This window comes from Manis pentadactyla, chromosome 8 (assembly GCF_030020395.1).
Source record: "Manis pentadactyla isolate mManPen7 chromosome 8, mManPen7.hap1, whole genome shotgun sequence".
In the NCBI taxonomy this organism is placed as follows: Eukaryota; Metazoa; Chordata; class Mammalia; order Pholidota; family Manidae; genus Manis; species Manis pentadactyla.
The window spans coordinates 27,375,796-27,519,974 of NC_080026.1; the positions used below are offsets into that span (position 1 = coordinate 27,375,796).

General features: G+C 36.0%; 1 protein-coding gene across 3 annotated transcripts; it reads right to left on the bottom strand.

Moving 5' to 3' along the window:
• Nucleotides 1-10,290: 10,290 nt before the first annotated feature.
• KYNU (kynureninase) lies at nucleotides 10,291-112,085 on the bottom strand. 3 transcript variants are annotated; one of them, XM_036912739.2, is made up of 14 exons: nucleotides 111,917-111,977; nucleotides 107,670-107,849; nucleotides 90,693-90,813; nucleotides 82,362-82,444; nucleotides 74,113-74,174; nucleotides 72,464-72,535; nucleotides 71,222-71,296; nucleotides 68,776-68,922; nucleotides 54,441-54,539; nucleotides 51,069-51,142; nucleotides 26,970-27,022; nucleotides 19,217-19,302; nucleotides 13,498-13,728; nucleotides 10,291-12,110 (listed from the first exon to the last, which is right to left on the bottom strand). In XM_036912739.2, the coding sequence occupies exons 2-14, from the start codon at nucleotides 107,836-107,838 to the stop codon at nucleotides 11,985-11,987; spliced, it is 1,398 nt and encodes a 465-aa protein (XP_036768634.2). In that variant the 5' UTR covers nucleotides 107,839-107,849; nucleotides 111,917-111,977; the 3' UTR covers nucleotides 10,291-11,984. The 3 variants fall into 3 exon arrangements, with proteins under 3 accessions (XP_036768634.2, XP_057361614.1, XP_057361615.1); XM_057505631.1 differs by lacking the exons at nucleotides 10,291-12,110; nucleotides 19,217-19,302 and having other exon boundaries at nucleotides 13,590-13,728; nucleotides 107,670-107,851; nucleotides 111,917-112,084; XM_057505632.1 differs by lacking the exons at nucleotides 10,291-12,110; nucleotides 13,498-13,728; nucleotides 19,217-19,302; nucleotides 26,970-27,022 and adding an exon at nucleotides 49,151-49,521 and having other exon boundaries at nucleotides 107,670-107,851; nucleotides 111,917-112,085.
• Between the last annotated feature and the right edge of the window lie 32,094 nt (nucleotides 112,086-144,179).

Here is a 144,179-nt window from a genome sequence, read left to right on the forward strand (position 1 = left end):
TTGAAATCAATTTTATTGTATTCATTCTTTTCAGTGAATGAGATACTGATTTTCTAGAATCCTGTTTTAGTTCATATCTTAGGCAATATGTTCATATACTGATAGTTATAATGGGCACAAATTAATCTTTTATGATTAAGCATAACTCATGGAATGCTCTTATTTAAATATTAAATCATAAAAAACATAGTTTAGTAGTTTAACATGGCTCTATATCATTAATGACTATTCATTAATTTTGAAATAAAATAATTCTTATTTCTTGACCACTTTATATGTATCACACAATGTGTTATGATTTCCTTTTAATTTACTCAAAGTAATTCATGTAAATAGTTAAGTTACATAATACTAGTAATATGTGCCACATATGATTTAAATAATTTCATATATTAAATTACTTAATCTGTTAAGTAACTCTATAAGGCAGTATTATTATTATCTAATTTTAAAAACAGGAAAATGAAGGCATTGAACATTTAAGTCACAAGATCACATGACTAGTAGGCAGCAGAGCCAATATTTTGGCTTCAGAGTCCATAAACTTGACCTTACAGAATCCTTTTTTGAATGTTTTAACTTTTATGCACGAAACAGAAATCCTCTGATCCTCCCTCACCTACCTTTAGTTCCTGCTAACCAAGAGGCAACAACTCTCAACTACTCTAGCTATTTCTACTTCTACTTAGCTCAATATTTTTAAATAATCATTTTATTGCTATTTCTTTATATTCAAATTCACCATTATGTTTTTTCCTACTGTAGATATTGAGGATTAGTTATTACAGATCTCCCTCTCTCCCATGGCCCACACAAAAAAAATACAAAACAATATACTTTTTCTTCCCTCCAAATATAGTGAAATCTTGATTTAGATTACATCAATATTCATTGTTTGCATGTTTATCACTACATAAATATTATTTCATCTGGTATTGTGTGCACTTGAAAGAATAGGGATATATGTTAAAATGTGTTGAGAACATAGCGTTTTTGTAATATTAACTTGAGAAATAGAGGGTATGCCTTCTATACCACATAGGTTATTCTGAAAATGTTTCTTTTACAATCTTGGTTTTTAGAATTAATAATCACTTTCTTTTATGTTTACTCAATATTATTGTATTTGAACTAATTTGGATCCTCAAATTAGTTCTGACAGCATTTAAAACTCTTCTTAGAACAGTGAAACATATCAGGTGTTAAGGTATTTCATCAATTTGTGTGTGTGTGTGTGTGTGTGTGTGTGTGTGTGTGTGTGTGTGTATGTGAGAGAGAGACAGAGGCAGAGAAGAGTATCCAATTCCCTGAAGCATTTGCTCCAGTCTGGTGTGATTTCTCTCTAGGACTGATGGACTGATATTGTCATGGGACTTCTCTTCATGCTCATTTTCTGAATCCCATTGCTTTTTTATTTTTGCAACTCAGTCCTTTCCAGTAACTTCTGAGGAGCAGTGCATGGGAAGAAAACATTACGAGAACCTTGCTTACCTTAAAATATCTTTATTTTACCTTCACATTTAATTAATAGCCTGGCTTGCCATAGAATTCTCAATAAGAAATTGAGAATTTCCATTGTTCTTTATCTTTCAGGTTCAGTGGTGAGACTCTGTATATTTTTAATGTAATTTAATTTTCTCTGAAAAGTTTTGAAAATCTTTTTTTAATCCCCAGTGCCCTCTGTTTTTCCATGATGTGATTCACATTAAAATAAATTTATGTTTGAGACTCGTTAAGCCTCTTTATTCTGAAATTACATCCTTGTTTTGGGATGAGTTTAAAGTTTTTGGATAATTTTCTCCTTTTTCTTTTATCTGCTTTCTATTGTAGCTACTATTGGACTGATGTTGACCTCATATTAATTTTATCAGTATTTAATTTGTTCTAATTTGTGATATTTCCTCAATTTTGTATTTCAAAATTTCCTTTGAAATTTTTATTTCTGATAACATATTTTTATTTTCAAGAGATTTTTCTTGTTCACTGTACCTTTTAAGTGTACAGTTTTCTTCCTCCATGGTTTTGGTTTTGTCTTAGAAGATATTAATAAAACCTTTTTCTATTTTTCTTTTCTTTTTCCATTTTATTATTTGTTTGTTCTTTGAAATTTTATCTTGCATTTTAAATGTTATTATTGAGTATCTGGTGATACTTTGTGTCCATTCACTTACTTTTTATTTTTTAAATTTTTATTGAAGTATCATTGATATGCAATCTTGTATTTGTTCCAAACATGTAGCACAGTGGTTCAACAATTACCTGTATTGTTAAATCCTTACCCTCTCTAGTGCAGTTACTATCTCTGTCAACATAGAAAGATGTTACAGAATCATTGACTATATTCTATGGTGTACTACTATCCCTGTGACCAATTTATATTACGATTGAGAATTTTTGTTCCCCTTTATCTCCTTAATCTTCCCCACCCTTTCACCCCAACCCTTCCCCTACGGTAACCACTAGTCACTTCCCAGTGTCTATAAATCTACTGCTATTTTTTTCATTCTATTTTGCTTTATTTCCATATTCCACAAATAAGTGAAATCATATGGTATTTGTCTTTCTCTGCATGGCTTATTTCACTGAGCATAATATCCTCTAGATCCATCCATGCTGTTGCAAATGGCAAGATTTCTTTTTTTTAATGACTGAATAATATTCCATTGTGTATATGTACCACATCTTCTTTATCCATTCATCTGTTGATGGATACAGGTTGCTTCCTTATCTCGGCTATTGTAAATAATGCAGTGATAAATACAGGGGCACACATATCTTTTCAAATCAGTGACTTTGTTTTCTTCAGGAAAGTTCCTAGAAGTGGAATTACTGAGTCAAATGTTATTTGTATTTTTACTTTTTTTGAGAAAACCCCATACTGCTTTCCACAGCAGTTGTACCAGTTTACATTCCCACCAACAGTGCAGGAGGGTTCCTTTTTCTCCACATCCTCACCAACACTTGTTATTTCTTATCTTTTGTATAGTGGCCATTCTAATAGGTTTGAGATGATAGTTCATTGTGATTTTGATTTGCATATCCATGATGATTAATGATGGGGAGGATCTTCTCATATGCTTGTTGGCCGTCTATATTTCTTCTTTGTAGAAGTGTCTTTTCAGGTCCTCCAACCATTTTTAATTGGTTTATTTGCTTTTTTGTTATTGAGGCATATGGGTTCTTAACATATTTTGGATGTTAACCCCTTATTGGATAAATCATTTACAAATACATTCTCCCATATTGTAGGTTGCCTTTTTGTTCTGCTGATGGTGCTCTTTGTTGTACAGAAGCATTTTAATTTGATATAGTCCATTTGCTCATTTTTTATTTTGTTTCCCTTGCCTGAGGAGGTGTGTTCAGGAAAATAGTGCTAATGTTTATGTGCAAGAGATTTTTGCCTATGTTTTCTTCTAAGAGTTTTAAGGTCTCGTGTCTTATATTCAGAACTGTGATTTATCTCGAGTTTACTTATGTGTTTGAAGTTAGACAGTATTCCAGTTTCATTCTCTTATGTGTAGCTGTCCAGTTTTCCCAACACCAGTTATTGAAAAGACTGTCATTTCCTCATTGTATATTCATGTATCCTTTATCATATGGTAATTGACCACATATGTGTGGGTTTATATTTGGGCTCTCTATTCTGTTCCATTGATCTATGAATCTGTTCTTATTCCAGTACCATATGCTTTTGATTACTGTAGCTTTGTAGGATAGCTGAAAGTCAGGGAGCTTAATACCTCCAGCTTTGTTGTTTTATAGAATTGTTTTGTTATTCAGGGTCTTTTGTGGTTCCATATGAATTTTAGAACTATTCTTGTTCATTGAAAAATGTTGTTAGTATTTCAAGAGGGATGCATTGAATCTATAAATTGCTTTGGGGAGGATGGCCATTTTAACAATATTAACCACTCTTTGACAATCACCACTCTTCAAACATAGTACTGGAGGTCCTAGCCATGGCAATCAGACAAGACAAAGATAAAAAGTATCCAAATTATTAAGGAAGAAATAATATCACTATTTGTAGATCACATGATATTTACATAGAAAGTCCTAAAGACACTACCAAAAAGCTATTAGAGCTAATAATTGGATTCAGCAAAGTTGCAGGATACAAAATTAATGCACAGAAATCTGTTGTATTCTTATAAACTAACACCAAACTAGCAAAAATAGAAATCAGGAAAACAATTCTATTTACAATTGCATCAAAAATAAAATAAAATAAAATAATAAAATAAAATAAATAAAATACCTAGGAATAAACCTGACCAAGGAGGCAAAAGACCCGAAATCTGAAAACTATAAAACATTTACAAGAGAAATTAAAGAAGACACAAATAAATGTAAATCTATCCCATGCTCATGGATGGGAAGAGGTCCATTTATTTTTAAAACTGGAACTTTAAAAACCAGGTGCAAACACTGCATACAGGGCAGAACTTTTTGCTTCTTGGGCTGCATTATACTGCAATGAGACCCATGTAAGGATTTGTAGCTCTTATCAATTGGACTAGACAATTTTCCCAGAGAGAAATCTTTAGTCATATTCCTGGGGTGGGCTGGAGGGAAAATGTACATGAACCTGGGTATATGCATAATTTCTTAGAAGCCAAGTGGGAGAAAGGAGTTAGGGTTTTCAACATTGAGAATGTGACATTTTGCTCAATCACTCTATTTTCAGTCAAATGGCTTAGCCATCTCTGTGGCTATCTTCTTGTCCCTAAGGCTAGACCTAAATCAGCTCATCTCTAGAAAGTAAACCTTATCTTTGTTAGTCTGGGGAAGATGTACTATTCTGGTTTCACAGGCTGGAGGAAGGGATTAATGGTCCAACTGCTAATTTTACAAACTTTTAACCACCTGTTTCCCATCCACCTTGAATCCTGGCTTTCAGAAATATGGTACCTCCAATTCCTAAACATTTCAATGGTTCTTTAACCTGCGTCAGATGCTACTCTTTGATTTTCTTCCCTCTTTCAGGGCAATTATATTTCAGCTTTCTACATCCTGCTAAATTAGTCTCTTGTGCTTTCCACCTTTGAGAATGTGTTGACATCTTTCATGTACTCTTAGCCCTTACCATTTTGGGTGTCATTCTATGTTTATGCCACTTTTTTTCATATACTATCTTTTTTGTGAGATATATGACTAGTATTATATGGAAATATAGATTAGCATATACTGATTTTGCTCCCCTAAAATGATTGTTAACTTACCCAACTTATTCAGGGACTGTACTTTAAAACGTATAATAGTTTTCTTATCTTTCTTTTATATTCTCTGACACAACTATACTGCAGTATCTTTTAAAAAGTTGAGATTTTCTAAAGGACAGGCAATTACACAGTTAAACTGTTAAACTGCACAGAAGTACATGAGTTGATCACAATTCCATTCAAATGACATGTTTTCTAACTTTTAACATGCTTTTCTTCAGTTTTAAGTATTATGGAGAGAAAGAAGCATAAGAAACAGAAAGGTAACAAATATAGTGTATAAAAATATATGTAACAAGTTTGTTATGAAATAAGTTAATATGTCCATCAATACAACCCAGTAACAGTTACACAATGGCAATATTATTTAGAATTCAGTGAAAAATGTGACATTTGGAGTCAGTTACCAGTTTCAAACAGTCTGGTTCTGTTGTTGTCACCTAAAAAAAGACTGTCTATGATTCTCTCTTCTGTTCTTTTTTTCCCTCTTAATTGCCGTTTTTTCCCAGACCAGCTGTAGCATCTATGTCCTGACTTTGATCCAACTACTTGCTTTAACCCATAGAGAAACTGTCTCCCAGAGACTCTGCCTATATCACAGCAATGTCTATATTCCTGACAAGCTTGCTGATTTAACACAATAGAATGTAAGAAGAGTCACATGAAGTAGAGCTCCCACATACTGGGAAAGAAAATTATGACCTCTGTTTAGTAAATATTGGCACAACAATGCAGTTAAATATTGTGAATATATGCAATTGAAATTTATTTTCATCTCAAGTAATATCGTGAGTATATATGATTGAAATTTCAATGATTGAGGCCCAGGTATCATTATTAGTTTATTTATTTGTCTTTCAGTAGAAGTCATGCTTTAAAGCATTATTCTCATTTGATTTAGGACAATGAAGCCATTCTCAATTTTGGTCCTGTGTGGGGTACTGGGAGAAGGTCTTTGAAGCCCTTTCAAGGAGGATGATGCAAAGTGACAGTAAACGTGTCATAACCAGCTATGACCCCAAGATGAATATGGATAACACATCTGACTTGTTAGAACTGCATATTTCTTACTTGTTACCTGATTGTAGGGGGCTAACTACCAGTACATTAATTAAGTACTGAGGGGCACACCAAGAAAACCAAAATATTCACCGAATCACTGAGCAAGGTACATTAAGGTAGGAAGACATATATACAATCACAATGTAAGACACAGTGCTCCTTTCAGAATCCACCATGAGGAAATTACTATGGTGGAAAACATTATTGAAATCATGAATTTTGAAGTCAGTATCCTCGATTCTCATCTAAGTTACACAATTTATTGTTTTTTTCCTAATTTTCAATCATTAACAAAAGTAGAGACCCAAAATTATGACCCAGTTTCAAAATTATCAAGAGATTTTTCCTTCCTTCCTTCCTTCCTTCCTTCCTTCCTTCCTTCCTTCCTCCCTCCCTTCCTTCCTTCCTCCCTTCCTTCCTTCCTTCCTCCCTTTCATCCACCCTTCCATTCTGTGGTGGGAAGAATAATGACCCCAAAAGATGTCCATATCCTAATACCCAGAACATGGAAATGTTTTATATTAAATAGCAGAAGGGAATTATAATTGCAGATGAAATTAGGTTGTTAATCTACTGGTATTCCTGTATATTTGGTATATATATCTGGAAATATTATCTTACATCCACAGTATAGTTATAGCTAAAAAATTGAATAAAAATTCTCTTTTCATTCAGATGTCCTCAATTCTCCCAGCAATATAATTCATAGTTGGTCTTTGAATTAAGATCCAGAATTAAGTCCACACATTGCATTTTGTTTATTAGGTCTCTTCATCTTATAATCCAGGATAGTCCCTTCTCTCTCACCTGAAATTTCATGCCATGAAATTGTTGAAGAAATCTGACCAGCTGCCAGGTAGAATGCCCAATATTTGTTTGTTTGTGAAGTCATTTAACTTGCTTCTCTATTCCTCATAGTTTTCATAGATTGGAAAATAGCCCTAAAAGTTTAGTTGGATTCAGGTTTATTAATTACTGAATATACTGCATGACTAGTGCTTTCTACTTCATGTTGTATCATATCAGGGACATAGTTATGAATTGTTCTATTTTAGCAGTGCCAGTGTTGATCAGTGAGTTCAGGTAATGATAATATGATGCCCCTTGCCATGTAGTTTCTTATCAACTTTTTCTTTAATGTTTGATTTTTGCCTTAATCAGTTATTCTATTGAGTTGAAAATAATTATTTTCTAAGTATTAATAATTATTAGTAGTAGTTAATATTAAAGTATTAACTATAATTTTTAAAAAGAAAGTTTTCCAAAGTGGAAGAAAGTATTATAATAAGGTACTATATTTCTCATGTCCAAGAAAAGAGAGAATTGTGCATATACAAACACACCTATATTTTATATATAGGTATTGCTTCTATTACTTTACATGTACATAAACATGTAAATGTATACATTTGTAAAAACAGTAAATGTTAAAGTATTATTATTGTAAGTATTACATGTAAACCATGTTTTCTTTGTAAGTATTACTTGTAAAGTAATAGAAGGATAAACCAAAACATAAAAAAATATGTATAAATAGTGGGAGGGCATAGGGTGAAGGGGATAGGGGCAGAATCTAGACTTTTCTGAACATATCTTGCTTTGCAGATTTGAAGTTGAAATTACCTAAGTCAATTTTGAAATAAATTTTCAAATTTAGGAGAAATTGACAAAGACTGAAAACTATTCTAAAGTATTTAACCTATTTATGTATATTATTGGTAAATGAAGCCATACAGAGAAGTGTTATTACAAGAGCCCTTAAAGCAGAGTAATTTGACTTATTATTTGAGTTGTTTTCTTTACAACTATAGAGTTGAATTCTACTGAGATGTATTCTAAGGACAAAAAAAAACCCACTTCATATTAAACTGTTAATCATTGTTCATAAGAGTTTGGGCATTATTCATTTTAAAACTGTATGTATTATTAATTTTAAAACTATATATATGGTAATGATAACATATATTAGATATGATAAAACTATTAATCAATATTACTAGAACCAAGATTTTCAGCATGAGATAAAAAGTAAAATCAAGTAAGTTAAATAAAAATCACATCCTAAATTGAATTTAAAATACAAATATGATATAAAGATATAATTTCTCTTAAAATATGTATTACCTAACTGTTAACTGAACACCCTGGAAGCAATGATCAACCCAATTACAATGTGCACCCTTATTGTTAAGATTATGGTTTCTATTTTCCTCCAAAAGGAGCTGGATATTCTTAGAGAAATGATTGATGCCATTTGAGGTAGGAAATATACAATGTAAGTCTATATCTTTCATACCAAAAGCAATGAAGCTATCAAAAAATGGTTGAGGTAATGTCAAAAGGACTCAGGAGCTACTTAAAGAGTCACAAATGGAAAACTGGAGCATTAATAAGAATAGTAATTTGAAATTAACTAAAAACACATTAGAAATACTTCAATCCATTTGTTCATATGACCCTTTTCATTGTTTCCTTTCTTTGATATTACATCATGCTGAGATTAAAAATAATGTTACTAGAGGTCAGGGAACATATCATGTCTCTTTGTCAAACACATAATGAGATGCTAATCACCCATACAAGCAGCAGATCCATTGTCTCAGTAACAGGGTGCCCTAACCCAGTGATTTCCATGATGGGCTTTACAATGTGATGCTTCCAGGGTGTTTTCAGGTTTCTTTCATAAAGATTATGCAAAAATCTATTTAATTGAAAATTAATGCTATAGCACCTTCAGTTTATGAAACAAAATCTTAACACTATTTGACTATAAACCCATGTAGTTTTAAACTCAAAAGTAAACAGAAAATCATTGTGCAGAAAATAGCTATAGAAAAAGTTTATTTCTTACATTTGAAATTAGTTTTTGACCCCTTACCTAGCTTTTTCTCCAGTTTTGTATAATTTAGTGTTACACAAACAACTCTGTGAATTACAATAGCTCCCAAAGGCATGACTATAAAAACAATTGGTTTTTATATGAATGCACATAAGTTATTGAGAAAGCATAATTCATCTTTTGCATATTCTACTAAAGAAACAGGAAGTGCACAATATTTTTTGTTTTCAGTCATAAAACTTTCTTGACAGTTCAGCATATTGTGAGGAATTAGCTACCAAAAAAAAAAAAAAAAAAGAGAAACAACAATAAAAAAAGCCTTTTAAAATGAGATATCATGGAAGTAGGAAGTTCTCAGGATCCTGAACTGAAATAAAAGCAGGAACCTGGAAAGTCAGCAAGGATCAAAGTAAGCTTAGGATCAAAGAATGACTTTCATGCTAAAAGTTTCTGCCAAATCCGAGTGTTACTGAGCTGCAGTGTAGATAACTAAATGGGACATGGAACAAGCCTAGGCCTGGCCAAGGAAACAAGCTGATAGGAGAGCCCTGCATAATACTGACAACCAGAGAATTTCTAAATGATCAGCAAGAAATATTGTTATCATCTGAGAATCTGTCACTATAAATAGGCCCTCACAGGGACTAACATAACTAGTTTCCTGCTATTCATATGACCTGAAAAACCTGAAAACAAGAATTTAAAATGTTCTTGTGTCAGAAGCGACCCTGGGCACCTGGCAGATGCAAACATGAATATTTCTAGAAAAATATACTTTAACCCAGTCCTCAAAGAAATTCCAAAAGGGTCAAGATAAATGAACAGCTTAAAGTTAATAATTACAGTGTACCCCAGGAAATAAGCATTATAGTTAAAACCAACAGCAGAACTGTAAATTCATCACATATTAGATATAGAATGTAAAATACTACCAGGTAAAGGAAATGCTTTCTTGGTTTGGGTTCCCTAGAAGTGGAGCTTGAGACAAGGATTTGGATAAATATGTTTTACTGAAGGAGAGCCAATCAGGGGGAAAAAATATGATGAAGGAGGAAATAAAGGAGAATATGCAGAGGGAAAGAGCTAAGCAAGGGTGAAAGGTAAAATTCCAGTCTTGGCTTAATCCACAGATGAAGGATGGTTTCTGAAGCATAAACTGCAGTGTGTGAGTGTCCTCATATTTTAACAATGACCCTGGCTATTTTAACAAGCATACATGACAAAGACAATCAATAGCTACCACTGGCAAAGATCAGGGGCAAAGGAACTCTTATTTCCTACTGTTTGGAGTGAAAACTGATATAACCACTTTGGAAAAGAGTTTGATATTACATTATAAAGCTGAGCAGGTGTGTGCCCCGTGACCCTGCATTTTCAGTTACATGACCTAGACAAACTTTTAAACGTGTGTACCAAGAATGTTAATAGGAGCATTATTGCAATATTAAAAATATTTGGACCAACTCAAATATTCATCAGTAGTAGAATGAATTAATAACTCCAGTTACATAATTGAATACTGGACAGCCATGGAAATGGATAAAAAGCCATATGCAACAAATGAATGTATCTCAAAAAGTATGATGTTGAGCAAAAGAGGTAGAAGAATGTATACAGCATGATTACATTTATACAACGTTCACACACAGGAAAAAATAGCTAATATAGTTTTATTGGTACATACCCTAGGTGTAAAACTTTCAGGAAAGTAAAAGAATGATTGACACAAAGTATAATTTGATGATTATCTCTGGATTTAGGGAAGGAGGGGAAGGCAAGCTGAGAAAAAGGGAGTTTCTAATGCCCTTTTCCTTAACCTGAGTGATGAGAACATAGTGCTGGTTAGACTTTGAATGAATTGTATATATACTTTAATGTAATTCTAATGTGATTAGCCGGAAATATTTTAGAACTTAAACTTATAAGCACTTCCGTGTACCTAATCTTACTCAACCATCTGACTAATACCCCTGAGATTTTTTTTCCTCAAAGTATTATCTGTTTGTGTTTCATAGAAGTTAGAGTTTGCAATTAAATATTTACTTGGGTGTTTCTGTTTGCTGTTTTTCTCACTAAGTTACATGTTCCACAAAAGCTGAAACTATGTCTATTTTGTTTACCACTGTGAGATTCAAAAATGAGCCCTTTCACATGAAGTTGTCTGTGGTTGAGTTGTAGGATTTTGCCAAAAGTTGGAGTGGGAAGCTTTGCTAACAATTATGCAACCACTCAATTAAGTGAGCTAAGGAAAACAGTGTAGCACAGTGCATAGTACATGGTAATTACTAGAAAAATATCAGTAGTTCTAGCATTAGTGTGGGAGCTCTGCATCTTTTTATTTAACTGTACCATCCAAAGTGGTCATTCAAGTTAATTTCATTCAGATTTGTTGCATCAAGAGCAATAATTGCGTTGTAGCAATTCATTCATACATACATCAGAAAGTTCAAATACAATGCTCATTAGAAACTCTTCGGTTAATTAAAACAAATGTCTCTAAAATTTACACAAAAATTACACATATATTATGAAGTTGTCAGTTAAACTAGAAGTTATAAACTAAACCAATATAACATTTCCCTGATGGTTAAATGTGACAGGTAACCAAAGCTATGGGACAATACTTGGACCAATGAACACTTTGATCCACTAAAACACTAAGAAACTGGACAAATAATTGGGTTCCTCAGAGCCACAGGTTCTTATAATTCTATAAGATGTTTCTGAAATATACAATTCATTCTACCAATCATGTGTAATCAGTTTTAAAATATTTCCCATAATTAAAACATGAATAATAAGAACAAAATAACTACAGCAGCTTTCATTAAGATTTGCTTAAGTTGTTCTAGAAAACACTGCTATTTTTCTGTTTCTGCAGAGTTAAGTGTGGAAGCAAATAGATTGACAAATTTGTAAACATCGTGGAAAGAATTGTACAGAGGAACTGGAGCCACACGGATGCCATTTGGATCCCTCTTGTCACACTGTGGGGGAAAAGATACAAAGACACAATAACATTAGCATCATTCACATAATGAAGATCTACTTTCAAGATAAACTTACATAAATCAGCAGTCATGCTGATTTCCCTAACTTAATAAACAACAAATTTCTTTTACTTTTAGGAAAATCAGTGTTTCTACTTTATTTGAAATTCTCCTTTAAATAATAATTAAAATACCAATGGGCTGGTGCATGAATACCCAAAGGACTTACCTGAAGTCCACTCAGCCATCACCTTCTTTAAGCACCCAATAGATCATGTGTACAATTATCTGTGGGGAGATGCTGAAAGACTGGAATCCTTGGACACATTTAAATGAATGAGAATCTCACTGAGCTCTGAAGAGTTTTAGTCAATTGCCCTTACATTTGACTCTCTAATCCCTCAGCTCTCAGGTAAGAAGTTGGCCGTACCCCCAGGAATGCTGAAGTGTCATAGAACAGGGCCAGGTAAGTTGGCTGCCCTGAAGATGGCTATTGAGTATGTGTAGGTAAGTCTGCTATGGGCTAGACAGTGTGGTTTATGTGTGCTGGTCCGTAACTCTCATAGCAATCTTCTGAGGTAAGTGTTTTTGCACTTAAAATATGGATGAGAATACTCAAGCCAGTACACGTTCACTGACCTTCCCAGGAGCACACAGCTTGGCAATGACAGAGCTTGATTTGGAAGGCTAATATTCGGATTTGTGCCTCTGGCCTCCGAGGCAACCCCTCTTAAAGGTTTGGATGACTACTTTAGTGGAGCAGCTTCTAAATTACATTATCCCTAGAAATACATATGCTACCACCATTATTCTTGAAATTACTCTGTTAACATTTATTAGTTCTCTTCAAGAGACTGAGAAGATCGCTTAGGCCCAAGTATTAAAAAAACAAAATTTGTTCCCTACAATGTTAACACTCCTGATATGTTTCTACATATCTTTTTGGACTGAAGTGACAGAATTGAAAATAACTTAGTTGAATCAAACAACTAAATCAAAGTGACTTCTTTTTTTCCCTTTCAGTGTATTGATATCTTCTTTAATTCCACTTATTTTAATAAATAGTATGTTAGGGTTTCACTAGCAAAAACTAGTGAAAACATGTCCTAATTGATGGTAATGGAACTATTTTTTTCTACTCAAAGTGTAATGAAAATGATGAATAAATTATATAACACCATTTCCTATATCCAAAATTTGTGTTTTCTTCCCTTTTATTGGAAATGAGATTTCTATGCCCTTCAATGAGCATAGCGATGAATGCTTACCTGGCACTTAATTTATCCTAATGACAGATGTGAAATAATGTGCAGCAGTGAATTACCAAAGAATCCACATTTCATCCCCACATGCAACCCATAAGGAAAGCAAGAGATTTACTTACAACCACTCCTCTCTTTTCTAGTTCTTGGAATACACGGTTCATGGGAACAGAAAACGTTAGTGTTAACTGGCAGCCACGCTCCTCTAGACACGATGGAGTAATTATGTTCACAATTGGTTTCCTGGGTTCTGCTTTATCTTTGCTATAATAATGCTTGATCATGTATTCAAGATAACCAGTCAGCAAAATAGATTTTCTCCTCAATGCTTTCATAGTTGCTTGCCTAAAGATCTGAGAATGAGAAACAATTAGATGAACAGGGTCTTGCTGATTTACAAAGAAGCAAAAATTAAATCGTTCACAGAAAAGGAAATGTCCACTTTTGACCTTTCCAGTAAACATGATGTTTAGATACTCTGTAAAAAGATGTCCTCTTCTAAATGTTTGGCTGAATGCAAAATGCCATGGCAGAGAAAATGTACAAAAATTATTTAAACAATACTTGCAAGATAAGATGAAAAACGTAAACTAATGTAACATTCCTTCTGAGTTATTTTAAATTAGCTTAGTATAATTGGTATACTATTTATGCACATTATATATTATATAAATGCATATTTGTACATATTAATACATGCACTTAAGTATAATAAAATTCAAACTTTTCCCACCAAACCATTTATATAATCATAACGAAGAAGACTTTTTTTCTATTCTGATATAAAGTGTGTTTGGTCCACAAAAATGTACAAGAATGAAACACCCATGCATATGTGGAAGGCCGTGTTATTAATATTATTCGTAATTGTTTTACCAAGTCCTAAATCTCCCTCACTTTGACAGTAAGAAAACAAGCAGTTAAATAATAAAGCTAAGCTTTGTCAGACAGAGAAGCAAATACTGTTAGATAATACATTTATATTATCTAAAAAGAAAAGAGAAAGAAAATGAGACTCAAATGCTTCAGTACTGGTTTTCTTTCTCTTTCTTTCTTCTGTTCTTTCTTCATTTTTTTTCCCTGCTGAACTCTAGCACTGGTGTGAAAAAACTGTCATTTGCGGTGTGAGGTGACTCACATTGGGATGAGTGACAAGTGTACACCATAACTCGGGCTGGAACATTAGAGGTCAGAACAGACATGCTTTTCTAGCTTATCTCTTAAGGTCAAGTAGAGTTTAAAAATATATCCTACATATAAGAACTAAATGAACTGCCAACAGAGTGTGATGCACTGGTGTGCCACTTAATATCCTTTTTCTCTATCATGTTATGCCACAGAGCAAAGACAGGGTCATTTGGTAAAACCTAGACTTTATGAAGCCTATGAGAATAGTTGTTTCTGTGTATACATGTGGTGTCTGTGGGCAAGCATTCTAATAGGACTTAAATCATCTGGGCATAGATTTCCTTAACCTGTATTGCATGGAGGCTATGGATTTGACTTAAGGAGATGATAGGAATTGTATTGAAGGTAACAGTATCTAAGGAAGAGAGGAGTAACAGTAGAATAATATGTCTCTCTCTTCCCAGCCAGACCTCATAGACTATGCAGAGACCAGCAGGTAGAGGCTGATGTCTTTGTTACAAGAAGGCATTTGAGATTTCTAGAGCAAACAATCCTTACTGCTTTAGGACATGCGTAATCCTGGTTACGTGGCATTTGGTAGGAGGCATCTCTTCATTTTCTTGTGTAGAATAAAATATTTTATTGTAGACCTGGCACAATCAGGACTCAAGGGAATACAGCCAAGTTTTAGATCAAGATATTTTTTTTCATTTTTTTAGATCGTATATATGTTTTTAGATCGTGATTTTTGCAGAGGGCAGGAGTGGGGTCAGGCATTGCATGATCTACCAGTGTGCTGGCTGTCAGGCTTGGAATAAAAGAAAAAGAGAGGAATCTTTCCAGTGTTCTGGGTTTTTTTTTTTTTTTTGAGATTAATAGTACTTTGGGGAAATTTTAATAAGTAATTCGGAGGAATTTTCTGTTTCTGCTATAGTCCCCAAAGATGTGGGTAGGGGGCAGTACATGAAGTATTACTTCTGATGATACTTCATTTGTATTCATAGGTTAATAAGACTGAGGAATATTCCTGAAGTTTATAGGATTTTATAAAGGAGGTTTTCCTCTTGCAGATTCCTCTTGATAACTGGGAACCAAACTTTTTTTTAAATGACAAATTGTCTCACTTTTAACATGCCATTATTCTTTATTAATAATGAAATAACTTTTAAATATAAAACTATTTTCCATCATGACAGCAACAGCATGAGCATCTGTATTCTGAGACACTCTTAAATTTTTCGCACAGAGTATAAAGGTCTCTTCTGAGACCTCCCATGAAAATATTAAGAAAGGCTAATAAGACTTTACAGGGGACTAATGAATATCCTTTCTTGTTTTTTGTTTCTCTCTTCCTATGCTTTAAGTATTGAGAAAAGATGTTTTAAAATTAGAAAAAAATGAAAAATGTAGTTTGAAAATATTCAGTTTATAACAATTCTTGGCAGAGTTTCAATTACTTGGTTATTTTTCTTGCTGAATAAAATGAATGCAAAGCTAGAAAAGTTAGATAAGTTTAAATAGGAAAAATAAGTATTTCCATTGTCATATTCTTCTTTAATTCTTAAAATCCCTAATAACATTTTGAAGAAGCATGTAGTACATTTCTCCTGACTTGCCAGGTATTTTAATTAAACACTCTACTTTGCATTTTGGAGCTGTTTATTTTATTATAAATTTATAGACTAAAAGGGTCTAAAAAACTGCCTATTCCTTCATAAAAGTATGACCCTTCAAAATACAAATTTATTGCTGAATTTCAAGTTAGCAATTGGAAGATTGAAGAAACTTCTTAAGTAATCTAGTTCAAATATCTTCATTTTTAAAACGAGGCAGATGAATTCACAAATAGTTGTTACCTGTGTAAGGTCACACTTAGTGTCCCAGTGAGGGTTAGTTAGCATATTTGCTTCCTTGTTCTGACCCTAGTGATCTTTCAGTATTAAAAATACTATCGTGTCAAAGACTAAGAGCCAATAATATTAAAGAAAAGAAGAGTTTGAAACTGATTATAAGTTGTTATTTTTCACGGTACCCATCAATTAATTGAATGCACATGTAATTTATAGACAAAGCCTATGGTTATAGGCTATATTAATTTAACTACTAAGATTTCAAAAAATCATCATACTACAAATTTGAGATCATATCTATGTTCATTGATTTTTAAGTATAGAATCTCTCCTCCAGTTGGTATTTGATTAGAATATTTTTTTAAAAGAATGTAGAGAAAAAGAAAGTTAGTTTGATTCATGCATTATTTCTTGCAGTCACTCAAACTTCAACCACTTATCTCCTATAATAATATAAGTCTTTAAACAAATGCTTTTAGCAACAACATGATCAGTGCACTGGTGCTCACTCACATGAGAAACTGAGAAACATCCGAAAAGTAGAATAGTTTAACAGGTAGAGTGGGAAGCACTGAAATGTATTGTTTTATAATTTCAGAATTTTGTAATTTCTAACAGGAAGGAAGAATTTCAAAAACTTTCTTCAAACACAAGGTTTGATTACATAACAATAATTTGGTTAGCACATAGGCTTAGTAGTGTATGTCTTAAGTAAGGTATTTACAAGAGGCTCCAAAGAAATAGAGTGTTAAGTGATAAGAAGCTTCAGAAAAGTGTATATTGCACTTCTTACGGCTTTTAGGGACCTTTTGCTAGGCTTGTCTAGATATTAAAGGAGAAAAATATATACATATATAAAGTATATTTAGATATTAATCAATCTTCAGATTCCAGCTGATGATAAAAACCGTGTGTAGGTGACTATAATGCAGTGTGATACAGTGATGAAAGCTTCTGAGATTTTTATCATTCAGCCTCACCTAGGAAACTAATGGTAGGAAAAATGAGAATTTGATTTCCTTCCCATGGTAGAGGGGTGAATACTAGAACAACCAGCCCACCGCAAAGAACATACTAAAGAGAGAATGTCTAAAAGAAAATTTCCATATCTAGCTTGAGAAGTCATTTTCAAAGGTAAGGGAAATCAGAAGCAACAACTTAAGTATTAGTTCTTCCTAAGGTATACCTTAGTTTCTCTCATATTATAACTCATTTTCTCCCTGATAGAAATTTGCAAAGTAAGCAAAATTTTATTTTCTTTTAAATGTTTAATAGAAGTGTTTCTCTGAATGGGTAGTAAAAAAACAGTTTAAATATTATCTGAGTTGCTAAACAGATAACCCTCCCACCCACCAAAAAAGATAAAGATATGTATCACCAGCTAAAAAATGTTGCTAGGTCTATTTTTCAATTAAAGAAAAATAAAATCTGCCAAAAGGTAAAAACAACACAAGCTCCATCTAGTGGTCAAACTGAATAGGCGCTCTTTAAATTGGGATGATGTGAAATGAGTTGATTACCACTATCTATAGGTGAAATTGAGTAAGAACAAAATTTGACACTGCCGTCCAGTGGTCAAATGAGAAACTGCTAGAATGTTCACAGAATCCTAGAATTCAGGTTTAAAATATATTTTGGAAGTCTTTATCCAGTCATTCATGCTGGAATGCTCCACAACAGGATTTCCTGAATTATCATAAACTAGATGATTTTAGGAGGCTATAAATATAAAAATAATAATTATTTTTTGAATAGCTGTATATTTAAAATCTCTATTAGAAAAATTAATATATTTACTTAAAATACTTTTTACTAAATGTACACATATAAAATATATACTTACTGTATGTACTAATATTATTAATTTAATAGCATGTATTAACAACATACATTTACTTAAATAAATTTAGTCTTACCCTGAAATTAATTAATGTCCAATAGTCAGGTTAGACAGATACAGATATAAAATAGAAGTAAATGGATAGCCAAAGTAGATAAGTATATATATCTGTATATATACATGTGTGTGTATGTATGTATATGTGTATATAAATATATATATGTTTGTGTGTTTGTGTATATGTCTGTGTGTATATATATATATATATATATATATATATATATATGCATATGTAGAACACCAAACTGAATCCTAGAATACATTATTTAGAATGAGATTAACTTTGTTTTAACAAAAAATATGAATGAACATAAAAGAAAACATTGAGCCAGTAATTATACCTGGATATAATAACATAGAAACCCTAGTAAAAAAAAGAAAAGACTACACCCTATCTCATGAGACAGCCTTACTAAATCTTTGGTTTACTCTGATTATTCATTGTTTGTTTGTCTTTTCCCCCTTAAAATATGTCTTCTTAGAGCTTTGTCACGTGACATTTCGTCAGTTCATTGACTCAGGGAACTGGAAGAAACAGTTCTCAGTAATCACAACAATGTCTGGCACACAATATTTTCTTAATAAATAAACACTGAATGAGTGAGTTAATCAAGAATTAAATATGGAATGCTTCTATTGTACATAGAGAGATCAAAAGAAGATTAAATGACTAACTCACGTTCACACAAATTCTAAGTGGAATGAAAAATATGGTACCCCAGGTCAGTTCCATTTAACTTAATTAAATGCTAACAACGAGCTAAGCATTATGCAAAGGGATGGAGATATAAAGAAAGGTGACAGTGCACAGTCACTATCCTAAAGAAGAACATTGCTTTTTGTTCATTGTTTGTGCACAGTGCACATTAATCTTGTTGATTTGCAGAGAAAGTACTACAACATGTCACAATCAGATAGAGAAAAAGGTAAAGATGTGGGAAGGGTAAAGCATAGATTGCTTACCTCTAAGCTAGCATGTAAGGAACAGACCAACAAAATGGGAGGATTCGAAATTCGGAATCCACTGGCCCCAGAGATTAGCTTCAGTTCTGGAAAATTAATATCATGTCTTTTTTTTTCAGGTATTCAGAGCTGTTTTATTTTTTATTTATTTTTTATTTAAGTGGTCACCACAATAAATCTAGCTCCCTCTGTCTCCCCTAACCTTACCTTCTTAGCAGCCTCCCAAACACGAGAGCCCTAGACAAAAGATAACAAATGACCTCTTCTAGAACCTTTTCTAGATCCCTTCCTTTGCCCTCATAGTCCCAAGTCAACATTCCTTGTTCTGTCCCATGATTATCTTTTCTTTTACGAAACTATGTCAGTGTGAAAAAACAGCAAACTTGAAAGGCTCGTACTTGTAACGTCATCCAAAGACCAACATTTGAATGAAATTACCTAGGAAGGTAACCTTTAGTACCAGGATTTTAGGTCAAGTGGCTTCTCCTACAGGAGAAGAAAGGCTTTGAAGCAAGTGTTTTGCCTAAGTATGATATATTAACAAGGTAAATTAATAGCAGATATCCTAATTAGAATTAATTAGATTGAATTGTAACAAGTCAAATCCAATAGGGTTAAGATTGCTATTTAGAGAACAAATTAAAACTAAGATGTCCTACAACAATGTTAGAATATTCTGAGTGTTTGCAGGTTCATCTAAACCAGGGCAAGGTAAATTATGTCCTGTGGACCAAAGCTGGCTCATAATTTGTTTTCATGAATAAAGTTTTATTGGAATATATCTACACTCATTAATTTATGTATGTCTATGACTGCTTTAGAACCTCAATTGTAAGTTGAGGATTTGCCACAGACAGTAAAACTTAAACTATCTTATGTCTGGCCCTTCACAGAAAAACTTTACTCCCCCTGATCTAACCCAGTTCCCTTATTTACAGATAAGAAAACTTAACTTATCACTAAAATTGGCATAAATAAGGAAGCTAATTCTTTCAGCAGGAAAGATAAGATACAGGTTTCCTGATTTGGCTAGACAAGCCCATCTTGATTGTTTCAAATGTGAATATATTTAAAATAATATCTCAGAGTTGGAACCAGTCTGAAAGATCAAGTTTAAGTTGACGTCTCAAACCACTTATGAAACTTTCTGTATCCCATGAGATTAAAGAAGAGAGTCAATCAGTGTGGGTAAAATTTTAACATTTCCAGAGTATTTCACCTGGCTTTAGTGATTTGCATATCCTCAGGGAAGGAGAGAAGTTTGTCTCCATGTCAATGGGTAATTACCTGGGCAACCGAGGACGTGTCTGAACCTGGGAATTTAAAGGGAGAGGCTTGCTTGCTTGTTTGCTTCTTCCGGAGCAGAGAAGATAGATGGCCCTGGACTGAAGTTTGTAAGCAATAAACAGGTTTTAAACTTTATTTCTCCCTTTGACTGATTTCAGTTTTTAGAGGTAGTTTGTCCCTGGATTTCCTCTCCCTAGACTTACATCTGGCGGCAGTCGGCAGGGTGCCTCTGAACCCGAAATCTGTCAAAATGGGTGCGACCTTTGGGAGGGCTGCTCCTGGGATGGTGGGGAGGCCCCAGCGGATGCAGCAGCAGAGGGTGCCGCTTCACCTGTTATTATCCCCCCAGCTCTGGGGCTTCCAAGCTGGGAATCCTAGTGGGGAAACGGTCTAGGGTAAAGTATCTCCTAGAGATGGTACTTCCCCAGAACTGGGGAAGGGTGGAAACATGAGAAGCTGCAGAGTTAGCCCTCTGTGAGTTGGAAGACTGCTTGGAGACCTTAGGGGGCCATGTAGTGACTGGCATTGTAGGGTCTCTTTTCATCCAGATAGTGGAAAATGTTATACAGGAGAAAGAGAGGATTATCAAGGGACTTAGGTGGGAGAGAAACACACTTCAGCATCTCTTGGAGGAGCTGGGAAATAACCTATGGGATGCTGTTAAAGAAGAGAGACAGTTACTGAAAAGGCAAGTCATACTCCTAGAGGATTCCTTAGCAGCGGCTAGCGGGGAGATGGCAGGAAAAGCCGCCTTGTAGGAGGCCTTGGGGGAGGGGGAGGAAAGAGCAGTGCCTTCAGCCCTGGAAATGGTGGAGGAGGAGCCATTGGTGGAGAAACCCGAGGGAGAAGAGGAGGAGGCCGGGCCCCCTGGCAGATCTGCTACCCAGGCCACTGCCAGAGGTACCATCCTATCCTGTTTTAAAGGCCCGCCTGGCTGTAATTAAGAAAATAAAAACAAAACAACTGTGGGCTCCTCAGGGGGAGGAGCAGCCCCCACCCCAGGCTGTGGAGCACACCATGCTCTGTCCCCATACCCAGGATGAACTGGTGGACATGAGCATCCGGTATGGGCAGAGGCCATCGGAATCTCTGCCTACATGTCTTTTATGTCTCTGGGATATGGAGGTGGAAAACATTGTTGTGTCAGGTACTGAGATGGGTAGAATGGCTTCCCTGATGACTCACCCTTCCCTCTGGCAGCGGTTGCAAAATGCCCGTCACACCTCAGGGAATCAGACACTCCTGGAATGGCTGACAGCTGCCATCAGGATGGTTTGGCCTAATTAGGGTGATTTACCATATTTTCCCAGTAGTTAAAAACATATGCAGAGCTCCAACAGGTACTGTGGGAATTGGATATGGAAAACATCATCTACAGTATGGACCCCCAGGGCCCTGATGAGGAGGTGTTCACTATAGGAATGAGAAACCTGGTGCTGCATGCAGCTCCCACATGTCTCTTTGGGTCCCAGTCAATACTCTTGCCTCTCCACCTAGGGCAACCCATAAGTGACACTACTTGTACTTTAGTAGATCTGGGGGAGGTTGAAACAATAAGCGCATGGAGGGAAGTACAGGCCATGACTGAAAGGAGAAGTGCAAAAGGCACCATGAAGGTCTTGAGGAACCAGATGTGGGTTGATCTGATAAAGGCTGGGGTAGTGAAAGAAGAACTTGATGGGCAGCCCAATAGAATATTGTCAGAACTGTGGCACCAATTAAAGCCAGAGCAGCAGTTCCACCCACTAAGGTCCAGGACACAGAAACCAGAGTCAAGGCCTCATGCCCTGCATGTGTCCTTGCAAAACTTCATGGGAGATGGTGCTCAGGATACACCTTGGCCCTCACCCCCACAGGGGGATGATTGGACTTCACGGTTTGACTGAGGAGGGGGTCAAAGTCTCCACTTTGGAAGACATGGTGGGGACCAGAGGCCACATGTAGAATTAGCAATTCATTGGTCCCTGTGAATGTTCAATGTGTCCTGGTGCTGGTGGACACAGGAGCTGAGTGTTCTTTGATTCGTGGCAACCCTGAGCATTTTCCCGGGACCTCTGCTGTGATGGATGGTTATGGGGGTAAGGCAGTTAGAGTGAAGAAAGCCCAAATCTCATTGGGAATAGGACATTTACCCCCAAAGGAGTATACCGTGTACATTTCTCCCATCCCTGAATATATTTTTGGGGGTAGATATCCTACAGAGCCTGTGGTTACAGACCACTGCAGGTGAGTTCAGACTGAGGGTACATGTGGTAAAGGCAGTTCTAAGGGGACATGCTAAGCACCCACCTGTAGCTCTGCCTATACATCAGCAGGTGACAAATATTAAGCAGTATAAATTGCCTGAGAGGCACAAGGAAATTGGAGAAACTCTACAGGAGTTGGAGAGGTTGGGCATCATAAAGCCCACTCATAGTCCTTTTAGTTCCCCAGTGTGGCCAGTGAGAAAGCCAGACGGCTCCTGGCGTATGACTGTACACTACAGGGAATTGAATAAAGTCACACCCCCTTTACATGCTGCTGTCCCCTGCATAGCAGACATTCTGGACACCCTCAGCCATGAGCTGGGAACGTATCATTATGTAGCAGACCTGGATAATGTTTTCTTCTCTATTGACATAGCACAGGAAAACAAGGAACAGTTTGCCTTCACGTGGAAAGGCCGGCAGTGGACATTCACTGTCCTTCCACAGGGATACCTCCACAGTCCCACCATCTGTCATGGACTTGTAGCCCAGGACTTGGCTACATGGAGGAAACTGCAAACAGTGCAGTTTTATCACTACATTGATTATATTATGCTCACATCTGACTCTCTTTCAGATTTAGAAGGGACAGTTCCTAGACCATTGCAACATCTACAGGAAAAAGGATGGGCTGTGAACACCACCAAGGTTCAGGGACCTGGTTTGTCTGTGAAATTCTTGGGGGATGTCTGGTTGGGTAAAACTAAAGTTGTTCCTGAAGCAGTTATAGACAAGGTCCAGGCTTTCCCCACCCCTTGCCACTGTGGCAGTATTGCAAGATATTTTGGGTCTCTTGGGCTACTGGAGAGTGTTTTTCCCATACTTGGCACAAATTCTGAGGCCCTTATACTGGTTGGTATGAAAGGGTGCCAGGTGGGGCTGGGACGAGACATGTGCAGCTGCTTTTACTGCTGCCAAGCGGGCAGTCAAGGCTGTACAAGCCTTGAATGTAATGGACTCCATCAAAGCCCTGTGAACTAGATGTTCATGTAACTGAAGATGGTTATGGATGGGGTCTTTGGTAACAGCTTGAACGGACATGCCAACCTATTGGATTCTAGTCACAACTATGGAAAGGAGCAGAGGTCAGGTACACCTTGATAGAGAAACAACTGGCTGCTGTGTACCACACCTTGCTGGCTATGGAGCCCATTACTGGAACAGCTTTGACCAAGGTAATAACCACCTATCCCATTGTGGGGTGGGTACAAGACTGTACCCAAAGGCTACAGAGTGAGATGGCACAGACATCTACACTGGCCAAATGGGGCATATATTTACAGCAGTGCAGTGCCCTCTCTACTAGCCCCTTAAGTGGAGAACTGCAACACTTATTGGGTCCAGTGACATATACCAGTGGAAAGCAGGAAGAACTTGCTTTTGAGCCATTGGTAGCTGACAGTCCTTATTAGGATGGAAAAGCCCCTATACCTGAAGATGCTTGGTATACAGATGGCTCCAGTAATGGGCAGCCCCTAAAGTGAGGGCTATGGCTTTCTATTCTAAGACTGAGACAATATGGATGGAGGATGGAGAGGGGAAGAGCAGTCAGTGGTCTGAGTTGTGGGCAGTATGGCTCATGATCACCCAGGAGGCTTCCCACAAAGTTGTCTGACAGCTGGGCCATCTATTGGGGCTTGACCCTGTGGCTATCAACATGTTACCATGCTAACTGGATAGTTGGTCACTGGACCCTTTGGGGGCAAGAGTTGTGGCAAGACCTGTGGGCCTCTGGTCAGACTAAGACTGTTACTGTATATCATGTGATTGGCCATTTGCCTTTGGCACCCCCAGGGAATGATGAAGCAGACACATTGGCCCAGGTGCACTGGCTAGAAGGAAAGCCTGCCTCTGATGTTGTCCAATGGCTGCACCAGCTTTTGTTGCACGCAGGGCAAAAGACAATGTGGGCTGTAGCCTGTTGGTGGGCTTGCCATTGACCTTCGAAGAAGTCAGCAAAGCCCGGAAAGAGTGCCTTGTGTGCTCTAAGAGGGACTTACACGGAGTCCCACAGCAACATGAGACAATAGGAAAGGGGCCAATACCCTTTGTTAGGTGGCAAATAGACTATATTGGGCTGCTGCCCATAACAGAAGGATACTGGTATTCCATGACTTGTGTGGTCATGGCTACTGGACTATTGGTTACTTTTCCTGCATGTCGTGCAGATCAGCAAACCAAGAGGGGTCTGGAGCATCTCTTTGCAGCCTATGGCTGGACGCAGGTGATTGAGAGCGGTCAAGGCACCCACTTTACTGGACATGCATTACAAGAATGGGTGCAGCAATTAGGAATAATGTGGAAATCTCATCTACCATATAATCCTACTGGGGCAGGCATGATAGAAGTATAACAGTTTGTTGAAATCTGGCCTGAAGTCAGACACCAATATTCTACGTGGTTGGTTGGTTCACCTATGGATGATGCTGTGGCATTTGAATGAGAAGCCATGTAAAGGAGCTTTGAGCCCTGAGGATATGCTCACACACCTTGCTGCCTCTCCTATACAATTGTACGTTGAAATTAAAGAAGAGCTTTTGAAGCCAGGATATGACCAGCAGGGCAACATCCTGCTGCAGCTCCCACTGCATTAAATCCTGGAGGCACTGTTGAGTGGACCTGACCCTGGACATTTTGACATATGGACCAGCGATGGCTGGCCCTTCTGGCACCTTGGGGGAAAAGGCCTGGAAGCTGGCCTCTTATGTATTCCTGGAGTAACAGCTGAATGGCCCCCAAAGGTCAAGTAGTGTACCCAAAACGTCCAGGAGGTCAGTTCATCTTGCGGGGAAGTTTTGTTTTATCTTTATGGCCAGTGCATGTACCTCCCATAGCCCTATGTATGAACCCATCTGTAACTCCCACAGGGAGGCGGGTAAAAGTCTGGTACTCTAGACCAGGACGAGATCCCATTCCTGTCACTGTTTTATCACAAGACCACTCTCTTGCATATGAGCTACCTGATGGACAAGATTTGCCTATGCTGGTGTCATTAAAACATGTGTCTTATCGCTCTTAAGGTTATTTTCTCCTACAGTCCTTGTGGCCTGAATGTGCCTCCTTGGCTGCAGCTGCCGCATGATGATTGCTCTGAACCCTCAGCTACTGCCTGCCTGTGGAATGGACCAGCTATGGACTTCATCTGCATGGAACTTTGAACTTAGCTGATTCCTCTGGCTTGAGGATTGTCATGATTTTATTGCTATTGCTATTGTTATGTCATTAGTCTGGTCACAGTGCTCCAGTTTTCTCACCCAGAGACCATTGCGGAAGAAGGGGAACGAGTAGATTGTAAGACGAAATTTCTGGAGGGGTGGCCTGTGGGTAAAATTGTAACATTTCCAGAGAATCTCGCCTGGCTTTAGTGCATTTGCATATCCTCAGAGATGGAGAGAAGTTCATCTGCATGTCAATGGGTAATTACCTGGGCGACCTACGGCATGTCTAAACCTGAGAGTTTAAAGGGAGGGGCTGGCTGGCTTGCTTGCTGGCTTCTTCAGGAGCAGAGGAGACAGATGGCCCCGGACTGCAGTTTGTAAGCAATAAACAGGTTTTGAACTTTATTCCTCCCTTTGACTGATTTTGGTTTTTAGAGGTATTTTGCCCCAGAATTTCCTCTCCCTGGACTTACACTCAGGAAAAGAAGTTGGGCAGTTTGGAAGCCCCCAGGGTGTGGTATACTTTCATTTCTACCCACTGGCGTTTAACCACTACTGTTTGAAATCTAGCAAAAGCCACAAAAGGAGGAAAATTTTATAAAAGAGAAAGATAAAAGTGAACATTATTAAATAGCACTGTTTTGATCTTGTCTTACCCTCACTCAAACCTTGAAATAGATACTACTTGCATTAAATATGTGAGAAGAAAAAGCAACAAACAAAACCCCAAACCTCAGATGCTATAACCCGGGCAGTGCCACAAGCCCCAGATTCCTCCCTGTCCTCAATGTTTGATGTTTTGGGTATTCGTGTTGATGAGATCTGAGTCTCGAATGTTAGATTTCACTGCCTCTTATCTCTCTACAAAGCTATAGATTCAAAATCATGCTAAACTCTACACTTAGTCTTACACTCTGGAAATGTCATTTCTTATTTTGAGAATTCTCAGTGGCATTTTCAAAATGCACTCTCCATGAGGCATATGTATTACATATCATACAAAGACAGATGAAAATTGAAATAAAATAAAATGACTTGTGAAGTAAAATTGAATGTACTTACTGTTATCCATCTTAAATCTGCTGCTGAGTTCATGGCCAAACCATCCCACTAACCTAAAATATAAATAATTCATTAGATATTTGGGTATACAAAAATAACCAAAATTAATATAGGATTCTGGTTCCTGTGTATTAAAACCACTTGGGTACAAGTCATCAACTACTGAAGCATATAAAAGCTGTATAATATCATAAGGCAAATAATATTTATATCTTTATCAAAAATGAGGATAAAATCAATTCATTCATACTACTAGTTGTATTATTTTTGTGAAGTTAAATCATCCAAAGAGCTACATTTAATGACTGTTTTCTTATATAAATAAAATAAAATAAACAGACAAGTTTTTTTTTAATATTTTTAAAACAATGGTAAAAGCTCATAAAGGAAAAGCAGTTAACATTAACGCCATGGTGTATTTTTCACAGGAGGCTCCTTAAAGAGAATTGGCATGAAAATAACCTATACAATTGTTGAACATTTTTGAATAATTTCCTACTGAAATGGGTTATTTTCATATCTTAATAAGAATGTTAAGTGGCCAGACATAATATACAAAATACATAGGAAAAAATCATATACATATATATGTGCACATTAGATGAAAAAATTACAAAATAGTTAAAGAAAAATATAAAATTTGAGAAAGAGTGATATAATATCTCTGATAAGCAATTCTCTCTAAATACATTTTTAGTTTTAATGCTGTCAAAATAAAAAATATTTCAAGGCACTTTTTTTGGAATTTGGCAAATGTTTTTAAGTTTATCTAGAGTGAGAGTAATTTGAAATAAAAGAGTATAAAGGTGAGTATGCTGTGTATTATATAGCATATTATAAAATTCATTCAATTAATGAGCATAGCACTGGTATAAGAAACATCAGGAAATCAAATAGAACATGACAGAAAATGTAAAAATAGTCCTTGGATCACACAACAATTTAAAGAGTGATAACTGTGACCTTTTACAAAATGGAAAGATAAAGAAAATATATTCACATATTTATATGGCTTTTAAAGAGAAATTTCTAACTATAAAAACAAAAGGAACATAACAATGGATTCATAAATGTTTAAAATTCTGTATTAAGAAGACAGATTCAAAAGACATACCAATGATAGGGATAAGAGTGTTAGTTGCCATACATTGAAGAATTATCACCAAGTGGTTTCATCAGAAAAATGGCAATGCCCCAAAAGTTGTACAGCCACAGAGCATGGGCAGGGGGTTTATAAAAGGAGAAGCTTAAATGCCACAGGAATTCAGAAAAAAAAAAATCCATCTCAGTAATAATTAAAAATATGAAATAACACAAAGATGACACCATACTTCATATTCTAAAGTGGCAAAGGAAAGGAAATAAGCCCTTTGCCTAATCATGAGAATAAGAAATAATAAAGCCTTTGCACAATTCAGTTTGAGAAAATATATGAAAAGCATATATAAATTTCTGTCCCAGAACTCTTACTCTTTCCAAGTTTTCCAAAAGGATTATTTGGATTACACTAAGATTTTTGTAATAGGACAATTAGTATACAATTTATAGTGTTGGTACACCTAAATATGTTGTAATAGAGAATTAATCAAATAAATTGCATTATATTCATTTAATGGAATACTATGTAGCCAATATACAAAGCCAACTGAGAAGAATATATAACCAAAAAGAATAAGGTGGAGATCACAGTATTTAGAGTATTATTCAAATCTTAGAACAATGAAATATAATGCATGCATTTATATATAACTGATCAAAATTTTAACGTTTTAAATGTATGCTTTATTCATATATATGCTTTCCAGAATTATCTAAAGAACATGTGTTATTCTTGCACCAAAATCCTAATTTTAACCCATATTTATTAGCCCAAACTTTTTTGTATTCTAAAAGTTATTTTGTACATTTTGCATATGTGTGTGTATGTATATGTGTATATTATATATAGAATTAGACAAGTCTGATTACTTATGTAACATGATTAATCTTTTTACTCTATTACTTAAAAAATGTTATATGGCTTGTCTTTACTTCAAGGAAAATTTCAAAGCATATCAGCCCAAACATACCTTTCAAAAACCTTATTTCTAAAATTTATTCTCTCATTTAAGTCATTCATTCTCAAAACCTGTTGCACACCTCGTCCCAACTCCAGCACCCCAGTTTTTCTCCCTGAAATGCTTACATGCGTAGAAGCTGCACAGGGGAATTCAAGAAAATCATCAGGGCGGAGTGGTGAAAGCCCAGGTGATAAAATATCTACAGAAGTTCCAGTAAAAATATACTTTCTGAAGTGAAGGCAAAGTTGTCCAATTTGCACTTCAAAATCTACACCCTAGATAAAACCACAGGCAAACAACAGGGGTGAGCAGGGTCATTTTCAGAATGGCTGCTATAGTAGGTGTTATGCAGAAAAGAGGAGGAGGCATATCCATATAAAGAAGGAAGAGAAGTCCTAATAGTTGGCAATAGTTAGAGAATGAGAAACCTGACAGGCCACCCTGTACCTGGACCCTAACCTCCTGTAACCGGTGCCTACACTCAGTTTAGGTATCTTCCCCAAACTGCTGATACAGGAAAATTCAACTTTTTCTGTTAGACACATGGAAAATGAACTACATGTTGCACTGCCATAATGATTCTACATGAAGAATAAAAAGACAGCAAAATTTGCCCACAGATGAAAAACATGCACCAAAAAGAGTTGCCAGAAAGCAAGATGGAATTGCAAAGCAAGTGAATAAATAGATAAAATAATAAAATGCAATGAAGCAACATCACATATGATGGAAAAATACCAAGTAGAATAGGAATAGGATTGATAAAGCTTGTTGGGGATGAAAATGAGCTTGCAGAAACCAGGAAAGAATTTAAAACACAAAAGGAAATAAAGACTAATTTGGAAGGAATGTAAGGAAGTCAGGAAACTAGAAAAGATGGCAAGGGTCAGAGGAGAGCTCTGAGAAAAAACAAACAACAAAAGAGGAAGTTTTAAAATAGTTTACAGAGGAAATGATAAATGTAATAAGCAGATAAAGAAGTTTCTATCAGAGCCAAAGTGATATTCCAAAGAAGAAAAGCAAAAATAATTGGAAGAATATTTTTATAATCTATAATTCAAGACAATATTGATTCAATAAAAAGATGACTTGAATCTATATACTGAAAAAACACAATATTGTCTGACTGAGTTGGGGGTAGGAATTAACCCAGAATGGTCACTTTTATGTATAGCTTATTTAAGTTACTGAATTTTAAAGCTGAAAAAAATATTGTTGTTCCGAGCAAAAATGGTGAAGACAGGATAAAGAGAAAAACATCTGGTGGGCTTCAACTTATCAAATGTAGCCATTCAATGACAGAGAATAATATAGAAATACCTGTATAATACACAAGAAAAACAAAACATAGTGCATGATTATGTGCATATAAACCAAACTGTATAAAGTTACTGTTGTTGATCAAGCAAGAGTTCAGCTAATATTTTTCCATGAATTCTTCAAGAAAACCTACCTAACAGTGAACTTCAGTCAGCTCAGAGATGACTGGGGAAATTATGGCAGATAGATATGTGGTGACAACTGAATGTATTTAATTATAGGATGAGCATTCAACAAATGTAAGGGTTAAGGTGACAGGACATAAAAAGAAATGTATGAAAATGTTAAAAGGAACAACTGGCAAAATGGGGGAAAGTGAGGTAATGTCACTGATCACTTGTAACTTAAACTTCATAAATCAAGTCGTAGATGTATAATTATATAAAAAATACACCAAGAAGGTCAAAACTGACTGACCCAAGGGTTGACGGGAGGTTAGGCAGAAGGAAGGGGAAAACTACTAAGTTTATTGTTGCTCATGGAAAGGAATTAATAGAAGAAAAAAAGAAAGATTACATTTTAAATTAAAATTTTCTTAAAATCAAAACTATTCACTGAAAAATAATGAACCAAAAAGCAGAACAAATCTCATGTTGAACGACTTTAAAAAGCTCTAGAAATAGAAAATGTGCCATTAAATGACTTTGAATTAAGACCAGACATAGCTGCCAAAACAACAAAAAAGTTGGGGGTTAATTCCTACCCCCAACTCAGTCAGACAATATTGTGTTTTTTCAGTATATAGATTCAAGTCATCTTTTTATTGAATCAATATTGTCTTGAATTATAGATTATAAAAATATTCTTCCAATTATTTTTGCTTTTCTTCTTTGGAATATCACTTTGGCTCTGATAGAAACTTCTTTATCTGCTTATTACATTTATCATTTCCTCTGTAAACTATTTTAAATTTCCTCTGTAAACTTGTTTAATTCAAGTACTGACACAAAGAGTTATGAGATTGAACTATAAATCAAAGAGAATCAGTTGAGTGATTCAGAAACAAAATAGAATTTAAAAAAATGAGCACAGATAGAAAAGGAAAATGCAAAAATAAGGCAAATGTGGATATAATCTTTGTATCAGACAAAGTGGAATTCAGACCAAAAAGGATGAAGCGATTTGAAGAACATTTTATAAGGCTAATGAATTGAGATAATTCACAATAAAGATAAAAGTGTTATAAATCTCCAGACATCACATAACAGGGAAGCAACAGTCATAAAGCAGGCATTACAAGAAGCTACAAGGACTAATAGAAATACCCTGTGGTAGAAAAGTTTTATTAACCTGTCTGAGTCTATGACAGATGAAGTAAAGAAAAATATCAAATGAGAAGGTAAATCTAATTGATAAATATTTAATGCAGTGCCCTAAAATAAAGTCTTCAGAATTTCTCATAAAATATTGACTAATATGAGCAGAAGAATGAATATATTTTAGCAAAAGAAGAAGGAAAAGAGTGTTCCAGATAGTCAAAGCAGCATGTGCAGACCCCGAGCTCAGAAAGGGCAAGGCTTTGCGGAGTTAAATGACTCTCCCCAGGCAGGCTACTCCATGGTATATAATTGACAGGTCAGCCATTTGAGTTATTGCCAGTATGCATCAAAGAGGTGTTGTCTGAAACTTATTCAACATTTAAAAATAATTTTCTTTCTTTTAACTTGTTAAATCCTCACTTAAACTGGAAGCAAATTGCAAAAGCATATTTATCAAAAGTTACAATATTTTTAGTGTACAATTAAGGTCAGGACTTTTTCAAGCTTAATGTAGATATGACTTCATATAACAGTTTGAACTCTACCAATGGAATAAAACAGAGAAAAAATTTTATGACACAATTGTTTACACAAGATGGTGAAGTTTATCATAATGATATTTATGTTGAAAAACATCAAGAATTGATATAAAAGAACAGTTATAGCAAAATACCTGTGACTTTTTGGTACTAATTTATAAAATCCATGTATATTCAGAAAATTCTCAACTTATACTGTATATAAGAAAGGAAGAATATAAATCCTTTCAGAAATAACCAGATTTTTTTCTGAATTACATATTCACATATTAAAAGATGTACCTAAGAAAAAAACAGAATTCAAATAAAGTTGCCCATGAGGTCTTGCCTCAGCTGTGAAGAACAATATAAAATCTCATTCTAACTGAAATAACTATTAACTCTGTGAAATTTTACATGACAGCAATTAACTTAATACTTTAACCATATAGATGTTCACTTTGACCTTTAAAAGCCTCAGGAAAAGCTTTATTTTAAAAGTTAACCTGCCAAAATATTTTAATATTGTAAACTTTGAGAGCAAAGTATATTCAAGAATTGGTTGGTGTTTAGACTATAGATTTTGGATGGCCTGTATGGAAAAGGTAAAGGAGATAGAATATATTATATAATGGAGAAAATAGAAAAGACAGTTCCTCAGTTTGGGCAAATATTTATTTGGCATTACTCTAAATTCAACTCAAGCTACTGAGTTTAATTCAAATAGCCTATCAGGAAATTTCTCATTGTTTGAAATTGACATTTCATCTAAGTTACATTATTTCTTACTAGTAGAATCTGAAATTTCAATATATATGACTTATTCTGTCCACCCCAAAATATAAAAGTCATAGTTTGAGGGGAAATATTTTGGATGGTCTCATTAAAGGCTGCAAAATCTATGATTATATTTCAGCAATTGTAGGTATTGCCAACCTTCATCTCCATGAACAAAACAAAATAAAGAAAGAACAAAATGGGGAAAATGACCTACATAGGAAGTAAGAAGGAATATCCTTCACATAGTAAATGAACAATTAACTAAGCTTACATCTAGCATCTCTTTGTGTCTCCTGGGAAAGTTTAAGGTGTTCAGGGGTTATCGTTTGTTCTCCATGTCTTCACTAGTTATTAAATACCTAGCATTTGAAAGCTGATTGGATTTTCAGTTGTACACATCAATACTGTGAAAAATCATCACATGCTGTTTCATTCTGTTTGACCCACTGAGCATTTGCATGATGTCTCTGATTCTGTCTTCCACTTACAATATGCAGAGAAACTTTGTGGGCCAGTATTCCCCCACCTCCATTTTCCATGCATGCTTAGTTGTCTTTTTATTCTGTATATTTGACTTTAAATTAATTCTGCTGATTTCTTACAAATTAAGTCTCTTAACAAGCTAATGCAATTTCAGAGTGGTTGACAAGTGATTATTCCAGAATGAAGTACTAATTTTGATTAAAAAACTGATGGTCCAGTTTGGTTTTTCCTCTTGATACCTAAGATATTAGTCACCATTCATTTCCTATATCCCCTGACTTCAAAAATCTATGGATTCAGGGACAAATACTGATATAGTACTGTTGGAAAAGATGTTTGGGGTGATAAAAACTTCAAAGGTACTAAGAATTTTCCCCATCATTTACAAATAGATCCCTACAACTTTCCTCCTCTCCACAGTGACTTGATAAATTTTATTGCTTCAGGTCATTTGTTATGTGGAGAGAACAAAAGGATGTATACAGTACCAAAACTTTCTAGCTTTGAGTTTCTTCAAAATGAGCTTTTGAGACTTACAGTGGACACAGTAGTCTTCAAAGCCAAGACTTCTGATTTGCAATTAATAGACATTTTGGAATTCTAATCATCACATGTCTCATATAGCCCAGCATAAAGTTTATGCCATAAACAGCAAAGAGAAAAGACAATAAAAGAAATAATGAACCTAAATTGTGAATTAAGAAAAAGTTTGCTCAAGCTAAGGAGAAGCTTCAGAAAGGGAAGAGAAAGATTGAATTCAGGTTCCTAACACTGAGCCTTGCTGCCCTCCTTACTCCCAGTTAAATTCTATGGGATGAGAATTGGGATGATTATAAAGTTGGTGGGAATTCCAGATATATTTGATGATAGAAATTGATTGAGCTCCTCAGCCCTATGAGGGGTTCCCTCAGCCATATGAAACAATCCAAAAGGTCTATATGGAATTCCTCCATGCCAGCTTGGTGCCATAGATTCATGTAAAAATGTTAGCAGAAGGGACCTGAGATAGCACCTCCATTTACTAATGTCATGCTAACTAATGTCATGAGATTCCAGAGAGCATCCTGAGATTCCTGTACCCCAGAGAAGGAAGCAGAAGGGACTGACAGACCCAGCACTGCCCATAGAGCTGGCAGGTTGGGATACAGGGCATGGGGAGGTGGTGGTCCCACAGACGTCTTGGAGGCTGCAGCAGTAATGGGAGCAGATGACCAAGTGCACCCCAGTTACATTTTAATGGATTCCTCGAGATGGCTGTGGGCCAAATGCCTCTCCCCTCCCTACCTGTGTCTGAGCGCGCTGTACATCACCCAAGTCTGCAGTCTTAGATGCCATCCTAAGGAGTAAAGGACGGGAAAGAACTCTGAACTGACAGAATTTGAACTCTGAATTTACTGAGAAAAATCACAACGGTCACTAAGCTTGCCTAAAAGTTGCAAGACTGAATTTCCTGCACCAAATAAGTTGAAAGATAAAAATAGGCCCACCTGAGTGTATAGTTTGATGGCATTTAAACATGCAATTAAAAAATCATCAAATTTCTGATGATGTGTGGAATCAATAACAACATTAAAAGTGTATTTATAAAAGTTCTGAAATCTTTTTGTATTAAATATAGAATCAGAACGCATAAATGAGAGATATCAATGAATTAAATTGAGAGGGGAAACAAAACCACTGTAAAAAGTAATTGTTTCTTTGAGGGGCCTCTGTTTATTGTGAAGCATACTTATTGGAAGCCCATGCTACTGGCAGGTGCGGAACTGTGCAGGACACTGAAGGGAACTCAGTCTCACCCCTGCCACTGAGGCTAAGACGGTATTTGCATAAAAAGTAGAAAGTAACGAAGGAGTCCTAGCCTGAATGAATCAGATCCATCCACCATCATTTAGGACAAAGACATTGACTGTTATTTTATCTTTCATTTTTTGGAAGAGCAGAAAAATACTACAGTTTGTTAAAGAGAATTATTTCTTCTCTACCAAGATGTAATAGATAACACTTCTGCACATAATGTCTTCTGTGGAAACAGATTCAAAATTTACCTCCTGGCATTTTCTCTCTTAAAAAGGTAGGGCATAGACAGTGGCTGTGAGACAGGGTAATGAAAAAAATGGCAGCACTATTTCCACATTTATTTTCAATGGGATCAAAATAAAAGTTGGGACAGTATTTCAATTCTTTTTTTCTTATTTAGCAACATCTCTTTCATTCTAAAGCACTGCATAGTTGTCACTTCTGTTTATGGAGTGATATTAAAAATTCAAGAGCATGAGTTATGAAGATTGTTGGTTAAATCTGACAGGAACATCAAAGACCTAGTGTGTGAACATGATATCGTAGGAGGAAATAATAGCTTGTGCTTGAAAGTACTCATGACATGTTCACAATCTAAAGATGAAAGACAAGTGACTACACAAAGGGAAAAATGTTTTTTTCTTAAGAGAAAAGTAGAACCATCACCTAGGGACTGATTCCATTAACTGAGGTCGAGGCATCATTTTTTTATGCTTTACTTACTGACTCTATCAAAGTATTTTAATTTTATATATGAAAAAGCACACATATGATCATTATGATTGTTTCTCTAAGTTGTCTACCTCATTATTTGATATCAATGTGCCTCTCTTGCACTTATTCACTAAAGAAGTTATATTTTTTCTATCTGACAGCTTACAAAGGGCACTGAGGGACTGGTTCATCCAGTCCCTGAACCAGTCCCAAAGGAGATTCTGATTCTGTTTGCCATCCAACCACCAAATCCCTATCACCCCTAGATGGAAGTTATATAATCCAGTAGAACATTTAAGAGTGGTCTAGTTAATCAAATTATTGATTCTCGTGGCAAAAGGAAATCTTATTCAAAAGTCATGGTTAAGCAAAGGTTTTGCCCAGGAACTATGAAGGATAAAAAGGATGGAAACTGTGATATGTTTGCTGGGAAATGGGCATGATAGTTTCATGTCATCAGGCTTAATCTTTGCAACACCACTCTAAGGCAGGTGCTATTTCCACTGTTTTATCTTTGAAAAAAGGAAGATTTACAGAGGTTGAGTGATCATGCAAAGGAATATGATGCTTAAGCCCATATCCTACTCAGTAAGTTAGCAGAGACACTGATTGAACGCCAGAAACTGTGGTTGAGATGGCATCATCAGAAGGAAGTTGAAGGACAGTGTTCAAACAGAATACCTTAACAAGCCAATAAGCAAGTAGAAGTTGAAATGTTCATTTCTTGAAGCTGAGTGGAACAGCAGAAACTAAAAGTAGATCTGATAAAGTAAAATAGGTTAATGGAAGTTAGAGTTGATATTTGTTATTAGTCACTCTATCATTTTTATTCCTAATTACCTTTCTTTCTTGAAGTTTATTAGAGTTTTTCTATATTTCAGTTATCAATTCTTCAAAAATAATTAATGGGGCAGTTTGCTAAAAGCTTGAGATATAGGACAGTGAGCTAAAACAGACTTGGTCCCTGCCCACAAAGAGTTTGAAGTCTTTGTGTATGGGTATGTGGGTTGGGAGAGAACTAATTAAACAAATATTAATTCAATAAAATGGTGGGTGCCTCTTGGTGTTCATGCCTTTGTGTGACCCTTTCCCTCTGAACTATGGGTGGTACTTGTGCTTCTTTATCAAGAAACAAGAATCCAGGGTACATAGTGAGGTGGAAAGAATTGAAAGGAGGATGGACTCAAAATCAGATGTTTGATATTAAACAATAGCTAAGGAAGAGCGAGTTGCTGACATATTCCATTAGGAGTGAGGCATTGAGTGGATTGAAACTCCAAAATAAATGAAACTGGAGACTCAAGAGTATGAGAAGTTTCAGTTTCATCAGCATAGATATTGAAGTATTACAGAAGGAAAGTAGAAAAGAGAAACAGAAAAAAGAAAACAACAGCTCTTTATAGAGGCTATTTATACCACAATTCCATAACAATTAGTAATAAATAAGGTCAGCATACTCCAGAGCAGGAGGACAATATGATTTCCTATACAACATGGCACAAAGTGTACTATCTAGATGTGACAGTGATATTGATTTCACTGATCAGAGCAATTACTTGATACTCATCAAAACACCTCAACAAATCATTAAGATAAGCTCTATTGTAGTTTTCTGCCATGTAGTCATAAAAAAAGGAGGGGGCAGGATTTTCCATGTTTTAAGTGCTTCAGAGTCCTCGGACCTTACAGTAGTGGTTAACTGTTGAAACTGTCACTGAATTTTCATATGATGTTTTTCTTCCTTTGCATCTTTATTCTGATAGAAAGTATTAACAACTGCCATGTTCTTTTAATTCCTGGGGGTTATCTATGTTCAATCTTAATGAAATTCTAAATGCTATTTCTTCTGGAAATAATTGCAACTTTCCAAAATTAATTGCTCTACATTTTCACTTGGTAAAAAGAAATTTAATAATTTAAATGGCATATTATAACAAGAGAATGACATTTTTATTTTATTAAAATTTATTTTTTACCTAAAAGCTCTTGTGAAATAAAAATGTCTTGGGATCTCTTCTTTAGTGTCAGACATTTTTCAGATTATTCTAGGTATTTTCATGAAAAACAACACCAATGATATATTTTTAATATGAGGATATATTTAAATAACTTTTCAAAACTAGGTTGAATTTTTGAAAAACCGTTGCTTTAATAAAGTAAGAAAAGACTAAATAATCTTATTTATTAAAATACCATTAGAGAGAGATGAAGTTTCTTCTCTGTATTATCTCCCAAATGATAAAAAAAAATGAACAATGTAATTGACTCCTTAAACATTTAAGCCTTATAAAATATAAGACCTCAAAGGTCTTATGAGAATAGTCAAACAAGTTTAACTTAGGGATGCATGGACTTTTCCTGACTTAGGTTCTTATAATTGTTTTATTAACTTTGAGAAAAACAAGAACAAATGTTAATTGAGCTTTCTTTATCACTGTCACTGTTCTAAGCAATGGCTTAGTCCTCAAAATAATCCTATGATGTAGATACTATTAGTATCTTCATTATACAGATAAGGAAATTAATATTCTGTAACATACTTATTCAAGCTTTTTGATAAATAGTTTTAAGAGAACACAATTATTAGTCAGTGGGGCCTAAATGTAGGTATTTATGACTATGACAAAGGATATTCACAAACAAATGCAAAATAATCTGGGGCAGACATTTTAAAAAATGAATTAGAGATTTTATAAAAGCAATATTCCACAGATTACTTAAATACTGCACTTAGGGTTCCGAGCTGGCAGGATGCCAAACTAGATGATGACCCTATTCTTTTCATATGAAGTATTTTTTGCCCTCTCGAAAACCTGTTCTTTTGACTTCCCCTGTATTTTGTAATCTCTGTAATCAGTTCCTCTTCTTTAAAATGCATGGACTTAGGCATCTAATTTAGTGAACTTGGGTAAGCATATCACTAGTATGTTATGTCTTGAAGTCTTTCCAAATGGATGGGGACTGTTTAAAGTCAAAGAAAAAGATGATTATTTCAAAAAACATTCATTCAAATGCAGAATGGACTCCAACTCACAAGGAACTAGGAAAAAGTTAAATTCATTTTCATACGCCATCACTTGAAATGTAGGAAAGGTAAAATAAAAATACAAAAGAAATATAATGTAAATGAAATCTTGGCATGATTCTAAAACAACAAATATCTAAAGCTAATGAAGTAAAATTAAAAACCATTACATTAGTTTACAAGTAGCTGTTATCACAACAAGCTCATAAATCATCCCTACAAACAGAGCATGAGCAACAATTAAGATGTAATTTCATCTTATTTGGACTAGAAATTCGAAACTTTTGCCATCAAAAATTAAAAATCAAGCAGGAAGTTAATTTACTTAGAATGAAGATATTACAAGAGTTTTGAGAGAAGGTATGGGAAGTAATCCAATAAATAATAAAAAGTAGATTTTAATATGCTTTGTGTTCTTTGAACATCATAAATTTCCTAAAAAAGATTTTCAACTAAGTATTATCAAATGGAAAGCATCACATTATAAAGGCATGATATTCAGACTCAGAATGGGAAAGTCACCAGGGATCCACAGAATATGATTTTAGATGCTAAGAGTTATGAAATGAAATACCCAAACTCTCCTTGATCTCCTTAGCAAGCCTTTAATGGCAGAATCTCCAGTATGAATCCCTAAATATTTCATGCACTGAATTAATTTAACTTATTTCACAAACCACTTTCCTCTCTTCACCCCATACCTCACCAAAACTAAATGAAACAATGTATCCCCATTTTTTCAGCCTGTGTTAAATATACAGCTCCTTACCAGAGCAAAATCTAACATATAAGATCACAATCTTTTCTAAGGAATATTTCCATAAAAGACTGCTTTCATAATGTCCTTTAATTTGTATGCTTATCACCCAATATTTAATAATGTAACCCTGTGCTTAGGAATATGAACCTAATATTCTTTCTTTTTCTTTTTATCCTCCTCTTCTCACTCCCACCCTCCTGGCCCTACCCCTCAAAGGGCACAACTAAAAATGATTGTCTTACTGCTTTCATGGCTCCAAAAAAAATGTGTTGAATAAATCAAACTGTTATAGCCTTGTAAAGAATATGGAACATTTGGGATACAGCATAATTGTTTATTCTTAAACAAAATCTTTAATAGCAATTGGGGATAAGTTTGAATGTCTAATTACATCCGAATGTCCTCTATAACCTAACTTCAAATAAAAGTATACTACTTACAATCCTCATCAAATAGTCATGTTTCACAGAATCAAAAGTTCCTCAAAGGTTGTTTTATTCAAAGGTAATGAGAAATTTATTCATTCAAATAGCTTTTATATATTCATAATTTTCATAATACAAATTTTGGCAGCTGAGCTTTAAGAAATATGTATATAGTGTTTGACACTTGAGAAAAGGAAAAAGATGAGAAAATTGTAATAATGTTTGTTACAAATTTGTTTGAAGTTCCTGTGTTCTATTGCATCCACCTATTTGTTAAAAAACTGTGGAGGGGAAGGAGGTCACTAAACTCATCAATATAATCAACGATATGTCAAGTTGGTTTTAGTTTCTGAGCTATCCTGACCAGGTGTTCAACTTACTCTGATCTTACTCTGATACCTTATTTTTATCTTAGGAACCGGAGAGTTTAAAAGCTGAAGAGGACCTTAAAGATGCCCAGGCCTAAATGTTTTTCCCATGAGAAAGCAATGCCCGGAGAAGTGAAGGGTGTGCTCATCACGTTGTTCCACATGAAGTGTCAATAGTTCCCTTTCGTCTTTACGAGAAAATCAAAATTCCTTACTTGGAACACAAGGACATCACTGTTCTGACCCCTCCCTGACTGGGATGCACGGAAAACTACTTTGCCTGGAACACACGACCAGTGCCTGTTCCCCTTCAGTCTGACTAAAAGTCAGCTCAACTATCACCTCCTCAGCAAAGGGTTCTCCAACCTCTCTCTTTCCTTTGCTTTTCACACTGAACTAGTAAGTTCCAGAACAATAAGGACTCATTCATGTCCATATCTCTAGTGCTTTGCCTATAACAGAAATATTTTTTAGTTGATAAATACAATAACTATATGATGTTTGATGATTTGTCATCCCTTTGTCCAAATATCAGTCTCTGATTCTCCCCTCATGCTTGCGCCTCTATCCAAACTCTTCTCTGTGTCTTGTTGAACCAGTTTCCTATTAACTTTAACTCTGTCCTGCCTTCTTCACCTTTACCACATTTTAGACAGGGACCCCTGTACGGCTACAAACATCCCTTAACTGACACATTCCTATTTCTGACTTCCTTCAGAGTGCTGCTACCTCTTTTATAGTAGATCCAGAATCCTACAATGTCTCATCACCTCCTCTGCATCTCCTCTGCTTTGAATTATTGTCATCTCTTGCCTGCTTCCCATAATGATTCTCTAGCTGGTCTTCCAAAGTCTACCCTTACCCTTTTAAAGCCTATTTCTGACAAAGTCTCCAAGTGATTTTTTAAAAGTTGCTACGTCACGTCAATTTTCTGGCAGAATGGGCCGTGGATCCCAAGTCTTTACATTGCTTTATAAGGACCTGCATTTCCTGGACCTTCTTTCTCTCTATTTCAGCCATGCTTGCCTCCTTGCTGTTCCTCAAACACTCAAGACTCACTCCTGTTGTAGAGCCTTTGATAAAATACTCCCTCTGCCTGGAACTCTCTTAACCAGATGACTGCTTGACCCACTCTTTACTTCCTTCATCCCTTCACCCATATCTTATTTTTCCAGTGTAGGCTTTCTGAGCACTTTTTTTATACTGCAAATTTCTAAGGAGCCACTTAGAATATTTCTATACCTCCTTTTTGTGTCTTACTTTTCCAGTTGTCCACAGGACTTAATAACTTCAAACATATTTTGCTCTTTATTATGTGTATAGTCCCTCTTCTCTTGCTGGAATGTAAGCTCTGTGAAGGCAGGGGTCTTTGCTTTGTTTATCCTTATATTCCAAATACTTTAAAAATTGCTTGGAATATAGTAGCTGCTCAATAAATATTTCTGCAATGAGTGCAAATGTAGGACAGGGGCATTATGCAGCTGTGCCTTCAAAGATTATAAGTTAAAATTCAACAAAGTTCAGTGAAAATATGAACTTTTTATCTTGAATAATTATAGACTTTTTGTTTCCTCTTCATTTTGGGTTGTTCTGAGCTCTATTCATCTATCGTTAGCCAAAGTGTTTCTTCTAGCCTTCACATCAAATCTGGATGACCAAATTTGAACAAGGATGGGTTTGAGCGTACTCAACCTCTTCCCTCAGGGAAGTGAGATCAGTTTGGTAGGATTTGCACAAGGCTTCATAGGCATGTAAGTTTCACAGTCAAGGTCTTAGGCCATCCCTGGCAGCAGGACTTTCATGTTGTTGAATTACCATTTGCAGTGAGAAGAAAGGCTTGGGAAACAGAAGCACAGTTGCTATAGTTCAAGCAGATATCAGAATCCAGAAATAGCAGTAATTCAGGCACACATATAGAAGGTGTTGCTAGTGAATAAGAATTAGGACCAGAGAAAGCTGTAGACATAAACTGTAACAACAACAACAACAAAAACAAATTAAAAATGAGAGAAAGAGCAAGGAGAAGCTGGTGGCCATCAATTCGTAGGAAAAGTAAATGCCTCGCTAAGTGACAAAAATAGATTCAGAGGTGCCATTGATAAATAAAAATCTTGAAGACTGACAAAATAATTTATTCATCCCTTAAATTATTCATTCATTTCTTGATTTCAACAATGAGTCCCTGGACATGACTAGTATAAGGCCCAATATAGCCATGACATTAGATAGGTAGAATTATCAACTCATTCTTAGTTAATAAAGAAGATCTCTATCAATTCCTGTTTTCTAAAAAATATTCATCTATTCACAACTGCTCTGCTCTGTTCTAAGTCAACTGATTTAACACAACTCTAGAAAGCAGTTTGAGGAAGTATCATAAAGTTCAATTTCTTTTCCTCCCCTCACTTGCCCACTCATCTCTAAACATGTTAAAATAGAGTATTTTACATGGTTCTGCTACATATTACATTCTGTCTTCAAATCTTACTCAAGAGGCCTGTTCAAATATGTCCAGTGAGCTAACAGTATGATAAGCATAGTAATAAAAAAAGTCCTTCCTGATATAATGAGCTTTAGTTAATGAAAATTGTTTCCTGAAGTTTCAGAATAGTATGTTTTCCTTACAAACGCTGTCAATGTTTTCTTGGTGTGAAAGTTTTATCAAAAAATAAAGCCTTTGAAAATTTTCCATATATACTTTTTTGAAATATATTATTTTAAAATACCTGTTTATAATCCTTTGAGGTAATATTGATGCTAAAAGCCCATAGAGGGATGATGGCTGAATTTAGAACTTTAAAAAGAATTATTTGCAATGTTGACTAAAATACCAATCAAGGACTTTTTAAGTTGTCTGTAGCTAGTTTTCATGGATATATTTTGTCTTGTAAAAGCATTTGGAAATGCATAATTTGACAGTATTTTGCAAATCATACTCCCTCCAGAATAACATGCAAAGTAGAAACACTTCTGTAGGCTAGAAGATGGTTTGTCTCTCATGCTCAAAGTCAGGAAAGAACCATATAATTGACAGCAAAATTTTAAACAATTTTTTGGGGACACTATGGATTATAAAAGTAAAGGAAGATCAAAAGACAGTGCCTGTGTACTCAAGAAATTTAGAATTATAATCAATTTTTCAAGAAACCACATTGGATATGCTAAGATGAATCATTCTCACAAGCATCACAGGCCCCTTAAAAAAAAAAAAAAAGCCAAATGGTCATTTTTGGCTAAGTTGCCATGACTTATGCCAAATCTGAAACCTTGACTGAAGATGCTTGGAGAAAACTCTGGAGCCAAGCTGATTGGAGCGTAGGTTCATATGGGAACCAAGGCAAGCTATCTATACGAAACTGGTCACAATGAGGAGACACCTCAACTCTGGAGAAAAAGGTAATCTCCACCCAGTCACATCCTCTCCTCTGAGTGCAGTACAAACAAGTGAACGAAGGGAAAATGGATCATATGAGTTTGGTTCTTTGTTGTGAGCAATGTAGTGCAAATGTGCTCATGGTCTGTGGCGTTAGCCCACCCAGCCTTGGAAGTCCCTGGACCCGGTGGGTCTGGGTGTGATGAGTTGTTCCCCATGCTACGGCTCACAGCATTTGCCATGGCACCATGGCTGTTCCCATACCATAAAGAGCCAGATGGGTATGTGTATTTTCTCAATGAGGACAAATAAAAGTTTAGCAATAGTTCTTAATAATTCATTTTTAAAAACCCTGCAGATTTCAAAGGTCACTTTAGGGACAAGACTGGAAGTAATTAAAACAAAAGCTGAAGCTCTTTGACAAGTTTTATTTTTGTTTCTGAAAGGTTCAATGACCTCATATATCTTCAGAGACACTAGACTGCAATATTTGAAGAGGAAATAAAATTTGAGGTTTCAAAGGACTTCAATTTTCCCAAACTAATGATTGTGTCGTTATTATATGAGAGGAGTGATTTGCAAGAAACAATGGCTTTCATGTATCTTTTTATACTGATAATTACTATCTCAGCTTTCTTAAAAGAGCCAGGATTACTTTTTTTTATTGAGTTGAAAAAATAAGATTATTTACTGAACTTATTTTTTAACTGTGATCATGCCTTGTAATTTATTTTTATGATCATAATTATTATGTGCATAAATGTTATTTTTATGATCACAGCAAAAATTCACAAGAAAATTATCTGGGTGAATTTGTGTAGTAAAAATTGTCAAGGCAAGAAAATGAGGGAACATTTTATAATTATTATTCTAAATGGTTTCTGAATGAAGATAAGTGTAGGTTACTTGTCATTATTCCATAAATGAGTTTTCTTCAATCAATTCATCTTTTACAGATCCGTTATAATGAGGATATGGGGATTATCTTTTTTTATTGTATTTTTTATTGCTTTTTTAATTTTGGTATGATTAATATACACTCACATGAGAAACATTGTGGTTGCTCGATTCCCCCGATATGGGACTATCTTATGACAGGTGTAATTCACTCTGTGAGCATGGCTCTGGAACTAAGTGATAGCATTAAGCAAACTTGAATTTACCACTGTTTATAATTTCTAAACTATTGTAGAATGGGGATTAAGAGCAATTTATGATAATAGGTAGACTTTTAAATGTTAAGTCAATAACTCAGATTCCAGAAAAATTCTACTGAAGAGTATAAAAAGGAAAAGATCTTTTGACATATCCCTTTAAGAAATAGCAAGTCATTCTTTCTTCTTCTTTATACCTCCTTAAGTATATGAAACTAATCAAATGAAATGTCTCACAGGCAACAATTTCAGCTTTCAAAGAAGCAGAGAGTAAATTTATTCACTTAGTTAGCATAGCATTCCATCTTGCAGAGGATTAGTATCTGCAGGTTTCCCCATTGCCTTGCTCAAGCTTTTCCCGAGCAGCTCTGAGTTAGTCACCCATCCTTCCACTGCTCCTATGGTGGTGTCTGAGAATTCACCTAGGAATGATTAAGAAGTTGCCTGTGGCACATACTGTAATCTTGTGTTTCCTGTCATTTAAGTCATCAGCTATGACATGACATCTCTCAGAATGGATTAAAACATTTAAAGATCACAGGCAATATGTTTATTTCTGTGAAAGTTTCGTGTACAAAAATATTTGTTGGTTATATCTGTTCACTTCTCCTTAATTGACTCAGGGTATTTTCTTAACGTGATAAAGCAATGAGCACCTTTGAAGCATACTTGTGTAAGATAAAATGGAAGTTTCACCATGTCTAATTACTGATTAGAAAGAAATAAAGATATACTGAAAGTCCTTATTACTTGATGATAAATGGAATACTGGGAAAAAGCATTTAAAATAAACCCATTTTAAATCAGTAACCCTAGTTTTGTAGCAATAAATGGAGAAAAATATAAAGATTTGACTGAGATACTCTTAAAAAATAAAGTTTAAACTTATATTAAAATTTGAGCTAACAGATAAATTATAATATGCTAATTATTGCAAACTATAATAAATCAAATGTCGATTTTCTGGTGTATTTTGAAAAATGTTATAGCAAAATATCATCTCATATGACATTTAACTTTTACAGTAGGACCATAAAGATGATCATTTCTACAAAAACTGTCAAAGCATTCATCATTTCCTTCTAAGCCCTGATATTCAAGTCATTTGCTTTTGAAGTACCGTGTCTAATTTCCTTCACTTCGTCTGTTAGTGGTTGCAACTGGAAGATTCTCATTGTCCACGATTTTGTAATTCAGCATTTATTCAGTATCATTTACAACATGAAATCTTGAATCTCTGGAAAAATTTTACTTTTCAACCCATTTTCATTATGTTTTCAATGTGTTATCTGATTTTACAACATTCTAGAATCAGCAAGAGACCAAGATTTTTTATAATAATAAATAGCAAATATATGCTAATACTAATTGGGAAAGCATATTTAGTAAGAGTTAGTCTTATAAGTGAGTAGTTCATTAGCAATTATTTCTTCTTGTAATAGTGTTTGCTTTCTTTATGCTACCATGTACCTCTGGGAACTGGAATAATGCTTTGATAATAAGCAACTCTTGCAATTCTGCTATCAGATGAAAATAAGAGCTGAAAAGTAAACAAGTTGTAGGACTGAAAATACAAATTGGTGTCCACTATACAAATATCTATTGTTGAAATCATGACTGTGGGTGAATTAGGCCCTCCTAGGCAAGAGGACCAAAGGTTGAGGCATTGAGAGAAACATCAAAAAGCTGAAAGTAAAATAGAGAAGAGTAATCACATACATCGGAGCAGAAGCAAACAAAAACCGTCCACTGGAAACTTAGGACTCTGGGAGGTAAAAACTAATGACAAAGGGGATGGCTAAGTGTATGTAATATGGCTGAGAGGTCAGGAATTCGTGACTGAGCAATTATCCACATTAATAGTGAGCACCTAACTCCAGAAACATGCTAACTAGGTAGACCCGATGCTCCAGGAGGTCTAGGTCAAATGTTAAGTGGAAATTCTGTGAGGATTCTGAGAAATCCAGTGAGAACAACCTATCCCACTTGAAAGCACCTTGCTTCTGTTCCCTACACACTCATGCTTTCAGCCTTTGACAGAGAGGCCTTATGCAGGTACCACACAAGGACGTGATGCACTGGAAGTCAGAAAGGATCATTACAAAACTAAAACAAGATTTAAATTATAGATAAATTTTGGGCTATGGTATTCCCCAGTACTGCCTTGAAAAGTAGGTAAAATCAAATATATAGAGTCAGCATTCTTCAGAACAAATGTGCATTAAATGATTTCCCCCTGTTATATTAATTGTACAGTTGGGCTAAGGATAGCATATATTTATAATATTTAGTCTTCTTGATTTTCTTGATGCTTATCCTTTCTTAGTCTTACCTTTGCTATATGCTCTTTTTTTCTTAAATTGCCAAATAATAATAATAATAATAATAACATTTTGGAGTTCAAAAATTTGCTTAAACCATGCACTGAATTCAGCCAGCCTCTTTAACAGTCTCTTTTTAGCCTGAAAATTAGTTACTACAAAAACGGAGATGACTCAAGCCCTTAATAAAGCCTTAAAAATGCCATCTCTACTTAAAGCTTTCAATCAAATATCTCTTGCTGATTATGGAAATGGATTGGCATGACTTGAAATTCCAGCATTTTCATCAAAGTTATCGGGAGGTCCCATTCTTAGCCTCTCAAAAAAAACTAAATAAAAAGGAGAAACGAGCATTTCAAGATATCTAATACATGGGAGCATTTAGAAGTTTGTTATTGTAGCATGAAAAGTGAGGAACAGAAAATTTCCAGTATGTATGATTTCACTGGGCAGGGTAAAAAGGTAAGTGATACAAAGAATCTTAATAGCTCATATGATCCACTCCTGTTTTCATGCTGGAGTCTCTAAAACAGGCAGGGCAGGAGGATCTTGAATTGCAGTCTATGGATCCTTAGAGAAGAATATTTTGGGGGAATTCAGATATCTTTGAATCCCCCAAAATCAAAGGGTTTAATATTGATCTAAAATATATAAGAAAAGTCAACCTTTATAATGTTAACCAGTCCTAATTTAGTGTAATCCTTAGCTACAGATAAGGTTTAGAATATGACACTGGAATGAGAAAAAGTAATGATAAACTTAGGATCAGGTCAAATTCTAGTTGAGAATAACAGCTTGAATTATGATGCTTAATGCTGTGGATTGACTCTGGCCTCCACTAATTCTCTTTATTGGCAAAGGGTTCTTGGAAAAAGTCTGAGGTCATCAGTTTTGAACAATGGCCAAAATGCCTATTTGAACAAAAAAGGGAAGTGAAAGCTCTTGCTACAGATCTAATGCACCAGTTGCTAATGGAAAAATCATATAAAAGATATTTTAAAATTACCGAATATTAAACTTTTAGAATGCAAGGTTACATACCCCAGGATGCACTCTTCATACCAGATGGGCCATCCACTCCCATAATGCCCTTCTTTCCCAGCCTTTAGGAACACTGATACATTCTGTGTAACCACACACCTAGAATACCCCTAACTTTCATTTTCACCTTCATCCTCTTCTATCTCTTTATCAAAGAGGTAGATAAGCTTTTTTATTGAACTATAATTATTACATTATAAATATATGGTCAAATGATACGAATAAAAAATAATTTCAATACATGTATTTTAAAAATACTTGAGAAAGAATGAGTGACTGGCTAGGGAAAAGAAATATTAATTTTGATACTATTTGCCAGAAATAATATGCTTAACCACTAGATGTCAGGCTTCTTTAAGCAACAAAGTTTATTTCACAAAGTTTGCAACATCAACAACCATTAATTCCAGTACAGGGGAGTAGTTGGCACCATAAGCCTTAGTCACTCTGACACCACATAAAAAGAAGCTTTAACAGCAAAGGGTTTAGGGTTTCCCATAAAATGGGGGATATTGAGGGGGAGCTTCATGAGTCAAGCCTTATTTGAGTGTTGTTGGTCTCCAAAGCCACACAGTTAAGATGCCACAATAGTTAATAACATAATTTTCAAATTTTCAAAAATTTGAAAAAATTTTCAAAAAAAAAAATTAAAAGTTTGACTCACATACAAACATAAAATGACACACAGAAAGATCTTATTCAACTCATTAATTAGTGAGGGGACTAGTAAGATGGTAAGACCAGCACCAGACAGTATCAAGGAATGGAGATATACAGCCAAAGGCATGCTGAAATAAACTTGGGGATAGGTACAAAACTCTGTAATGTCCTAAAGGTCACAAGGGACAAACTTAAGGGCTCTATGTCCTGCTTGAGAGGAATGACCTGTACTAGGCAAATGTCTGTAAGCTAACATGCCAACTCACTGTGAGCAATACAGTAATCAGCCTCCGTGCATGGCTGAAGTGGCTGTGCTTCTTGCTTTACAGACATCATCCCCATTTTACTCTCATACTAAGTACCTATGAGGCAAATGCTGATTATCTTCCTTTAGAAGCTGGAACACTGAGAGGTCAAGGAACACTCTTCAGGCAAAGGACCAGCAAGTGAGCAAGCTGGAATGTGAAATCTGGTCTGTCTAGATGATCTTTCTCCTGGGAGCAGAGACTTAACAATTACTTACAATGTCTATAGAGGATGTGGGGATTCTACAAGAGGAGGCAAACCTGAGTACACTACAACCCCTTTGCTCTCTCCTGTTCCTTATCCGTGATTGGTAAATAATGGTGACAGAAATCTCAAGTGCAGAAGGACTATGTGGCAATATCAGAGCTTAACTGCTAACCCTTGCGTTCTCTAGAATTAGTATAGATTACTTACCACACTCCCTACCATCCCCACTGGCTTGCCCTTTGGCTTGATGTGTTACATCAGATCCTCTATTGCAATTTAAGTAAGTGTGGAGTGGGAAATAGTGAAGATGGTGAGGTTTCACATATAAGTGAACAATATCTTATATACTGTCAGTGTGGAAAACATTTATGCTAAGTAAAATATTTTTAATGGGGTTTGTTAAAAGTGAAAAAGAGACCTTTTAAAATATGTATGGCATTCTTATACTATATGCTTTTTATTCTTTCCATAGAATTTGGGACCGGGGAGAAATCTAATGTACCGGCGATATATTTGAGGAATATACAGAAGGGAATATTTTTGCCTGACAAAACAACTCTCTAAAGAAAATGCTCTATTTCATTTTAAAACTTTAAAATCTTAAAGAAATTTCTGACATGATTGAATGAACTATAGAAAATTATCTTAAATTCTAGGATTTATATACATAGAACATCAGAAATGTTAGGTGCTCCAAGTTTTATTACTAATTCAGCTTCAATTCATGTAAAGATTATACCACTTAGCCATTGGCTGAGAAGACTCAAAAAACCAATCAAACATTATTATTTTACCTTTAGGAGACTAGACAGTCTCCTCATCACACATACTCTGATACAACAGCTATGAATGGACATTTTTCCAGAATACTATGTATCTCCATACCAGAGAAAAATAAAAGGAACACTTATGAGTTCCCCAGTAAATTTGTTGATGTATCACATTTGCATTTATTCTTGCTTTAAAAAATGCAAAAAAGTTATATAAAACAGCAAAGCATTGCTTTTTATGTAGTCAGCCTGTTGTTCAGTGCTCAGCTTCTTCAGTTTTCATGGATTATAAAATCTTTTAGGACAGAAGATATTCCTTACAAGACCATCACATAATGTCTCTAGCTTCAAAGGTAAATGTAATTTTAATAACATATCACATTTAAGGCTCTACTAGGCACAGCTCTGGTTGCCTTTGATTTATTCATCAATTCTAGGAATCTGAAATTTTCTGAAGTCTAATTTTTGAAAAAAAAATTTAAGTAGTCTGTGTTAAGCCATCTGCTCTACATGATTGCAGTGACTTGATGTAGCATTGAAGCTTCCCTTTTGGTAAATAGATTTCTTGTTCTACCAACTGAACTCTTTGGAAACACTTATTTCTGACAAAACGCATCATTGTTAATATAGTGGTAAAATAATTATAATGAATGCAGATTCTTATTGGATTACATCTTAAAGAACTCATGTAAGTTTAGCATATTACTAATACAAATGAATGTATCCACACCAAGCAAAAATCTGAAGATAGTACTCACGCAGGTTTGATTGTATGGGCATGCTTTTCATGGACAAAGGCTCCAGCAAGTCCTCCTGCTCCTGAATTTAAATACTGGATTGAAAATAAGTTAAACTGAAAGGGTTAATGTGAATTTTTTATAAACATGAACAATGTAATCATTTGACTCTTTTGTTATGAAAACAGCTTTTGACCAGTTCAAAATGTGTGATTATTTGAGATTACATAATAAAACAGAATTTTGGGTCACCTTGTTTAAAGACAAACAAATGAAGCATAGCATTACTAAATGAGAATAAATGGCTATTGCTTTTTTGGCCAAATTTTGCTCCAACTAGTAGATAACCATATAGCTGAAGTCTATCTGATTTTAAAGCTCATTCAATTAAGTCACAAAAATATTTAACTAGCAAGAAAAGCCTCATATTTGAAAAACACCTAAATTAAAATAAAATTGGGAGAGAGAACCAAGATGGCAGTATGAGTAGAGCAGCAGAAATCTCCTCCCAAAACCACATACATTTTTGAAAATACAACAAATACAACTATCCCTAAAAGAGAGACCAGGAGACACAGGACAACAGCAAGACTACATTCACACCTGCGAGAACCCAGCGCCACATGAAGCGGGTAAGATACAAGCCACGGCCCGGCGGGACCCAAGTGCCCCTCACCCCAGCTCCCGGCGGGAGGAGAGGAGTCGGAGCGGGGAGGGAGAGGGAGCCCAGGACTGCTAAACACCCAGCCCTAGCCATCCACACCGGAGCACAGACACACAGTGCATGTGTGGGGTGCTGGAAACTAGGGAAACAGGACAGTAAGACCTGTGAGCGGGTCCCCGCAGCAGTCACACCCGGGAAAAAGAAAAGCGAGTGCTTTTTGAAAGTCTTTAAGGGACAGGGACCCCACAGCTGGATGGAGGTGCCCCGGGACACTTAGCCCAGCAAAGGGGAATCCTGGGGAACTCTGGGCACCCGAACCCCCACAGCGCAGCTCGGAGGCCCCTCACCGTGATAAACAGCCTCCCGCCTGTTCCCCCTCCAAAGCGGCTCCACCATATTGGAGAAACAGCCTGAGGCAGACCATGCCCACAGCAACTGCAGAGCTAAATAAACTCGATAGTGGCCGGGCAAGATCAGAAGCCCCATCTGCATGCAGCTGCCCAGCACATGCCACTAGAGGCCGCTGTTCTCCCAGGAGAGGAGGGCCACAACTGGCAAGAAGGGACTTTCCCTTACCCAACACACGCGCCAGCTCCCCAGAAATATATCTATCGCCATGAAAAGGCAGAAGAAATTGATACAGACCAAGATCACAGAAGCAAACCCTGAGAAGGAGATAGACCTAACCAGTCTTCCTGAAAAAGAATTAAAAATAAAGCTCATATCCATGCTGATGGAGCTGCAGAGAAATATGCAAGAGCTAAGGGATGGAGTCCGGAGGGAGATTACAGAAATGAAACAAACTCTGGAAGGATTTATAAGCAGAATGGATAAGATGCAAGAGGCCATTGATGGAATAGAAACCAGAGAACAGGAACACATAGAAGCTGATGCAGAGAGAGATAAAAGGATCTCCAGGAATGAAACAATATTAAGAGAACTGTGTGACCAATCCAAAAGGAACAATATCCATATTATAGGGGTACCAGAAGAAGAAGAGAGAGAGAAAGGGATAGAAGTGTATTTGAAGAAATAATTGCTGAAAACTTCCCCAAACTGGAGGAGGAAAGAATGGATCAGACCATGGGAGTGTACAGAATTCCCAACAGAAAGGACACAAGAAGGACAACACCAAGACACATAATAATTAAAATGGCAAAGGTCAAGGACAAGGACAGAGTTTTAAGGCAGCTAGAGAGAGAAAAAAGGTCACCTACAAAGGAAAACCCATCAGGCTATCATCAGACTTCTCAACAGAAACATTACAGGCCAAAAGAGAATGGCATGATATATTTAATGCAATGAAACAGAAGGGCCTTGAACCAAGGGTACTGTATCCAGCACGACTATCATTTAAATATGAAGGAGGGATTAAACAACTCCCAGACAAGCAAAAGTTGAGGGAATTTGCCTCCCACAAACCACCCCTACAGGGTATTTTAGAGGGACTGCTCTAGATGGGAGCACTCCTAAGACTAAATAGATGTCACCAGAGAAAATAAAATCACAGCAAAGAAAGCAGACCAACCAAATACTAACTAAAGGCAAAAAATAAAATCAACTACCCACAAAAGCAGTTAAAGGAAGCACAAAAGAGCACAGAATAAAACAACCAACATATAAAGAATGGAGGAGGAGGAATAAGAAGGGAGAAAAATAAAGAATGACCAGACAGTGTTTAAAATAGCTCAATAAGTGAGTTAAGTTAGACAGTAAGATACTAACGAAGCTAACCTTGAACCTTTGGCAACCATGAATCTAAAGCCTGTAATGGCAATAAGTACATATCTTTCAATAATCACCCTAATGTAAATGAACTGAATGCACCAATCAAAAGACACAGAGTAATAGAATGGATAAAAAAGCAAGACCCATCTCTATGCTGCTTACAAGAGACTCACCTCAAACCCAAAGACTACAGGAACAAAGAAAGACTGAAGGAACAAAACAGCAGCAGAGTCATAGAACCTAAGAATGGACTAACAGTTACCAAAGGGAAAGGGACTGGGGAGAAAGGGAGGGAAGGGAGGGATAAGGGTGGGGGAAAAAGAAAGGGGGCATTACAATTAGCATGTATAAGGTGGGGGGGGCATGGGGAGGGCTGTGCAACACAGAGAAGACAAGCAGTGATTCTACAGCATCTTAATTCGCTGATGGACAGTACTATAATGGTGTATGTGGTGGGGATTTGGTGAAGGGGGGACCCTGGAAAACATAATGTTTTTCATGTAATTGCAGATTAATGACAACAAAATTAATTAATTAAAAATAAATAAATACATACATAAAAATAAAAATAAAATTGGTTCATCTCCATGCTCACTGTCAATTAAGTCATCTTTAAAAGTCAGTACCAACTTGATTTCTTAAGAATATCTTTACATATGTAGAAATTTCACAACATATCAACAAAAATCTGAGACCATAATCTATTTGAATTAAGTTCTAATCTCGGAGCTTTTTTTCTAAAACCTCCTTACTTGTTCAAAGGAGGCAGAGAATTGAAGGAGTAAGTACTCTTTAGTGGATGAAAATTCAAGAATTTAATTATGTATCATATTATTTATTCTAACATGTGACTCCACGGCTAACTAAAATTGGAAAATACAGTAATGAAAGAAATGGAAGAAAGTAGTTCAAATAGTCAAAATTGGCCACCGATCTAGTTTTACATTTAGATTAATGTCCATGTGCAATAAAACGATGCAAATATATTAACTAGTTTGTACCTTGTAGGAGCACCAGCAGGCAAAATCAACTCCCCAGTCATGTAAATGGAGTTCAACATTTCCAACTGCATGTGCTAGATCAAAGCCAACAAAACAACCCTGGGGACAAACATAATAACAAGTTTTGAATTTACTTAGTGATTAGAATTAGTAAGTAGAAAAATATCTTTAAGAAAATCTGACAAACTCTATGTCATAAATATGGTCCATCCTTTGGTGCAATTATTCACAAATTGTGAACCACGAAACCTGGGGCATTTCTAAGACCCTTTTCAGGTCAAAGCAATTTTCATAATGTGAAAACTTTCTTTGCCTTCTTCACTGTGTTGACAGTTGCACTCACAATGCAAAAGCAGTGATGGGTAAAACTGTTGGCACCTCAGCACAAGTCAGGGCAGCAGCACCAAATTGTGCTAGCAGTCATTGCCTGTTAAAGCCAAAGTTGCAGGGGAATGAAAAGATAATTTCACTTAAAAATATCCTTGATAGTATTCCATTGTGTATATGTACCACATCTTGGTGTGGGGAGCATCATGGGGAAGAGAGTGTAGCACAGAGAAGGTCAATAGTGACTCTGCATCATCTTACTACACTATGGGCAGTGATTGCAATGGGGTATGGGGGTGACTAGATAATATGGGTGAATATAATGACCACATTGTTTTTCATGTGAAACCTTCATAAGAGGTTACATGTGTTACATGTCACACACAGACAAAAGATCTATTTAAAATGCAGAATCAACCAGTTGATTTTAATGTAACAAAGTACAGAAAAGTTCAGTGATTTGTTTTCACATTCTGCACCACAATTGCCAAGAAGTTCTCATTTGCCAAAGTCTGGTACAGTATCAAAGAATACTCACTATTAACTGAAAAGGCTATTAAACTACTTCTACTTTTTCCAACTAATATCTGCATGAGCACAAATTTTCTTCCTATGCTTCACAAAACAATAAAATAAAGAGATTTGAATGCAGAAGCAGGTATTAAAAAATAAGTACCTGTCTTCTATTAAGCCAAACAGTAAAGTGATTTGACAAATACAAATCATTTTCTGTTCGTTTTAGAAAATATACTTTTGTTTCCCTAATAATACATTAGTCATGTTAATGCATAATAGGTTTGTTATTGTTATTTGAAATAAATAAATACATTAAATTTTTTAAAATTACAGTACAGTAAGTATAGATAGATATAAACACAGTATCAAAACCTCTTGGGGTCCTCAAAGAAATTCAAGAGTGTAAAAAGTTTGAGAACTGCTGCTTTAGTGAATCCTACTAATCTGAAAGAGTTTACAGTTTTCAGTTTATCACTTAACCCCACATTATGTTCACATTTAATTTAATCAGTTAAATTATGTACAGGCTGTGGTAAATTGCCTTAATGGTTCTGATTCTTTGTCCCTTCTTGTATACATGTCCTTTGTCATGGAACTTGTATGCATGTCTCTTCCAGTGGTATAAGCCTGGTGACTTATTTGACCAGTGGAATGTTAGCGTATGTAATAGAGGCAGAATTTCCAAAGCACTTGAGTGGTTAGGCTTGCTCTCTCTGTTGCTCCCTGCCAGTTCTGTCAGAAGGGCTTGCTTGGGCCAACCTTCTGGCCCAGAAGGAAGATGAAAAAAATGTATATGAGAGTCATCTTCACCTGAGCTAAGTCTGGATCAGCTGCTCTCCCCACCACCCCTTAGTTGGCCAGAGATGCATGAGTGAGCTCAGGGGAGACTGGCAAGATCCCTACACAAAGTCTGGCCCAAATCAGCTGACAGAAAGACCATCTATAGCAATGATATTTTTGACTCTACACTGTGTTGTCCCTGCATATTGACTGGAGACCCTAACAGCCACTTACTAACTCTATTCTGTCTTTTAGTTACTTACTTGTATGGTTTCCAATGTTTTGTAGTCTGCCTAGTAAAATTCAGTGTTTTAAAAACTAAACTGTTTCCACTAAGTTCCCAGAGACCACCTGGAGTAGTGATACATTACCCAAATTGTGCCCGAGTAGAAACTTTCTAATTTTATGACTTACCATCAAAGTCATTTAGCTATCTGCATATCAAAAATATTAAAAGTTTTACTTAGAGAATGTAGTATTTATTCCACATTAAGAAAACTTTGTATATGCATGAATTAGAAAAGAAAAAAATAATCATTAGATTGTGGTAATGGTTCACTTTGTGAAAATGTTTTACCTCTGAGTCTTATTGTTAGTGTACTAAGTGCACATATACTATTACATTCTCAAAACTGTAGATTTCCTGCAAGTTTGAAGAAACACATCTATCAGTAAAAGTTTTTGAAGTAAATAATTGGAGAGGGACCAATTTTAGATTGTTTGAACACCTCAGGAACAAATAACCCAAACTGTTATTACAAGTACTTTCTCTAGGAGCAAAGGATGGAAGCTATGATTTGTTTTTAGTAAACAGAGTTTTAATTGAACACAACTAGTCTTATTTGTTTAATAATGTCTATGTATTTTGCAAGAGAATTGAGTAGTTGCAACAGAGACCATGTGGCTGACAAAATCTAAATAATTTATGATCTCACCCCCATTATAGAAAAGGTTTACTGACTCTTAATCTATTATATTAATTCCCATAAGGAAAACTCAACATATTGAAGAGTCAGTTAATTAGAAACCTTATTCATTATAATTTGTCAGAACTAGCATCTCATAAAATAAAAAGTTCTTACAAGAACTATATAACTGATTCTTTTTTTTTGAGAGAGAGTCAAGGATTTGTGCTTTGTTTCTCACACACACACATACAAATGAGCAATACATGTCATAAAAATACAATAGATGATCCATGCTAACATAAGTTGTGGTAATGATAGGAAAAAATACAATTATCTCTATTCAGATTTAGAGGTTATCAAAACCCAGGTTTGCAGAATAATATTTAATAGCTTCAGTAGATACACACATATACACAAACACATTTGCTTCTACTTTAAAGTACACTTAATACTGCAAATCTATTTGGGAAAAAAGTTCTGAATTTGACATCCTCTTTTTTTCTCACCACCATTTCAAATTAAACCAATGATTTCTTTTTATGAAGCAATTTTTAGAACTCAACTTTTCACAGACATGTTTTTGCAAATCACCTTTCCTTAGGAAAGTCAAGGAATAGAAAAGGTAGACTTTTATTTTATTATCAATTATTTATAAAGACTGGTACAATGAAGAAACTTTGAAACTTCACCCCATTATCTGTTATTAAAAGCCCTGCGGTCACATCTGTGGTACCACATCAAAACATCACAGGGGGCTTCTACAATGTTTTAACGCATGTATAGTTCTTTCCCAGTGGTGGCAGAAAACATAAATTATTAAAATATAACTGTCTCAAGGAAAGGACCAGAATATACAAATTTGAATGAAATTGTTACAAAGTGATTTTATATAAAATTCACTAGGTGGCAGCATCTTAAAAATTTTTAAAGAAGCAAATAGTTTTCTAAAACATCTCGAGACATCCAGTTAGTATTTTAATTATTTTACCCATAAATGCAGGTAAAATAATAAGAATAGGTAAACACATAAACTCCACACTTGTGCTTACTTTATATGCATTAAAAAAAAATCAAGTACACTTCAATATATTTTTATTAAAATCACCCCCAAGGGCTTACACGCATATTTACACAACCACATTCCAGCGTAGCAGTGGTTCGGCCACCATGCCACCTCGCCTGTGGGCAATCCCCACACTATTGCTGTGGTCCATTGTGAATACTTTCAGCCTGCCTTCCTCCAGTGAACCTCCTAAATCACACGTGATTATAAGACTCTCTGCATCCCTTCAAAGAACCCTCTGTGTCTTCAGAATGTCACTCATTTTCCTTGGTGTGGTTTTTGAGGTTTTTGAGGACCTTTATGACCTAATCCTTTCCAGCTTCCCTGTCTCAGGTGCTCCATACCTTCCTTCCTCTATCTGTCCAAACCTTTCCCTCTGGAGCATTCTTTCCCTCCCCATTTTCTGGGTAGTTAAGATTTTGATCACAGGGCAACTTCCATGGGAAGATTCCACTCCTCCCTCTCTTCTTACAGTCCTGTTTGCATAGATCTCTTGCAGCAAATTTCCAATTCTACTGTCTTACACTTTAACACAATATGAACTCAAATAACTGTTGAATAAATAGATGAATAAGTGAACAAATAATAAAGTCATATCTTGGTAAATAAATACGTTAAATTTTAACAGAATAAAGATGTTAAATTTTAAAAGAACATTATTTGAGGTCCTTTGTTTCTGTGACAAATTTGGAGCATGAGGTATTAATTCAGACTTGGCATCTTTCAAAATGCAGTTTCTTGGGCACTTAGCAGTAGTTTAAAATATGCTCAAAATCCCTGTCAATAAAACAGGGAATATCATATGCTTTTGTGCTTACCATTTTCACTAGCACAATACTAAATTATTTTTTTAACCAGTGAAATAATATTACACACATGGTCTGTGCTGAGATTACCATGTGATGACCTAGCTCACTGTCTCTCAAGTTTGATTCATTATTTGTTTGTTTATTAAAAGAAAAATGGAATAGTACAGCTTGATTTTTTTCCCTCATAGCATTTATGTTGTGATAACTTAATTGATTCAATCTGGAACAGATTGCCTTTGAACTAATATTATTAGTTTGTTCCTTCTTCACCAAAAAAACCCTATAAATTATGAAGACCACCAATAAGTAGTAGATTTGGTATAAAAAGTATATAAGATATGTGTGTATAAAAATTATGTTAAGATATTTGTGGCTATACACAGAGCTGATAGCTGGCATGTATTGGAATGCTTATATAATTATTAAAGCAATAAAACAATTAAGGCAGGTAAATAGCCTTTGTCTTGAGCCACTGAGTACCCACCCCTGCTTGCAAGACCCATGGTCCTATGGAGGTTCCCATAAGGTAACTGTCAGCTTGCCTGCGGCCATGCATACATACTGTTCAGTGTGGGTCTCATCTCCAGTGGATGCCCTTGGCAGTGGCACTAACACCCTGGTAGGTATATTACAGGTGCCTATACATCCCTTCAAGGCGAGTATTAGGTACCGTGATGGGAGTGTGATCTTCCTGTGGCTGTATGTAGGAGCTACAGCATCCACACCATACCGACCAGGTCTTTAAGTATTCTGAACTTCACTCCTGGTTTGGTAGAAAAGTCACAGAAAATCATCAAAGAACCACAGTGCTAAAAATGTGGACACCATTTCCTTAAACAGAAAACTGATGGTAAAATTTGAAGAAAATGAACAGAAAAATAGAAGTTTATGGAAGTGTGTGTGTGTGTGTGTGTGTGTGTGTGTGTGTGTGTGTGTGTGTGTGTGTGTTGGGGGGGGTTAACTCCATACAGATGGTGTGAACGACAAATGGTGGCTTAACAATTACAGATTGGCTAGTTAGCTCTGATCTTGGGATTTTCCCAAGAAGCTCATAGTTAGGGAGCTGCTGAGCAGTACTAAGGGAAGATGGGAATCAAGGGGAGGATGAAAGCAGGTGAGGTTTCTTGACACAGCCTTGAGGTACTTAACTTTCCAAAATTCATTTATGTACTATGATTCAAAAGCATACATAGATGCTAAGTGAAAAACAAATAATACCCAGTAAAAATCTCTATAAAAGGTCACTCCATTATTCTCTGTAAGTATATTCTGAAAGTCTTTTTTTTTTATCTAGCCTAAATTTATATGGTCTTCAAATATCCTCACTTTTCTTTTTTATCCAACTCTGTGATTACAAGCAGGAACTAAGCATTATTTCTTATATAATGTTCACCCTGTACTTAAGGTCAATAAGTTATCTGTATCACAATTTCCTTCAAAATTTATTTAATACAGCTATATACTATTTTTTGAAGTTGTATGGTAAGCTTTTATTTATTTATACCAATAGTTTAATGAAAATAGTAGTTCCTCCCTAATAAAACAATACACAATGAGGATAACACACAAATAAGGGATAAGACACAGTCTTCTAAGGGAGGCTGCAGGGAAATCTTTTTAGAAATCAAGTACTACGGCAAGGAAAATCAAAACTTAAAATTTTCTGTAGGGGGAAGAACCCGAATGCTACTCAAAGTTGTTTAGTCCTGGGACTTTTATAGATGCTATATGAAACCAGAAAAAAAATGAATAACCACTAAGTACTGCAGAAAAAAAATACATACAATATTCCATCCAAAAAGCTAGCTACCTGAAAACCAGTTCTAAATTCTCATGTCAAAGCTCAGCTGCAAACAGGAACTGGGAGGGAAAAAAAGGGAAACGGGGAGGGAAGAAAAGGTTGCAAGTGTTTAGAGAAGGATGCTATCAGAAATAACCCCGAGAAGTTGATTAACAAAATTCCTCCATTGTCCTAGAACTATTGATGGTATTTATGCCAATATGTGTGCACAAAGGAGACAAGCTCTGATAAAGTGAACATCCTTCTGTGCCTCTCACATGGGCTAATGCTAGGAATTTGGGGAGCTCTGACTCTACTTGGGAGTTTTTAGAAAGCTTAAGGCTTTAAAAGATAAGAAATCCAATAAGAGAGAGTTTGGCTCAGGAAAGTTTCATGAGAAAGTGTGTGCACAGAAATCAAGGAATTCATTCAAGATGGGCACCTTTAATTTGAAATCAAAATGATATTAAAATGAGCGTTTTCACTTGGTGATTTAAAAATCTGGTTTAGATTCAAGGGTAAGCTAAAAAGCAAAAATGGAGTGTATCTATGAGTCACCTGTGCAAATGAGAGTAATACCATAATAAGATTTTACTACCCACTTATATCAAGCTATAACTTCATGTTTTTAAAAAAGTATAGTAGCTTATAGTTATAGTTGCCTTAAAGGAAAATATGAAGAAAAGATCCTGTTGGAAAAGTAATGTGACAGGGGATGGGAAGTTGGAAAGACAGGGATGGACACAAGTGAGCCAGGGAGTCTGTCTTCAGAGGGAAGCCCTAGATTCCTGAACAGGGGATGTAAAACTACTCAGGTGTTGAAGATGGCCACCCCTATCTCATCTTTGGAGGCCTTCCTAAGCTCTAATTATGTCACAGGGTAAGGAGCCTTTACGATTTTTGAAATTAATATGTAACCCAAGTTACTCTTTTTCTAAGCTCCAGAACTGTTCTAGCAATATGATTTGCATAGCTGGCCAGGTACCTTATGGGAAACACTGATAATAATATCTTGGACCACAGTTCGGTCTCCTAAGTATGTGAATGGATACCTGGAGGAAACGGCAGCTTCTGAACTTGAATGGGAATGTGTCTCCTACACTATCCGACTGTTCTCCTGGAGTTGATTTACAGTATATGGTTTTGGCGTAATATTAAAGTAAAATGAATTGGAGCATGCAAAACTCTACTTTTTGTGGGGTCAGACTGTATTGTTTTTTCTAAGACCCTTCAGTGGACTTGTTTTAACCTTTATCAAGCACTTAATAGTCTAAAGCAGTTTGCTGTTTCAATGTCTGTACCGTATCTAATTTTGACCTCCTTAAAAACAGAGGTGATGGGTTTTATCTTACTCTCTATTCTCTCTGTCTCTCTTTCTCTCATAAATCAGAGTCTGACATAAAGTAAGGGGTCAGCATACCTCTGAAACAATGGAATTTTTGAAAGTGCTCTGCAGCTCAGCTGCCATTAGAGAGCTCAGTGGATTCCCACTAAAATTCTCTGCAGTGTCACATAGGTCAGTTTCCTGGTCCTACAGGGGTTTGCAAGCTCTCTTCATTAGAAGGACAATTCCTGGAAACACTTCTAAAGCCCCTAAAGAGCTACTAACAGGAGCGACAATGGGGCCATGATTGGTGAGAGCTACTGCCAGTGGAGCAACTGCCTGAGAGATCCACCAGAAGAAGCTGTGAGGATCAGTGCTTGGGGCCTCTTAAACAGAGCAGGTGGGGAAAATGGGTTTGAAGTTCTAAGACAGGAACTATTGAATTCTGGCATTGAGCCAAGTCTTTGTTCAGCAATAATTCTGATCCTATCCTTGACATCAAGAAACCAAGTAAAAATGGTGGGTTTTCAATGTTCTCTGAACTGGAGAAACAATGACATAACTCTAAAGACACTAAGAAAAGAATAAGAATGTTCCCAAGAAAGGAGGACTAACTGTATTTTCTTGGGCTTTTCCAAATGTTGAGACTTCTTTGCCATTACGTGATTGGTTTAAATATATTAAAGGAGACAGCAGAGTGGAAAGGGGTTTGGGGTATTGGCCAGAGCTAGACTCTAAACCTCGCTTTTACTGGCTGGCTAAGACGCCTTGGGCAAGTGCTTAATAACCTCTCTCAGACTCAGCTTCTCATCACCTAGACCCTGGTAAAAGCTTATTGGTAGGGGGGCTAAGAGGATTGGAAATACTACATCTCAGATTCCAAAAACACAGTAGGCCATCAAGAGTACCTGTTATTATTCACATTTGTACAAAGCACAAGAGCAGAAACTAGATTCATCCTTTTAGCCCAGCTTTCTTAAAGTGGATATTGGTGAATAGCAAATCCAGAGATAAGAAATAGGAGGTAGGGAACATGGGAACGTTTTGCTAATGATATTTAAGGGAAATATGTCAATTATGAAGTATAAGGTGGAGCTAATAACTATATGGAGGAAAAGAGTAACAGATTTGATAGAGAGGAAAATCAAAAAGATCTTGAGACCCTAAAGCATTGTGTAATTTGAAGGTGAAAATGTCTTATTAAAACAAGGAGTGTGCTTTCAAGAGAAAATTTCAGCTATTTCTTTTACTGGAGGCAACAGTGATTGCCTTCTCTGTTTATTGTCAGAACTAAGTACAAAACCGAAGGGAAAACATAATACAAATTGAGTAGTACCCTTCTAGAGTCTTTCTCCAGTTGGCAAGGACTTTACAAAAAATACAGTTCATTTGATTTACTTCAGATACCCAAGATGAGAAAAATAGCTCAAGGTAATTTTTCATGCTTAATTTAGTTCATTTAATTTTTAAGGACTTAATGGAGCAGCCTGCATGTCTTAAGTGTGTTGAAGAAAAGAAATGGAATTTGAAGAAGACCTCAAAATTTACAATTGTGTTTTGTTTTTTAAAGTAATTAACCGTTATAAGTAATTCTTCAGAAGTTACTGGTTCTTTTAAAATGTGAACACAGTTATGCTTTTTATGAAATATGTGATCTATAAAATTAGCCTGATCTATTCCTACTGAGTATACACACTTTTTCATTCACTGGCCAAACAAGTATGCACTTAAAGGTAACTGACTTTGTACAAAGCACTAGCATGAGTCTGTGAAATTTGTAGGTAACCCACCTTCTATCAGTCACTGAACACTATACTGACATAAGCTTCCCAAATTTGAGAGGTAAGATAGGTGTAAAAATAATTACATGATAGTGTGAAAGGTGGCCAATTATACATTTTCCAACATGCTATGGAAATACAACAGGAAGATATAGATTTAGCTTGACACAGAGGAGAAAAAATTTTAATGATCAAAGTCAAGAACTTCACACTCATCTTTCTACAGGAAGTCCAGAAATATATGTTGGACCTGTAAGAAATATTTTACTTTACCGGTTACTGCAAGAAAACTGCAAAGTAAGCATAAAGCTATATGCCAGCTGTCACTCTGTTTCAGTGCTGGGGTCAATATATGCACCCCTCATTTTATGGCACTTCACTTTATGTACTTTGCACAATATTATTACATTTTTTTATAAAGTGAAGTTTTGTGGCAACACTGCATTGAGCAGTTTTTCCAAAAACATTTGCTTACTTCACGTCTCTGTGTCACATTTTGGTAAAATGCATGATATTTCAAACTCTGTTGTTATTAATATATCTGTTATGGTGATCTGTGACCAGTGACCTTTGATGTTACCACTATAATTGTTTTGAGGTTACCACAAGCCATGACCATATGAAACAGTGAACTTAATTGATAAATGTTATATGTGTTTTGCCTTCTCCACCAACTAGCCATTCTCCCATCTCTTTCCTCCTCAGGCCTCCCTATTTTCTGAGACACAACATTTAAATTAGGCCAATTAATAACCTTACAATGGCCTGTAGGTGTTCAAGGGAAAGGAAGAGTTGCATGTCTCTCACTGTTAATCAAAATCTGGAAATGGTTAAGCTTCGTGAGGAAGACACATTGAAAGCCAAGAGAGGCTAAATGCTATATAACTTTTGCACCAGTTAGCCAAGTTGTGAATGCAAAGGAAATTTCTTGAAGGAAATTAAAAGTGCTACTTCAGTGAATGTACAAATGGTAAGAAAGCAAAGCCTTATTGCTGACATGGAGAAAGTTTGAGTGGTCTGGATAGAAGATCAAATCAGCCACAATATTCCCTTAAGCCAAAGCCTAATCCAGAACACGGCCCTAACTCTCTCCAGTTTTATGAAGGGTGAGAAAGATGAGGAAGCTGCAGAAGAAAAGCTGGAAACTAGCAGAGGTTGATTCGTGAGGTTTGAGGAAAGAACCTCACACTTGTTATGTTTTACTCCATGGAGTGCTTCATGGAGAAACTGCAGCAAGTTAATTCAGAAGATCTAGCTAAGATATTTAATGAAGGTAGCCACACTAAGCAACAAAATCTCAGTGTAGAGAAAGCAGTCTTCTGTTGGAAGAAGATGTCTTCTAGCACTTTCATAGTTAGAGAGGAGAAGTCAATGCCTTGCTTCAAAGCTTCAAAGGACAGGACTATTTTCTTGTTTGGAGAGAATGCAACTGGTGAGTTAAATTGAAGCCAATGCTCATTGGCTACTCTCAAAATCCTAGGATCCTTTAGAATTATGCTAAATAAACTGTGCTCATGCTCTATCAATGGAACAAGAAAGCTTGGATGACAGCAATTCTGTTTACAACATGGTTTAATGACTATTTTAAGTCCACTATTGGGAACTACCACTCAGAGAATAAGATTCCTTTCAAAATATTACTGCTTACTGACAATGAACCTGGTCACACCAGATCTCTGATGGAGATGGGCAATGAGATTAATGTTTTTTTCATGCCTGGTAACCCAACATCCATTCTTCAGCCCATGGATTGAAGAGTTATTTCTACTTTCAAGTCTCATTATTTAGGAAATACATTTTGTAAGGCTATAGCTGCCATAGATAGTGACTCTTCTGATGGATCTGGACAAAGCAAATTAAAAACCTTCTGGAAAGTTTTCTCCATTCTCGATGTCTTGAAGAATGTTATGATTCATGGGAAGAGATCAAAAGATTAGTAAGAGTTTGGAAGAAGTTGGTTCCAACCCTCATGGATGACTCTCAGGTTATGACTTCTGTGGAGGAAGTAAACTACTGGTGTGGTGGAAATAACAGGAGAACTAGGATTAGAAGTAGAGCCTGAAGATGTGATAGAATGCCACTGTTTTATGATAAAATTTAAGTAGATGAAGACTTGTTTCTTATGGATGAGCAAAGAAGGTAGTTTCCTGAGACTGAGATGGAATCTACTCCTGGTGAAGAAGCTTGTAAAGGTCTTGTTTTAAAAGAGAGCAAAGTATCTAAATTGCCTAAACTTAGCCAACAAAGCAGTAGCAGGCTTTAAAAGGATTGACTCCAATTTTGAAAGATGTTCTGTTGAGGGTCGTATGCTATCCAAACAACATTATATTCTACAGAGAAATCTTTTGTGAAGGAAGAGTCAGTCAATGCAGCAAATTCATTATTTTCTTTTTTTAAGAAATTTCCACAGCTCTTCCAACCTTCAGCTACCACCATCTTGACTAGTTAGCAGTCATCACAACTGAGGCAAGAGGCAAGATTCTCCACTAGGAAAAATATTACAGCTCCCTGAAAGCCCTGAGAATGGTTAGCATTTTTTAGCAATATTCTTAATTAAGTTATATACATTGCTTTTCTTTAGACATGATACTATTGCACACTTAATAAACTACAGTATAGTGTAAACATAACTTTGATATACACTGGGAAACCAAAAATTTCATTTGACTAGCTTTAATGTGAGTTCTCTTTATTAAAGTAGTCTGGAACCAAATCCAAAATATCTCCAAGGTGCGTCTATAGGTAAACGTAGGAGTTGTGATGAAGAGCCCAAGTCCCATCTAATGGGCAGAGCTGTTACTTGGCCTTGCCACTCATTATCCAACAGGAATGATGGTCCAGTGCTGCCAAACTTATTTTTCATGTTTGAAATTATGAAAATCTTTGACATATCTATGAAAATTTCTTTATGAAATATCTTGATCTTTTGCTGTTGGCATATGATAATTTTTTAAAAAATATACTATGCTGGCATAAACAAAGAAGGTTAAACAAAACAAATCTCTAGGGCAGGTTGCAACAAGTGAAACAGATAGTGGTTGAACTGGGGTGGAGGAACAAAATCTTTACATATGGGAATTATAACAGAGAAAGGTAAGATACAAGCATGGAAACAGAAAATATGACATTTGGGAATGCTAGGTCATATGGTAGTTCTATTTTTAATTTTTCTGATTAACCTCCATACTGTTTTCCCTAGTGGTTATACCAATTTGCATACCCCAAACAGTACAAGGGTTCCCTTTTCTCCACATCCTGGTCAACACTTGTTATTTCTTGTTATAATAGTTATTCTAACAGGTGTGAGGTGATTTAGATATACATTTCTCTGATGATTAGCAATGCTGAGTAATATTTCATGTGTCTGTTGGCCTTCTGTGTAACTTCTTTAAAGAAATATCTATTCAGGTCCTCTTCCCATATTTTAATTTGATTGTGATATTGACTTGCATGAGTTATTTATTTATTTTGGATAGTAACCCCTAATTGATTATTTGCAAATCATTTGCAAATATATTCTCCCATTCAGCAGGTTGTCTGGCTTTTGCTGATGACTTCCTGTGTAAAAGAGCTTTTAAGTTTGGCATAGTTTCCCATTTGTTTATTTTTGCTTTTGTTGCCTTCCCTGAGAATATGGATACAAAAAATTATTGCTCAGACCAATGTCCAGGAGCTTACTGACTGTGTTTTCTCCTAGGAGTTTTATGGTTTCCAGTCTTATATTTAAGTCTATAATTCATGTTGAGTTTATTTTTTTACATGATATAAGAAAGTGGTCCAGCTTCATTCTGTTGCATGTAGTTGTCCAGTTTTCCCAAGCAAATTAACACTGGAAAAGAGACTCAGAAAAGTCAAGTAAACTAGCTGAGATCATAAAGCAATTACATAACCCAGCCAAGGTTTGAACCTGTGTGATTCCAAAACCATGGTTTTCTTATCTATCTTCCAGCCTCATTTCTATGAAGGGTAATGAGACTTGCATGTATACTAAGGGGGTCAGGGACTGCTGAATAATAGCATAACAATTTAAAACACGATTTTTTTTATTGGCTTTCCTTTATTTTGGTGCTTAGCATTTAATATCTAAATTAAGAAGACATTATCTTTATATCTTTTGTAATGTACCACTTCCAGAGTTATCCATCAGACCAGTTGTAAGTAGAGACTCCTGATAATGGTGCTAAATTTCTCTTCATTAGTTCTAGTCATTAGATTCAATAACTGAATATATTAACTAGCCCCTCACACATATATTAATCCCATAACTTATTAATGTTCAGAATAAAATTTGATTGTCAACCTTTTTAAATACTTGACTTCATTGCTGACTCAAACAGAATGTTTTTTTAAGTGATTGAAATACAAATTGTTAACTATTGAATGTCATTCTAATTTCTTTTTTCAGGCAAACAAATACTAAAAACAGTTTTTTACAAATATTGATATCAAGAGACACAAATTCAAAATAGTAAGCAATTTGAGTGTGATTTAGTAGTATGTAGGGAAAAGGTCTTGCTATAGGCAGTGTAATAATTTCTCAAGATTCTCAGGAACCAAACGGCTTTCTTAAGGTAAACTGTACAAAATTCTAACTACTGACATACTTTTATTTTGCAGCTCTCCTTCTTCAGGTACCTAGGGTTAAATGAGAACTGAACAATATTTAAACTGAGGTATAGGATAACAGAGGGCCACCAGAGTTTCTAGGAGTCCTAGCAGGTGGTTACCATCCTAAGTATTCTGTCTGCTTCCTGCTCATGAGCAGCTCAGTACCAATGACATCACCTGGAAGTTCACCTGTCCTGCTGATTACAGGCAAACATTGGGAGAGCAGATGCTTAGGAAGGAGGTGTGATCACAGAAGTGACAAAAAGAGTTTTAAATAGAGATGCCTAAAGCAAAGGAAGTATAGATTTTTTGTTTGACATAAGACTTACTCTTTTTTGAAAATCTTTAAATAATTTTACAGAAACACAAAGGTGTTTCACTAGAAATGCAGTTGGAATATGCTTTGAGCAAGGTGGGGAGGAAGGAATGATGTGCATACCTTTGCTTGCCCAGCTTTTGTGATGGCAGGTATATTAAAGAACTGTCCTGTGTAAAAGTGCAGCCCACTGAACAGGATCACTGCAATTGAGTCTCCTTCCTTTTCGATTACTTCAAGGATATCCTCTAGTCTCAAGGTTTCTTCCCCCTAGGACGTAAGGCACAAGTTACATCATAGCCACCAAAATACATTTGTCACTTCATATATCCCAATTTAAAATTCACCTTGAGATCTTTCCCACCATAAGAACAATCAAAGGTAAATTTTTTTCAGATCAGTTGTCTTCAAAACTCCGGCAAGAGAGCAGCAATTCAGTATGTGTTTTGTTATTTTTAAGAAATAGCAATAAAATAGTAAAAAAAAAAATAAGGCTTATAAAGTGTCTTTGCAAAGTCTTACTTGTTTGATTTATTCTTCAATTTTTCAATCAATCTTTACTACTTGTATGCCTGTAAATTGTTTCCTCCTTTTTCCCATTCAATAAAATACCAGAAAGTACAAGAAGTCTATGATATATTAAGTGGAAATTTTTTTGGAAATTAGCATTTCACTTATTAATCTGATATCACGTAATTTTTTCCCTAAATATCCTACTTATGCATCTCTCATCTGAGTATAACCTAAACCAGAATTTTCTATTAATTGAAGAGTAAAATCTCTCCCTTACCAGTCTAAAGATCAAGCCCCAAAGTGAAGAAAAAGATCTACCATCCTCAATATTATCAGTTATTTTCCCTTGTATCTCCCCACGTAGTATTAGCGATTGGCATTTAGTAAAATTGTGAATAAAGTTAGATTTGGTCTTGCAAACAACTTGAGTAGTGGGAATAATCAGCTAAACAAAGCACATGTTTATATCCTAACAATTTTAGTCTGTTTACAAAACCTTCATGAATTTTCTCGAGTGCTAAATCTGACATAATTTTGAGGTCAAAGCATCATTATCTGCATTAATATTTGGGGGAAACTCATTAAGGTCTGCATGTAGTTTCTACATCTTATTTTTAATTTTTTGTGATTCTTGCTATTTGCCAATTCTTGTGTCTCATGTTTCTCATATATATCATAAATATAATACATGCTCTAGTTTCTACTAGAAGCCTGAAATTTATTTACAAAATGGGAATCTATAAAAAACAGTATGGATACTAATATATCTGAATTATTAATTGATGTATACTTTATATGTAAAGAGAAGTATATAAATAATTTTAAGAAAAATTCTGAGTAGAATTAATAACATGATAAACCAAAACTCTCTTTTTCTAAGAAGAATCTAATATGGTTTGTCCACCATAATTTCAAAAAAAGAGTAAGGAAAGTACTATATATAACAAAAATTTATTTCTTTAAAGAATTAGTATTAAGCAAATTAGAAATATGTTTCTTAATATTAGGATATAGTCCTGTCTTATGCTGATTAGCTCTAATCTATTAATGTTGTAATGTTCCCAAGATTATGATTAATTCATGAGCCTCCACAAAATTTATCACTTTTAACATAGTGACTATGTTAATCTTTGCTAGAAATTAGCAATTTATGTATCATACATGTAACATTCTTTCAGAGGTGTGAGAATTTTCTCTTTTGTTAATTTATTGCATGTTAGCAAATAGAAGTGAATGGAGTAGATTTAAATTTCTCAAAGTATTCAGAGTTGAAAGAAATAATTGTTCAAACAGTGGCTTACCAGCCTGAGAGCATCAATTGTAAAACCTAAAATTTATTCTGTATGGCTCTCTTGTTGCCAAATTATACAAGTTGCAGTGTTTATATGTCAAAGTCTATACACTTTAGCCTTATATCTCTATTAAAGTAAAGTGTACAGTATTTTAGATCTTGAATTTATGTCAAACCTGATTAGGTATTTCCTTTGTTACCTGTTCAAATATAAAGGAATTTCAAGGAGATAAAGTAACTTTCTCAAAATCCCTTACCCAGTAAATTGGTGAGCCAGGGATTTCTCTGGAGGGTATTAGCCAGGCTATAAAGTCTAAGCCCTTTCTGTTATACCATGTCCCTTTTTTATACCCCAGTGCTTGATTAAGGGGTGACATAAAAGATAAGCATCATTCAGCTTCAATAAATCACCAGTCTTTAACATGATTTTAATGGCATCCACAGGCAATGACATTTGATATTGAAAATGATATATGCAATTTGCCATCTACTCCCATCCCCACTGAAGAATATTGCAGACTCCAGTGGTATTAACAGGAAAACAGTTTGCTTATGACTAACCCTTGAAAAATGAAAATAAATACACTTCTGAGTTAATTCTCCATTTTAAGCAAAGTGACCTAATAGTAACAGAAGTATAGGTCTTTCATATTTTCTTGAAATTTCCACTAAAGTAATGAAGATGATAAACCTTTGAGGCTGATGAAGAAAAACATCAATACTAAATAGAAGCATGATGAATATTTCTTTCTCTTTTTCATATACCTCTCTTGGATTTATAATCCGCATACTTTTCTCAACATTAAGATTGTGAAGTTGAAGCTGTGACTCAATAGCATACTGGAAAAGAAAGATGATTTATTAAATCAAATCCAATACTCAGAAGTACATTAAAAAACTCTGAAAAGAAATAATAAAGCAACAATAAAAACCTACTACTCTATAAAATCTAAGGTCAAGGTTAAAAGTAACTAAACAGAGCACATCAGAGAATAACTCTTAATACAGTGTGCATGCCAGAATCTGGACACTGCTCGAAACACTTAGAGATGGATGGAAACATAAATGGTCATCTAGACTTTAGAGAGCTACAAGAGATTTTTTAGGATAAGATATTAAGTTACCTAATCTAAGTCAAAGTCAGAGTTTGCAAAAGAACCAGAACGAATAGTGTGGACTTGTTAATGCCTGACCACGCATTAGAGAAATGGCTTAACTTAGAAAGAGTAAGCTAGTAAAAAGAAAGAACACCAAAAAGTTCCCTTCATTGAGAATGCAAGAAATGAATGGGAACAAGCCACTATAGGGACCATGAATTTTTTCAAAATATTAGGGTCTTGATCCTTTATAATAAGGAAATGGCTATTAATTTGGACATAATTTAATGACTTACAAGATGTGGGCTAGAATAGTTAACAGTGATAACATAAAGACCTTCATCAAGTTTCTCTATCACTAAAACTAAAATATATAATATGCTTTCTCTGTGTGTCTGGAACCATCAAATTTCTTATCAACAGATTTCTGATAAAGTAGCATCACTTTTTAAATGAACCACAAGTAATATTTTTAACTTTTAATAAATATTTTCTCAATAATAAGGTACCAATAGTTATGTTAGCATGGTATGAAACAAATGGAAAAAGTTTATATTCCTATTCTACGTAGCTAAAGAGTTAAGCAATGGGGTATGTATTGATTTGACTTCATAAAACAGCAACAAGAATTAATAAAACATTTATAACTGCACTTGATTTAAACCAGTGGTTTGCTCAACATCTTAAAAAGACTAATAAATCAATGTTCTATTCGGTCCTTTCTTCCCTTAACACATGCTTTGCTTGAACAAAAGAAATAAAGCTACAATCTATTAAAAAAGGCCTAAATCAAAAGCATTTGACAGATCTTTTTTTATTGGAAGGGTACTTGGAAAAGACTAGTGAATAAACATTCAAGTCAAACGATAGGCTCCTCTAGGAAGAGGAGAAAGAATTTAAATATACTTACATGATCCGAAGGGAAGGCTTTGGCTTCTAAAACAATTTTATATCGTTTTGGTGTAGGCTTAAAAAATGACAACTGCAACAAAATGGATTTTTTGAGAAACACATTAGTGCACAATTTAAACATTTGTTCATTTTATACCATGCTTTCATTTTATAATCTCCAGCATTTTAAAGGCATTAATTAATTACACATCTAGATGTGTGTCAAGGGTAGCTTTTCCAATTAACCTTGTTTCCAGTGAATTATAAAGAAGAAAAAGGTATTGGCTTATTAAGTTTATCAATGGAAAAGCAAATTTGGGAGAAAATGTGGACTAGATAAAAACAAATTCTCAAATTTTACTTAAATTTTAATTGACTTTTAATTTAAAAGATCATTGAGAAATGATCTTCCCAATGCATTTAATGGTAATTTCTCTATTGTAAGATTGAAATATGTTCTATGTCTGTCTTATTTATTCTGATTTATCTTAGACTATTGCTTTGGTTTCTACTACATAAAATGTCCACTGCTGTATTATTTTATGGGATTTCATTTATGTCTAACTAAAAGTACCTCAGCCCTACATGGAACATTTGACATTTCTAGGGTCACCAGGGAGAAGTAGCTCATTTGTTCAGTGGGAACCTTCATTTCTCCCCACAGTTCCTAGAGAATAAATACTGACTAACAGTAATAATGAAAATGATTGCTTTACTTAATTGTATGTTGATCATTGTCCACGACGCTAAAGCAATGTTCACCTATTATCACATTTTACCTTCATACATACCTATGAGGTAGGTATTAGTGTCCTCATTTTTACAGAGGGGAAAATTAAACTTAGAAATGCCAAAAATCTTGTCCGAAGTCAAACAGACATTATATAACTTACCTGGGAATTGAACCCAATGGTGTATGAACTTAAAGCAATGCTATTTGGCATCATACTTAACATACATGTAAACATGTTCCTTTGGGCATATTTAACAATCCTTTCTCCATTTTATTAAAATATCAGTATATACACTGTATATCTTGGCCATGTAAACATGTTTTCAAAATTCACTTGAAAATGAAATTAAAGATATTTAAAGCATCAAGCAGTTATTATAGGCATCATATTCCAAATCAAGAATATATCTGATATTTTAGGTATACATATTTATTAAGCACTTAGGATAAATGAAGCACTTTAAACACAGTAACTCATTTATGGTATTAAATTTTCTCCAATTTAGTTTTATTTTCTAATTCTTTTTAACCTACTCCCTCATAATTAATATACAAAAACACCGACCCCATTATCCTATCCTATTAAAGTCCAGCATATTGGAGAACTATCTTTCTGCAAAGCTCAGTGTTTGCTAGCATCTGTCCATCATTGTTTTGCATGCCTGCAAGCGTTTTTGTTTTTTTACCCACTGTGACCCTTATGGCTTATGTTCTGAGAACTATTCATTTTTTCTGATGCTTTTTGCAAGAGTCAACACTCCCATGCTTATAGAGAAGCCATTCTCTCATGGTCCAGCATTTCCTGGTAAAAACCAAAATAACCTCACAACTTATTTTTAATAAGTAAACCACCAGATGCTCATGAATTAAAGATAGAAAAATGTCAGATTCTGTAAATGAGGGTATACTAAACATTGGTGGGAAAGGAAACTTACCAGTAAAAGATGTAAATTAACAGTCAAACCATTCATTAGGACTACTTCTCTCTCTTTTGCTCCTGAGAAGCAAATACATCATAATTTAGATTTTTCTGTTAGTGCTAAAAGATGCTTAGAAAAACAAAGGGAGGCTTCATTCTTTCATCCTTAATGTTTTTAAAGATAAGGGCATATTTGATGTGTCATCACAAAGAAGTGAAAGTTTTCCCACTTGACTCACTTTATCAAAAGCTATATGTACTCACATGTACTTCACTAACTAAAAAATTGTATTTTCTTTTGGATAAAGTAAACAATAGCAACAAAATAATGAAGCATTTCCTTATTCCTGTAAACTAAAAATGATTTATCCTATTACTAGCTAGTTTGCCAAATTCCCACACAGTACATTTTTGTGGTAATGTATCTCCAAATGGAATCTGAAAAGAAATGAAGGCCAATCACATTTTTAAAGCTGATTGTTTCTAACGTCAAATTAAAATGCACCTTTCATAAAAGAAGGCACCTTGGCCAAACATAATCCAGGATTATCACAGTGATGTATATAATAGTTTATAAGACAAAAGAGCTAGGAAGCAAAATACAAAGACCTAAGTAACTCTGTGGTTTATTCATACACACTGAGATATAATACATAAAAGTATTATCTGATGGAGAAAACATATAAAATTAAGATATCCACCACACAATCATAACCTGATTTAATTCTTTTTTAACGAGAGTTTGGACATTAGAAGCAGACCTAGAGACAAAGCATACTTTGTATTTTCAAGAGCTCAGAGCATAATAACAACAATAATAATACTTTCCTGATTTTTCATTCTTACGATGTCTCTTAAAGGCAATTAGACCTTTGTAACAGGATGTTTTTTCTTTGACTGAGAAAAATGGGCTACATGCCTTGTAACAACTGGGGGGGCAAAATACCTTTGTAACCAAAATCAATCAAAGGGAGAAATAAAGTGGGAGAAACCCATTTATTTTTTACAGACAGTCCACTTCTGCTCTCCCGTGCCTCTCACGACTAGGCTGCAGAAGAAGCCAACCAACCTCTCTGGTCCAGATAAGCCTTCCCTTACCCATGTAACTGCCTATTGATATGGAGATGGACTACTTCTCTCCACCCCTTGGAAACAACACTTGTATGGAGATACACTAAAGCCAGGGGAGAGATTCTGGAAATATTGCAATTTTACCCACAGCCTTAACGTCTGCAAGGCTTTACTAGATGTTAGAGAAAATGTATAGTACAAGTCCCAAATATCATATCCAAAGAGATACTTCTGATAGAATCCAATTTTAAAAGAATAAACAGCAAGTGGAATAATTAATATAATTAATATGTAGATTTCAGGATAAGTTCACTTGAGGGGATGCTACTGGAAATAAGTATACAACTTAGGAATTTATATTTCAACACAAGAGTTTGAGGAAGAGCCTGTGTCTTCACCAAGTCAAGAAAAACGTGCTACATTTAGCACATGGATTTCTCCATTTGATGAGTAAAGTTGGCCAACAACTGGTGGGTGTTAAAAGATGTCCCGCTGGTCATTGTAAGATGAATAGTACCAGAGGTCAAGAAGCAATCAGAGCAATCTCATTTTACATTCTTAGCAATAAATAAAACTTATCCTCAACACACTAGATATGATTACAATAACCTATGTTGCATCCAGTGGCATAGGTCTTCTCTGACGATACAAAAATCTCTTTGAAACATGGTAAAAGAAATGCTGCCAACTTTATTATATTTGTTTCTTTACATCATGGTATGCAGTTGTTTCTAAAATAAAACATTATCTAGGCTGTCTAATTTGATATTATCCTAAACTCCTTGTTAGCTATTTCTCTACATCTTTTCTGAAAATCATTTATTTCAATAAACAATATTTTGTCAGTGAGAGTAGAAGGAAAGGAAGGCCCAGTAATATAAAGAGAGACCAGAATTGGTAGAAAGAGAAACATTTGTGAGACTGTAATGAGAATAAAACAAAGGAAGAAAAAACAATACATAAGTTAGTCATCACAAAATGAAACCAATGAAATGGATGAGGCAGAAATAGAGAGCAACTTTCTATAGAAAATCAGACCTATCATTTTCTCTTAGAAATTACATTCAGATTAAAATGATTAGATTCCTTGGATACTGTAGCCCTCCAAACACTACAGTGTTCATTTTGGATCACCTAAAATTTTTCTTATATGGGATGCCATGAGTTAGATGTGCTGGGCTGAATTAATCTAGACACACACTGGCACTGTGTTTTCCTCCCCTCACTTTCCAGGGTATAGTAATACTCAGATCACTTCTCTGTAAATAATCCCCACTGACTTGAATAATCGGTCTATTCACATGCACAAAAATGATCCTATATTAGAAAACTTCAAATTCAGCCAAACGCTTCTCAACCCCGTCTCTTCACCAACTACTGAGCTTTGTAAGTCAATTTAACAGTTGTACATGAACACGTTTATCTGAGGATGATGCAAATACTGAAGCTTCAGAGGTTTAACAGAAATGTTTATTCCAAATATAACCGAAAGGCACTAGAAGAATCAAGAGTTCTCCACATCAAAGGACCACAAATCAGGCTGATTTTTTGCAGTATTTTCAAAAGAAAATTTGCCTACTTAACCTGTCATTTCGAATTGTATTTCTGAAACCAACATTTGCACTTCTATTTCAATATCATCAGTATTTCATAATAAATAAATATCTTCTTTTAAAGCAAACTGAAATTCTTTCAAGTTGTTTTTCTTTGTTCCTTTTCTTTATCCTTTATCTAAATACAAATACACAACTAGTCTGCTTGTTCATGACACATTTGGATAGCCTAGAGAGTGAACAAAAATACATTTGACTTCTGCCACTCTTTAATTCAGTTACCACATAAGTATTTTAATTATTTTGTGATTTATACAACATCTATTTCCAAAGAGGATTTGGGGTTCCTTGTATTACAATATGAGGGAGAATGATAAAAAACAGCAATAGAGTACAACATATGTAGATGAGAAACAACACAGAAGCTAATCAATGTTTTTGCCACTTTAAACTTGACCAAATTTTCTCAGAACGTCTTAGTAACCAAGGTGAAAAGAGAACCTGTATGGGATTTGCTACAAATAGAATAAAGACATACAAATACCTTCTGAAAGAATCTGTTCAGGATAAAGCAAACAGACTGAACTCATTCATTTTTCAATTTGACTTACATAATACAATTTTAAAAATAATTAGGGGAAAATAGTTAACTGAAATTCTTAAATAAGTACCAAGCTTTTAATCTATTGCTCATAATAATACACTTTTGTAGACTGTCATCATATTCCTTTGGTCAACAAAAATGGTGGAAACATTTCTCCTGATAAAACATGAATTGAAGGGCATCAAACCGACATTTAATAAGATATTCACTAAAATGAAAATCATCTTCATTCACTGACAGTATTTCAAATGAAATATGACAAGACATTTGTCATTTAAGGCTTGAGACTTTGGGAAGATATATATGTATACATAGGTATACATATAAACATATATGTGCAAAATAATAATATATATACTGTTTGAGTTTCATGTCTACAAAAATGGCTTTGCTCATTTCAAGAGATGATTATCTTTTACATCTGTCGGGACAAACAGTGCCTGCTTGTAACTTTTTACCCTAGAATAACCATGTCTATTTTCCATCTTTGGGCCATATGTTTGGTATTTGGTGGCTTAGGGCTGGCCAAAATCCAGGCCTTTTTGATGGTCACATCTTACTGGAATGCACCAAAGGTTTCACTCCTTGGGATGCTAGTCACACAAGAGAACATGTAGTACAGTCATAAATCATTTACCCTCTTTGGCAGCATGTAGTGTCTGTTCCTTTACCCCACATAAGCAGTTCCCTCCCTGCCCAAGATAGTGGCGGCCAACCTCGTGTCCAGCAGCCTGCTCCTGAACTCCCTGCACCTAAGTCCCAATAAACCCTCCTATCTCATATGGCATCTCCAAGTCTTTCCTTGTGTCTCTCATGCCCTTTGCCATTAACTCACCCGCTCGGATATGAGATTGGACTTGTCATTACACAATATCCTATATCAGGATCAAATTTCTATAATGTAATTAATGTAATATTCAAGGACAAAGCCACAGAAACAATTAAGTGTATTAAATTATACATGTTATAACTTTGTATGGTATCTCAAAGACATACAAAAATCCCTAAGGTTAGAATTGATAAATATTCTTTACAAATTTTTTAAGCTCAATCGTTTAATTTTTCTAAATAAATCTAAATATTTAGTTGTTGTTCTTTTCATTTTCCTTACTAACAACAATGATAGGTGGCTGTTTTGAAAATTTGGTGATCATTGTAACATGCATTCATCTGCTGGGCAACACAACACCTGCATATTTAATAAGTTGCAATAGAACTATAAACTTTTAAATGGTCAAAGGATATCTTTTTGCAGGGTTTACTGGCTTCATAGATAATTATCATGAAATAATATCACCTTCCCACTTCCCTGGATTATATACAAACATCCTAACTCCTCTTCAGACGATGATAAATATTAAGCGCAAAGTAAGAGTATTAGAATGCAGTTTATGTTCTAAAGCAAACCTAATGCAGAAAAGGGCAATCCACAGCTAAAGAAAACATATATGCTTAGGTCAAATTAATCCAGGAGTTTTTCAGGTTTTTGTGTCACATGTCCAACATTAGATTTAATTTAGTTGGCTTCTAAAAAATGAACACAAATGAAATAACATTAAACAACTATTAAACACACCTTTAATGCATCCCAGGATTGTTCAGGTGTTAATTCCCTCCATCAGAATGCTTTCCTCTAGGTCGTGCTGATAGCCTGATCAAGTTCTCTGTGTTCCCAAGACCCTGACTGGTATGACAGGAGATAGTATGTTCTCATCCATCTGCCCTGGCTAACAAATATTCTGGTTTTGGGTCCTGACTTTAGGCATTCAGAGCTGTACATATTTGCCCCGGGTTCCTAAGGCCCCACTCACTTGGCCTGGGTCCACGTGCTGCCCCCAAAATACTATGCTTCCAGGTTTCCAACTGCTCCTTTCTTCACCAACAGCTATATTTCTTATCTATAGAGATTTCTATTTACTTTCCTCCCCTCCCCTCCCCTCCCCTCCCCTCCTCTCCTCTCCTCACCTCTCTCCTCTCCTCCTCTCCGTTTTACTATTACTATATGTTTGTGATAGCAGGGAGCATTTTCAGTTTGTCCTTAATCTGTATCTTAAACTAGAAGTCAATATTCTCATCCCATAATATAACCACATAAAACAGAAGCATATGGTATAATGGTCACTCAATAATGACTAGCAGAAAATGGAGCTTGTTCTCTCTTGCAACCCTTCTACGGGGGTTGTTTTTTTTTCTTCAACATCTTAAATAGGTAACGTGTTCATATGGCTTATAAACTAAAAATCGATTTTTCTTGGAAGTCTGGTAATTTGGGCTTTATTTGTTAGAGGCTCTAACAAAGCCTAACTTCATTTTGCAACAAGCCAAGAAGTTACTTCTGTGTTGCCCTCTAACCAGACCTTTCTGAGTTTTAGGAAATTTGCCTGGAGTGCCCCTCTGGAGCTCCCAGATAACAACATCGCATCCTTGAGGCAGTTTCCAAGCACACAGCTTCCTAGGCGACAAGCCATTGATTAACTGTTGATTCTGTAGGTAGCCCCTTCCTGTCTTCTCGAAGTTCCCCTTTAAAACACTCTCACTTGGATCCACACTTTGGAGATGGCCTCGACACTCTAGTCCATCATCTTTCCAAGTTTCTGGCTTCCTGACTAGAGCAACCTTCCCTTTTAATCAACACTTGTCTCTGGAATTTCTGGCCATGAGCAGCCTAGCTAAGGTTTGGAACCTGGCTGTGGACCTGGTAGCATAGTGAACATGGGTGCTTCCTTCTGTGCATGTGGTGGGGCCTGTTGTAAGGGGACCCTACTGGGCCATTTCCTGGGAAAATTCATGCCAGAATCTTTAGGTAGTTCAAATAACAGATTAGACCTTTCCAGTCTCCTGCACAGATACTGGGAGCTATTAGAGCAGACGTAGATAAACATTTATTTAATCCTTTTTGCTTTCACCAGGGAGCATGTTATAATTTGAAGTGTGCTCTCCCAAAATTTTTATGTTAAAGCTCAATGTGACTACACTAGGAGGCAGGACCTATAAGGAGGTCATAAAGGTTAAATGAAGTCATAGGGTGAGGCCTTCATCCAATAGGACTCGTGTCCTCATAAGAAGAGAGAGAGACACCAAAGATCTGCTACTCTCTGAGTGCGCACAGTGGAAGGTGCATATGAGGACACAGAAGACAGCTGCCTACAAGCCAGGAAGAGGCCTAACCAGAAACAAGCCCTTGTTTTTGAACTTCTAGTTCCATCAAGTACTATAAGAAAATAAATTTCTGTTGTTTAAGCTATGCAGTCTGCAGTATCTTGTAGAATAGGCAGTCAGACACAAGCAGGAGAAAGGAGCCAGCCCATCATCAAGAAAGACTCCTCACTGGCCAACGTTAACTCCCAGTTCCACAGTCAAGGATGCCTAGCTGTCAGGAAGCTCAGACAGTCAAGGACACCTAGATCGAGGCCCAGGACCACAGGGGCTTTCCTGATTATACGGCACATGCAATGTCTCAAGACCTTGCCTGAAAGTAACCCCACCTCATTAAAATAACATCTAAATCTAATTAGCATTGTGGTTTTGGACCCCCTGTGGGCTTTGCTCAGGTGCTTACTGGTAAGGTGCCGGCTCACTGAGAAAAAGATTATGTAACCTAGAGCTGTCAATCAACCTGTTGATCAAATGAAGTAGGACACAGGGCAGGACTTCCTGCCATCTTAAGAAAAAAATAAAAGCCAACCTAATCCTAATAACAGGGCTGCTTCTGGTTTACAGAAAACCCAAGAGTGCTCTTTTCACTTTCACCCAATAAGGGAGTGAGATTTGAAAAAGCATTTTGAAAGTTAGGGTTTTCCAAAATCCTCCAAATATTTCCAAGTAACACTTCCAAATCTTTAAATATCATTAAACTTTTCTTCTTTGAAACCCTAAATTTCACAAAAGATTTCAGGTGATACTGAATATTCAAGTCAATCAAAAAAAATTTTTTTCAAAATGTTAACACAGTTATCTTTTAAAACTATCATGAATATTATGAATATATATATAATATATAATATATATATAACTCACTTTAGGAAACATATAAGAAATGAAAAAACAGCATTGACTATATTGTTTTTAACACTCAGACTAATTTTAAATGGATCACCATGGATTAAATTGAAATGAGCCAAAACATGATTGGTATTTTCGGCCTTTAGGATGTGAAGGTTAGTGTTTATTTTGCAATGTAATGAAATCTTACAAACTTTATTCAAGTTGATTTTTATGAAATTTGTTTCATTGTAAATGAATATGGTGCATGTGTTTTTCATTGAGGAGTAAATATTAGTCTTAGAATATGCAAGAAAAGAATAATCACTTATATTTTATTTTTGTACCAAATAACCCAGTAATATCACCTATAGCAATAAAGTCTCAATTAAAGGTGTGCTTGCTCTTTACTGTTATGGGTTAAAATAGAAAATCAGAATGATCTTGAATAAGATTTTGAATTTATCTTCTATAATAATAACTAAGGGATAATATCTACAATTATTTTGAAAAAAATTCATTTTGTACTGCAGGGACCAAGAGCAGGCCACCCCAAGAACATACCATTGTGATATGCAGATTTTTTTAAAGGCCAAAACTACCAAGGTCCAAAAGACTTCAGGAAGAAATTTTGGCTTTCTACTATTTATTGCCTAAAAAGAATTCAGATAGAGGGCCTGCTCCAGGAAGAGTTATTACCGTAGGTAACGATATTGTAATGTAAATAGTATGGTAGACAGGGAGGGATGTGACTAAGTCTGTTAAAATGTCTGTCTGTGCCCCATTGTCTGTGTGGCCCAGCAAATATTTTGTTTACCAAACATTTACCCGTTCATATTCCTGTGAATTGCTTCCCTTTTCCTTTGAAGTCTCAGACCCCTGCTCTCTTCTCCTTGGTTCACGATGACATATATACCTCATTCTCCCTGTCTGTGGAATCTTTGCCTATAGATCCCCCATACTCCTGTTAATCTGTCTCATGTCAGTTTGATTCCTAAACCAGCTAGAAGAACCTCAAGAGATGGAGGAAATTTCTTCCTCCCCAACAGTACTTACCTACAATGTCATTCATTAGACCTACAATAGTCTCATCTCCTGTAATCCAAGGACGTTTACCTATGTCATGACCATAGGCTCCCCTGAAATAAAAAAGGGACATAAACATTAACTTTTGTGTCTATGTGTGTGCATTAGTGATTTTTCAAATATCAACAGTAGTAACTGGACATTTCTAAGTAAGTCTTTCTAATGTCTTAGTAATTTTACAAAAGAATGTGGTCTTTTCAAACCAAAAAGGTAATACTTCGTTTTATAATTTGTCATTTAAAAATTTCTGTGAATTTCCTACATTTTTTGGTGGGGGGAGAGAGAGAGGGAGATTACCCATATGCTATTTCATTACTTTTCTCTATTTTAGAGTCTGAGGTGTTGTTTTTTTTTCTTTTACTTTGAAAATTTCAACTCCTTGAACACTCTACTTGTATACCTGTAGCATATAATAGTATCTACACTAAGGCTAGGGATTAAAAGGGTTACAAATTTAATTTTAAAACATAGCTGTAATCTGTAAATTAAATAGAAGTACATAAAAAGGGCATTTTTATACACTTAAAAACTTATGAATTTATACATATATGGTAACATTTTAATTAAATAATGAAACTGGCAATATAATCAAAGACAGTACTACATCTTGGCCTGTTTTCTAGCAATTCCTTCTATCATATTGAGACAGGAGGTAGCCAGTAGGATAGGTAGTACAGGATACGTTGCCCCTGTAAAGGTCAGCCAAGCAGGATACTGGCACTATGCATTGTAGTCAGCTGGTCAAGTGGGACCCTGGTCAACAAGAAACGTCATCCTGAAAGAATCGGTACAGAGCGCCAATACATCACGCTTGAACCCAGCAACAAGCCCTGGCCAAACTCTAGCACCAAGCCCCGGCCAAACATGTGAACTTCCTCCTTCTAGTGCTTATAACCCCCTAGGCATTGCAGCCCTAAAATATCCTCCCTTGAAGCCCCTCCTGATTAGGATCCCTTTTCTTTTCACTCATCAAAAGCTTTGCTGGTTGTTCCATACTCTTGTCAGCTTCATTTGTTGTCACCTCCAAGACATGATCCTGGGAAAAACAGCATCTCAGCCAATAACAATCTTTCCGCTCAATTTTATTATTCTAGTAAATATCAGTAGGGAAAATCAAAGTTCCTATGGCCAGGATCCTCATTCAACTCTAATCTACTTGATGATGTAATCAGCCTACTGCATAGGCTATGCTTACACACCTGCTGTATATAAAGAGTTCCACCCAGTTCTTGGGGCAGAACGGAGCCTGGAGCAGAGCACAGGAAAGCAGGAAAGCAGAAGCTAGCAGTGGACGCGGTACCTGGGACAGAGGCAGAGACGGAGACTTCCTACTTGCAGACCGCAGAGTGCAGATGTGATCCTAATGCTCAACATACTGCCATGAGAATAAAGCTTGGTATGAACCCCTTTTTACCCCTAATGTTCTGTTGTCATTATCCGGTCTCACTGACCCCAGAGTGAACTTACCTGGAGCTGAAACCCCCTTCAGCCTGGAGCTACAATATCCCAGTGGGCATAACCGAAAAACCAGAAACACCTAAAAGAACTTCAACCCTCAAGAAGTTTCAGTCACATGAGGAAAGCAAATACATTTGAAAAATATAGGAAAATAAATTAAATATCAAAAGGGGAGTGATTTTGTGTGCTGCTGCAGACTTATATTTTAGGGAGCTCTGAATTATACCATTCTTAATTCTTTAGGAATCCCAAAATGATACAAATTTAGAAGAAATAAATGAATATGTGTTTTTTATATAGTGCAAACTGTTTGAATGCATATTCTGAATTCAGTAAGCTCGTCAACCTGCTCTCAGAGGGGAAGGGTAGCAGAATGTGTCACCCCAAAATATGTTTCTGTGGCATTTTAATTATCTTGAGCTATAGGCACTTGAAAAACAGCAAAGGCGGGAAGAGAGCTTCTCTGGACTCCCCTATCTACCAAAAGACAGAGTTTCCAAAGGAACTCTGTTGCCGCAAGTCCTCTCCCTGGGAGTTTCATCAACTAGGCAAGACTGACTCTTATCAAGGGAGAGAGGACTAGAAGTGGACACCACATCCCGCTGGACTTTGTCACCAACTATCCTCTCTCCCATCTCTTCTTCTAAGGGCTCACTCACATCTCCTAAAAATCATTTACTGTCCCCTTTCCCCATTTAAATGGGATTTATGAAATCTAAGCCACCTCAGGGACTTACTCATTTTTCCCTGGATACCTCCCATGGATACATGAGGTATATATGTTGGTAAACTTGCATGTTTTCCCTTGCTAATCTGTCTAGTACAGGGTCTCAGCTAAGAGCTCAGAAAAGTAGGGGGAAATTATTTTTCCTCCCTTAAGAAGCAGTGGGAGAATTGGTGGAGAGGAGCCTTGTTTTTTAGCCTTTGCTGGCTTTCATGGTTTGAATACCTCCATCATGGCTGATTTCACAGCATCAACAAAAATTCTGAATATTTAATAATTGGCTTTCATCTGCAGTTCTAGGTCACTACTGGCTGTAAGACTACATATATTAGAAGCTTACAGGATCTAGTGTTCCACGTTTGCAAAAGTAATGGGTGATGCTATGTACCTGAATGGATTGCTGTGAAAAATAAATAAGATAACATGTAAAAGTGACTGGTACAGAGCACTCCTTTTCTAAGTCTCCTTTCCTAATGTAAATCCAATGTTAAAGCTCCCTTTATCAGCATATAGTGTGCAACACAATTTTTAAACTAATATTTCAATTACCATATAAGCTGAGATGAGGGAAGAGGTCTTTCTTTGAGAATAAACATAGACTAGAAGAACTAAGGAGGAAGAGTAGGCTAATTGTTAGTTATTATTCATATTATTATTTGATAGCCTGCAGCTTGCCTCTTTCCTCACTTACAATATAAATGCTAAAGACAAAAATCATTATCATTAAATAGTAGTTAAAGGCAGATACTTGGATCCTTTTTTATTTTAATCACAGAGAGCTCCATGGCCTTGCTGATAGCGCAATATATCTTATTACATTTAGGTAGTAAAATTCTATGTTCTGCCTCAGAGAATTTATATCTCAGAATATTATGCCACCTACTTCCTTCTTACTTTGGTAGACAGCATGGTAATAATCTAATCTTTAAGGAACATTTCTTCCTGCAATACTTTTGGCATCTCTTTTCCTTTTAAATATCATACACAGTCTGCTTCACTTTGTCAGTCTGCTAACCTGGGGTAGTGAAATGGATTTAGAAAGTGTTACCCAAATAAAACTCAAAGTAAAGTGGCCTGTCATTAGAAAGAATTGATGTAGATTGCAGTACAGTTATAAATATACAGAGTAGGGTTTAGAAAGAGATTATATTGTTCTCATTCAAAACTGCCTAAAAATAGTTGTGGCATAGGTGCAGTCTTCCTTGACAAATGCTGGAAACAGAAAGAGAACATGGAGAGAGTTAACTCACAACCAGAGCATAAATCATTGCTGTGAGTGGAGTGTTCTCTGAGGCGTCTACAGAGCAGTATTTGCTCTTGAAATTAGACTTTAGGATATAAAATCTAATTAGGAAGTTAATAGAAATGTGGATCCCCTTTGAAATAGGACAATGCTTTACCCATTGTACAAAATGAAAAGTGGCCCTGCATTTAAAAGCTCCTTCCAATAAGTAAACAAATAAGACTTCACAGTCTTTCTTAATGATACCACAACTATATATATATATGTATTTTTTTTCTTTGTCTGTGACCCAATTGATGATTAGCCAACACAGATATCAGGAAAATCTTTGTTACATGTCATGCCTCATACTTTCTTATTCATTCTGAAGGGTGGCAGAACATGCCACACTAAAATTTGCTTCTGTATAAGGGTTATTTTGAGCTGAACGTATGTGAAAAACAGCAAATGCAGGGAGAGGCCTCCCCTGAATGCCTATCTGCCTAAAGACAGATCTTCCAAAAAGAATGTTGTTGCCTTAAATTTCCTCCATGGGCATTTTATCGCCCTGGGAAGATGACTCTTATCACAAGAGAGGAAACTAGAAGTTGACATCACATCCTGGACTGTGTCTCACCCCAAGAGCTCTCTCCCTTCTTCCCCTATTAAAACAATACATAAACTCTCAGACTGCACCGTTTTTTGGGAGGGATTCACTTTTATTTTTCCTCTGATGCCCTCATGCATACAATATTAAAAATTAATAAATACAAATACTTTGCCTTTTCTCCTGTTAATTTACCTGTTGTCAGTTGTTTCATAGCCCTAGCTATTGGACCTAGGAGAGTAGAGGAAAAGTATTTCTTCCACTACAATACACTTTATTTTGTTAAAGAAATGCTTGCATTGAAGGAGACTGCCTTGTGTACAGGAGCACCTCTCCCATGTGCTTTGCCAGTGCCCTTTCTGCACACATTTTGCTGTGTAAGTAAGGCCCTGTTTGCAAACCAGGTGGTTTATCCCTGATATGTAATTTAGTAGACTATTTTATTCTTTGAATAATCCTCCCTAAAATGCCATAGTTCTTAGAAGAATCCCTATAAAGATACAACTGTGGCAAATTTGCTCCTATGAGAAAGAAATATTTATCTAGTAGATATGACAATGCAAAAGAACTAAAATATTGTGATTATATCTTAAGGATATAATATATATTTCTCACCTTAGAACATGCTCTTTAGGACGGATGTATCTTTCCCTTCTAGCTGAACTATACCACTTTGATTATGAAGCCATGTAATTCTCCTATAAATATTCTGGGCCATTAGTAAATATATAATATAAAGTTATCTCAAAGAGTTCTTTAAGCTTATTGCCTATACACTCTAGCAGACCCACAGGATCCATGCATACTGATATAGCTGCTTCTTACCACCATTTTGTTAACTAATAATTATATATAAAATGAGCCAAATCACCCTAAAGATTTTCTATTTCATTATATTGAAATTATCTGAGTATTGTCATTTCCCAGAATAGATATACTCTCCAAAGAAAAGCATTATTAATCTACCTTAGAACCACATGTAATTGAAAATGAAATTAGAAAATAATATACATTTTTCTTTAAAAATACAGAGATAAGTATTTTATTTTCCTAGTTTTGTCTTAAATAACTTGAAGTTTTGGAAGAATTCATTTGGGTCCAAAAATATTTCTAAGCGTGCCTCTATTTTTAAATTTCCTTTCATATAAGCACTCAAAGATGACATTGATATAAACTATAAGATCAGGCTGCACTGTGACCAGTGATGGCTTATTTGAGTGATAGGCAGATAGTGTATCTGCAACAGGCCCTACAAGATGAAGACATGGAAAATGACAGCCATGAGAAAGTGGCATTTCCTACCTTATAGGTCATAGATGGACAGTCAGAGACTTCATACCAACATTCTAGAACAGTACCTCACTTAGTCAAGGCACTCTAATTTTTATATTACTGTTAAGATTATAAATTTTTAATGTGATTTTTTTCCCCATTAAGCAACTAATTTCAGTGTGCATTAGAGCATTTAGGGACTGTGTAAATCTTTGATTTTGCCCTTCCTGAAATATCCTAGTGGTCAAGAAGAGAGGGAGGCACTGGCCTACCTTGGCTATCAGCTAAGAATAAGGCAGAAGTGAAGTTGGAGGAGGTGAAAAGGAACAGATAATCAAAAAAAATCACAATGGGAGGCCCTGAATCTAGAGGTAAATTCAACATAGGCAGGGGACACTTAGTACAAAAACAAAAGCAATAGTTAAAGAAGTAAAGGAACTAACAGCCCACCAGAGTGGCATGAAGATTACTTTAAACTAAAAGCGTGGGAACAAACAGCAATTTAAGAAAGAAACACTGTCTGGACATAAGGAGAGTCTTGTGAAAATACAGCTGCCATTTACCCACGCTCAGAGGTAGGGTGACCATTAATATCAGGAGGCACAAATTAAGTTGCCATCAATCTCCCTCTTGGAATCTTCCAGCCAAAAAGGATATTGCCCATTAGCATCAGGATGATAAAGCCCAATAGAACCTTCCAGAATTTCTTATTGAAACCCTAAAACTGCCCTCTTTTGTGAACCTGATATATAAACACTGAACCCTGGCTTTTCAGTGAAAAACTCACTCCCTGTAGAGTGCTTCTGTGCAAATGAAATAAACTTTTCTCCTGTTGATCTGTCTGTTGTCAGTTAATTTGCAGGCCGTCAATCATAAGGACATAAGTTGGTAGAGGAAAAGTTATCTTCCCAATAGGAACCTACCTGGAAAAGAGCAGATTGGACTTTTCAGCTAGATATTTAGAAGTAAAAAAATAATGAGCAAACACTTTTGAGATCAAAGATGGGGGCTGGGATAGGAGGAAACTGGATTTAGTTGATTGTTCTCAAACGCCAATGACATCGACAGGTGCCAGCGCCATCACACTGACTGGGCCAACATGGTTTAAAGCAAGAAGACCAAATAGAGCAAATTACCTAATCTTTTTTCAGAAGTCTTGATTTTTTAATTTAGTTTACATTGCTTGAGGATTAAAATGCATCTCCTTACTGAATCACCCATCTAATGAAAAATAGGGAGAAGGCTTTAAGATTATGTAATTTCTATTGTCACAAGGTAAAATATAAACTTGAAAGATAACAACAATAGAAGGGTTTTATGACAAGAGAAGCACTTTCTTGGAATATAACTTTACAGTCTTGAAAATAATCAACCACTCCCTTAATAAAGATGTATAATCATAAGGAAATGAATAGATACCAGGGCAGCATCTTTTTAAATGCCTAAAGAATAAAAATGCACAGCCTTGCTGAATGAATATCCAAGAGGCAAGGACACTTTCTAAAGTTCAAATTCAATCTAATTCTCTGCTCTCTTTAACATTAAGGGCAGAAATGAATATTAACCATTTTTATTAACTATGACCCTCATTTTTTAAATACTAAAACCTGCTAGTGCAAAATGCTTCCAAATGTGGTGATATTTATTTTTTGATTTTTTGTACAAAAGTTATGTATGCAGGTACAGTTACAACAGGCTTAATAAATTATGGAAACCTATATCATCCTTGCACTGAGTTGTGAACTTACAATCTTAACCATTTAAATTAAGAACTTTGCAGTGTTATCTAATAACCTTGGTAGTAACCATTAGAATGATCAGTGAAAACTAAATTTTAAAAAAGAGATACTGTTCCCAGTAGGAAAGTTCAGCAGCATGAAGAATAAAGAAAGAGGGAGAAAATCATCTGAGGGTCTGTGAGAGACAATTGTCTTGCTCAGAATTCTTTTCTAGTTTGTTTTCACCTTCCTGAGCTGTTTTGTTTTGTTTTTTTGTTTTTTCACTGGCCTTCAGGTTTGGCTTCCCCTTAATATCTATTTTTCAGATTCTATTGATCAGAAAACATTTAAAAATATTTCCACCTATTTTTATTATTTTTAATAGTTGAACATTTTAAAATAAAAATTTTTAAATAGTCAAAAATATGTTTTAAATATTTCTTGTTTCTGCTTTGTCAGTAATTACAGGGGAAGGATAAAAAGAGTATAAGATTAGGACATTTTCCTTAAGGGATTTATATAGTAGACCTAGGAATACGAAACTAACAAAACAGGTACCTCCAAGCTGCTCCTCTAAAGCAGTCATCATTATTACAATAGACATTTGGGGAGGTAGGATCAGTGTTGTTGAGAAGGTTGGGATTAAAGAGGATAAGCATTCAGGTACAAAGCTAGGCTGAAGGGTTTCATAAGTAGAAGAGTAAAAGTAGAACAGAAGAGAAGGAAGGAAAAATGGATCCGGATTTAAGATTACTGAATGGTTGGAGCAAACCTGGTTAGATGGAGCATCATAGCCCAGATGAAGCATCTTAATAATCATGCTCAGTTTTGGGGGAAAATACTTTCTGTTCTACTTAACCTCTTGCTACAACTCCCAATTTTTATTTCCTTATTCATAAAATTTCGTGTGATAGAGTTTAGCCAAGAACTAATCATGAAAATACTAAATTAAATTCTTAGATATTAACTTCCTTGTTAGTCATTACAGAAATAAAATAATTGCCTATGATATAGACTTATATTTAAAAAATTTTTTATGTATTACTCTTGATTCTGCCACTAATTTTTTAGTGTATTACACTTGATTATGTATTACACTTGATTTTGCCATGTGCCTTTATTTATTGACTCTCAGTTATTTCACTGATAAAGAGTATTGAACAACATGGTCCTTAAGGTTCCTCTCTGCCCTAAAATTCTAGAATTCTATTATATATCCTTCTAAATATTAGAGAATCTAGAGTGATTTTCAAAATTCTTGTATGAGATGTCAAATGGTAGCTTTTGAAATAATACTTACATTTTGGCCCACTTATCTAGTTCTTCTTCCAGATATGGCTTAACCATTTTTGGTTGAAGGCCAAGAGAATTTCCCAAGAAATAGATGGAATTTTCATCCTTATTCACTAAAGATAAATCAACTGAAAGAGAAAGCATGTAAAATATGGTCATTCAATTAGTTAACATTGTTCTATTTGGCATTGTTAATCCAGTGCAAACAATTAATATAATTAACTCCAAGAAGGCTAATAAATAATTTATAATTCCTCCCAAGGATAATGTCAGGTTCTCTTAAAAATTATCTTTTATATTTATATTTTAAAAATGTAGTTTAAATTTATAGAGGCTTTCACTGAGCTCTCTTATATTTATTATGCTCCATGAGGAAATCTGAATTAGTAACTACTCCCATTATAAATAGACTAAGGCAATAGAAAAGAGTTAAAAACATAATTTTTACAGGAATATATCAGTCTATCTAGTTTTGTTAGAAGGTTAACCAAATTAAGGCAAGTACAAACCCTCTGCATTAATTTGTGGTGTAGATACGGCAAATAAAAAAACATTTAAATGATTACTTACATATCTGAGGTAGATATATCGGATTTACACATTTCTCATTTTATGTACTTACACACATATAAAACAAGATTGTTCTCTCTATATATCTTCTTATTCAGATAAATCAGAACTTTAGTGATCTTACAACTCTCCCTTAACTACAACGAATGCAGTTTTGTTAGTGAACCAATCCATGTTTGAAGACTGCGTGTGCTGTGTGTGATCCCCATCAGTGACTCAGGATATAAGGAAGCAATTACTCAGATCTCTGCTCCCATTGTATTGTCTTGTTCTTTCATTACTGTTGCATTTGCAAACAGGTAGTGGGCTGCTTTTATTCAGAAAGTCATTTTTAAAGTGTGTTCAGTATGAAAGGAAAGCAGAATTGTAAAATAATCATCTTGTCTCGTGCCTGCTGAGAGTATGATTCCCCATTGCCTTTAACTATATCCCTTTTCCTTGGTTAAGTTATTTGTTTAAAAAGACTCAGAGCACCTCAAATGGCATTCTGTGAGCATTCAATTGCATTATGGAAAGGGACTAGCTAGAGTATTAAAAAAGTGCATGTTGTAAAGATCCCGAAGAGTGAAGAAATAACCCACCACTCTCCACCCTTGTCCTGTTGGATCTGCACGACGTGAAAGACAAGCAGGACTTCCAGCCTCGGGGCCCTAGGCTCTGCTGTGCCAGAAGAATGAAAAATAAGTTTACCATTAAAATCTGGTGCTCTTGGCAGTGATGGGATTCAGGCATGCTACACCAAAATATGGCACCTTGGCATCCTGAATATGTTAAAACGAAGCAATCTGAGAATCGGCATGTGAAGGAAGGGCTTTCTGATCTTCCTCTCAACAGGCCATATAACCCTCATGTGAGCCGTCCCTCACTATCCATCCTTATCTCCAAGACATCAAGAAGAGTTTGAACAAATGAACCTTGCTGTATCCCCTATTTTCTACACATAGCTTCTAACTTTTTATGCTGTCACAGCTTCCCATAATTCCCCACTCTTCACCAAACCTACCATGAAAACAGGGTTAAGCTTCCCTCCCTTCATTTCCTTATGAAGCCTCCCCATCGCACAAAACTTGTGTTAGAATATATATATTTATATACACACACATATATGTCATAAATGCTTTTCTCTTGTTCATCTGTCTTTTGTTAAAGAGCTTTCACCTAGAACTTAGAAGGGTTGGAGAAAAAGTTTCTTTCTTTCCCTACAGCAGCAGAGGATGCTCATGGATAACAGTATATGTGAAACAACTTGATGCAAGGCGCTTTCCGTAAGACTGAGAGAATGGAGGAGTAGAGACCCTACCAGTGGCTCCGGTGAAGACCCCAGGCACGGCAGTGGGCTTTCCGCGGGGAAGAGTGGGGACCGGATAGGAGACTGATGGGAAGCTGAAGCTGCTGCCGGGAAGCCACCTGCCCTCAAATGGCCATAGAAACTGGGGCAAGGGGAGCAGGGGAGTTCATGACCTTACAGACTTCTTCCTAGGACACCGAGAGGCCTCTAAAAGTTTGTGCAGATCCTAGGAAGAGCGAAGGGAAATTCCAAAATGCAGGAACCAAGATTTTCCCTCTGATCTGGTAGGTGTCAATTTTGAATCCATTTTTTAGCAATGAAAAACTGTACCATATTTAGACCTCCAGGTTGATACTGAAAATTATACTCATTGCTCTACGTTTGAGTTGGTGTACCATGGCTCAGAGTTCAACTAAGCATTCGAATAAGTACAGTAATCAGACCATCAGGAGGATATGAATGACTTTTTAATTGCACCAAACAAAAGATCCTTTTTCTGATAGTGATCTCTCATTCCTCTTAACTCCAATAAACACCTGGAACTAGTTTATTTTACAGCTGGCTTCTGTAGCATAAATTATGAATAAGCATTTTTTTTCCTCACACCATTGCCCTTCAAACAAATTTCAATTAAGACCCGCTCATCCACCTGTGAAATATCTCCTGCAGGTCCCACACCTGTAGGTATTAGATTCATTTCTCTCATTCTCCCTCTTTCTCTCTCTCTCACTGTACTGCCAGACTGCCAGAATGGCTTGTTTCCTTAGAGAAAAGAGACAACAACGAATGACATTAGCAGTGTGAGGGGGACAGCTGGGACCTGAGGATAAGAACAACCTCTCCGCTTCATACATACCCTCCCCATGCCCTCCCCTATGCCCTCCCCACACCCCCCCTGTAACTAACTGTAAGAAACAACAGCTCTGATAACTTTGGAGGGGCAGGTGCTGTGGGGAGGAGACATGGAGCTCAAGAGACAGCAGTAAAGGTCCCCATGAGGGTGTTGAGAGCCTGCAGGCAGCTGCTGTCATAGAATACATCAAGCAGGGAGATGTTTATAATTATTTGGATCTAAGTTGTCCTGCTTTCTCCCCTGGTTTCCCTTTTACTCCTTACTGTTCATTGCAGCCCAGCAACTCTTTCCATTTTCCATATAAGGGGGGATGGGGAATAAGTTGAACATGGTATCTCCAAACTGCATTTGAAGATTCAGAAGCTGATCACAGGATTCTTCACATGTTCCCCGAGTGTCTGGGGGTTGTTCTGCATTTGTGCCAACAGGAGCCCCTTAGTTAGGATACCCATTATGTGGTGAACCTCAGGGTCAGCCATGATTCATTGCTTGCATCCTCAAGATTGCCCTGTCAATTGTTATTGTCACATCCATCACTGCTAATAATCACCTGTGGCTTCTTTGTAGCTAGAGTCCAAGTCTACTGTCTTCTGGAAAACATCCATAAGAATGGGTGGGTGCTAGATGAGAAGATACTTCCCCGACTTACAGTGCCAGTGGCTTGGCCATTATGCAATCTGACATTCTTGTGGGTTCCGTGGGATGGCTTGTTTAATATTTCATGTTTATAGTCTGGGGAGTGCCTCCCTCTGAAATCATTCATTGTATTTGTTCTTTCTTTCAAAGTTAAGTCAGAATTGACATAAACCTGTCATTCTTGTTTTTCAAGATATTTTCTGTCTGCTGACCTTTAGCATATTGAGGATTTGGCATTGTGCCAAAATACATATTTTAGAAATGACAGCACTCCTATTTCTTTTCTTTCAAGTAGGAGTTGCCAATTTGGGCATAAGCTTTTGTAGTTTCTCAATAGTCCTCTTGGCTTTCTTCCTTGAGTCCTTGGCCTTTTTACAAAGGGCATGGAGCTTACTGTAATCTCTCCTTTTTCAAAATATACTTCTGCTTGATTAACATGTCGTTTTGGTCCCAAATCTTGGCTAAGTCATAATGCCTCAAGACTATGACTAACTCTTCTCTTTCCAACTCTTCTTGTTTTAGTGCTTTTGCTTCTTTTTCTGAGGAAGGTCTTCCTCCATTGGATCTGGTTCCACCTCATTATTGGGATGAAAAGTTAAATGAAGTGCCTCATTTCTTCCTCTTAACCCAAACCATCCAGGTCTACTCTGAGAAAACACTGAAAGGTGTCATGAACTGGGCAGCCTATGATTTTGTATCCAGAGCAGACCATTTGCTATATTTTCTCTATTAGTCTGCTGTAGGCAGGACCTCTAAGCAGTGATCTTATTCTAGGCAGGGCAAGGCAAGCTTTTTCTGTAAAGAGCCAGAGTATATATTTTAGGCTTTGTGGGCCAGGCAGTCTCTGTTGCAATGACCCATTTCTGTCTTTGCAGCATAAAAACAGCTAAAGTGCAGTACATAAATAAATAGATGAGACTGTGTTCTCATAAAATTCTATGACAAAAAATGTTTGCTGACCTTGGCCCTAGGGTCACTCTCCAATTTCTGGCACAAACTGGGCATGCTTAAAGAGTTCATGAATTTCCTATCAGTTAAGTTTCTATCTTCTGTCAATACTCCTTGAGCTGGAAAAACTTGCTTCCTGTTATAAATCCTTTGTATTAGTTTTCTGGGGCATCTGTAACAAACTGGGTGCTTAAACAATAGAAATTTATTATCTCACAGTTCTGGAAGTTGAGGTGTTGGCATGGTTTGTTTCTTCCTCGGGCTGTGAGGGAAGCATCTGGGCTACGTTTCTCTGCTTGACTTATAGGTGGCCATCTTCACCTTCACAGGTGTTCTCTCTGCAGGCCACCCTGGGTGTATCCACATCTGCCTCCCAATTTCAATTTTATAAGTCATATTGAACTAGGGCCCACCTAATAACCCCATTTTAACAAATATAAAGACTCCATTTCCAAGTAAGGATACATTCTGTGGTACTAGGGGTTAGGATTTCAACATACACATTTTCAGGAACACAATTCAAGACATAACACCCTCCTTAAAGGTTCACTTGACTTCAAATGGTCTCAGAACTGAAGAGTTTCAGCTTTCAAATAGGCCTAACCTCAATGAGACCTCAAGTCGATGGTTTTAAGACCATTTTGTCTGGAAGTCTCATTCCTTAAAAGTTTGCAGTATGATTGCTCTAGAGCTCATGATTCTGGACAGTCATGTGATTGCCTTTTAGTAACACTTTAATAGGCCCAAAATGTCCATCACGCTGGACTTAATTTGCCTATTCTTTTAGTTTAGTCATACATTCCAAGTCTAACCTGGGAACCAGTTTCATTTTTGCTCCTTAAATCAAGATTTCAGCATCACTTCAGATTCAAAGCCTTGCCCCATCCCCAGCTCAGGGCTGACCTAGTTAAGAAAATGTAGTTTGAAACAAAGAATATGTCAATTGTTTGTTTTTCTTGTTCCTCATTGCCACTACTTTTAATTCCTTTAAGGGAGTGAGGAGTAATGGTAAGAAAACCTTGCTTGTCTTTGGTGCCTTTATGTTAGTTCTTCCATTTTGGGAGTGATTTAAATTTTGCTACTTTTCACTGGGTTCACTTAACTCAAAGGAAATATGGTCCCTTAAGATACTAATTTTTGGCATGCTAATGAAGCTATTTTAAATTTTGAATTGTAATTATTTTAAAAGCTTTGAGTAAAGTTTATGTCTTCTATATATATGAATTTCCTACTAGTATGACTTCCACAAAAACAGATCAATGTGTTTAATAACATTAAAGTTGGTCAAACATGATCCTAATTGCAAATATGCTGTTAGACACCAGAACCACATATTCTGTCTTTGAAAGTTCTTTTATTTTAAAATCATACATATGTAGGTATACTTTTTAAACTAGTTATAATAATCTATTCATGAAATGATAATTTAAAAAAATAACATATATGTGTATAATAGATCTTTATGTTCTTTGTATATTTCATTTGGATTTATGTACTCATCTATCATATCAGAAGCCTTAAAAAAATACAGAATGTGACTTAGAGATTCCAATTTAATTTTTCTGGTGTAGGTGCCTGTGTATAGGCATTGTTTTAAAATTCCTGCAACTAATTCTTTATGTAGTCACATTTCAGGAGGCCTGGAATTAACCCCCTTAATAAAAACAAAACAAAATAAAACAAAAACTGACATTCCTCACCTTTAACTGAATTACCTAAGGTCACAGAAGGTAGCATACTTTCAACTTAATATAATATGTAGGTATGACTATTTGTAATTTAATTAGTCCATTTAAAACATTGTAGGACAGGAATAAAACATGTGAAATCATTCTAAAGCAAGATTAATACATAACTATAAAATAACTCTACATTGTTTTATTGTTTTTCTTTTTTATAAATTAAAGAAGAAAATAGAAGACATTCTATGGCTTGACTAAAAACAAAGGTAAATTCAAAAGATTTTTTTTAAATGACATATATTAAAGAATATTTTCTAATATAAAATTGTTATATAAAAGAACTCAAATGTTGAGAAATCTTCTGCATCCGTGGATGTTTTATTGCCCTTGTCTAGCTTGGATTGACACATAGTCTACAGGCACACACCTGATCATCTACATTTGCTCTCTTACAACACTAAACTATGTTTTCTACCTTTATCTTGTATCTACCTACCACTTCAGCATTTTATTAAAAATAATAATAATAATAATAAAGGGAGAAATGTGGGATCCACATATAAATCAAGTATAAAAATCAAACGAATATTCATATTTGACCTGATTGTTTATGGTTCATAATGCGTGATCAAAACCGAAAGTTTCTTTGATGACTGCACTTGCACTGTTCACCATGTAACTTATTCACTATGCAAGAATTTGTTCACCATATAAGAACTTGTTCATTATACTTTAGAAGATTGGAGACTGTTGAGAATTAGGCTTGGGGTTGATTAATGATTGTGCATTGAGTCCCCTATACAGAATTTTATTGTTGTTAACAACCATTTGATCAATAAATATAAGATATGCCCTCTCAAAAAAAAAAAAAGAACTCAAATGTTGATGGTTTTGTTTATCAGGTGCTAGTGTATATCTCTGATATGTATGCCTTGGAGGAAATGTATACATTCATTAGATAGGAATGTCAGTGTCTAAAATTCAAAGTCTAAATATTTCCTTTGAGTATCAAAAAAATATTAATTCATTCCATGATTAATGTTTATTGACAGAATATTATTAGAAACTTTTTCATTAGAATGAAAGACTAGTTTGCTAACATATTCTGCTCTAATTTTTTAAAAAATTGAGTATTCCTTTTTAAAATACAGTTTAGTTTTAATTGATTTTCTTTCCTTGAACTAGGGAATTCCACTTCCTGCTTGTTATACTTCAACAGCATAAGATACAATTTGATATAAAGGAGAAAAGCTGAATCAAACTTCCCTTTATGATGTAAGGGAGAGTGTAGTATAATTGATCAAAAGCTATTGTGGTAAACTGTGTCGTAGGTTTGTTTGCTGTGACTGCTATATTTTCATGACTTTTTCTTCTATTTTTTGGTCTGCAGGTATAGGAACAAAAAGAAAGAATTATCTCTGTGTAAGTTAACCCTTTAAGAAATGTATTTATTTTGAAAGAATTTATATTTGAGATCTTTTCTTCCATAGGTATATGAAAAGATGAAACCTCACAACCTTATTAAAAGGCTGCATGAAAGGCTGGTTTAGAGGCATCATTAGACTGCTCTTGTGATTAGAAGTCCTACACTAAAATTTTGACATACTGTGACTGTTCATTTGAGAAATGCAAACTTTCTTTAAAAAAATTAAAAAAAGGAATTCTATTCTCATATTTAAGAAACAAAAATAAAGAAAAAGGAGAAAGGAAAGGAAAAGGGGAAAAAAATGCCCTCCTCAACTATATACAATGTTTTTATAGATTGGCAAACATAAAATCGGTGCTGATTGGATTATAATTAGTAGTCTAAAGTGTAGAGATTCCAGCTGTGTCTGTTGCATTTGTGTTTTGATTATTTGGAGTCCTGGTAATACCAAGAAGATTATAAGCAACTAAAATGAATTTGTTGGGCAAGATCTAATTGTTAAATTGTCCTAATCTTAATAACTGTGGTACTAATGTGGTTGGGTTTTGACTGCTGTTGTTGGCAATATTGAATTGAATTGTGGCAACTGGAATACTCCTTAACTGGGATTGATGCTTACGTCCATAAATTCTGAGACTGTAGTTCCTTGAGGAACTAGTTCAAAATTTCATCAATAGATAAATAATCTCCAGAAGCAAACCAGTGAAGCCAGGACTTATCACTTTCATTACATAACATATAGAGCACTCTACCTCAAAATTCCTAAGGACCAATTCTGGTTCTTGTCATTAGAATGAAAAATGGTCTTGCTAACATAATCTTCAAAAAAAATATATTTTCAAATAAATGTTCCTTCTTTTTATGTTTAGATTTAACAGGTATTTTTTTTTCTCTTGACCCACAGAATGCCATTTCTTGCCTCCAGTACTTCAGGGAATAAAGCACAATTTGACACACAGAAGCACACTCTACATACTAAGTGTCACTAAACAGCATTGGAAAGCATGTAGAGTATGAGGAGTCTGAAAAATAAGTGGTAAAAGGGTTTTCTATGGAAGCAAACCAGAATTTAAAATGCCAGCAAATTTGCATTGAATTTCTTATTTTCTTTCTACCTCTGAAGAATCTCTCCTGACTTAGTTTCAAAGGCAGCCAGGAACCCCAGCTATGTGAGTGTTAACTGGAAGAGCTTTAAGATGAATCCACTCTCCCTAATTCTGGTCAGAGTTGGTGAGAGAATCACCAAAGCCAGAGAGAGTCAGTGGGGGAAATCTTGTAGGTTTCTGATTTCTTTCTTGTAGGTTTCTGATTTCTTTCTTATAGGTTTCTGTTCTCTTCTGTGGTAACCAAGTCAATCCTGTGACATTGGGGGCAGTTATGACAGCAGCAGCTGCATAGGCACTCAGATAACTGAAAAAGAAACCTTCCCTCTAACCACAGGAAGGAAGGTTCTAAGAATATGGGGTAACTGGTTTTTTTATGATCTCTCTGTCCTCTTGCCTCTGGCCATCAGAGGAAAGCATACTCGTAGGAAATGCATGACAAAACGATTAAAGTCTCAGTTTCCCACCAGAGGAAAATGAAGGTGGGCTCCTGGAAGCAGGAAAGTGTTAGGTCTACTGGAAAGAAAGAGCTTTAAAAAAATGATCAAATAAAGTCACACATGAACTTTTGAGCTGATCCCTGTACTGTGCCTGTATGGATCTAACTCTAAATAGTCTAACAAAACTTTGAGAACTGAACCCAGATCCCAAATTGGTGTTTGAGTGGCACACACACAGGACAGATCCAAATAACACTTCAAAGCCTTTGAAAACTGAATTGGCATCACAACAACTATCCACACAAGGTGGGAAGGAACTTGCAAACTGAACTTATCTGCATAGATTGTTTGCTAAAAAACAAAACAAAACAAAAAAAGAAACAAACAATAGCAATATTCTTCATAGGATTTAAAAACCCACAAAGTCTCATAAGAAAATATTCAAAATGTCCAGGATGCAATACAAAGTTATTCAACATAAGGAGAAACAGAGTAATCTCAACATCTCTTAATGGAAAAGAAGATCAATGGACATCAACTCCAAGAGAACACAGGTATATTGGATATTGGAATTATCAGAAAAGGACCTTAAGGTAGCTATTATAACCATAATCCCAGAAGGGCAGACACTCTTGAAATGAATAAAAAGGTTGAAAGTTTCAGCCAAGAAACAAAATATTTTAAAAAGAAACAAACTGAAACTTTAGAACGTAAAAAAAAGGTAAATTTCATTAGAAATTCCTAGATGGACTAAAGAGCAGAATGGCAGTGACAGAACAAAGAGTCAGTGAATTTATAGACAGTACAATAGAAATTATCCAATCTTTACATAAGAGAAAAAAAGAGATTATAAGAAAATGAACATAGTACAATGAATATATAGGCAATACCAAGAAGTATATTGGAATAGCAGAAGGAAACAAGAAAGAGTGGGGTACAAAAAGTGTTTTAAGAAATAATGGTTTAAAACGCCCCAAATTTGTTAAAATATCTGAACTTACATCCCTCTAAAATCCAATGTATTCCTAGTAGGATAAACTTAAATAAATACTGCCAAGACATATTATAATCAACTGCTAAAAATTAAAGAATTATCTTTTTAAAGCAAAATTATCTTTTTAAATAAAAATATTATTTAAAGCCAGAGAAAAACAGCCCATTGCCTGTGGGGGACTAACAATTTTAATGACTATTTATTTCTCATCAAATTTAATGGATTGAAACAAAATTTTTAAGAAGTGACTGAAAGACAATGCTCAGTACAGATTTCTTTATCGAGCAAAATTATACTTGAAAAATGAAGGCATAATAAAGACATTCTCAGATGAAGGAAAACTAAGAATATTCTTTACCAGTAGATATGTCTAAAAGAAATGCTAATGGAAGTTCTTTAGGATAAAGAGAAATAGTGTTAGAGAGAAATTTGGATTTTTAGGAATGAAGGGAAAACAACAGAAATAGCAAATATCTAGGTAAATGTGAGACCATTTTCTCTTCTTTAATATTTCTATATATACATGATATACATTTTTAAATATTGAAAATAAAAATAATTATATCTGGATTTTCAGTGTTGATAGATATATATGATAATTGTATCATTGAGAGGAAAGTAGAGAACTAGCTATATACAAACATACCTTATTTTATTGTCTTCAGCAATTTACATTATCTTAAGGTCTTGAGTTCCATAATCTGGGAAAGCTGGCGTCCAAAAACAAATCCAATATAAGCTCCAGCTGGCTCTAAATCGCTTTCACGCTCTCCTTCTCTCTCTCATAAGTTTTTCTTAATGCTCAGTCATCACTAAGCCCCAACCTTCTTTCATTTACTTTTTTCCCTTGTTAATTCTTCGTTTCACAGCAAAAGTTCTCAGAAAAATACTCTAGATAGCCAGTTTCTAATATTTTACTCTTTCATTTATACCTAGGAAAATGGTTTCCCCTCCCTATCACTTCAATGAAGTTGTTAAGGTTACTTAATTCTACTCTTTTAACTGCTAAATTGAAAGGCTCATCATAAAACTTCCATGATATCTGATGCTGGCGAGCACTCTCATTTCCTTTGAGTGACTCTATTCACTTTCTTTTTAAAACACTGCCTTTTCTTGTTCTTCTATGCCTCTGACTCTTTCTAAAAGAGTTCTCATTTTTTCAGTGCTTTAAATTGTATTTTTACCAGCCTCTTTTAACTCTAGGTATGATGTCTCGATAGTATCATTCACACCCACAGCTTCAACTACTACCTAAATGCTGATGACTTTCAAATTTCTGTCTTCAAACTAAACTCAACTGCTTGCTGTGCCCTAAATTCCACTCCATTCTTCCTCTGTAGAAGAACAATTGATAGATTCGCATATGGCTTCCAAGCATGAAAATGGTATTCTACGCCAGTTGTCCTTCCAGACAGATGGGGCCATGACCAAAAAATGGGCCCATGGCATGTAGGTGGGTAAAGTATGTGCACATATGCACTCTTTTTTTTTCCTTCTTTGACCATACCTGTTCCCTACTGCTTGAAACACAGCTGCCAAATTCTTGTACGCCAAGGTCAAGGCCATAAATGGCAGAGCAACAAGAGAGAAAAAACTGAATTCCCTTAAATGAAGTGTTACCAAATAAGCTAATTATACCAGTAAATGTCTTATGCTTTATTTGTCCTACTTAATAGCTTAGTCAATGAGTAATGAATTCAGGTTTTTCAATGAGTATTTCAAATATTTCGTGAATGTCTTTACTTTTTCAACTCTGATGCATTTACTTGGACTTCCACAAGATTTCTGCCAAAATATTCTAAATTATTTCCTTGATTCTATTTTTGTCTGCTTTAATATGATTCTACATTGTTTATAAAACGATATCAGTAATATGAATAAACAATTTTGTTGTCTCAAGCTTAAATATTTTGCATAGCTATGTGTAAATGCAGAGTAAATTTCACACTACAGAGTAGTTAAAACTGTCTAATTCTTCAGCCTTATTGCGTTACCCATACCCACCTGTTTTGTCTTTACCCTAGTATATCATTTGCCCTTTTGTCCTATTTACCCTGTTATATATCCCAATATTTACTATTTACCTACACCCACCTATTTACATGATAACTTTTGATCATGTAAAACTATTCTTAGAGATCAAAGCAACTATGCTTTCTCTTGCTTGTGTCTTTACCAACACTGTCCCTTCTGAGGGACAAGACCTCACTGGCTGCCTCCACCCTAGGGTCTGTCTAGATGACACCCACTCATACACAAAGGAATAAAACAGTCCCTACTTTCAGGGAGTAGATAGTGTAATACAGAAGAAAAAAGAATATTACAAATAAGCCCATGAAATTGCTGACCAGAATTGCCATGAAAAGTTAAAACTGTCTGTAAGATTAGACTTTTCACTAAGAAATGCTCTTGGTTTTCTTAGGCGAAGTAGATATTTAAGTCATTAAAATCACATAATCATAAATATATGTCTTTTTATAGCTGAATAAAGCCTTTATGTAACATAGTAGTAGCTCTTGTTAAAGAAAGGGTTGTAGTTTGTGTCGAAAAGAATACTTTCCCATATTTCATCACTGATACCTGACACTTGTTACTGTCTTCCGAGCCTAATGGTGGCTGAACTGACAGGGCTCCCTTATGTTACATGGAACCCTGGAGACAAACAAGTATAACAGTTTCTATGCCAGTTGTTTCTAACTGAGGCTGATAGAACAGTCAGAGTTATTACTATTATAGATATTATTTGCGTAGCATTAAATTTAACTTACTAAACTTAGTTGGCAATTTACTCATCTTTACTGCTATGTGATAAAATCGAAGGAAGGAAATATTTGAGTATGAAAGGAACAGTGACAGAAACAGCATTGCAACAACTTTCTAGGCCCAAGCCAGAGCCACTCCTGCCTCAGGTGTCAAGTCAGCAAACTAAAACTTAGAAAACTTTCTCATCCCTGTTAAATGTTTCACTTAACCAGAGAACAGGATATCCAGTCAGCCATTGAAAATAAGCTCTGCTCCATATGCTTATTTCCTATTCCTTCTTTCCCCAAACAACCATGACTCTGCTGTCCCAGCCAATCGGGTATTTTCTATTTTTCTCTTCCTTGTTCTTCATCTTTTATCCTATAAAAGCTTCCTGCTTTGCACCCCATTTCACAGTTTTCTGGACTCTTGGGAATGGAGATTTCTCACTTCACAAGTTTGTGTCACCTAAATTGTGCTCTTAAATAATTTTTAAAAACTCTTTGTTTAGAAGGATAAATATAATTAAAACTAAAAATCTTCCAAATATAATTTACTGATAAAACTTTCTTTGAATTAATGATCTTGTATATATAGCAAAATAATTGTAGTGTTAGTAGATTACCAGCCACCCGTAGCTGGGGAATGAAGAATCTTCTAAAACTGGATTGTGATGATGGCTGTCCAACTATACACGCTAAACATTTCTCACGTTGCTCTCATCTCTGCCCAGACACCATCTCCTGTTTCCTTTCCATGTGCCCCGGATGGAGTAACACTACTGCCACCCTCCCACCCCTGCCACTGAGAGAACACCTAAGAGTAGACTATACATGACATTTTTTGTAAGTGTGTCTCCTCACATTTGAATGAAAGTTCAGGTATATGACAGCCCTGCTCTTTAGTTCATGGGTAAACTATTCTGAGAATACTATCTTAAGTGAGTAAGTGCTTAATGAACATTTGTTGAAGGGATGAGACATCAGAGCAAGAAGCATCTAGAGTGAGAACAGCGAGAAGAAGAACTGACCCAACCTCTATGACATGATCACAAGTGATGAAGAACTGATGTCCAGGTGCCCTGCAGAGCCTCTGGTTTAGTGACTCCCAGGTGGAAACCAAGAATTTGTAAGTTCTGGTAAATTCGCTGAGGATCCTCACATGGCTGGGCAGGAAAGCATATACTCTGGCAGTAATTTAGAACTCTTGGGGTTAATGAAGTAAATTTTTGTATCATCCATAACTATTTTTTGAACAAATGAATTTTTAAAATTCTTCTTTGAATCAATTCATCTTCTTTCCCTTTACATTTCTTTAAGCATCAGCAATAATGTATCCATGATTATAATTTTTTAAAGCTATACTCTATTTCATATGTAATTAAAACAAATGTTACACCTACAATCAAAACACAAGAGTCAACTCTTTTAAGTATAAGAAGTGATTTATGTACAATGCTATCTTTACCTGGATATTGATTAAATTATCTCAAAGCTTAGAAGAGTCTTGTATTGATCTGGCATCAAAAATCCCAATTAAAGTTAAAAGTTTACAATAAAAGGGCAAAGAAACCAACATTCTGGCCCCATCCTAGGCTCACTTAGCATAATCTCGTTTTCATGCTCAGGAAGACTTTAAATATTTTAGAGCAGTTATTTGTATTTTAGAGGAACTGTGACTTTAAGAGTTTGATTTGCTTCTCAAAATACACCCAGCAAGAAAGTTGGAGCCAGAAATTCACAGTGATTTCAGACCATACTTTCTCCCAGGACAAAAACCATGAGTTTTGTTAGTTGTTTATGTCACAAATCCATTGAGCTGGGAATAGGAGAGCTGGATTAGAAAGCAAGTTTCAGGCATGGGGAGAACTATGAAAAAGGTAACTAATAAATATTTTTTGAATGAAACTGATGCAGGCTGAAAGTCATGTAAACTAAGGAGTCTTAGGGTCAAGAACAGAAAAAGTGATAAAATAAAGATAGCACTTTAACTGTCTGTGTACTCCTTCATTCAATAATCTTTCATGGAAATTCATAGTTGGCCCCTACCTCAAATCCCTAATGCTGTTATATAGAAGACATCTTAAGAAAAGATAAAGAAACCAAAACTCCCTAATACATCACCTCCAGTGTCCAGAAAATAGTCACTGCTCATAGATGTATGTCTAGATGTGGCCCGTATTTAGTGTGATTTTCTCAAGACCTCTCAACCTAAAGTGCAGCCACCATGGACCACTGGCTTTTCTTCTAAGTTCTTCTGACATACTTTTACTTTTATCTGTAAAACCACTATTAAAAAGAAAACCACAGGTCCCAAATGGAGTCACTTAATGCTGGGCCACATCATCAAACCAGGGCTTAATACCTAATCTAATTACAGTTTCAACCTCCCCCAGAAATGTAGTCTTAACCAGTCAGTCAAGAATTGTCTGGTCAGCACCAATGAGGAAATCTGCCATGTGGCTCTGTCCATCCTCCAAAGGCTGATGAGGTAAGCCACCTACTAAGATCCCCACAACTCCCTCCTAAAGGAAGGTAAACTTGCCTAAAACAATCCTTTCTTTTATTTTGATAATTGTCCTGCCCTGTTTCTGACTATAAAATCCTTCTATTTTTGTACAGCTCATTGCAGCTCCCCTCTACTTGCTATATGGGATGCTGCCTCATTTATGAATCCATCAGTGAAGTCAATTAGATCTTTAAAATGTACTCAGTTGAATGAATTTCTATTATTTTACACCATCATGCACCCTTACTTGAAAGGTTTTGTTAGTATTTTTGTTTGCTTATTTTGTTGTGTCTGTTTTTCTTATCACTCATGACAAGGGAATAAATAAGACATTTGAAATTGTGCAGAAATCAGAACTTTCAATAAATGTCATGAAATTCTGGAGCTGCAATTCCTGATTTACAGCTCTCATAGCGTGCTGAGAAAGTGACTCAAAGTTCTGTGGCGCTCCAGGGATCTTCTGTCATTCCCTGAACAAGGAGCTCAAACCTCCCAGGTAGCCAGTGGCTGGATAACATACAGGGGATGGTGCACCACAGCTGACTGGTCTCAAGTGGGTCATGGGTATTTCTGAGGACTTCCACACTGTGTACTGCATGTCACCAGGACCCTTCCTTCCCATCACTGAAAGAATATCCCTGTATTTAATTTCCTCATTTTTCACACATAGTTTTTTTAAATCCCTTAAGATTAAAATTAAAAGTGCCCTTTCATTCTAAATTCTGGAAAGACCTAGATGTTTCTTCGGTGATCTCAGATTACTTCATTTACAGCCACATTTTATCTGGTCTCATAAAGCTGTCATTTATTTGAATACTTATTTCAATTTATATTAAGAAACTTTAAATTAGATATAGGGTTATCTCTGATGTCATTACAGGTGCCATCCTGTGTTATATAATGATGTATATACCAAATAAGACAGTTATATGACTCAATCTCATCTTCAAATCATATTAGCTGGTGTTCTTGGGTTATGAAATATCCAAAATTGTACCTTCCTCAAGTAATCTGAAAAAACACAGAAATTAGATTATATTTTAAAGTATGTGAAACCCATTTTGGTGGGTTAATTCCTTTCAAACTGTTAACCTTTTTCATTGATGTAAAATGCAATATCGCCAAATAGGAAAACATTTTCATATTTCTATACCTGTGCTATGTATGTTTTCTTTTGTTTTGATCTTTTTAAATAGTGTATCTCTTAAACTAAGAAAACAGTCAGCTTACTGTACTTTTCTTTTTAAAAGTATTATATATTACTTAGTCATTCACTGTTTCTTTCTTCTTTTTTTGGTAAGTTTTATACATGCCATCTTTACGCACAGCATGCAAAGATGGCTATTCATATAACATCCTTCCTAATATACCCAAGTTCCAAAATACTATTCTCTCTTAGATAAATATCATGCTATCATAAACTAGGTGCCACAAAATAAGAGATTCTAATACTGTAGCGAAAAGGAATTGTTTTGAGCTCTAAGTGCTTAGAGAACAAATAAATGCATCCACCTATAATTTTAATCAGTCACTCTATTGTTCAGAGTAGATGACAGGATAAGAACGCTGTAAGTATTTTGTTCAGAAGAGGGGAGGAAGCATAAAGAATCTGAAGGTAAGGCAGGCTGACAGTTTGATTTAGCAGCATTAGGAACATGCTGTTTTTCAGACATGATTACAATAGCTGTATTAGGCAACAGAACAATGATTTTCAAAAATTTATGATAAACACATACAGAGCAAAAATAAAATAATAAATTGATTAATAAAATTAACCCTTTCTAGTATTCTTACTTAGAGGCAGATCCTGCATTTTGGGGATATAAAAACAATCCCTAAAAGGCCTCAGTTTATCTTCCTCGTCGAGGCGGAGGGCGACCCTCTCATCTGTTGGGTGACATCTAAGTTCAGAGGCAATACGTCGCACTGTGTCAGCTGGTAACTCAAGAGATGAAGGCTCCATTACAAGGTGTTCTCTAAAAATAAAAAAAAAAATTAGAAATAATCTAGCCACAATCATTATTTCTATATAGTAAAAGAAACTTGGGGTTTTTGTTGTTGTTGTTTGTTTCTTTCCTTCTTTTATTTTTGGAGGATGAGGCGTTATTTATGTAGTCACATTGGAGCGAACAGATTGACCTTATTTAAGTGGAGCTCAGTTCATATAACCTGAGATATTGAAAGTGCAGTTGTGACAGTGACGTCACTTACCTTCTTAAGGATACATAGGAAGAACGTTGCCTTGTGCACATATATTAAGTAATGTTTTCTTTCTTTCTCAATAAAAAGCTACACACTTTGGAATTTGTTTTGCCTGGTTCATCTACTCCTTCCACCTCAACCCACACACAGTGCGGATCAAAGAAGAGTTACGTGTCTGTTCTGTAAATTTAATTTCTTCTGCTTTATTTCTTTGACCTCCTTCTTTCTCAGTTGCCACCAGTCTCCCCTAATAAGCCATTCTTTATGTTCCCAGATAGGATACTAAGCTTTATCCAAGCGTATCTTTATAGCTTTGTTACCAGTAAAGGCTTCCAATTGCTACGATCCATGCTATTGTACAAAAGTCAGTGATTTCAACATTGATGTTGAAAATTCTTTCAATATCTGACCACACTAGATTATTATTTGTCCTCTTCATGAAGCTTTTGATTTTTCTTATGCCATTCCATTTGCCTAAAATGTTCTCCTTCCCCTCCTACATATTCAGATCCTAGTCACCCTTCAAAATCCTAGCTCAAATGTCACTCTTTTTTTCATGAGGCCTGTCATGATGACTCAGCTAAAAGTAGTCTTTCCTCCTCTGAATACTTGAAACCCTTAGGAGCATATCTCTAATGATAACTGAAATGCTGCCAAGACTATGGAACATATGTGAATAGGAAAAAAATCAAGCGTTCGCTATGCCTGCAATTTGATTCTACATGGGTCCCTACCTACAGCTTTTCAATGAAGGAACCTACTTTTTGAACAGAGAGGGCTGCGTCTCCACTGCCTGACATTATCAATTGCCTATCACAGTTGATTAGATCTCTGTTGGACACTTGACCCACTAAAGACAATGCATTGTTTTATCAATGATCTGTGAGTGATTTGCTGTGAAAACTCTAGCCAAACAGTCCTGATAGTGTTTAGCTGAGCATATAATCAAATTCTCTCAGGAATCTGAGCTGTGAGATATAGTTATTCATTCAGTTAGAAACAGGTGCAAATATTTACAAGAATTACAGAAGTGATAAAATGGTTGAGTCTAGCAGTATTGTCATAAGTGACTAATTTTTTCAGAGACAAACAGAACCAGTGATTGTTAAAGCATGAAGTGATTCCATCGTCAAGTAAAAATCACTTACTCACATAATGGCAGGGATTAGAATAGCTACAACTCCTGAAAAAGTGACAGGATAAGCCAGTCTGGAGATTCACTGAATCCTTTCTTGAAACAAACTATGTGCAAGTCCCAGATGCCACCTACTTGGCTGTTCCAAGAATCCCATTCTAAGAATCCTCTTTTGCCTATCAAGTGTGTCATTACTATAAATCCATTACTTAACAATAACTTGATCAAGTTGCTGGTCTATCCTACTAACCTGTATTCTACCCGGGGGCTTGAGTCTTGTTTAATTTATCTTTGTGCCCAACCCCCATTCCTGAGCGTGCCTTTTACATAAAGCATTCCCTGCAAATGTCAATTGAATAAGAATATACAAAACAGCTTGGTGATTTATTTGACATGATTAATGACTATTACCAGAGGGATGCCCTCCTCATTCCAGTCACATGGATGATAATTAAAGGAACATTTTCAGTGAGACTCAGAAGCAAGATAGCTTTTGCCTTATATTTGGGGCTCTCTTTGGAGATTCAACACTGAGAATTCACTGGGGTTGCCTCTAAATTCTAAATGGGTTACCTAAATAAATATACAGATCAGTTTGCTACATTATATTCTCAGTAAAATCCAACTTTCTTTATTAAAAATAAAATATTTTCATATTGAGTCACTAGGCTTCTCATGTTTGTTTCTTATTTAATCCTTGTAACAATCTTTAGAGGTTGGAATAATTTTCCCCCATTTCAATACCAAACTCTGGAATGAGCAGCGTAGAAACACAAATGGAATAGAAGGATCAGAGAGCTCACTTTCTGGGCTGCACTTTGCCTGATTTGCTGAGTCAACCACGCTTGTCTTTGACAGAATATGTAGACTTGAACCTCTCACTCTATTTTTCCTTCATCTTGCTTCCTGATTTTTAAAAATGTTTCTTTGGCTCATTCCCTTTTTCTTCATTAATTTCTTTTTTAAATCTCATACTCAGTTTGCAAAGCACCAAAGGCTATCAATCCATCTGCTCTTTTTAAGCCAATACAATCCCAGCCAGGCAAAGGTTAAAGTGGCTGCTTCTACTTCTGGCTAGTCACAGCCCAGGTGTCACAATCTCACCCTCACTGATAGTGAGATACCTGCTGTGACATAGTCTTTCTGGAAGAGCACACATGGTTTCACCCTCCCAACATTCACAGCTTATAAGAGAAGTAGATACAACCCTTAGTGCCTGCAAAACATAGTGCCGTCACTCCAAGTCACTCCAAGGAAGGAAGTTATTAACTCACAATAATTGCAGTTTAGTTATACACTCATCCCACCATCTAAGACAATTCTTGCTTTGCAAGCCATAATTGTATGCCTTGTTTGGGTGTAGCATTTGCAACCTAACTGACATGTTCTTCTTCTGAAATGAAGATATTCAAGTTCAAAGATTCCAAGTTTTGTAGTGCACATATTTAATGTGAATTTTATTAAGATGGGCAAATACACATATGGCCTTAGGCAAGTCATTTAGCCCTTCTGTGCCACCATGTTATATAAAACTAGCCTAAATTCTACTTTCTTCAGAGGATCAGGGTTAAAAGCAAATGAAATTAATTAAGTAAATGACTTTATGAAGAAATGAAAGATATTCTCACTTTTTTTTTAATATTAACACCTTGTGATGGAAATTGCCATTTGACTCTCAGATTAGCCTTTGGAATTTTGTAAATTGTGTTTTCATGGTTTTATTTAGATGATCATAAAAAACTGTTTTTAAAGAGTCATGGAATCTCCTTGTCACCCAAGGGTTAAGTTAGTATGAAGTAGTTAATCTTTACACAGTGTCAGGTTTTATGCCTGAAATGAGCAAAGTATATACAAGTTCAAAGTTTAGAACCTGGAAAAGCAAATCACAGAAAAAGTGTGTAGCTTTTCATTGAGAGATTTTTAAAAAATGTTATTTAATATATATGCACAGAGCAACTTTGCTTAAATGTGTTATTGTTTGAGAAATGAGTGATGTAACTGTCACAACATTTCATATCCAGGATTATATGAATTACCCTCTGAGCTTCACATAAATAAGATCAGTACATTTGCTTAAGTGTTACTACCTAAATAACTCCCCCATTGCCTCACAATAAAAGCAGGAAAGGGGGAAAAAAATCTTCTTTTAGTATACAGCAATGTGTCAACTTTCCATTCTTTGGCAAATATTTCATAAAATTAAAGGGAAGAAACCTGCTCAAGAAATAGACATTTTCATTTCTCTAACTAAATACTCAGTATGCCTAGTAGCATCATAAAACAACTGGAATTACCAGAAAACAAAGGAATTAAAGCTTACTTAGGGGAGTCAGAATCTTAATCTCATTTTACCATTTAAACTCAAGTAACTACAGGTTAACTTTAATTAGTCAAATAAAACCATCTTTTAGTAGGTTTTAGTACATCTTTTAGTACTGCAGTGTACTGTTGATATCAGTTATTTTTCACTACATTGCTAGCAATACCTTCCTTCATTTAACCAAAATTTTAAAGGTAGGGGCCAATAGGGAGCTCTGTATGAATTATGAAGATAATTTTTAGAGGAAAAAAAAAAAGAGAGAGGAGAAACTGGCAGAAGAAACCTTAAGGCATTATGACAAGATCCTAACAGAGAGAATGATTTGGGAAAAAACACCGAATGGGTATTTTTGTGTAGAGTGTATGTTAGTGTCTCAGTGCTTACCGGCTAGGATTCCAATGGGGTCCACAGCTCCCAGGCTGATTGAAGGAAAACAAAACCAAACAGAAAACACACCTCTTACGATTTAGCTGAAATTTATAGGCCAGAACTCTTGGTGAGAAATTCAAGGCACTTAAGCTTAGACTCCACCCTGTGGGAAATTTGTGAACTAACTTGAGCTCCTCCCACTCTGTCTCATCTGATTCTAAATATCCAATGACTGACATACATCTAGGCAAAAATCCTGCTCTTCTCTATTCAGACTCAGGAACTCTGCTTAGGGTACTTTTCTCCCTAAGCAGTTTTGCCCTTTGGACTGTGATAAACACTTCCTTGCCCTCCAGCTAACTTGGATCTTTGGCACGTAAGCTTTTTCCTATGGCGTAAACAGAGTATCCATGTTTGTGTGAGCTGAGCAAATGGAGCTAAATTCCAAAATCTGCATTCCTTCCTTGCTTTGGACTCTGGAATACACTAAGGCCTGGAGTAAAATTCTTTCCCAACTCTGGACAAAAGGGAAACTTGGATTATAAGGCAGTATTACACTGTCAAATGCATTGTGAGTTTCTAGTCTGAAGACAGTTTGACGTCTAACAGATAAACATTCTAGTCAAAAGTTTAAAATAAATTCCCAATTCTAGAAAATGCTTTATTATCCAATAGATGTGTTTTAAAAACTCTTAGGTCCCAAATCTAGACAGTTAACAATCCAATCAAGGAAGAAAGAGAGTTTGAAGATAGTGGAAACTGGCCTGGGGAAATGCATACATGCAAATTTTTTCAATTAAGCTTGTGGGCTATTTATTGTTCTATCTCCTTAACTTCTTTTTTTATGCTAATACCTGAGTTTGGGTCTTTTGGTGAGTATCCTTTTAGGCATAAAAAATGAAAGCAAAGAGTTTCAGAGTTAAGACTAATAATAGAGATGGGACCTGAATAACTGAATCATTTTTGTACACTTACTCCTTGTTGAGCCCCCAGGTAAAGCACTATTTGATTCAATCATCTTTACCATGTGTTTGCTATATAACTGGACAATTTACCGTGCTGAGGCTTAGTGTCTACCAGATGGACATAAAATTTCCTTCCTCACAAGTATACTGAGATATAAACAATGCATGTAGAAAGCCTGTGTACCAATACGTGTAAGTCAATAAGTGACACATTATTTTTTTCTCTTTTCTTCTTAATGTAACCAGACAAAAAGTACTTCCCTCCAGTCTTTAAGAGAGGGGGATAAAACACATGAAACTACTTTAATACAAATAACTGGACAGGGAAAAGAAAATGTGTTTCATGTAATCAATCCCATCCCATAAAGTAAACAAAGTATCCTTATTTTATTAAATTGGAAGAGTAAAATTTTGAATTTAATCAGGGTGTCTCGAAAGTTGTATGTTTTTCCCCCTATTTTGCTTATTTCTTACGCTGTAAGCCCTTTAGATGATTTGCCCAGTTCTAATATCAAGGAAGTGAGCCTGAGGGTGGAGTCTGTCATTTTTGGTAGGAGAATCATATTACTTTAACTATTGACTATGGATAGAAGTATAGAAATGCAGGTAGAGATTGATACATCAAGGTCTTGCTTTCACATTGCTTTTTCTAAACTCTTTTGATAATAGTGCTAAAAACCATTCTATCAAAATATATTAAAAACTATTGTTTCACATAGTCACTTTTAAAGAACTTGCTTGGAGATCTAAGCTACATTCCTATTTCCTGTGTTTTATAATCCTCTTTGTTAATTTGTTATCTTGTATGAAAACTCAAAATTCAGGGGAGTAAATTTTAAAGATCTTATTGGCTTTATTCAGTGATTCATGAATTGGGCAGCAGGCAATCTAGCAGATTCAAAGGTGCTCTGAGGGGCTATACAAAATGACCGACTTTCATAGGCAGAAAAGGGTGAGAACTAGGAAGTTAACACTGGATGAAAAAAGTAGATTGGCCTTGGTAAGGTCCCTTTCCTTAGGAATGTGGCAGGAGTCTATCAGGCAGATTACCTAACTACTGCTGATCAGGTGATTCCTGATTGACTGGTGTAAGATTCTGGGACAGCCAAAAACTGTAATGAAGCCTCAAGTCTGGTGACACTGGGCTTAGCATCAGCTGCTCCATTTGGGGTCTCTTGTCTTATTTTTAACACATCATTCATTAAAAAAAAAAAAAAGATTAAACATACTTTTGCACCAGGCACAAAGCTAAATGCCAGGGACATAATTGTGAGCAAAATTTTCATAATATTCACATAAGCCCTTAAAATATAAAGGGATTGTGAGATATGAAGCCATGGAGGAAGTTCTGAAAGCAAGATCCACTGTAGGGCCAGTGATGGAGGGAAAAGAGAACAGAGGGAACTTCCAACCTTTCTTTTTTGGAGACACGAAGAAGAAACGTGCCACCAGGATAAATTATTTTATCACTTCAGAGCGGTCTATTAATATGTATGTCATCTTGCCTACGATGTGATACATCTCTGAGAGGCAGGAGACTTTGATTTTATCACCCTCTTGGTTTGCCCATGAATGGAACTAAAAAGATATCTGTTGATTTAGTTATTTTTTTCCAAAATGATTCAGTTCCTTCAATCAAAATAGATGGTTGGGGATATAAGGAAGTTCTGTTCTCCTGAGGGGTAATTCTTAAACTTTGAACTTATTCTTATTCTTCAAGACTTGTTCCCCAGGGCAGGGGCCAGAGCCTGGCATACAGTAGACTTCAGTGCATGCTTATTATGTCATGTCAAATTCAATTCAGGGTAGCAGACTGCTACAGTAAGGATCCAGGGCTACAGATCCACTTCTGATGCTCTAATGCTGAATGTTCAATAAGTAAAAGTCGGTGATGAGTTTGAAGACAAAGACACTGCTTGGTAGCCAATCAGGTCCTACTATTACGCACTGCCTAGAAGTAAAAGAAAACCTCAACCTGGGGCCAGTTGGGGAAGAACCGATAAAAAGCTGCAGTCTCAAACTTGGGTGTTGATGGGTAACAGAATAAACTGCCCCAAAATATTACTGTAGGAGTTCAGGACTTGCAACCACAAAATATGCCTCTGTGATATACTGATTGTTTTGATATGTAGGCACTTGAAAAACAGCAAATGCAGGGAGAGGCTTTCTCTGAAGTCCCCTTATCTGCCTAAAGACAGACCCTCCAAGGAACTCTGTTATCATCCCCACCCTGGGAGTTTCAGCAACCAGAAAAGATAGTCTCTTGTCACAGGAGAGACTGGAAGTCTCCACCACACCCAGAACTTTGTTACAAACTATCATCTCTCTCACCTGTTCTTTTAAGGGGCCATTCTCCTAAAATCCCTTTACTCTCCCCTAAGAGGCTTTTATACCTCTCTGCTTTCTCTGTTACGATTGTAGTTAAGCCGGAATGTTAAGCTGGTGGGGGTGCAGAGGTGGAGGGTGAGGGGGTTTGGATTTACTCTTTTTTCTCTGCGTATCTCTTAAGTATACAGGAGGTATAAGTGTAATAAACTTCTGCTTGCTTCTCTCTTGCTAATCTGTCTTTTATAGTCCTGTCTCAGCTAAGAACTCAGATAGATAAAGGGAAAATTATTTTCCTCCAATACAGTATATAGGAAAATGTCACAATCTATTTTATAAATTAAAAACTTTCTAGAAGCTCACTACTCACAAGAGAGGAAAATTTAATCTGAAGCATTATTGAGACCCTCTCTTCTTCCAAGAGGGTGGTGGGGAATTTCCAGATATTTTAACCCACAGCAAAATACTCAGGGACTGCCTCTTATCTTCATTCTCTCCTTCCCTTCTTCTCTCTGTTCTCCACCACACCACCCTGCACTCCCAAGCACTCTTTCCTCTTTCTCTTGGGGTGAATCAGTATAACGTAATAGAAGCTTTCCCAAAAGCCAAGCCCAGAGGTTTTCATCAAGCAGTTTCTATTCTGGACAACGAATTAATGCATAATCTTCTTCAGATGGGTAGGGAAATATGTAAAGAAGAGAACACACACACACACCAAAACTTCTCTGTCCTCTGCTCTGTCCTTCCCCTTGCCTTCCCCCCTGCACGGCTCCCCCTTTGCCTTCCTGTGCCTTCCCTCCCTCTCCTTGTTCTACCCCCCTTCTCCCTTCTCTTCCCTCCTTCTCCCTCTCTTCCACTTTCTTCCACTTCTCTCTAACGTCTATAGCAGGGAATGTAAAGCAAATTAATGTCCCAATGTATCATGAGGCTGTATTTAGATAATCTATTCTTTTCTTCCTCAAAGGAATATATTCTGCTTATCAGAAAAAAATTTCCCGGTAATGGGCAGGGACTTTTCTACCCTCTATATATAGTATTTTCAGTTTTTCTGAGAAAAATACACAGGCTCATTATAAACAAATGATATTAGGCAAGTTGGTGATAAAATTCATTTAGAAACTAAAATTCCTATAACCCATTCACTTTTTCCTGCATCAGAATTTGTCCCTCATTGTTAAATTCACAGAGGTATTGAAAGCTATCTACATGCTGTGTTCTAGCAAGGGAACCATAATAGGTCTCTGTTAAATGTGTTTGCATGTCATTTTGCCCAAATGTCTGTTTCCCTGAAGAGCTGGAATTAACAGTAATATTTTTTCTCTGTATTCAAATAGGAAGTGGCTCAAAGAATCAAAGCTGAACTACAAAGAGTTGATACACTGTACCCCTATATCTCTAAATATCAGTGTGATTTCCTAAGAACAGGGATGTTCACTCACATAACTTCAGGATACTTATCTATATCAGGAAATTTAACACTGACATGACAATATTATCAAATAAATTGAACTTGAAAATAAGGAAGGTAGTAGAAGGTAGAGTTCTCATATATTACCTCCTCAATATTAATTTTTCCAGTCAAATATCTTGTCTTTACTAGCACTTCTGTCCAATCTGTTCCTTCCTTATGTTTTATTGTATAGTATTCTGATACTGATTCTTTTAACTTTTTGACTCATTTTCTTTCCTTTTTTAGTTTATTTCATAACTCAATTTTTATTTTTATGCTCTCAATCTTTATTTTATTGATTGTCGTCTTCGTTACTCAAAGTTTTCCTTTATCGTTTAGCCTTCACTATATTTTGCTTTTACTACTTATTATTTATTATTTTAATTCAACTACTTAGTTTCTTGCATTCTTTCATTTTATGTCATTGATTTCATTTCATAATTCTTTAATTCTTTCCCAGTTATTTTAAATATTCATTATGAAGAAATTTTAATTGTATTTAATTTTCAAATTGTCTTTTTTGTCCTATAGACATTAATTTAAGTTGAGTGACCCAAGCTGGAAGAGTTTGTACCACTAAAAGCTGGTCTTGCAATTGTTCATCAAACTCAGGAAAACTCCTTCTTTGCCACATACTGACTGGAAAAGGTCCACAGGCTTTCAGTAATTCTCAGCTGGGATGGAATACACTGCCTTTCATAACCTCTAGCTGGACACTAAAGGCAAAGTTAGGTCAAACTCTGGTTCATATTTCCATTGTGTTATTTATAGTAGAACATTTCATTTTCTGAATAATACTAGCTCTATTTGTTGGAAATGTTTTCTTCCTATTTAAAAATTTTTTTGTGAAATGAATCTATTTCTTCATTGTAACTACCGTCTCCCCATCCTGTAAAAACTCAAAGCTCTCTCCCCACTTGCTTTCCTTCATGGGCATCCCTAGGTCACTTAACTTCATAGACGCTGCAGGCTCTCTGGTGACTCTGGTGCTGCTGAGTCCCCAGGTCTGATGATCTTGTCTCATTTCCTGACCTCCCTGTATTTTATTTAGTCTCTTGGAGGCTCATCCAATACTGTAATCTATCTGTCTATCTATCTAATCCATGTACATATTACAAAATATTTTTAGTGTTACATGGATACTTTCTGGATGTATAATCTTTCATATTACTGAAAATTAAATTTTCATCACTTATTTCATAGGCTTGCTAATTGGATCATTTGATTCCTGATGTAGCTACTTAAGTAGGTCTATTTTATTTATACATGTATGATGACATATGAAAGATGTTAAATTTGAAAACTGAAGATTTATCATTTCATTTTTTTAATATTTAAAATTTTTATTTTGAAATAATTTCACACCTATAGAAAAGTTGTCAGAATATTACAAAGAGTTTTGTATATCCTTGAACAAGCTTCACCAATTTCAACATATGACATATCTACTCTTTTCTCTTATCCTGTATCATAAACGCACATGTACAGGAATACACACCCCAAAAACACATGTGTGTCTTTTCTTGAACCATTTAAGACTAGTTGAGATGTCGTACTCTTTTAAACCAAAAACTTCAGTGTGATTTCCTAAGAATGAGGTTGTTCACTTACATAAATTCAGTACAATGATCAGTATCAGGAAATTCAACATTGACATCATACTATTATGTAATAAGCAAAATATATTCAAGTTTTTCCATTTGGTGTAATAATGTCTTTTATAGCTTTTTTTAAAAAAAGCAGAACAGTGAATCCAAGATTATGCACTGAATTTAACTGCCATCTATCCTTTAATCTGGTAGAGTTCTTCAGCTTGTCTTTCTATCTTTATTTTTTGTATGTGTGTGCGTGGTAAAAAATACATAACATAAAATTTACCATCTTAACCATTTTTAAGTGTACAGCTCAGTAGTGTTAAGTATATTCATATTGTTGTACAATCACTCTCCAGACTTTTTCATCTTACCAGCTTCAACTCTATCCTAATTACAAAACTCCTCTTTTGTCCCTCTTCCCAAGAGCTGACAACCACCATTCTACTTTCTGTTATGAACTTGGCTAGTTTAGATTCTTTATATAAGTGGAATCATACACTAATTTTCTTTTTCTGACTGGCTTATTTCATTTAGTATAATGTCCTCAAGTTCATCTATGCTGTAACATGTTGTTAAGTCCGAGGAAAGGAAATCCTAGGGCAAAACACCTCTAAAAACCAAAATCAGTCAAAGGGTGAAATAAAGTTTAAAACCCATTTATTGCTTACAAAACTGCAGTCCGGCCCATTTCTCTCTCCTGTTCAAGCAGCCACAACCCCAGCCCTCTGTAGCCCAGGTAATTACCCATTGATATGGAGGTGAACTTCTCCACCCCTGAGGAAAGATGTAAATGCACTAAAGCCTACTTCTTTACACCTCTGAACGCCTGTTGATATGCAGACGTACCAAAGCCAGGCGAGATATTCCAGAAATGTTTCAGTTTTACCCACATATGTGACAGGATTTTCTTCGTTTTTATGGCTGTATGTATAGACCACATTTTGTTCACCCGTTCATCTACTGATGGACACTGGGTTGCTTCCACCTCTTGGCTATTGTGAATAGTGCTATTGTGAACATGGGTGTGCAAATATCTCTTTCAATTTTCTTGGACATACACCCAGAAATGTAATTGCTGAATCAAACAGCAGTTTTATTTACAATTTTTTTGAAGAGCCTCCATACTGTTTTCCATACTGGTTACACTTTTACATCCTTACCAACAATGCACAAGGGATCAAATTTTTCTACATCCTTGTCAGCACTTATTATTTTCTATTTTATTGTTAGTAGCCATCCTAATGTATGTGAAGTGATGCTGTGTTTTCAGTTACATTTGTTTGATGATTAATGATGTTGAACATCTTTTCATGTGTATTTTTGTTGCCTTTGTTGTTTATAACACTAATGTTTTTGGAGTGGACAGGACAGTTATGCTGTGGAATATTCCTCAATTTAAGTTCACTTGATGTTTCCACATAACTTGATTTAGGTTCTGAATTTTTTATAAGAATGCTTCATTTGTAACATTATGACCTTCTCAGTGTATTTCATTAGGAGGTACATGAGGTCAATTTGTCCCACTATTGGAGGTGAAAATTTTGATGCTCAAATTGTCTTACATTAAGCCAATGGGTTCTTATGTCCTTTTGGCATGTCACCACCATCTTGTTTTTGAGAACTTTCTTACTCTCTAGCACAAGATGTTCCAGGATAATCTTGGACTTTTTTTTAGCATCAGTCGTGCCATCAGCCATTGAAGGAGCTTTAGATCTTTTTATAGGGAGTATTTGGGAGTCAAATCTGGGCTCTGGATAGGCTTATTGCTGCTACCAGGTATCAATGCCATCTAGGCACAAAGGACTGGAGAAGCTGCTTAAATTCATTCTAGCTTTTCCCCAATCAGTGTGATTTTATTATACATATACAATACAGTTGGGTTTATTTGTTTTGGTTTGTATTAAATTATAGGGTTTGCCCAATTCTTGTTGATCTGCTATTTTTTATAGTTAAAATATTATCCTGATTCCAAAATCAAAACTATAATAAATTTACTCATAGACATTTCACATCCTCCCCCTTCCCTTCAAAACTCTTGCTTCCGTGGGTCTTCAGGTAACAATCTGATTAATTTTTATTTAGTCTTTGCCTGATTTTCTCTAAAATATGGGTGAACAGAAAGGTTTTTATACACACACACACACACACACACACACACACACACACACATACAAACTCTCATGATCTTTCATTTGAGGAAGACTTTAAGAAGCAGGGTCAGATCTGTATAGGCTTCCCTGTGTTGAACAGTGTATCCGCAGGCTATTCTGCATTACCAGAAGATGTTTTTGGTCTGATATTTGTTGTGGTCTCCAAGCCAGAGAGTAGCTTTAGAATGGTCAGTTAGACACATCTCCTGTGCAGTGTACATAGGCCCTACTTCCATAGGGCAGTTTATAAATCCTCTAACTTCAAACTTTTCTATTATCATTTTTCTTTATTAAAACAAACATAATACCTTGTAAATATTCTTAAGAAATTCCTTGTAATTATTCACCTGGCATGAGACCCCTGTATTTTTATCATGCTTGCAGTAACAGACTTTTGGACTCAGTGCCCTAACACAGGACTGATGCAATGGTTGGTTAATGTTTCACCAACATTAATAAGTAGCTAAGCAGGGCAATCTAAAATTTAAATTAATCAAAAGGCACAAATACAGAACAAATATATCATCAGCAGTAAAAATTTGTAGGAGGAATTGCTTCCTAATTTCCTTTATTCATGACTCTATGAAGATCACAGAATCACCATCCTATTGGTACTTTTCAGAAAGCATGGAGTCCTCACTTTGGCTAAGTACTGTCTGTTCATTCTTTCCATACCATTTCTACCATCACTGCCCATTGTGATATACAAGGCTTTTTATGATTTCACCTATACCTTTGGAGTCTCATTTTGGACCTGTTTCCTCCATGAGTCCAGCCATACTAACCTCACCAAGAGAATGTGACTGCCCTAATGTCTCCCACCCACCTCTGTTTTCTTTTATGCAGTTTTTCCTTTCTCTTTGAAATGTTCCTTTCTTTCTTGATTGCCCTCTTCTAAAAATCAACTTGCATTTCCATCTTAGCTCTGAGTCCTTCTTTTTTTACTCTATTCAGATTTATTGTCTGTTTCATAATGCTTTCCATGATGCTTTATTTAACCCACTGTTTATGTTCCAAGAGAGTTGGTATTCTATAACTCAGAAGCATAACTGAGGTATCTAGGAGGGGTGAAGGGTAGGAAACTAGAAATCAATTACACAAAGAAAACCAAAAAAAACCACACACACACAAACACATGGAGGCTAAACAACATGCTTCTAAATTTTCAATGGGTCAATGAACAAATCAGAAAGGAAATTGAACAATTTCTCTTTTTTTGGAGGAGGGAATACTTCCAAACTCATTTTCTGAGGCCAGCATCACTCTAAAACCAAAGCCAGACAAAGATACTGCAATAAAATTAGAGACCAACACCACTGATGAACATAGATGCGAAAATCTTCAACAAAATATTAGCAAACCAAATTCAAAAATACATCAAAAGGATCATTTATCAAAACAAAATGGGATTTACTCCAGAGATGCAAGGATGGTATAATATTCATAAATCAATAAACATCATACACCACATTAATAAAAAGAAGGATCATCTCAGTAGATGCTGTAAAAGCATTTGACAAAATTCCATATATGGAGACAAATGAAAACAGAAACACAATTGTACAGAATATGTGGGACACTGCAAAAGGAGTTCTAAGAGGAAAGTTCATAACAATACAGGCCTACCTCAGGAAACAAGGATAATCCCAAATAAACAATCCAAACTCACAACTAATGGAACTAGAAAAAAAAGGAACAAACAAAGCTCAAAGTTAGTATAAGGATGGACATAATAAAGATCAGAGCAGAAATAAATAAAATAGAAAAGAATAAAACAACAGAAAAAAAATAAAACCAAGAGCTGTTATTTGAGAAAATAAACAAAAGAGGCCCTAGCCAAACTTATCAGGAAAGAGAGAGGACACAAATAACAAAATCAGAAGTGAAAAAGGAGAAGTTACAACTGACACCACAGAATTCAAAGAATTATGAGAACTCTATGAAAAATTATATGCCAACAAATTGGACAGCCTAGAAGAAATGGACAAATTCCTAGAAATGTACAATCAATCTTCTAAGACTGAACCAGGAAGAAACAGAATGTATGAGCAGACTGATTACAAGTAATGGAATTGAATTAGTAATAAAAAAACTCCCCAGAAACAAAATACGAGGACCAGATGGCTTCACAGCTGAATTCTACCAAACATTTAAAGAAAAGCTCTTAGCCATACTTCTTAAAGTATTCTAATGATGGATGTATAACATTATACACCACATTAACAAAAAGAAGTATAAAAATCACATGCTCATCTCAATAGATGCCGAAAAACCATTTGACAAAATTTGACATCCATTCATGATAAAAACTCAATGGAATGGGTATCGAGGTCAAGTACCTCAACATAATAAAGGCCATATATGACAAACCCACAGCCAACATCATACTGAGCAGTGAAATGGTCAAACTTTTCCTCTAAGATGAGGAACAAGACAAGGAGGCCCACTCTCACCACTTTTATTCAACATAGCACTGGAAGTCTAGCCACAGCAGTCAACAACACAGAGATAAAAGGTATCCAAATATTTTGAATATTTCAAATTGATAAGGAATAAGTTAAATAAAATCCTTGATTTGAAAAGAGACTTTGGTCCTGGTTGAATACAGTACAGAACAAATCATTACATTTAAATCTAGACTAAAATTAAATTTAAATCTAACTTTATATGTTTATGTCCAACAAAAGTATCAGCTCAATATAAAGGTGGCTTAATCAATAACTAGGGGTATGTACCCCTATGCTTATTGCTGCATTATTTACAATAACCAAGATATGGAAGCAACCAAAGTGTCTATCAGTAGATGAATAAAGAATATGTTATAGTTATAATGGGAGAGGTTTGGGATGGGTGGGTGAAATAAGTGAAGGGGATAAAGAGACACAGAATCTCAATCATAGTATAAATTAGCCACAGAGATGAAAGTACAGTATAGACAATATAATCAATAGTTCTGTAACATCTTTCTATGTTGAAAGATAATAACTACGCTATTTTGGCATGAGCACTTAATGTATATATTTGTTTTTTACTAGAATTACTACATTGTACATTTGAAACCAATATAATTTTGTATATCAACTATATTTCACTAAAAAATATATCCAAAAAAAGAAGAGTTAAATTACTCAAAGTATTCTGAAACTACATCCCCATGGAATTGGGAAGAGGTAACAGTGATTCTTCTTGGGGAAGTCCAAGGGGTCCTGAGAAGAGCCTATACAAATTAAGCTACATCTTTTCTCTCTTGCCTGTGTCAGTTTCTGCTGTTGGACGTTATACTGCACTCTTTCCCTCTGTTCCTTGATGTGGTCTTTCATCTTCCTAACAGAGTACTCCAAGCACAAATGTTAAGGGATGGAGTTTTTTACCAACCTAGGCTGAACATAAACAACTGAGGACAGTGTAGATCTTAAGCTAATCTGATTTAGGTAAGTGAATATAAAATGCTCCCTGAAACTTCTTTCTGCTAAGGAATCAGGCCAAGAACAGAGGTATTCATTAAAAGAGCAAAGACAGCACCCTGGAGTGGGAATTTATCAAACACAAGCCACTTAGTTTAATGATCATTTTCTGACAACTTCTGAAGTATTTTACATGTTTACAAAATTTGTTTAGTGTCTGGGAGGAAAATTTCTACTAAAAGAAAAGTTTCTTCTGTAACTTCATGCACAAATAGGAATATTTCAATTGACCCATTGTTTTTCATATTTATCCCTACTTGCCAATATCTATAATATGAATTTTAGAGAACATATTTTTCCTCATGAATTTATGAAAGTTTCTATTTCCTATCATAACATTAGCAGTGTATTTTTTTCTTTCCCTTCTAGGTTTGCTTTTCTTTAGTAAAGAAATCAGATACAACTTAGACTTTGTTTCATGTTACCTTTCTCAAAATGCTTGACATGTTGTGTGATCAGTCATGCAGTAAGGCAAGAGTAATGGTGATGAAACTGCTGCAGTTCTGAAAATATAAACATGTGGATTCAGTAAAAACAATTGTGCCCAAATGAAGAGAGTGTGGGTCCCTCCATCATTAACAAGTCAATGCTTGCTGTTAAAAGGCAGGCAGTTTTGCCAGAAGGGTCTGCTTCCTACACAGGCAGGAGTGCCAGGCTAATGAGAGTTTCAAGAGCAGAGTAATAGATCCTGATTTCCCAGCCAACACTCTCCTCTATCACTATACTGTACATTATTAACTTTCTCTGGCTAGTCTGAGACTTTGGTCCTGGTTGAATACAGTACAGAACAAATCATCACATTTAAATCTAGACTAAAATTAATTTTAAATCTAACTTTATATGTTTATGTCCAACAAAAGTATCAGCTCAATATGAAGGTGGCTTAATCAATAACTAGTATGTAGTGAAACTTCACTAAGTGTCAGATGTTGTACTAGTGATGTACTAATGTTTTATATGTATTACCTCATTTAATCCTTAGGGGGGAAAAGTTATAAGTACTATTATTCTTTCTACTTTATAAGGAGGAAACTGAATTAATACATCTAACTATTTAGAAAAGTGACAAATTAGGAAGATTCATATCAAGAATATTTAAAGAATTCTTCAGGAAAAAAAGATAGAAACAACAATAAAAAATAGGCAAAGGATTAAAATATGCAATTCACAAAGGGAAAACCTGAATAGCCAATTCATTTTTGAAGGTATACATAAACACTTTAGGAATCAGAGAAGTGCACATTAAAAGGATGCTGAAATACCTTTATACATCAATCTTGTCGATAAAAATGAAAAATTCAGATGACATCCAGAGCTGGAGAGAATGAGAAGTGGAAAGTCCTTCCCATTTTGGTCTAGTAAAGCTATTATGGAGAACTTTTTGCAATTTGTTGAAATGAAATAGGGTTATTGTCAGCAATGCTACTCTTGGGGATATATATGCATTTTTTTTTCCAGTTCAGATATTTGAATTGACTCAGCAGACCCACAGACTGACTGTACCTACTTGTGGCTTTTATTTAGAGACAGGCAAGCATCAGAGATCTCAGAGATACCCACAGCATGAGCTCCCTGTGTCCAATCTCTGGGCCCTAGGAGTGGGTGAGTCTCTGACCTGAACTACCAAGATCTGCATGAGGCATATGTTTTTGGAAGAGCTCTCTACAAAAGCTCTCAGTGGCTTTTTAAGTAGTCAAGTCAGGCTTATCCAACTGGCTGGGCTAGTTGCAAACTCTCAGTAAAAAAGCTAACCTTGGGAGTCTTCAGGGGAATTTCAAACCCTAAAGAGAATATTATAAATTCCATTGACTTTGTCTTGACCAAGTCAAACCAGACAACAGGTATCCCCTGAGATAAAGATATAGCTCTTCCTATCCAGCTGGGAATCAGCTCTACGTCCTGTAGAAACACACGTAGTTACAAAGAGAAATGTGTGGTAATGTCCATCTTAGCATGCTTCATAGCAAGGATTTAGAAATGATGTCAAGGAAAGAAATGAAGGAATTTAACAGGGAAAATGTATGGTATGCTGTACTCCAGGGGAAAAATAAGTTCTCAGCCCAGAAAAAACTACCTTTGAAGCTGAAATCAGTTAAAGGGAGAAATAAAGTGGGAGAAGCTGGTTTATTGCTTACAAGCATCCATCGACTTCTGCTTGCCCCTGTCTCTCATGACCCAACTGTAAGAAGGGAGTCCACCAAACCTCTCTGGTACAGATATACCCTCGATCCCCCCACTCTTGTAATCACCTTTTGGTATGGAGATGGACTACTTGTCTCCACCTCCTGGAAACACTACTGATATGTAGATGAACTAAGGCCAGGTGAGAGGTTCTGGAAATATTGCAATTTTACCACATATGCATACAATAGAATATAACAGGGGAAAGAGCAAGATTTAGCTATAACAATATAGATAGATATCAAAAGGGAGATGTTGAGTAAAAAACAGAATCATGACATTTTCTTAAGATGTATTATTTTGTAATGCAGTATATGAGCACAAAACACACAGAAACATACTATATATTTTTCAACAGTCCACATTGATATAAATAAGACATGGATAGTGGCTTGGGAAGGATGAGAATTATGATCAAGAGAATGGGTGCTTATAGTGGGAGGGAATGGATTAGGAATGCCTGTGTGTGCATGTGTGTGTGTGTGTGTGTGTGTGTATGTATGTGTTTGAGAGAGAGAGAGAGATGGGGAAGAGGGAAGACTTCCATGAAACACAGACTCCATGTTTTCCATGATTTCCATGTAATCAATAATAAATAATGTAACAGAAGAGAAAAACTAATTATAGCTGGGCTTGAAAAAAAAGACACATATTTCTATGGGTAGGAAATAGATTAAAAACAAAATAAAAAACCAAACCAGTAGGTAGTGATGAAGTTATAGACCCATGAGACTCTGGATCTGGTTGAAAAAAAGAAAAGCTAAAAAGTTTGGTTGCTGTAAGAACCAGAAGTGTCCCTTACGTGGACTACCAAACTCTGTTCCTTTGGAAAAAGTTGGGTGACTGGGTGGGCATGGTTTGGATAAGGCAATCAAAATGAGAAGAGAGAGAGAATATGAATAATCACATGAGAGATTCTCTTTCTCAAAATGTAGGCAAACTAAAATTACAAATTACATTAAGTAGTATAGAACTAAGAAAGATGTACACAGTGATTAAACACTGAAATGATAATTCACTCTGCATAAAATCATAATAGGGATGTGCGCTTTAAATTACTTAAGAAATAAAAAACATGAAAATTGAAACAATAAGGTATGAATATAAAAGAAGTATCCATTAAAATTTTGAGAGTAAAAAAGGTAGCTACTAAAGAAAGTCCATGGATATAATAACTAGGCTGAACATAGAGAATTGGTACAGAGCTGGACTTCTGCTTCTCCCTAATGAAAGGGGATAAGCTCGCCAAAGAATATCCCTAATATATTCCTCAATACGACTTCTGGCAACCCCAAACAATGCTTTTCCCCAAATACATCATTCTAAACTTGGGCCTGATGGGCCCAATTCAACTACTCCAAATGCAATTGAAACAAAGTCACCCTGTTTTAAAAGGGGAATAATCCCAAAGTGACCCAAGTTAAAGTATCACCCTAAAAAGCAGAAACTTCATGTGCATTCTTCTTGTTCATTACAAATACAGTTTCTCATTATTCTAGTATTTATGACAAATAAATAAAATTATTGTGTCTAAAAGACAATGTAACCCGAACACCCACCTCCCAGTTTCAAATAGTGGAGAAAAACTGTGATGAGAACAATATAGCTGTCCATGAAACGAAATCAATGTGTCTCTGAGATAAAACATGCCCAATACTGCAGGCTGGGATCAAAAAACATTCTTCCGTGGAGTATCTCTCTTCCAAGGCAGTCCTCCAAAATGAGAAAATATGCTCTACCAGTTTGTTGCTTGGTATAAAGTCCTTTTTTGAGTATTTCCTCTCATCATTACAGAATAATATGGTTTTGAATTTTTGCACATCAACAAATGTGCTTCTTTTGCAGGTGAACGTTTCTGAACTGGGCATAGATAATTAGATTTCATTCCTTTTCTTTCAGTAGGCTGTGGATGTTATGCTATATACAGTACTTCTTGCCTTTGGTATGATAAAGGAAAAGTTCAATACCAGTCTAATTGGGTTTCTTTTGTAAATAACTTGTTCTTTCTGCCTGGGAACTTGTTAGAATTCTTTTCTATTTTTAGAATTCAGAAATTTTACCACAGCATTTATGTGTGTGTGAGTGTGTGAACATGTAAATAGGTACTTTTGTATACATGTGGGAAAATTCTCCACTGTGTCTCTAGTTACTGTCTCTTCCCAGCCTCTTTCATTTTCTTAAACTCCTATATTTCACACGTTAGGTTTTTGGATATGTCTTACAAGTCCCTTGTCAGTCTCTTTGTATTTTTACTATTTCAAGATTTCCATAACCTAATTTCAATACCAATGGTTCAATACCAATATCATATAACCAATACTTAACAATAACCATATACTTCTAATAATTTTTAGATTTGAATATTTTAGTACCTGGAATCCTTTTTATGATAAAATTGAAGCAATCTCAGTGTTCCTTTGTGATTAACAGTTGTTATCTGTTTCCTCCAGATAACAAAGCTAGATTCAAACTCAAATCCAGATTCAAATTCTTTAGAAAAGCTTACCTGTTTGAAAAGTTTTCATGGTTGTTCTGGTCTCTATGTGCTGAATTTAAGCATACATCTGCTCTTGGCTTTATTTTCCTTTATAACTCAGATCAAGCTTTTGGGATAACTCTAGGGATGCAAATGGCAGCTGGTGGTGGTGTGTCCAGAACCTGGGCTTGTGATGTTGGTCACGTACTAGCTGGCCATCTGTCTGTCCTCTGCTGAAGACATCAAGAACACTTGGTTCTCTTTTATTGAAATATTTGCTATTCTCCAAAATTAAAGAGTGTTCCCTGGAATAATGCTCCAGCAATTCTCTACCTACCTGGTCTGGTGCCTCCCTTCTTCTCAAAAGTCCATGGAGTTCTACAGAAACTCCAGTTTCTTCCGGTTCAGGCTTTTTTCAGAAACCTCAGAATTTAATTCTCACCTCAGCACTCTCTACACTCAGTCTCCACACTCAAAAAGCATCTATCTGGCTAAGAAATGATAAACTTTCTGTGTGTATTCTCTTTTTTCTTCCCAGATCCCAGTCTGGGGTTGGATTTGGGAGGTGGCGTCTGTTTTTCCGGCTTCAAGCTATCATGTGAAGAAACTTGAGTCTCAGTTACTGTTTTGCTCCAACCAGCTCTGCTTTTCTGTATTTCAGAATTGCTTATCAGTGAAAAAGGTGCATTTTGTTTGGCTCACCCAAGTGGCAAGCTTATCAGGACAGGGTCTGCCTCAAAAAGGGCAAAGGTCTGTGACTTTATTTGGGAAGTAGATTGGATGCAATGCAGAGGGGGAGAAGCCCATTGCCACTACACTGCAAGGCTGCTTTGAACAGTAATGGAGCTCTCCTGAACTTAAAGTGTACAAAATACTATGCTTAATTATTCCCTCACTGCTTCCATACCCAGCAGAGCCGGAGATCTTAACAATCTATTTAGCAGTGCTTCATTTAGGAGCAGTAGTTGAGGATATGATTGGAATTAAAAGGGTAAGATGGTAGGAACATGCTTTCAGGCACCATTTTTCTTGATATTTGTAGAGGTCTAGCTCTTTTTCCAACAATAACAATGCATTGCCTGTTTTCCATGGAGAAGTTACTCAACTGATGAATACAGCTACTTGTGTTACTCATCATTACATAGAATGAGACCATTCTGGTATCTATATTTTCAGATTTACTAGTCTTTCTTCTCCCAAGCCACCTTATTTTCATTATGAAGAATCTATTGAAAAATATAACCAATGAAAAAGTACCACTATTACGCTTCATTTATCTTCTTCAGAATAACTTAAAAAAAAACACACACCATGGCACAGCACATCTTTATTATTACAGACTCTGACTGTGGTCCCAATTTATGCTTTAACTTCATACTGAGATTGAAACCAAGTTGTTTGTAAAACACGGGGTTTGCCCTTTATTACAGAGTTGTTCTATAATGTCATGTCAATGCTTCTGAGTTATATTGGCCGTCAGTTTCAAAGAAGGCTTATTCAGTGTTTGTTATGTAGAATGTCCACATTCTTAATGACGATAATTATAGTGATGTAGAAAAGTCTTGATTACTAGGTTACAACCTGAAATTGCTCAAATATGTGTTCTATATACCGAAGCCTTTTCAGAACAATATTATCTTCTAAAATTCATGATTTAAGAACTCTTTGTCTTGGTAAATCAATTTGGATTCTTTGTTCAATTTCAAATTTAGATTTTTTTCACTACTCCTGAAAAGATACAGATACTTAAAAGTATCTATAGATCAATTCATAAGTCTACATAAAATATTACAAAGAAAGAAATTGCATATAGATACAGAAAAATCCCAGCTATAGTTTATACAAATCCACTTCTTTAAAAGCCAGATTTGGTACAAACATTGTGGACTATTTCAGGGAGCTCTCATTAGAGGCAGAAAATGAGTTTTATAACTCAGGAAAATAAAAAACAAATATATAATCCTTTGCATCAAAATTCAATACAGTATTTTCTCTTAAAAGAAAACGATTTACATTTAGAATACATAAGCACCAGGTGCGCAAGCAGAGACATAGCTGTACCTGTTTTGTACCCTGAAGAAATGTAGCGCATTTTCTTTTAATCTGTATCACAATATATTACCTAGCTTCTCTATGAAAACGACTTCAGCAGTGTTGTTTTAAAAATTAAACTACTATAATGTAGCTGAAGCAAATGATAGATCTTAAACTCAGAATATGGCTTTCTACCAGTGATAGAAGTTGATTATTCTAAATCTCCAAAGTCAGAACATATTCAGGAGATAAAACCTTAATTTGACTTTTAAAGGGACATATTTTATTCTACCCAGAAAATAATTCTCTGGTATTCTTTGAATACCTACTAAGTGCAGAATGTCAACAGATCATCAGTAAGAAACATGATTTTAAAGCTCTTTTAATTGTTGAACTTTTTTTCAACACCTTCTGCTCTTTGCCCCTTGAATTGTGGCCCTTATGCTGAGTGAATCACGACATTTCCAGTTGCTGAACAGATGGTCTTTTATTTCAGGCTCTGTCTGGATGACAGTTTCTCTTAAGTGGAAATTTCTCACTATTTCCAGGTATACCACCTTTAGTCTGTCTTCAGCTTCTCTGCCAATTGGCTCCCATTTTTTACAAAACCTTACATATTTCTTTCTGAAACTTCTCTGTATTAAATCCTGCTACAAAGTCCTACCAAAAAAAATCTTTGCCTAAACCTCTCAAGTCCTAATGATTCCCATACAATGTTAATATGTAACTCTTTTTAATGCCATCATTTGCTCTTAAAAGTTTAATGATTTAATTAATATGGATGTAACTCCAGGGGGAAAATCCCAGGGCAAAATACCTTTGAAACTGAAATCAGTCAATGGGAGAAACCCATTTATTTTGTACAAGAAGTCCACTTTTGCTCTCCTGTGTCTCACAACCGAGCTGCAGAAGAAGAGGCCCCCACCCAACCTCCCCAGTCCAGATATGGCTTCACTAGCCTTGTATTTACCTATTGATATGGAGACAACTACTCCTCTCCACCCCCTGGTAATACTCATTGTATGGAGATGCACTAAAGCCAGGCAAAAGATTCTGGAAAGACTGCAATTTTACCCATAGCCCATCCCTCCAGAAATCTTGCCTTATAATCTACTCATTCCACAGCTTCTGCAATGGCCCTGGCAAGAAAACCAGAGCACTGTAACCAGACTAATAACATAATATAGCAGCAGCAATAAAATAATGATAATAATCAAGTCTGAGGATTCAGTTAGGTTCAAAGTCCTATGCAGATTAAGACAATAGCTCTCCAATTCCACAGGCAGTCAGTAGCTGAACAGGTAGGGAGTTCAGAGCAATCATCATGTGGCAGCTGCAGCCAGGGGGCTCATCCAGGACACAGAGACTGTAGAAGAAAATAACCTTAAGGGAGATAAGAGACATGTTTTAATGACACCAGCATAGGCAAATATTGTCCATCAGGTAGGATACATGCAAGAGAGTGGTCCTGTGATAGGACCGCGGCAGGAATGGGATCTCATCCTGGTCTAGTACACCTGACTTTTACCCTCCTCCCTGTGGGAGTTACAGGTGGTTCAATACATAGGGTTATGGGAGGTACATGCACTGGCCATAAAGATAAAACAAAACTTCCCCATATGATGTTCTTACCTCCCGGATGATTTAGGTACATTACTGCGATCTTTGGAGGCCACTCTGCTGTTACTCCAAGAATACACACGAGGCCAGCTTCCAGGCCTTTTCCCTAGGGTACCAGAAGAACCAGCCATCACTGATCCATATGTTGAAATGTCCAGGACCACGTCCACTCAACAGAGTCTCTAGGGTTTAATGCAGTTGGGGCTGGCAGCAGGATGTTGCGCTGTTGGCCATATCCTGGCTTCAATAACTCCTCTTTGGTTTGCAAATAAAGTTGTATAGGAGAGGCAGCAGTGTGTATTAGCATATCCACAGGGCTCAAGGTTTCTTTTCAGGGCTTTTCATTCAAATGCTGTAGCACTATCCATAAGTGAACAGACCAGTCCCGTAGACTATTAGTGTCTGACTTCAGGCCAGATTTCAACAAACCGTTGTACCTCTCTATCATGCCTGCCCTGGTAAGGCTATATTGTACATGAAACTTCCACTTTATTCCTAATTGCTGCACCTATCCTTGTAATGCATGATCAGTAAAGTGGGTGCCTTGATTGCTCTCAATCACCTGCAGCCAGCTATAAGCTGCAAAGAGATGTTCTAGACCCCTCTTGGTGGTTTGCTGATCTGCACGACATGGCAGGAAAAGCAACCAACAATCCAGTAGCTGTATCCCCACAAGTCATGGCATACTGATATGTTTCTGATATGGGCAGAGGCCCAGTATAGTATCAGCCCCTTTACTATTGTCCTATGTTGCTGTGGGACTCAATGTGAGTCTCTCTTAGAGCACACAAGGCACTCCTCCCAGGCTCTGTTGTCTTCTTCAAAGGTCAATGGCAAGCCCCACTGACGGGCTACAGCCCACATTGCCTTTTGCCCCACATGCAATAAACACTGTTGTAACTACTGAGCTACATGAGAGGCCAGCTTTCCTTCTTGCCAGTGCACATGGGTCAATGTGTCTGCTTCATCATTCCCTGCAGATGCCAAAGGCAAATGGCCAGTCACATGATATACAGTAATACTTTAGGTCTGACCAAAAGCCCATAGGTCTTGTCACAACTCTTGCCCCCAAAGGGGCCAATGACCAATCATCTAGTTGCCATGGTACCATGTCGGTGGTTGTAGGGTCAATCCCTGATAGCCCAGCTGTCAGTGCAGACAACTATGGGGGAAGGCTCCTGGGGGATCATGAGCCATACTGCCTGCAACTCAGCCCATTGGCTGCTCTTCCCTTCTCCATCCTCCATCCACATTGTCTCAGTCTTAGGATGGAAAGTCACAGCCCTCACTTTAGGGGCTGCCCATGACTGGAGCCATCTGTATACCAAGCATCTTCAGGTATAGGGGCTTTTCCATCCTAATAAGGACTGTCAGCTACCAATGGCTCAAAAGCAAGTTATTCCTGCTTTCCACTAATATATGTCATTGGCCCCAGTAAGCATTGGAGTTCTCCACTTAAGGGATTAGTAGAGAGGGTACTGTGATGCTGTAAATATGCATCCCATTTGGACAGTGTTGGTATCTGTGCCACACCACTCCATGGCCTTTGAGTCCAGTCTTGCACCCACCCCATGATGGAACAGGTGGCTTTTACCTTGGTGGGAGCTGTTCTGGCAATGGGCTCTGTAGCAAGGCATGGTACACAGCAGCCAGTTGCTTCTCTATCAAGGTGTACTGGACCTCTGCTCCTTTCCATAGTTGTGACCAGAATCCAATAGGTTGGTGTGTCCATTCAAGCCACTGCCAAAGGCCCATCCATAACCATCTTCTGTTACATGAACATCAAGCTCACAGGGCCTTGATGAGTCCATTACACTCAAGGCCAACCAGACAACATCCGGCCTTGACTGCTCATTTAGCAGCAGTGAAAGCAACTGTACGGGCCTCATCTCAGTCCCACCTGATGCCCTTTCGTACCAATTGGTATAAGGGCTTCAGAATTTGTGCTAAGTGTGAGATAAACCCTCTCCAGTAGCCCAAAAGACCTAAAAACTCTTGTAAGACAGCCATAGTGTTAGGAGTAGGGAAAGCCTGAACCTTGTCTATGACTGCTTCTAGGATAAGTTTAGTTTTACCCAACCAGACAACATCAAAAATTTTACAGACAAAGCAGGTCCCTAAACCTTGGTGCTATTCACAGCCCATCCTTTCTCCCTTAGATGTTGCAGCAGACTAGGACTGCCCTTTCTAAATCTGCAAGAGAATCAGACATGAGCATGATATCATCAATGTAGTGATACAGCTGCACCAATTATGATTTCTTCCATGTGGCCGAGTCCTGGGCTACAAGTTTGTGACAGATGGTCGGACTGTGGAGGTATCCCTGCAGAAGGACAGTAAATGTTCCCTGCCAGCCTTTGCACATGAAGGCAAACTGTTCCTGACTTTCCTGGCCTATGTCAATAGAGAAGAAAGCATTAGCAAGGTCCACAACATAATGATACATCCCTGGCTCACAACTTAGTGTGTCTATAAGGGCTGTTATAGAAGGGAAAACAGCATGGAAAGGGGGTGTGACTTTATTCAATTCCCTGTACTCCACGGAAATGCTCTAGTTGCTGTCTGGCTTTTTCACTGGCCACACTGGGGAATTAAAAGGACTATGAGTAGGTTTTATGATGTCCACATTCTCCAACTCCTGTAGAGTTTCTCCAATTTCTTTTGACCCCAAGCAATTTATACTGCTTAGCATTTGTCCGCCACTGAGGTACAGGCAGAGTTGCAGATGGGTGCTTAGTATGTCCTCTCAGAACTGCCTTTACTACACATACCCTCAGTTCGAACTCACCTGCAGTGGTCTGTAACCACAGGCCCTGCAAGATACATGAACCAAAATATATTTTGGGGTGGGAGAAATGTACACAGTGTACTCCTTTGGGGGTAAACGTCCTGTCCCCAGTGGGATTTGGGCTTTCTTCACTCTAATTGCCTGACCCCCATAGCCATCTATCATAGCAAGTATCCCCAAAAAAGGCTCAGGTTACCATAAATCAGGGAATATTCAGCTCCTTTGTCTGCCAGCGCCAGAACACATTGTACATTCACAGGAGGCCAATGAATTGCTAATTCTACATGTGGTCTCGGGTCCCTACCACATCCCCCAAGGTGGAAACCTTGACCCTCTCCTTAGTCGAACCATGACACCCAATCATTGTCCTATGGAGGTGAGGGTCCAGGCAGAGCCTGAGTACTGTCCCCCAGGAAGTCTTGCAGGGACACAAGCTGGACATGGGGCTTTGACTCAGGCTTCCGTGTTCTGGACCATAGTGGCTGGAACTGCTGATCTGGCTTTAATTGGTGCCACAGTTCTAACAAGATCCTATTGGGCTGCCTATTGAGTTTTTCTTTCACTACCCTGGCCTTTATCATATTGACCCACATCTAGGTTCTCAAGACCTTCTCAGAGCCCTTTGCACCTCTCCTTTCAGTCATAGTCCAGACTTCCTTCCATGCTCTTATTGTCTCAACTTCCCCCAGATCTGCTACAGTATGAGTAGCCTCACTTACAGGTTGCCCTATATGAGGGTCAAAAATAGTCACTAGGGACCCAAAGAGAGATGGGGGAGCTGTATGGAGCACCAGATTTCTCATTCCTACAGTGAACAACTCCTCATTAGTGCCCTGTGGGTCTATATTATAGATGATATTGAGAAACATAGGATAAATATTTGAATTCCAAATCAGATCTTCTAAGATGAGGCCTATGTCATCCCCTCCTTTAATGCCCAGCATGGATCCTAGTAGAAGCGCCATGTTTCAATGTTGACTGATTAATTGACTGTTTCTTTTATCTGCCATACTGTCTGTCATTCCCATTTCACACTCTGCACAGGGGCTTGCTGGGTTGGTGGCTGCTATCCATCTTTGGAACTCCACCATATGGCAAGCTGCATACACAAATGGTTTGCTCAGTATTGTATAACTTCACTCCATGTTCTCATATTGAAATTATACCTAGGTTTGGAATGAAATTATACAGCCATAAAATTTTTGATGAGGAATCTACAGGAATCAGAAAACAAATGATGTAGGGGAGGAGAAATCTCTTCCTCTACCTATCTTGCATTCTCTACTGGGACCCTGTAAATTAGACGGACCAAAGACAGATTAACAAGAGAAAAAGGAACAGTGGTTTATTAACGGGTACATGGTGCAGGTGGCACATAGGAGTACCCAAAGATGAGTAAGTCAAAGATTTGGCTAGAACTAGGCTTATATAGCTACTTAGCAAAGGAATAATATGATTTAGGCAGAAGTCAAAAGAAAATGTCCCTTGATTCTCTAGGGACAGAAAATTGTGGGAAGGCATATTAAATACATGGGAAACTATTGGTAGATAAAGGCTAGCCAATAAAGCTTGCTTTGTTGATGCTTCTAGGGCTGTCTCTTAGATGATAAAGAGTCTAACATTGTCACCAGTGATTAACTCTTGTTCTTCCTTGTAGAGAAGGGAGGAGGACACCTTTGGAAATGTATGTCCTGCTTTTAGGCAAATAGGGGAGAGCAGAGAGCTTTTCTTGTGCATGCTCCTTCTCAGTTGCCTTCAGCTCACAATAATCTTTATGCTAATGTAGCATATCTTGGGATGGCATATTCTGCCCCCTACACTCAATAAATACTATATTTTGAGCATCTACTTGCAAGACATAGTTCAAAGTACCTAAATTAACACTGGGATAATTGAAAGGTAAGAAATCAACATGTATAAGTGGCATGTGCATTTTTCTTCTTATAGTGACTCTATTCACAAGATGGTCCAAGAGAATCTTTCAAAATCTTCTGTCTCATTTCAGAAGATTGCTACCCAAAGGACAAGACCACACGCACAGGACACTTAAGTTGGAAAAGCAGAACTGAAACTTCATAATCAATGCAGGAATTAACTAGGAAATGTTAAGAGCTGATTGATGAGCAAGAAGAATCCTGAAACAAGCAGATGCACAGGCAACATATCAAATCAGACCATCAGAAAAACTCTAGTCAAAATTTTTCATAAGTTCTTTACTAATGAAGACCTGTGCGGATGTTATACTTTACCATGTATAAATATTTTGAGTAACATGTACTTGAGACTCCTAACAGATATGGGTTCAACTATTTTCTATATGTTCTTTATTTCTTTTTATACAGGCCTTTCAAAAACACCTCAGGATGTTGCAATACATAGACTGCCCTGTTCTGGCTGGAAACTGGCTTTCTATTAGATTAATATTCTAGTTTACAGAAGAGGAAAAAGCATGAAAACCACAGCTTATACAGAATGCTCTCCTCAAGATCATTTGTCCTCAGTGCGCTACAAGTGCTCCTGTGCTAAGATGTCAAATGTGATGCAAAAATAAACCCAAATTATGGTAATCAGTGACTTCAGTGAATCCCACAGTTTTAAAATTATCTCCTATTTGTGAACAACTGAACTACCTTTTCGATCAGACTCACCTTTAAACCATGCAAAATATCCTTGTTCTTTGTTTCTTGCACCTCATGGAAGCTCCTCCCAACACAGACATTAATGCCACGCTGTCATGCTCTTTCTGTACTGTACTATCTGTCCCTGGTCTCCTTGGATGGCTTCTTCTTTCCTCTCAGTCCATCTGTATCCTGACCATCCTTTGGAAGTCTTGGGTCAGGTGACACTCACTTGACGACGCTGATGCCCCTTTTTTCTTATCCCCTTCTATTCTTGTCAGTCAGTTACATCAAACACAGTCAAGCAGATGAACATAGGACACACTCAGTCAACTTTATGATGATTTATTTCCCTGCAGATGGCATCATAAAAGCAGAGGCCATGCATTGAGTTAACAGTAGGACATTTCATACACTGAGCCAGTTGGGTGCTGCTCCTATCAGAATCATGTCACTTAGTAGGGCACCAAAGAGTTGCTTTGGGCAGACGTGGTTGTACTTGATGCTGACCTCAGATGTCAAAAAGAGCCCCCAAATACCTCTGTTGCCCTTGCAAACCTGTGTGGAATTGTTAACAGTGTATTTTTTAAGACATTTATGATGCTATTTATGTTTCTAACTTGTGTAATCATTTGATTTATAAGCAAGGTCAAGTGTAGGGGAAATTCTGAGGTGGAAAAGCCTCTTTAATAGGCAACCTCCTTCATTCTCTCTGTCTCCCACTTCAATTATCCTGTGCTCCCAGACTGCTTGCCTTTCCAACTATGTATGAAACTTAAATAGTTCACATACACACATACACACACCCCTCATAGTCGAAAAGAAAAAGTTGTGATGCACTCAAGTTACTTTGTATCTCTAGTGGTATGTACCCCGCATAGGAGAAAGCAGACACCAACACTTTGACTGAAATGGGTGAACAGTGTTACCACCCCAATACTAATCTGTATTTATATGTCAATGGCAAAATGAGGGAAGGAAACAGAAACAAAAGATGTATATAAAATATTTCATTATTTTTCTCAGTGTTTGGTAAAACACTTCTTTCATATGATCATGCCAATCCATCAAATTACCCTGTAATTCTGGGAGAAAAATATTTTCCCAGCCTGGAGCAAATTACCTTTGAAACTGAAATCAGTCAAAGGGAGAAATAAAGTGGGAGAAACCCATTTATTGCTTACAAGCAGTCATTTACTTCTGCTCACCCATGTCTCTCATGACCTGGCTGCAAAAAAGGGACCCTATCCAACCTTTCTGGTCCAAATATGCCATCACTCCCCCTTGTAATTACCTGTTGATATAGAGATGGATACCTCTCTCCACCCCTTGGAAACATCTATTGATACAGAGATATACTAAGGTCAGGTGAGCGATTCTGGAAATACAGCAATTTTGTGCTCATCTCCCAAATCTGCTAATTACTTTAAAATATCTCCCTCAGCACCTCCCGACCCCCCGCACACATACAAATGTGCATACAGACCATATTTTATCTCTGAGTGGTTTATAAATTTTATCTCTTTAGAGAACAAATTTAGGACTTCTACCAAAAGCAACTTTGTGTATTGCAAAATATTTTAAATTTAATCCAGTGAAAAAAAGCATTTGTAGCAGGTATGTACATTTTTGATCACTGATTTATGAAATCAGGGAATTCTCTAAATGGGGTAGAATTTTACTACATAAGAATTTTTTTCATTATTTAAGAAAAGTAAAAATGGATGAATGAGTATATAAAAGTTCTGATAAATTTTAGTAGAAATGCTGGTGAAATTTTGGAGAAAAAAAGAATCAGTCCAAAATTAAAACTTGGTGCTAAAGATTGAAAATAGTAACAAGATGAAAGAGTAAATGTAATAATAGCATAGCAAAATGCTATAGAAGTCATCAAAAAGAACAACTAGAGGCTAGTTAGTAACAAGCTGTAATAAATGTAGAAAATAATAAATAAAAATACATGTAAAAACTACAAATTTTGTTTATATTCAGGAAATATAAAGGAAATAGCTAAATGCATAACATACTAAATTAATATTGATTAACAGTCATTAAGGTCAGCAAGATTTGCATATCTTATGCCAGGGACAAAAGATGTAGCAAATTTTTCATATGATCTTATTTGTCCAGTTAAGTGCTCTGAAGTTAGTCCTATTTGTAAAAATGATGGTGCTTGTGGGTAACTGTATTTTACATGACCACAGGAAAACTTTTTAAAAATGTAAATTTGGTATTTCTCTGAAAATTTCTCTTGAAGTTTTAATCATCTAGACAACCAACTTGTGGGAGAAAAGCTAGCTAGAGTATTGTTTCAGTTTTCCACTTCATTTGTCTGGATAGATACTGGCTAAATTTACCCATAAAACATTGGTGATTGCTTCAAAACTTGTAAGGAAGCTCAAATGCAATGCCAAGAGTAAATCCATATTAAACACACTGGAATTTGGTCAAATACTATTTGCCATTATGTAGAGTTTGAGCTGATCCTGCATTTAAAGAGGTGGCTAAAAAGACATTAACAATACATTACACTTAATTGTGTTTGAATCACAAATTGTATTAGCTTCTTTGTAAGTCTGCCATTAGAAGCTCACGGACCCCAATTCCAGCTCTCAGTATAATTAATGATGACAGTTTTCCTATATCTGCTGGCTGATGCTGTCTACCGCATGTGATGTCCAAGGAAGATAAATGGCTTAGCCAATTGCAGATAAAAATGTTTTCCATCAGAAGTAGGTTGTGACACTACAATGGCAAACAAGCTCAACCTGACTTTATGAATGGTAAAATTTTCCTTGCCAGAATGTGCGGTGGTAAATGATATTGTTAATATTGATTTCTATCCATACAAGGGTAGCAATGTCAACAAGATGAATTCTTTTAGTCACATCTGTTGTAGGATAAAAATTATCTACTAACTGACAAAACTGAATTTAATATAACATCGTGATTCAGATTTTAAATTTACTCTTGCCATCAGGTTTTAGTTTTTTAGGAGGAAAGAGAAGTGAAATATTGATGATTTTCACCCACTGCAATCAGCCAGGGTTAATACGCAATTGCACTGAAAAGAACTGGCATAAACCAAGATTTAGGGTTGCCTCTACTGAAAATAATTTCCTTGTACTGAAGTAACTGTAATTAATTTTTCCCTCCACATCTAGGGGAATTTAGGTTGGTTCTAGAAGTGGACACCTTTCAGACAAAATTGATGAAAAAATAAAGTCTTTTGTACTTGTAATGCACATAAACAAAATTTTGATTTTTAAAGCATGAAAACCAAAATATATATATAGAATTATAATGATAATTTAACATATTATCTTTTTATGGCAATTTCTCAATGATAAATTTAATAGGAAAAAGAAAACTACATGTGAAAAAGATATTTTTCCTACTACGACAGGCCTTTTCCTTACACAGTTGGGATATTTTTTAAAGTATGAAGTAAATCAAATTGTGTTGCAGTATGAAACCTTCCAGCAAAGTAGAAATCAACAAGAAACAAAAGCTGAACCCCCCTCCATGGTAAAGAAGACCACATGTAATTTAGCCCTGAGACCTTCTGACTTCAGCTCACATCATAGCCCACTTTTCTCAGTGATCTCCAGCCAGACTGGCCTTCATTCCATTTCACAAACTTGCTCTTCTTGTTCACTTTTAGTTATTTTGTACTTGCTGTTATTTCTGCCTGGAAAATTCTTCTTTCCAATCTTTTCATAGCATGTGTGATCCCTCCAATCTAATTGATTCTTCAGTTCAAAAGCCATCTCTGCTGGAGACTCTCCCCAAATTCCATGATCAAAAGCAAGGTCCTAATGCCTCTCCCACCCTCAGTTTTCATTGCATTTAGGATTCTCTGAAATGATTCAGTTTGTTTTTGTCTTCATCAAGTCAGTAATATTGTCTTTCTTTTTCAGTCCTATATGCCTGACATGTAGTAGACGCTTATTAAATATTTGTTGAATTGATAAGTGGACTACATTGACCATCATATGATAATATTTTAAAAGTCCCTATACTTGCTCATACAGATTGTTCCTCCAGTGTTTTTTTCACATTATTTTCTTATATTTTAATAAAATATATAAGTGATCAAAATTACTTATGTGTAGAAATTGTACCAGGGTTCTATAAGATAAAGGAAGGATAGGGAAGTGTGGGTAAAATTGCAGTATTTCCAAAATCTCTCACCTGACCTTAGTGTATCTCCATATCAACAGGTGTTTCCAAGGGGTGGAGAGAAGTAGTCAATCTCCATATCAATAGGTGATTAAAGGGGAAGGAGGGCATATCTGGGCCAGAGAGGTTGGGTAGCACCCTTTTTTTGTAGCTGGGTCATGAGAGACACATTTGAGCGCAAGTGTACAACTGCTTGAAGGCAATAAAGGGGTTTCTCCCACTTTATTTCTCCCTTTGACTGATTTCGGTTTCAAAGGTAATTTGTCCCAGACTGAAAACTTATTTTCCCCTAGAGTTATGGGAAGATTAAATGGGGCTTCTTATCTTAAGAGCGCTTTAAAAAACATAAATACAAGTTATTTTTAGAATTCATTTTTAATTATTAAATTATTTATCTGTTCATTTACTCATTCATTTATATGCATATTCCTTCATTTAACAAATACTTTGTGAGCCTCTGCTCTGCGTAAGGTACTACCTATGGTGCTTGAGATTCTCCAGACAAGAAAACCCTAATCTTGTAGAATTAAGAGTTTAGTGAGTATAAATAAACAATAAACCTGACGAATATATATATAGGATAGCTAGAAGGTGGTTAAAACTTAAGAAAAATAGAGGAGTGGGGGATGAGAAAGGTCAGCAGGCCTTGCTAGCAATACCTCTAGCTAGTCATTAACTATTACACGAGCACAGCACTGTTCACATGATGTAGGTTTTGCTATTTCTTCCTTGAAACCAACACTATTTTCAAAAGATTCATTCTATATACACATGCCAAATTTGCCATTTTATTTACATATATAATTATCTTCATTACCAACACTTTTAGTTTCATTGTAGTGAAAAGCTTTGTTGTTGTTTTTTTACACAAGTATTTTCAACACCGCCATGGCTTCTGCATTTTTCAGACATAATGGAGATAAGCATATTATAAAAAACAAAACCATACCCAGAAAACATAGCATTGCTGGACAAAGCACACAGTGACTGTTTGGGTCGCAGGCGGCAGCTGCTGCCAACTGTTAGTATTCTGCACTGTTCCCTGCTTCTGTCATAAAATTTACAGTAAATAAACCATTAGTAATATTCTCTTTTGCTTTTTAACAAATTTTAATTTTTCTGATACTAGATTTTTAGCTTCAGAAGACAGGCTAATATACATATTATAAATTTTGCTTGTTTGTTTCTATTTACCACTGCCAAATACATCACAGGCAATTAAAGCAATTTTTGGAAAAATTAATGAGTGCATCTGTAAATGTTCATGCTGTCCCATAATGTATCCAGCCATTGTTCTACAGAAAGAACTGAAGTGTCCATTAACCTAAATGCAGATAATTTAGGAAGAGAAGCTAAATATTCAGCTTTGCAGTATAAAATTATATGCATTTGGTTGAGGCAGAGCTTTCTGCTAACTTTGTTGCTGATTTTTGTACTGATGAGAAGGCAGAAAGAGACAGATGGTAGAAATGTTTTTTATAATGCAGAGATGAGAGTTTTTGTTGAGAATGAATCAGAGGAAAAGGAAGATTCTGGGACCAAAAAAAAAAAAAAAAGAGAGAGAGAGAATGAGAACTCAAGGGACAAGGCTTTCTTTGGGGTAATGGGAGCATTTTTCTTTGGGGCCTAGAACAGAAGGCGCCACTGCTTTTTTGATAGTGAGAGCTGAACTGACCTTGCTACTTACAGGCAAGCTGTCAGAGGGTTAGACTGCTAGAGAATCCATGAGGGCAATCTTGGTCCAGTGGGCTCTGAAATGAACCACATGGGTTAGCAGTTAATAAACAACTGCTATTGTCCACCCCTTTGTTAATCATGAACTTTCAGTTAAATCTTTTTTAAAGTTGCAGTTTAGTCACAACCTGCAGAAGAAAATTTAGGGGAGGACCTATTTGTCAAAATGGTAAAGTGGAGGATGGTGCTTCCCTGACTCCCCTCCCCCCACCCTCATCTGCCTTCAAGTTCATTGTTTCAATGAGCCAAAGGTTATGAGCTGGAGGGAGCTGAAAGGTGAAAAAATCATGCAGATTGGTGCTCAGTATTGCTAATTACAGTGACAACAACCTTAGCAAAAAGCAAAAGATCAAAACTATTAATGTTTATTTAATGCTTACTCTGTTCTATGAGTTATAATGTATCAATTCATTTGATTACCTACATACTTTGAAATAGTGCTATTATTAACCTGTGAGTCATGAATGGAAAGGGGAGAACATCAAAGTAGGGGTTACCACTCTGATAGTGGCTGAATCATGATAATGTTGATATTAACACATACACAAGTAAGTTGATCCTCATTAGCTTATGAACACCATCTTCCTTGCTGTAGAAGTCCTATTTGTTAGGGTTTCTGTGAGAGAGCCTATAAGACAAGGTTAGACTACAAAAGAAAACCATTAAAAAGGCTTCTATCAATCATTGAGTTGTGAA

What these genes read in the sequence shown, in the direction of transcription:
- KYNU (XM_036912739.2), bottom strand. Translation starts at nt 107,838, where the DNA reads ATGGAGCCTTCATCTCTTGAGTTACCAGCTGACACAGTGCGACGTATT. An exon ending in CAAAAGCTGGGCAAGCAAAG is followed by an intron (nt 54,540 to 68,775) that starts GTATGCACATCA and finishes GTTTGTCCCCAG; the next exon opens with GGTTGTTTTGTTGGCTTTGA. An exon ending in CAGATTTAAGATGGATAACA is followed by an intron (nt 19,303 to 26,969) that starts GTAAGTACATTC and finishes TTAATTTTCCAG; the next exon opens with AACTGAAGCTAATCTCTGGG.